This window comes from Erinaceus europaeus, chromosome 9, assembly GCF_950295315.1.
Source record: "Erinaceus europaeus chromosome 9, mEriEur2.1, whole genome shotgun sequence".
NCBI lineage: Eukaryota > Metazoa > Chordata > Mammalia > Eulipotyphla > Erinaceidae > Erinaceus > Erinaceus europaeus.
The window spans coordinates 120,125,667-120,267,594 of NC_080170.1; the positions used below are offsets into that span (position 1 = coordinate 120,125,667).

Here is a 141,928-nt window from a genome sequence, read left to right on the forward strand (position 1 = left end):
GGGGTCTATCTGTCTCTCCCCCTCTCTGTCTCCCCCTCCTCTCTCCATTTCTCTCAGTCCTATCCAACAGCGACATCAATAACAACTACAACAATAAAACAACAAGGGCAACAAAAGGAAAGAAAAGAAAAAAGAAGGAAAAGAAAAAGGGAAACTAGAAAATGAGCAAAGCTTAAATCACTAGGATGGGAATGGACCACTGCGTGCCAATACAACTGAAAATATAGCAAACACCTCTCCTGTGAGCTGCCTGCCCCAGACACACAGCCGGAATCTAACACCAAGGCAACTTCAGACACACCTGGATTACCGGTCATCAGAACAAGGGGTCTGCGTTCTCCAGTAACACCCAGTCGTACGGGTTGGGGTGTTGGACCATAGGATTTACATCCCGGGGGCCCCAGAGATTCCAGGTTCAAGCCGTGAGACCACTACAAGCCAGAGGTGAGTGGTGCGCTGGTCTTTCTCTCATAAATAAGGTGTTGTTAGAGTGAGGGGCTGGGAGTTAGCTCGGTCACCGGAGCACACACTTCCTTGTGGAAGGTGCTGTGAAGTCTCGCCTTGCCTCTCCCCTGCTCCCCTGCTCTCAGCCTCTCATCCTTCAAAAAAACAAGAACCTGCTGGGAGCAGGAGAGTCGCACAGGTTGTGACATCCCTGATCACACACAAAAAGTAATCAAATAAATAAAAGAATACAAAAACCACAGGAATGGCTGAACAGAGAAGAAGGGCTTTATTGGCAAGATAACTAAGTGGTGGCGCACAAGTACAGCAGATGTATTATAATGTGCAAGGACCCAGGTTCAAGTCCCTGATCCCCACCTGTCGGCTTTCTGGCGGCGTGATCTCCAGCAGGAAGGCAAGCGACCGGTTCTCTCTCGCTCGCTCAAGGGACGAAACGAAGCAAAATCACCGGGGAGACTGAAGCGTGCTCAGATCTCGTTTATTAGCAGGTGGGCAAGAGTTTAAATAGAAAACCAAACAAAGAACATATTTCAAACATGTCAGGAATTACAGGTTTCTTAAAGGTCAGCCTGCCCCTATGGTAGGGGGCTGGCATAACAGGAATTGATGAGATACATAAAGGTCGAGACAATTATTGTCCATGACGCAAGCAACTTAATTATCCAAAGGTCTTTGAGAGAAACACAGGGGTTAAGTCAGCAGGGTGAGATAGGATAAAGATAAACAGAGCATGGTAGGTATCAGAGCTATAAGGAAATAAAGTTTGGTGCTTCACTGACTGTTGTCAGAGAGGTGTGTGATGGAGTGTGCTTTCTCTAGTGATCAGAAGTGGGGTGGTTGTGTGAACTCTGGGTGACTATGTGAACTTTGAATGAACCGTAAGGCAGGCAGCCATGTGGCCTGCAGTTAATGGAGAGAGGCAGTGAGGTCTCCGTGGGCTTGAGAGTCAGGAAGGGAAGAACTTAGTCTGAGAGACGGTTTCTCCCCTTTGCTCACCTCGGTTGAGAGACTAACAAGAGGGTATCTTCTCAGACCTCCATCCAAGGATGGGGGGAGTCCTCCTTAAGCTCTATCAAGCTTACACAGAGCCCCAACACCCACCTGCAGGGGAAATATCACAAGTAGTAAAGCACGTGTCTCTCTTCTCTCCATCTCTATCTCCCCTTTCCCTGTCAATTTCTTCAGTCTCTATCAAATAAAACGTGTTTTAAAAAACCTCTTTTAAGAAAATAACTTATATCTTGGCAAGTGATTCTTGTAGAGAAAACTTTGGAGCGGGGATGTGAGGGCTGGTTTTATGCCACGTAGAATTAGAATGACACAACACTCTACAGATTCTTAATTTCCCTGTGGCTGGTGGTAGAGCACAGTACTTGCACGTGTTAGATCTTGGGTTTGATTCCTCTGTACCACGTATGACAGAGTAGTGCTCTGGCCTATCTTCCCCTCATTAAAAAAAAAAAGTTTTCCAAACTCTATGAAGAGTCCTGAAGCAAATAAAAACAGGAATACCATATGACCCAGCAATACCTCTTAGGCATTTATCCAAAAGGGATGCAAACACTGATTTAAAGGGACACAGGCAGCCCTGTGTTCACAGCTGCGTTATTCACAATAGCCAAGAAGTGGAAGCAGCCTCAGTGCCCACTGACAGATGACTGGCTAAAGAAGTGATGGGATGTATACTCTGTGGAATACTACTCTGCAATCAAAAAGATGATATTGTGTCCTCAGGGACAAAATGAATGGAACTAGAGGTGATTGTGCTTAGCAAAATAAGTAAAAGGATGAAAGACAAGTACCAGATGGTTTCAGTCATATGTGGAATCTAGAGATCTGATGTACATCAACTTAAAAAAAATATCCGGGGGTCAGGCAGGTTAAGTGCACATGTCACAAAGCGCAAGAACCGGCGTAAGGAACCCGGTTCGAGCCCCCAGCTCCCCACCTACAGGGGAGTCACTTCACAGGCAGTGAAGCAGGTCTGCAGGTGTCTATCTTTCTCTCCCCTCTCAGTCTTCCCCTCCTCTCTCCATTTCTCTCTGTCCTATCCAACAAAAATGACATCAACAACAACAACAATAACCACAACAAGGCTACAACAACAAGGGCAACAAAAGGGGGAAAAAATGGCCTCTAGGAGCAGTGGATTCATGGTACAGGCACCGAGCCCCAGCAATAACCCTGGAGGCAAAATAAATAAAATCCAAGGGGGCCGGGCAATAGTGCAGCGGGTTAGGCACACATGGCACAAAGCACAAGAACCGACATAAGGATCCTGGTTCAAGCCCCCGGCTTCCCACCTGCAGGGGGGGTCACTTCACAAGCAGTGAGACAGGTACACAAGTGTCTGTCTTTCTCTCCCTCTCTCTGTCTTCCCCTCCTCTCTCAATTTCTCTGTCCTATCCAACAACAACAGCAATAACAACAAAGGCAACAAAAATGAGAAAAATGGCCTCCAGGAGCAATGGATTTGTAGAGCAGGCACCAAGCCCCAGCAATAACCCTGGAGGCAAAAAAAAAAAAAAAAAAAATACAAACAAAGCAGAAGCAAGCAAATTATGTGTAAGACTCTGTGAGAACTCTGGTGATTATCTGTGGGCGGTGGGAGGGTAGGGACACAGAGCTTTGGTGGTGGGAACTATAAACTATAATCTTACAAACTTGTAACCAACGATTAATAGCAAATAGAAAATTAAAAATAATAACAAGAAGAAAGACAATTACTGGATGGTTTCACTCCTATGTGGCATCTAGAGAACAGAGACACATGAACTTGCAAAAAGAAAAGGAGGGCCAGGTGGTGGGCGCACCTGACTGAGTGCACATTACAACGCGTAAGGACCCGGGTTCAAGCCCCCAGTCCCCACCTGCAGAGGGAAAGCTTTGCGAGGGGTGAAGCAATGTTGCAGGTGTCTCTCTCTGTCTCTCTATCACCCCCTTTCCTCTCAATTTCTGGCTGTCTCTATTCTAAATAATTAAAAATAATTTTTTTAGCAAGGAAAGAACAGCAGTAAACTCTCTAAGGCTCTGTGAGAACTCTGAGGTTATCACTGGGAGGGTGAGGTCACAGAACTTAGGTGGTGAGTGTGGTGTGAGACTATATGTGCCCTATAATCTCACAGTCTATAAGCTACTACTAATAAAAAAAAAATTTTAGGGGGCCAGGAGGTAGTGCAGCGGGTTAAGCGCACATGGCACAGAGTGCAAGGGCCGGCGTAAGGATCCCAGTTCGAGCCCCCGGCTCCCCACCTGCAGGGGAGTCGCTTCACAGGTGGTGAAGCAGGTCTGCAGGTGTCTGTCTTTCTCTCCTCCTCTCTGTCTTCCCCTCTCTCCATTTCTCTCTGTCCTATCCAAGAACAACGACAACAATAATAACCACAACAACGATAGACAATAAAGGCAACAAAAGGGAAAAAATAGCCTTCAGGAGCAGTGGATTCATAGTGTAGGCACCGAGCCCCAGCAATAACCCTGGGAGGCAAAAAAAAAAAAAAAAAATTAATGGCTTGAAAAATAAATATTTGTGTTCTGGGAAGTGGTGCAGTGGATAAAGCATTGGATTCTCAACCATGAGGTCCTGAGTTAGACAGATCCCTGGCAACACATGTACCAGAGCAAAGTATGGTTCTTTCTCTCCTCCTATCTTTCTCATGAATAAACAAATAAATTCCTTTAAAAAAAAAAAAGAAGGGGGAGTCGGGCTGTAGCACAGCGGGTTAAGCGCAGGTGGCGCAAAGCACAAGGACCGGCATAAGGATCCCGGTTCGAACCCCGGCTCCCCACCTGCAGGGGAGTCGCTTCACAGGCGGTGAAGCAGGTCTGCAGGTGTCTGTCTTTCTCTCCCCCTCTCTGTCTTCCCCTCCTCTCTCCATTTCTCTCTGTCCTATCCAACAACGATGACAACAACAATAATAACTACAACAATAAAACAACCAGGGCAACAAAAGGGAATAAATAAATAATAAAATATTTTTTAAAAAAGAAGGAAAAATAAATATTTGTATTTGCTAAGGTTTTCTAAGGAAAAGAATGACTATTTGTGGTGGAATGAGATGTTTAATTGAAAACATACATGACCATACATGGTGAATCATCTTTTGGCATCTGGAACACAACAGCTGAAATTCAGCCCATTTATGTCCTTATCTGAGAGTTCTCTGGTTTCCAGACTAAACTGGGGGCGAGGTAGAAGTCCCCAAGTCCAGGATCCTGGGCAACCCAGCAAGGTCTGAAAGACCTGTCCGGTCACTTATTTGCAGAAATTAAACATATTCTATTTGAGTGGTCTGCTCTGGTGGCACAGTGGACAGGGCATTGAACCTTCCACTGTGAAGCAACAAGTTCAGTCCCTGGCATCACATGTGCCAGAGTGATGCTCTGGTGTTCTGCCTCTCCCATAAATTAACAGATCTCTGTGGTCTGGGAGGTGGTACAGTGGCTATCAGACTCCCAAGCATGAGGTTCTGAGTCTGACCTTGGGGAGTGCATGTACCAGAGTTAAGGCTCTGATTCTTTTTCCACTCCTGCCTCTCCAATTAATAAATAAAATAATTTTAAAGTAAATTAATCTTTTAAAATATACATAAATTGGGGGAGTCGGGCGGTAGTGCAGCGGGTTAAGCGCACATGGCGCAAAGCGCAACGACCGGCTTAAGGATCCTGCTTCAAGCCCCCAGCTCCCCACCTGCAGGGGAGTCGCTTCACAAGCGGTGAAGCAGGTCTGCAGGTGTCTCTCTTTCACTCTCCCTCTGTCTTCACCTCCTGTCTCCATTTCTCTCTGTCCTATCCAACAACGACGACATCAATAACAACTACAACAATAAACAACAAGGGCAACAAAAGGGAATAAATAAAAAATATATACATAAGTTGGGCTGGGAAGATAACATCCTGTTTATACAAAAAGACTTTCATGTCTCAAGACAACGAAGTTCCCAGTTTCAATCCCCAACACCACCATAAGCCAGAGTTGAGCGGGGCTGTAGTGAAAATCATGCATAAATATATGTTTGGCAGTCTGGGAGGGTAAAGCACTGAATTCTAAAGAAGGGGCCGGCCAGTGACACACCTGGTTGAGCGCACACATTACAGTGCACAAGGACCCAGGTTCAAGGCGCTGGTCTCTGTCTGCAGGAGAAGAGCTTCACAAGTGGTGAAGTAATGCTGCAGGTGTTTGTTTGTCTCTTTCCCTCTCTACCTCCTCCTCCTCCCCTCTCAAATTCTGTCTCTATCCAATAACAAATAAATAAAATGTAACCATTTTTTTTTACTTTTTAAAGATTTTTTTAATATTTATTTCCTTTTGTTGCCCTTGTTGTTTTATTGTTGTAGTTACTGTTGATAACGTTATTGTTGGATAGGACAGAGAGAAATGGAGAGAGGAGGGGAAGACAGAGAGGGGGAGAGAAAGACAGACACCTGCAGACCTGCTTCACCGCCTGCGAAGTGACTCCCCTGCAGGTGGGGAGCAGGGGGCCTGAACTGGGATCCTTACACCGGTCCTTGCGCTTTGCGCCACCTGTGTTTAATCCGCTGTGCTACCACCCGACTCCCAAGATTTTTTTAATTTGCTTTTTTCCCCTTTTGTTGCCCTTGTTATTTTATTGTTGTTATAGTTATTGTTGTTGTTGTTGTTATTGATGTCGTCGTTGTTAGATAGGACAGAGAGAAATGGAGAGAGGAGGGGAAGACAGAGAGGGGGAGAGAAAGACAGACACCTGCAGACCTGCTTCACCGCCTGTGAAGCGCCTCCCCTGCAGGTGGGGAGCCGGGGGGCTTGAACCGGGATCCTTACGCCAGTCCCTGCACTTCATGCCACGCGCGCTTAACCCACTGCGCAGCCGCCCGAAAGCCCCCTCAGTTTTTTTTTAATCTAAGAAAATTTTTAAAACACTCTAAAGCATCAGGTCCCAAGTCTAATCCCTAGTAGTATCTGTACCAGAACATCTGATTCTCTCCTTTTTCATTAATAAAAATCATTTTTAAATCTACTTTAAAAATTAATAATATCCTATTTATTATAGCTAAGTGAATGGAAAAGGTATATTTTAACATCTGAAACCCCTATGTAAGATGACTCTGTGCTAAAAACTACCTTAAAGGGGGTCGGGCGGTGGCGCAGTGGGTTAAGCGCATGTGGCGCAAAGCGCAGGGACCGGCTTAAGGATCCCGGTTCGAGCCCCCGGCTCCCCACCTGCAGGGGAGTCGCTTCACAGGGGGTGAAGCAGGTCTGCAGGTGTCTGTCTTTCTCTCCCCTCTCTGTCTTCCCCATCTCTCTCCATTTCTCTCTGTCCTGTCCAACAACGAATTGCGTCAACAAGGGCAATAATAATAACCACAACGAAGCTACAACAAGGGCAACAAAAGGGGGGAAAAAGATGGCCTCCAGGAGCGGTGGATTCATGGTGCAGGCACCGAGCCCAGCAATAACCCTGGAGGAGGAAAGGAAAAAAAAAAAAAAAACTACCTTAAAGTAAAAGTCTGACAAGCTCCAAACAAAACTGACTTGAAAACCTTGAGGTTTCTTAAGATGACTCGCCATCTAGTGACAAAAAAATGCAAGAAATGCTACCGGAAGAGGAAGAACTGCATCTGCCTGCTCACACAATGATCAGTGAGAATTTTCATTCTGGGGCCCCGGGCTGTGGTGCTGTGGATAGCGTATTGAACTCAAAAGCATGAAGTCCTGAGTTCGAGTCCCAGTATATGTGTCAGAGCCATGCTCTGGTTCCTTTCTCTCTCTCTTTCTCTCTGTCTCTCTCTCTCTCCTTTGCTCACTCTCTCTCTCTCTCATAAAAAAGCATATAAATAAAAAGGGGTGGGGGACAGCATCATGATTATGCAAAAGACTTTCACACCTGAGACTCTAAAGTCCCAGATTCGATCCCCAGTAAGAAAGAGTTGAGCAGTGCTCTGGTTTAAAAAAAAGGGGTGGGGGTGGGGGTGGGGGTGGGGGACACACCAGTTAAGCACATGTTACGATGCACAAGGACCCAGATTTGAGCCCCTGGTCCCCACCTGCAGGGGTGAAGCTTCGCAAGTCAAGCAGTGTTGCAGGTGTCTGTCTCTCCTCTTATCATCCCCTTCCCTGGCTGTCTCTAATAAATAAAGATAATAATAAAAACATTTTTTAAATATTTATTCCCTTTTGTTGCCCTTGTTGTTTTATTGTTGTAATTGTTGTCATTGTTAGCTAGGACAGAGAGAAATGGAGAGAGGAGGGGAAGACAGAGAGGGGGAAAGATAAGACACCTGCAGACCTGCTTCACCGCCTGTGAAGCCACTCCCCTGCAGGTGGGGAGCCGGGGGCTCGAACTGGGATCCTTATGCCGGTCCTTGCACTTTGCTCCACCTGTGCTTAACCCACTGCGCTACCACCCAACTCCTTAAAAACTTTTTTTAATTAAAAAAATTAAAGGAATTCCCACTCTGCATTTCCTCACAGTAATTCTCAAACAACACTTGCATGATACACTCCAAACTTTCAGATGGCAAGCAGCCTCGGGGCAATCTTGACATTGCAAAAAAGGCTGCAGAGAAGTGTATTCACTGAGCGTATATGTCTGATAAACCAAGGCCCAGATGCATGGAGGAAGCTGAGGATAAGAAATGTATTTCGGGAGTCGGGCGGTAGCGCAGTGGGTTAAGCGCACGTGGCACAAAGTGCAAGGACCTGCACAAGGATCCCGGTTCAAACCCCCGGCTCCCCACCTGCAGGGGAGTCGCTTCACAGGCAGTGAAGCAGGTCTGCAGGTGTCTATCTTTCTCTCCCCGTCTTCTCCTCTCTCCATTTCTCTCTGCCCTATCCAACAACGAACGGCATCAACAACAATAATAACCACCACAAGGCTACAACAAGGGCAACAAAAGGGGGGAAATGGCCTCCGGGAGCAGTGGATTCGCGGTGCAGGCACTGAGCCCCAGCAATAAACTTGGAGGCAAAAAAAAAAAAAAAACAATAAAATAACAAGGGCAATAAAAAGGGAAAATAAATATTAAAAAATATATAGTAAAAAAAAAAAAAGAAAGAAATGTACTTCACATAAGTCTCTGAGTGAAATAAGACCACATAAGCCCTTGCTAATATGACCTAATCACACCAAGCAGAAAGAGAACATTATGAAATGCGACCTTTGACATCCTTAGTCACCTTACAGACAGGTGGATGACACAGCCTGGCGGTGGCACACCTGGCTGGGCACACGCTACCATGAGCAAGGGCCTGGGTTCAAGCCCCCGGTCCCTACCTGCAGGGGAAATCTTCATGAGTGGTGAAGCAGTGCTGCAGGTGTCTCTCTTTCTCTCCCCTTCTCTATCTCCCCCACCTCTCTCAATTTCTCTCTGTCCTATCAAATAAAATAGAAAGGGGGGGGGAGATGAAGAACAAACCCAGAAAATATGGCTGGGAGTGGTGACTTCATTGTGCTGGCACCGAGCCCCAGCAATGGCCCTGGGGGCAATAAAAAATAAAATAAAGCAGATATGAAACACAAGAGCAGCTGAAGTCAAACTCAGGCCCGGGGCCGCGGTCCAGTCACTCACCCAGGATCCAAACGCTGTCACTCTGGCTTCTGCCTCCCTTGCCTCTGGAGTAGAAGCTAGATCAAGAGCACCGAGCGCTCACAGCTGCCCTCTAACCCACCCTTTGCTTTAGTGCTTTCATGGTAGTCAGAGGGACTGGCAACTTCTCTCTGACCTCTTAAAAAACAAACACAAACAAAACAACAGGCGTGTCTCGGGAGCCCAGGGCAGCAGCTCACTCAGTAACCATGCGCAAGGATGAGGGTTGGAGCCCCCGATCCCCACCTGCAGGGAGGAAGTTTCATGAGTGGTGAAATAGGTCTGCAGGTATCTTTCTCTCTCCCGATCTCCCCCTTCCCCTCTCAGTTCTTCTCTGTCCTACAAAGAGAAAAAAAATGGCCACCAGGAGCAGTGGATTCCTTGTGCAGGCACCAAGCTTGTGATAATCCTGGTGACAATATAAGTAAATAAATAAATAACTAGGGTGTTTGGAAGAAGCAAGATGGGGTCTTGAGGTTATCACATCATTGGGCCTTGAGATCAGGAGGCATCTTCTGTATCTTCCCTCTCTTAACAGGGTTTATGGATTTCTTTATTTTTACCAGAACACTGTTCAGCTCTGGTTTATGGCGGTGCTAGGGACTGCACATGGAGCTTTGGTGCACGGAAGTGTTTCTGCGTAACCGTTATGCTTTCTCCCCCAGCCAATAGGTCTTTTTCTCCCTGTCTCTGTGGAGAGGGAGATGATTGGCTTAAAGCAATTCATCAATGCCAGATGACTTCCTCTAGCACTATGAACAGCTGAATAATAAACAGCCAGAGAATTTTGTTGGCTCTGAGCCGAAACTTTTTAGACAGAAAGATGAAGATAGACAAAAAGGCATCACAGCACTGAAGCTTCCTCCAGTGTAGAGGGATGAGTACAAACCAAACAAACATTTTTAGAGATTTTATTTATTAACACAAGATGGAGAAGAGAGAATAGAAGGAGAGGAAAAGATGGAGGAAAAAAAAACTGGAGCATCACTCTGGCACACAGGATGTTAGGGATCAAACCCAGAACCTCGTGCTTCCAAGTTCAGCGTCCAACTCACCACGCCACCTCCCAGATCCGCAAACCAATTGTCATGATTCATTTCTCCCCAGCAGATCTGACAGTATTCGAGTGTGTGCAAAGTAATGTTTATTGCAACAGGTTACAAGAAAATGGACACAGAAACTGAGTCTTACAGTTTGTTTGGGAGGGCTGGCATTTTGAAGAAAATAAATAATACAGAATGGAGTCATTCACGAGAAGGTGTCTGGATAAAGGCACAGTTTTCCACAAGTGCTTCATACCCTGTGCACGGTCAATGCTCTCGCTGAGGAGAGCAGGTAAGCAAAATACGGCTTACATCAGAAGCCACAGGTAATGCCACTGGTAATATTCTGTCTTAACATAAAAGGCTCTAGAGTCCCCCTGTGGAGGAGAAAAGGGCCCCGGGAAAGCAGAAGGTGCAGTAGAGATCTAAGTATCCCCTGGGAATCTCCCACAGGGAGACACGCAGTGCTTCAAGCATGGCAGGTGGCAGGGGGTTAGACTGTCCTGTCGGGCTCAAGGCCGGAGCTGCGACAAGAGCTCACCGGAAGCTTGAGAGCTCAAGCGGAGAGACGCTCGCAGCTGGCAACGAGTGGACCTGTTGCTCAATTTGATTTATTTATGGCACTAAGTTGTAGTTCTTCCCTTTGGGAAGAAGTGCTTTATCTTGAAACTACTTAGTCCACTTTTTTGTTGCGTGGTTCATGCTTTTAAACTGCAGCTGTCTCAGACGCGCTTGCTATTGAATTGTGTAATATCAGAGGAGGATTCAGGCTGACCGAAGAGAGCCGAGGAGAGAGACCATGGAAGCTGCCGTCAGTAAGAAGCACAGAGCTGAGCTGCCTTGGTCTTTTGACATCATTCAAATAAAACACCGGGTCTGAGCATGTGTTACCCTCATCAAATGAAGTATTATGAGAGAAACTGTTTCATCTTTTAGAGGCTTTCAAACTAGGCCTTCAGGCATTAAAAAAAAAAAAAAAAACTCCATATAAAAGTCCACTTTAATACATAAGAACAAACATTTTTCCTTATTAAAAAAAAAAAAAAAAAAGGTCTCATCTTTAAGCCAAGATGTTACAACTTGCTAAAATACCCTTTTTAATGGCTTAGTGCTTATTTCAGATGTACGGAGCTGTGGCTTTTTGTTTCTGTACATCTTCAGACAGCACAGATTCTGAAGCCAAGTAGTGAACTCTGAAATGACATGACAAGGCCACTTGGGCTCTGGGAACAAGATCAAGCTTGCAGTCTCTAGGAAGAAAAGAACGAACGCTTCGCTAGCCCTCTGCCTCTGCCACCACCTCCCGCCCGCCCACCACCTCCCACCACCTCCCGCCTGGTGTTATGTACCTGTGAACAACCCAGTCGGGGGAGGGGGGAAACACAGGGCGGGAAAGACCTCAAACCATTCCAAAACTCAGCGCACAGAAGTGGAGACAAATAAAAACATCTAGTGCACAATCTATTTCTTTTGGCAATGTGTAAACTCTACTGAGAGAGGAAAAGTCGTCTACAGGCAGGACATAACAAAGGGAAAGCGTAGTCCAAGAAGCGACCTCAGGTCCAGAGCTCTTCGGTTCTCCCAAACTTGTAGATCAGGGTGCTGGGTAGAGGAGAGAAGGAGCCATGAGCAAAACACACAGAGCAAGCAACAGACAGCCCCTCTGCTTCTCTTTCTCTTCTTTCTTTCTTTTTTTAAGACTGCATGTATTAGAGAGGGAGAGGTACGGGGGGAGGGAGGGAGAGGAGGGGGACCAGACCATCAATCTGGTAAACGCACTGCCTGGGATCAAACTCAGAACCTCATGCCCGAGAGTCTAATGCTGCCCACGGTGCCACCTCCCAGACTATGGGAATCCATTTTCTAGCTCTGCTCTCACAGGTACCTACCTCACTGGTCTCTTCATATCCATTTCTTTCTCTTTTTCTCTCTCTTTTTTTTTTTTTTATTTGAGAAGACAAATTGAGAGGAAGGAGAGAGGGAGGGAGAGAGACAGAGAGACACCTGCAGCTCTGCTTCACTGCTTATGAAACTCCCCCACACACATACACAGGTGGAGATGGGGAGTTTGAACCTGACCCTTGCACATGGCAGCATCTGTGCTCAGCTGGGAGCAGTATGGCCTGGTCCCTTGTATCCATTTCTTTGATTTTTTTTTTTTTCTTGCCTCCAAGGTTATTTCTGGAGCTTGGTGCCTGTACCAGGAATTCACTGCTCCTGGAGGCTTTTTTTTCCCCCTTCTATTGCCATTGTTGTGGTTATTACTGTTGTTATTGATACTGCTGTTGTTAGAGAAGAGGGGAAGACAGAGGGGGGAGAGAAAGATAGACACCTGCAGACCTGCTTCATCACTCTTAAAGCAACCCCCCTACAGGTGGGGAGCCAGGGGCTGGAACCGGAATCCTTACGCCGGTCCTTGCGCTTTGTGCCATGTGCGCTTAACCCGCTGCGCTACTGCCCGACCCCCCCTTGCATCCATTTCTAAACATCAAGGTGGGGGTTTAAATTTGCTTGTTTTGTAAGGAAGTTTGCTGACATTGACAGATAAGCTTCATTAAATGCCCTCCACCACCCCCACCATTTTGGGGGGACTAATGGTTGTCGACACAGTGCAGTTGTCGGTCCCTGTGTAACATCTCTCAGTTTTCCGCATTACACTCTAGCCCCCACCCAGGTCTTCCTCTGCCGGCACAATGCTTTTTTTTTTTTTTTTTTGCCTCCAGGGTTAGTGCTGGGGCTCAACGCTGCACTAGGAATCCACTGCTCCTGAGGGCCGTCTTTTTTTTTTTTTTTTTTCATTTTATTGGATAGATCAGTGAGAAACTGAGAAGGGAGGGGAAGATAGAGAGCGGGAGAGAAAGACAGACACCTGCAGACCTGCTTCACTGCTTGTGAGGCAACCCCCCTGCAGGCAGGGAACCGGGGCTCGAACCAGGATCCTTGTGCAGGTCCTTGCGCTTCTTACCAAGTATGCTTAACCCACTGTGCCACCTGGCCCCCACACTGCCATTTTTAATACAGTTCCAAGGAAAGAGCCCAGGGACTCCCATGTAAGTATTACTGCCAAACCACTTCCCCAACCCAATTTTCTTTCTTTTTTCTTCTTTTTTTTTTAAATATTTATTTATTTATTTCCTTTTGTTCCCCTTGTTGTTTTATTGTTGTAGTTACTGCTGTTGTTATTGATGTCATCGTCATTGTTAGATAGGACAGAGAAATGGAGAGAGGAGGGGAAGACAGAGAGGAGGAGAGAAAGACAGACACCTGCAGACCTGCTTCACCGCCTGTAGAGCGACTCCCCTGCAGGTGGGGAGCCGGGGGCTCGAACTGGGGTCCTCATGCCGGTCCCTGCGCTTTGTGCCACCTGCGCTTAACCCGCTGCGCCACCGCCCGACTCCCTCTTTTCTTTTTTTGACAAGGGTGTGGGGGTTGGGGGAGAAAGAGGAAAGAGAGACATCAAAGCATGGTTCCACCAGCCATGGAGCGCCCTTGGTGCCGCCCTGTTCCTGTCTGGTGCTGGAGACCCAGTCGCACTCGCCGAAGGCACGTGCCCCGCCCAGACTCATCTCACAGGCCACTGGACGTCCCTCCTTAAAGGCCGGCGAGCCATTAGACAGGAAGCATGTAAGGAAAGGAGGCATTTCTCACAGGAGCGGGCATCAAGGTCACCTTATGTTCTCGGGTTCTACAGCATCTGAGTGAGAATAATCGAAGCATCTTAGGCACAGAACAAGCTGCCAAGCTCCACTCCCTTAAATCATCACAGCACTCTAAGCTGAGTGCCGAGAACGTAGCTGTGAAGCAGGAAAAGCCGCGTGCTCACTGATGGAACAAAGAGGCTAATGAGGGAGAGAAAGGCCAACTGAGAGAGAGAAAAAAGGAGGGAAAAAATCACTACCAGGGTGAGGGACAGGGTACGAGGAGAGCTGGAAAAGGAGGGTGTGTCCAGGTGGAAGGCTCCAGGTTTTCCTGAGGAAATGGCGGTACTGGCACAGGAATCCTGTCAGCGAAACGGAGGTGAGGGGAGAGGGGGCCAGAGCAGAGGGGTGTCACCCATTCCCATGTGGAAGCAGGACTCTGGGGTAACTGAAGTCCTGTGCATCAAAACTCACCCCACATGGAAGAGACGGGGAAAAACTCACCCCGGGGCACTGGGCCATAGCACAGCCAGCAGGGCATGCATGTCGCTGTGCTCAAAGACCCAGGTTCAAGCCTCTGCTCCCCATCTGCAGGGGGAAAGCTTCCCAAGCACTGAAGCAGGGCTGCAGGTATCTCTTTTTCTCTCCTCTCTCTCTCTCTCTCTCTCTCTCATTACCACCACAATTATTGCTGGGAGTCAGTGTCTGCACAATCAACTCACTGCTCCTAGAAGACATTCTTTATTTCTCCCCCCTCTCTTTTTTAAAGATTTAATTTATTTATTAATGAGAAAGACAGGAGAGAGAGAGAGAGAGAAAGAACCAGACATCACTCTGGTACATGCGCGGCCGGGGATTGAACTCAGGACCTCACGCTTGAGAGTCTAGTGCCTTAGCCACTACACCACCTCCCGGACCACTCTCCCTTTTTTTCTTCCCCCTCTTCTTTCTTTTCATTTGATAGGACAGAGAGAAAATGAGAGGAAATAGAGAAACAGAGAGAGAAAGAAAGGGAGAGGGAGATAAAGACATCTGCAGCCCTGCCTCACCACTTGTGAAGCTTCCCCCCTGCAGGTGGGGACCAGGGGCTTGAACCAGGGTCCTTGTGCGTGGTGACATATGCACTCAGTCACGTGCACCACCCCCTGGCCCATCTCATTTCTCTCCGTTCCTCTCCCTTTCATTTCAACTTCTCTGTCTCAACCCAACAAATAAATTGATTAATTTCAAAATCAAAAACTCAGCCAGAGAAAGAAAAACTAGGCAGAAAGGCTCCAGGCAAGGAGAGAGCTCAGACGGAGCGCAGGGCCTGCAGGCAAGAGTTCCCAGGTTTGATCCCCAGTACCGCATATGCCAGAGCTGACTGGCACTCTACTCTCTCAACAAACACAAATTTAAAAGCAATATATATATTGAAAGAGAAAAAAAGGCCTAGAACAGAGGTTCATGAAGCTTCAAAAATTAGTGGCAGGAATGGGATGGGAGCTAGCACAATGGTTCTACAAGACTTACACCTGGGGCCGGGCAGTGGCCCACCTGGCGAAGGGCACATGTTACCAAGCTTAAAGACCCAGGTTTGAGCCCCCGATCCCCACCTGCAGCAAGGGAAGCTTCACAAGTGGTATGGCAAGTACTGAAGGTATTTCTTTGTCTCTGTCCCTCTCCCTATCTCCCCCACGATTCTCAAATTCTCTCTGTCCTATCAAATAAAGTAAAAGGGGAAAGGGGGGGTGGCTGCTGGAAGTGGTGGATTTGTTATGCAGGCACTAAGCCCCTGTGTTAACACCAGTGGCAAAAAAAAAAAAAAAAACACCTCTCACAGCTGAGGTCTTAGGTTCGGTCCTGGGCACTGCCATAAGCCAGAGCTGAGACGTGTTGTGCAGAGAAGATAGGGGGGAGCTTCAGTCCTGGACTTACAGCAGGGTGAGGGCCAGCCTGTGGGCAGAGCGCGGAGCTGACGCGGGCGACACCGTCACAGAAGCACGGGCCCTTCTACAACTGAGAGTCTGTTCACCCGCAGTCACCTGCAAGGGTTCACCTCACCACCGCCACCGGCTCGGGTGGAATGTCAATTCTGTCTCTCAGCACACAACACCCAGAAGGTTGTGAGCCGCATGCAGAAACTGGCAAGCGTCGTCCAGACCACATGGGGAGGAAGAGGCCTGGGAAGAGCACAGGCCTTGGGGAAACAGGGTGAGGGAGGTGAGGTGGCTACAGTCTGCATGTCGGGGCAGAGAGCTAGAGGGGACTCAGACAATACTTTTAGTCCACCACAGGCTAGCTATCAGGCTCAGGCAAAAAGTACTAAAGTCATGGGCCACATGGAACGTAACTAAAGACTTCCCAGCTTCCCGCCACAAGAAGAGCCCTAGTTTCATCTACCCTATTCCTACTGGTAGGTGCCTGTCTATCGAACAATTTGCTTTGTATCTTAGCGCCTTTCTGTTGTTAAAATTTCGGAAGGCTCTTGCCGGGCTGGCTTGCTTCATGGGCGGGTATCAGAGACGCGGAGACAACGGCTGGGCAGGGAAGCTGTATTTCTTTATTCAGGAACAACGATTCATAAACTAAGACAAACTAATCACCAAACAGAACTCTGCTGTCTCTTTGCGGCGGCGCAAGCACTCTCTCTTTTACTCTGGAACTCAGGAACCCGGGAACTCTGTCTCTCTGGCACTCTCTCTTACTCTGTAACCCTGAAACTCTCGAACTCTGGCACTCAGGAACTCTGTCACTCTCGAACTCAGGAACCCTCTCCCGGGGTTTCTTGGGGCGGGGCCAAGCAGGCCCGCGAAATTAATTGGACTGATCCAATTCTCTTGGCGGGGGGGGGGGGGGGGGGGAGGCTAGAACAAACCAATGTAAAGCATACGACACCTTTCAGCCACCAAGTCGCAGGTGCTACCATGGTGCCATCATGACCTCTCTGGGCAGACAACCTCACCAATGTGTCCTGGAACCCCACCTCCCCAGAGCCCTGCTCCACTAGGGAAAGAGAGAGAACAGGCTGGGAGTGTGGATCCACCTGCCAGTGTCCATGTTCAGCAGAGAAGCAATCCCATCTTCTGCTCCCCATAAAGAATTTTAGTCCATACTCCCAGAGGGTTAAAGAATAGGGAAGCTTCCAATGGAGGGGAGGGGACACAGAGCTCTGATGGAATTGTACCCCTCTTATCTTACAATCTTGTTAATCATTATTAAATCAGTAATAAAAAAATAAAATAAAAAAGCGAGGGGACTTGGAGCTGGCAGGAGTTCCCTTTTCTGCATCTTCCCTGACCACTGAGCAGTAGACGCATCGGAGGAAACTCCTCAGGGTGAGGCAAGAAGCCCTTGGCAAGAGTGCAGAGTCCCCGTGGGGTGGGCTGGCAAGATGGCACCGTCTCACAGGCAGACGGGAGAGACCGCAGAATACTAAGAGGATGGCCGAGCAGGCTAGGCACAGTGCTCAGAATACTAAGAGGCCCTGTCTTAGGAAGGGAGGCAAACTGTCCTTAAGCTGCCTTGGTTCTGTCTGAAAGATACAGCAGAAACTATCCAAACTGGCAGCCAAGGTGGTGGGGCGGCTTAGTGGGTAGGACACAAAATTAGAAAGCATGCATAATGCCCAATGCATATGCCACCTCCCATAAAATAAATCAATGAGAGAGAGAAAACCTAACCTAAAACCGAGAGAAAACAAAAACTGAGCATTAGCAAGCTGTGGAGACTTCACACAGCGTAACAGACGTGAAGCCGGAGTCCACGAGGGCAGGACAGACTCAACAGATGTCTGAAAGACTAAGGGGTGAGGGGGCCAGGGGCACAGCCCATTCTGCAGGGGGGACTCTTCATGAGTGGTGAAGCAGGTCTGCAGGTATCTCTCTTTCTCTCTGCCTCCCAATCTCCCCCATGTATTTTGATTTCCCTCTGTCTCTAATGAATAGATAAGTACAATTAAATTTAAAAACGTTTAATTAAATAAAAGAAATAGGGGCCAGGTGGTAGCGCAGCAGGTTAAGCGCACATGGCGCCAAGTGCAAGGACTGGCGTAAGGATCCCGGCTCCCCACCTGCAGGGGAGTCGCTTCACAGACGGTGAAGCAGGTCTGCAGGTGTCTTTCTCTCCCCCTCTGTCTTCCCCTCCTCTCTCCATTTCTCTCTGTCCTATCCAACAACAGCAATGGCAACAATAACAGTAACAAGGATAACAAAAATGGCCTCCAGAAGCCGCTGATTCATAGTGCAAGCATCAAGCCCCAGAGGCAAAAAGAGAAAAAGAAAGAAAGAAATAGAACTTTCACCTTTCATCATTATTATTATTATTATTATTATTATTATTATTATTATTGTCTTTGGATAGAGACAGCCAGAAACCGAGAGGGAAGGGGAAGACAGAAAGGGAGAGAGACAGAGACCTGTAGCCCTGCTTCACCACTCACAGAGCTTCCCCTCTATAAGTTGGAGCCCTGGGCGGGGGGGGGGGGGGGGGGTGGACCTTTCACCTTTGAACGGAAGTTCTAGTCCATATATACTGCAATTAGTCCAAAGAATTTATGCATGTTCCACTGTGTAAGCTGCTCTTCTAATAAAGATGACATTTCTAGAAGTGCTAGAGGGGGCCTTAAGAAACTAGACATCCGACCAGTCAACGCCCATGTTCAGCGGGGAAGCAATTACAGCAGCCAGACCTTCTACCTTCAGCAACCCTCAACGACCCTGGGTCCATGCTCCCAGAGGGCTAGAGAATGGGAAAGCTATCATGGGAGGGCGGGACTATGGGGATTGGGTGGTGGGAATTGTGTGGAGTTGTACCCCTTCCACCTTATGTTTTTGTTCACTAATCATTTCTTAAATAAAAAATTTAAAAAAAAAAAAAAAGAAAGAAAGAAACTAGACATCAAGTGGCCCAGCAGGTGGCGCAGTGACTAAAGCACTGGACTCTCCAAGCATGAAGTCCTGAGTTCAATCCCCGGCAGCACATGTACCAGATTAATGTCTGGTTCTCTCTCTCTCTCTCTCTCTCCCTCCCTCCCTCCCTCCCTCCCTCTCCTCCTGTCTTCTTCATGAATAAATCAATCAAATATTTAAAAAAGAGGAAGGAAGGAACTCAGTAACAATAACAAAAGAAAGAAATTAGGCAACTTACCTAAAAAATATAAGCGCATTTTGAAAAAACACAGCTAGTCCTGGGTAGACATCAATATCTGCACAAAGAAAGGTCAGAAGGTTACAAAAGGCAGGAAGCAGCAGCAAAGCCATGGTGCCATTCACACCGTCTGTTACTGCAGGGCCAGGCGGGTAAGTGCACACATCACATAATGTCTCTTACAAAATACTGGGGGCCAGGCGAAGCGCAGAGGGTTAAGTGCACATGGCGCAAAGTGCAAGGACCCTGTTCGAGTTCCTGGCTCCCCACCTGCAGGGGAGTCGCTTCACGAGCTGTGAAGCAGGTCTGCAGGTGTCTATCTGTCTCTCACCCTCTCTGTCTTCCCCTCCTCTCTCCATCTCTCTCTGTCCTATCCAGTTAACAATAATAACGGTAACAACAAGGGCAACAAAGGGGAAAAAAAAATACTGCTGTTAGTGGTCCAAGAGGTGGCACAGTGGATAAAGCACTGGACTCTCAAGCATGAAGTCCCGAGTTCAATCTCTGTCAGCACATGTACCAGAGTGATGCCTGGTTCTCTCTCTCTCCTCCTATCTTTCTCATTAATAAATAGAAAATCTTTAAAAAAAAAAAAAAAACTGCTGTTATTCATGAACCCCAGGAAACCTAGCACAAAACTAAAATAGATCTCATTCTCCCTAAAGGAAGACTTGGGACTCAGTGAGTCTTAGTTTGTTTGAGGGGTTTCTTTTTGTCTAAACTGACTGTTTGGGCTCCAGGTGCATCGAAACTGCTGAGGAAGCAGCAACCTGTCCCTTTTCTTGCTGTGGCCAACACAGAAATATGAGCTTCTAGAAAGACACCAACGACAACCCAGTAATGGGGAGATCTTTACACTCCACACATCAGACAAGCCCTTGGTGTTAAACATCTACAGAATCAGCACAGCTCAACAGAAGGGGAATAATACCCAAAAAATAATACCCCCAAAAAAGAATACCCAATGAAGAAAGTGGACCAAAGAACTAGATAAGTGGTTGTTGTTTTTTAAATTATTAATTTTTTTTATTTTTTATTTTTTTATCAGAGCACTACTCAGCTCTGGCTTATGATGGTAGGGGGAATTGAACCTAGGATTCTGGAGCCTCAGGAATGAGAGTCTCTTTGCATAACCATTATGCTATCTACCCCCACCCTATTTGTTCTTTTTTAATTTTTACTTATTATTGGATAGACACAGAGAGAAATTGAGAGGGGAGGGGGAGATAGGGAGAGAGACAGGGAGACACCCTGCAGCCCTGCTCCACCCTCGTGAAGCTCTCCCCCTGCAGGCGGGGACCTAGGGCTTGAACCCAGGTCCTTGCTCACTGTAATGTGTGCGCTCAACCAGGTGCGCCACCACCTGGCCCCAATTGGTTTTCTAAATAAGAAATACACATGTCCCACAAGCAGAGGAAGAAATGCTCCACCATCATCAGAGAAATGCAAATGAAAACTACGCTGTGACTCCACCTCAGGCCTGTGAGGATGGCCTACAGCAACAAAACTGGAAACGACAGGTGTGGGTGAGGCTGTGGAAAAAGGGAGCTCTGTCTGACCCTCTGCTGGTGGGAATGCAAACTGATGTAGCCCCTCTGAAGAGTGTGTGGATAGCCCTAAACAAATAAAAGTGGAATGACCTCAGGATCTAGTGATGCCACTCTCACACGTTCATCCAAAGGACATGCAAACACTTATCCAAAGGGACATATGCCCTCTATGTTCATAGCTGCATTACTCACAACGACAAAAACTGAAAGCTGCCTGAACGCCCAACGACTGATGACTGGCTAAAGAAGTTATGCAATATAGACTCCATGGAATTACTATTCAAAGGGTAAAAAAACAACAACAAAAAAAAGATGATATTGTGTCCTTTGAAACAAACTGGATGGAACTGGAAGTGGGTTTGCTTAGTGAAATCAGCAAAAAGATGCAAGACAACTACCAGCTGGTTTCACTCATATGTGGAATCTACAGAACTGGAATACATGACTAGAAAGAAAAGGAAGGAAGGAAGGAAGGAAGGAAGGAAGGAAGGAAGGAAGGAAGGAAGGAAGGGAGGGGAGAGGGAGGGATAGGGAGAGAGAGAGAGAGAGAGAGAGAAAGAAAGAAAGAAAGAAAGAAAGAAAGAAAGAAAGAAAGAAAGAAATAGAGAGAGAAAACAGGGCAAGGGAGATAGCATAATGGTTATGCAAAGAGACCCTCATGCCTGAGGCTTCAAAGTCTCAGGTTCCATTTCCTGCACCACCATCAGCCAGAGCTGGCAGTGCTCCGGTGGGGGGAGAAAAAGTGGTCCTGGGGGTTGCACAGTGGATGGAGCACTGGACTCTCAAGCATGAGGTCCTGAGTTCAGTCCCCGGCAGCACATGTATCAGAGTGATATCTGGTTCTTTCTCTCTCTCCTATCTTCTTCATGAATAAATAAATAAAAGCTTTTTATATATATTTATGCATTATTTATTTTCCCTTTTGTTGCCCTTGTTTTTTTTTTTACTTTGTAGTTATTGTTGTTGTTATTGATGTTGTTGTTATTAGATAGGACAGAGAGAAATGGAGAGAGGAGGGGAAGACAGAGAGGGGGAGAGAAAGACAGACACCTGCAGACCTACTTCACCGCCTGGGAAGCGACTCCCCTGCAGGTGGGGAGCCGGGGCCTTGAAACAAAATCTGAACATCGGTCCTTGAGCTTCGCGCCATGTACACTTAACCCGCTGCACTACGCCCGACTCCCAAATAAAACCTTTTTAAAGATTATTTTGAAAAAAGAAAGAAAGGGGAGTCAGGCTGCAGCACAGCGGGTTAAATGCACATGGCACAAAACGCAGGACCCATGGAAAGTTCCTGGTTCGAGCCACTAGCTCCCTACCTGCAGGGGAGTCGCTTCACAGGCGGTGAAGCAGGTCTGCAGGTGTCTATCTTTCTCTCCCCCTCTCTGTCTTCCCATCCTCTCTCCATTTCTCTTGGTCCTATCCAACAATAATGACATCAATAACAACAATAATAACTACAACAATAAAAACAACAAGGGCAACAAAAGGGAATAAATAAATATATGCTTTGAAAAAAATTTTAAAAGAAAGAAAGAATAAACTTAAAAAAAAAACTACCTCTAAGACCTTGTGAGAACTACAGTAGTTACCATAGAATACTGGAGGTGGGTGAAGTGTGGGAGTATATAGCCTGTAACCCTATAATCTTATAACCTACTATAAATCAGAAAGGAGGGAGGGAGGGAGGGAGGGAGGGAGGGAAGAAAGGAGAGAGGCAGGCACAAATCAAAGTCTTGACTATTTGGTAATCTATGAATTCATATTATTAATTCAGGAGTTCTGCTATGTAAATATGACAGGTATAATAGGGACCATTATATTCACTGTCATGTTCATTCAGTGAATTTCTCCCGAAGGAAACACTGTCTTCACAGAATGGGGGGGGGGGGGGGAATACTTCAATTGTTGTGGCTAGTTAACTTTTATTGAATAATGACCATTATTTTTCTAATTTTTACATTTTATTAAATAAAAATGTTGATTGGGACGGGGTTAGATAGTATAATGGTTATGCAAAGAGACTCTCATGTCTGAGGCTCCAAAGTCCCAGGTTCAATCCCCCGCACCAATATAAGCCAGAGCTGAGCAGAGCCCTGGTTAAAAAAAAACAAAACACCAAAACATTGATTGGAAATACTTAATAAGATAAATTAATAGATTCAATTACTAGTTTTTGACATCACAGTAAACAGTTGAGCAGCATGATTAAGAGACTGAAATTGAACCAGACCCCAGTGTGACCCCTAACTCCACCACTGACTAAATGATGCCCAGGGGCCAGTTAAGGCACCGCAGTCTATGCATCCTCTCCCGGATGGAATGAGTGCAACAGCGTCTGTGAGGCCCAGCAATAGCTCACCTAGCTCGGCACACGCGGGTTCTGGCTCCCAGCCACCACACGGGACGGGGAGGGGAGCTTCACAGTTGGTGGAGGGGGCTGTGGTGCTTCTCCTTTTCTCTCTCTCTCTCCCTCCCTCTCTGCTTCTCACTCACTATCTGGGGAAAAAAAAAAAAGAAGAAAAGGGGGGGAATAAATGAGTCCGCCAAGAGCGGCAGAGTCACACAGGTGTGAAGCCTTGCCAACCAGCCATTAAATACAAAGAACAGCACCTGCCGAGTGTGAGGAGGAGCTTACTGAGGACAGTTCCACCTTGAACCACGCGGCAAGGTGTGTTTGGGGATTTAGGTGTAAGATCAGGTGATACTGTAATAAATAATAGACAATGCTCCCAGCTGGATGTGGACCAAGAGCCCCTAAGCAAATACCAGCAGATTTGGGCAAGGCATCATCTGAACGGCAGTCAAGTGGAGTAAAAGTTGCGCCGAGCTGGCTCTCAGGGAGGCGGCTATGGGCACTCTGGAACTCAGACCTGTGTGCCAGGGACGCACAGGTGGCTCATTTTTGCCCCTACTGCTTCCGGCAAGTGAGCCTCCAGGATAGCAGCCAATGAGAAACTGAAGACAGCCACTTACATTAGCTCCTTGGCGGCCTGGGTGATGCCACTCAGGATAACTGATCATACCCAGTAACCCCACTGAGAAGTTTAATCAGACAGCATGCAACTTCATGTGCTCACATGTTTAACTGAACAATCAAACTCAAATTCCCTCCACACAAGGTGAAATGCATAACAAACAGCTGACCTTCCTGGTGAAATAAAGGAGGAACAGAAGCTTCCTATAGGGGCCGGGCAGTTGGACACCCAGTGAGTGCACATACTACAATGCACAAGGACCCTGTTTAAGACCTCTGCCCCCACCTGCAGGGAGAAAGCTGAGAAAGGGGAGAAACGGTGCTGCAGTGCTCACTCGCTCTCTCTCCTTATCTCCCCTCCCCTCTCACTTTCTCTATTCATCCAATAAATAAATAAACAAACATGGCGTATTGCACCAAAGTAAAAGACTCTGGGGTGGGTGGAGGGGGAGAGTACAGGTCCAAAAAGGATGACAGAGGACCTAGTGGGGGTTTGTGTTGTTATGTGGAAAACTGAGAAATGTTATGCATATACCAACTATTGTATTTACCGTCGAATGTAAAACATTAATCCCCTCATAAAGACATTTTAAAATTAAACAAAGAAGAAGAAGAAACTTACTTTGTGTAACGTATGCACCAAAAAGAATCCACATGGAAGCGATCAGTGACCCAAACATCAACATGAAACCGATGAAGAGCCAAACCCGAGCACCTGCGTGAGGAACAGGCTTGATGATCAGGAGCCTGGAACGGTGAGGCACCGCTAAGCTCAGAGAAGCTGTCTGTACCAGACACCGGCGTGTTCTTACACCCACGGCTCAAGCACACCAAGAAGCTAGGGGATTCAGAACTGGAAAGGAGCATAGCCTGACAGTGAAAAGTCTGCCCTCCAACATCAGGTAACCAGTGTTCAAATCCTGGCTCTACCATGTCCTCCATCTGTGACTTTGGCCAAGTGATTGATTTGCTCTCTGTCTTGGTTCCTTCGCTGACAACTGAGCACTTACTGCACAGAACCACTGTGCCGATACAATGAGTTGATAGGTGCAAAGGGCTTGGAAAAGGTTCTGGAAGACACTAAGTACTCCACCAATATTTACCAGTAGTCTCTCTTTGGAACTTTTTTAGCTTTAATTCTATTCACATTATTTTTATTGAGGGAATTAATGGCTTACAGTAGATACAGCAGTTGATTCATGGATAAAATTTCTCAGTTTTCTGCAAAACATTCCCCCCCTCCCCCGGCCTAGGTCCTTCTCCACCTTCATGCACCAGGACCTGAAAAGAGACCCCACCACACACACACACACACACACACACACACACACACACTCCTTTACTTTGGTGCAATACACCAATTTACTAATATTCTTAATCATTGTTCAAAATTTCTCTTCCACCTACTCCAAATTTCCCACTAGACTTTCACGTCCTCAAAGGCTGGGAGTAGGCAGCACTTTCAGTCCTGTGCTTTCTACGTGAGCATGGAAATTCCACTGGAAACAAATTCCTGGATCTAACACCTGGATAAAAACAACACTACGAGACGGTAAGTGAAACTCCAAAATGAGTAACACTCATCTATAGCCAAAACAGCGTGCAAGCGAGTCTCCCTAGAAGGTGGGGCAGCAGTCTGTGGGTGGTTACTCTGGCGATGAGAGCTGAGTGTGAAAAGGGCCGTAATCTGAGGAGCTTGTGCTCTTAATGGGCCGCACTCTGCTCCTGGGGCTGAACAGCTATTTCCTGAGCAGTGGCACTGGTCAACATTTGGGGTCAGAATAAACCCACCAGCAGTGGTGAAAGAGAAAGCTGGAGTCCGAGATACACTAGTTTAGAGTGTATGTGTATATATTATCAGGACAGATTCCGGGGGAGTGTAACATGACAAAAAAACGGTAACTTTAAAAAAGACCCAAATGTTTTCTGTTAACAAAACACACACGCATATATGTTGCACAGAACCATTATGGGCCCTGAATGAAGATTCACTGAAGGTTCTGCTGCTTGGTGCCTCTGCAGGCAGACACAGAGCATGGGAGGCTTTACCTGTTCTTCCTAGGCAGCCGCTTTCATAGCTGTCGCCTCTCACCTGAGCGTTGGACACAGCATTGATCCTAATGAGACAGAAACCTCTGTGAGCTACGGCTCTGGAGCCTCGGGCATGAGAGTCTTATGTGCGACCATTATGCTATCTCCACCCTCTAACCCCACTTCTAATATTTTTCCACTTAAAATAGATCGGCATGTGGTCCAGGAGGTGGCGCAGAGATAAAGCTTTGGACTCTCAAGCATGATGTCCTGAGTTCGATCCCCGGCAGCACATGTGCCAGAGTGATGTCTGGTTCTTTCTCTCTCCTGCCATCTTCCTCATTAATAAATAAAATCTTAAAAAAAAAAAAATAGATCGGCATGGCAGCCCCAGAAGGCACAAGAGAATCTTTATAGATGTTAAAAAAAAAAAAAGGAGAAGCAATTACAGAAGCCAGACCTTCTACCTTCTGCAACCCTCAACGACCCTGGGTCCATGCTCCCAGAGGGCTAGAGAATGGGAAAGCTATCATGGGAGGGGGTGGGTTATGGAGATTGGGTGGTGGGAATTGTGTGGAGTTGTACCCCTCCTACCTTATGTTTTTGTTCATTAATCCTTTCTTAAATAAAAAATTAAAAATAAAAAAAAACATATACAGTATTGTATATGTTTTAGGAGCAAAACTAGTCTTGCCTCAATAAAATAAAATTGAGAAAAAACAAATACATAATAAATAAAATCAAAAATTTAAAAAAAATTAAAAAATTAAAAAAAAAAAAAGATTTCTGACTAAATTCAACATTCATTCCTCTTTTTTTTTCCCCCCCAATTGCCACCAGGGTTATTCCTGGCTCTCGGTGCCAGCACACAAAGCCACCATTCCCAGCAGCCACGGTTTTTCTTTTTTTTTCTCTCTCTCTCTTTTTTTTTAAAATGTAATAGGACAGAGAGAAATTGAGAGTGGATGGGTGGTAGAGAGGGAGAGAGAAAGATAGACACGAGGTTCGGGAGGTGGTGCAATGTATAAAGCATTAGACTCTCAAGAATGAGATCTTAAAAAATAAAATAAAATAAAATAAAATAAAATAAAATAGGGAGTCGGGTGGTAGCATAGCGGGTTAAGCACATGTGGCACGAAGCGCAAGGACTGACTAAGGATCCTGGTTCGAGCCCCCGGCTCCCCACCTGCAGGGGAGTCACTTCACAGGCGGTGAAGCAGGTCTGCAGGTGTCTGTCTTTCTCTCCCCTCTCTGTCTTCCCCTCCTCTCTCCGTTTCTCTCTGTCCCGTCCAACAACGACAACATCAATAACAACAACAACTACAACAATAAAACAAGGGCAACAAAAGGGAATAAATATTAAAAATGACAATAATAAAATAAAGTAAAGTAAAGTAAAATAGAACAGAATGAGGTCCTGAGTCCCGAGTGCCGTCATCCCCGGCAGCACATGTGCCAGAGTGACGTCTGGTTCTTTCTCTCTTTCCTTCTACCTTTCTTTTTTCCTTTTCTATTCTTTTCTTTTGTTTTTTGCCTCCAGGGTTATTGCTGTGGCTTGGTGCCTGAACTACGATTCCACTGTTCCTGGAGGCTATTTCTTCCCTTTTGTGCCCTTGTTGTTTTATCGTTGTAGTTATTATTATTCTTGTCATTGATATCGTTGTTGTTGGATAGAACAGAGAGAAATTGAGAGAGATGGGAAAGACAGAGAGGGGAAAAGAAAGACAGACACCTGCAGACCTGCTTCATCACCTGTAAAGGGAGCCCCATGCAGGTGGGGAGCCGGGGGCTCGAACTGAGATCCTTATGCCGGTCCTCACGCTTTGCACCAAGAGCACTTAACCCACTATGCTACTGCCCGGCCTCCTCCTTCTATTTTTCTAATAAATACATTTAAAAAGAGAGAAAGAAAGACAGGCACCTGCAGACCTGCTTCACAGGCAAAGCATCGCCTCTACAGGTAGAGTTGGGGCTCGAACCCAGGTCCTTGCACGGTAACAGGTCCTTAATGGTAACAGGTGTGCCACTACCTGGCCCCCTCAATGTTCATTCCTAATTAATGCCTACTAAATCGTGTGTGTGTGTGTGTGTGTGTGTGTGTGTGTGTGTGTGTTACACTAAAGAAATATCATAAAAAATAAGATATCATCAATTAAATAACTAAAATGCTATTACAGATGGTATGAAATTTTAAAGAGGAAGCCTTTGTGGCCCAGGAGGTAGCACAGTGAGCAAGAGCTCACGCCAGCAAGATGTCCAGAGTTCAGTCCTTGATACTGCAGAAATTGATACTCAGGTTCTCTTTTTTTCATAAATCAATCTTTTTTATAATAAATATATTTTTAATTTTATTATCTTTATTTCTTTATTGGATAGAGACAGAGAGAAATTGAGAGGGGAGGGGAAAGAAGAGAGGAGAGGAGAGGAGAGGAGAGGAGAGGAGAGGAGAGGAGAGGAGAGGAGAGGAGGGAGAGACAGACACCGCAGCCCTGCTTCACCACTTGCAAAGCTTTCCCCCTGTAGGGGGGAGCGGGGGGCTTGAACCTTGTGCACTGTTACATGTGCTCTCAACTAGGTGAGCCATGACCTGGCCCCTAAATCAATCTTTTTTAAAAGGGAAAATACTTTCAGAAGAACAGTCTTTTTTTTTTTTAAGATTTTATTTAATTATGAGAAAGATAGGAGGAGAGAGAAAAAACCAGACATCACTCTGGCACATGTGCTGCCGGGCATCGAACTCAGGACATCATGCTTGAGAGTCCAAAGCTTTATCACTGCGCCACCTCCCGGACCACAAGAAGAACAGTCTTTTATGTGTTGGAGGCTTATTATGAAAGACTGCAGGAAAAGAGACAAGACCAGAGCACTGCTCAGCTCTGGCATAAGATGGTACCAGTGACTGAAGCAGCAGCCTCTGGGACCTCAGGACGTGCGAGCTGGCGTTCTAACAGGGCTGAGCCAGCTCCTTCACTCAGAAAAATACTCTTGAACGGAGAATACCTTCATACTTACATGAAGAAAGCCAACGTAGAAAACACACCACATGTGTGGAAGGCATGATTCAGCTGCTCTGGCTTAGGATACACCACAGCTGCATCAATCGCTATCCACCAGCCTGTAAAGAACTTGAAAACCAGCCCACGTTATTAAAAACCCCAATACCTCTGCTCAGCAGGGTGTGGCTCTCCAGAACTCCTTGTTCTCTACAGACATGCAAACAGAACAAAACATTTCTACTCTGAGTTTTGGGTGCTAAGATATAGATATATATATAGGAAATCTTCATGGACTTAGTGTTATATATATATATATATATATGTATGTATTTATTTTCCCTTTTGTTGCCCTTGTTGTTGTAGTTATTGATGTCGTCATTGTTAGATAGGACAGAGAGAAATGGAGAGAGATGGGGAAGACAGAGAGGGGGAGAGAAAGACAGACACCTGCAGACCTGCTTCACCGCCTGTGAAGCGCCTCCCCTGCAGGTGGGGAGCCGGGGGCTCGAACCGGGAGCCTTATGCCGGTCCTTGCGCTTTTGTGCCACATGTGCTTAACCCGCTGCGCTACCGCCCAGCTCCCCATGGACATATTCTTTACAGCACATGAGGTGAATCAGATTGAGCAAAATCTGTGGAAGATCACTATGCTGCAAAAGACAAAAAATTCTGTGTGAGAGGGAGTCTGAAGTTCTCTCAGTGTAAAACAAAGCAAAACAAAAAGATAATTTCCTTGGCATGAACTCTCTGTTCTTTCACCCACCACATTATACGCAGATGAAGTCTCCTTAACTGCCAGCTACCTGACTGGCTCGTGCTCCTTTTCCTCTGAAGAACATTTCCTTTCTCAGAGCCCAAGTTCCTGGCTTCCGCCAAGTGAGCCGTATGCTTAAAAGTAGTCTGCTCCAAAACGTATCGCAGATTACGCTGTGGGCTTTGATTATGTCAGATGACTAAATGCTTCGTAACCGACTCAGTATGAGCTTGTAAATTGTACTGTTTCTATGTAAAGTAAGTTGAGACCACTCCGGAGCAGACATGGTGCTAAAGAATTATACAGACACGGCCTGGGAGGAGGTAGACAAGAGCGCAGGTGCCACTCCAAGTCCTGAGCTTGATCCTGATCCTGGCATCACGTAAACCAGTGGTCCTCTGGTGTCATCCCCCACCCCATCAACAACCAAATTAATACAAAAAGAGCCTAGAAATTTTAAAAGAATTCTGTATACAGATTGGTTCACAACAATCATTTCTTCCTGCTCTGTTTTTTTTTCTTTCTCCTATTAGACTTCAGGTGCAAAACTGTATATTCCAAAAGATTGAAATTTTTTTAAACAATTCTTGAATGAGAGAGCAAACAAGAGCATCACTCTTGCATATGTAGTGTCAGGAATGGTCCTCGGGACAGGCAAGTCTTACACTCTACCACCAAGCCACCTCCTCAGCTGAAATCTGCTTCTGCTGACTGCAGAGCCAGCAAATGAGCCCACGAGCACAGCCCCGCTGAGTGGGCCCCCCAGGACGGGGTTTTCACTCTTTATTTGAGAGAGAAAGAGGAGAAACACAGCGCCAGTCCACCACCTCTAGTTCCCCTCTGCCCCAACCCAGTGCTGTACATGGTGCTTCTGTGGGCACCAGGGCTCAAACCAAAAGCCCAGAACACATGCACAAGGTGTGTGCTCCACCAGGGGAGTTCTCTCCTGGTCACCAGAGATGAGTTTTTTCCATATTTTAAAGTCTGCTTCATGGATAACATGAACAGGCCCATCACAGCCAATGAAATTGAAACAGTTATCAAAAATCTCCCCAAAAATAAAAGTCCTGGACCAGATGGTTTTACAAATGAATTCTACAAAACCTTCAAAGAAGAACTAATACCTCTACTTCTAAAAGTCTTCTAGAAAATTGAAGACACTGGAATACTCCCTGCCAGCTTCTATGAAGCCAACATCACTCTGATACCAAAAGCAGACAGGCACACAACCAAAAAAGAAAACTACAGACCAATATCTCTGATGAACATAGATGCGAAAATATTGAACAAAATTCTAGCCAACCGGATACAGCAGTATATTAAAAAGATTGTTCATCATGACCAAGTGGGGTTTATCCCAGGCATGCAAGGTTGGTTTAATATACGTAAATCAATCAATGTGATCCACCACATCAACAAAAGCAAGACCAAAAACCAGATGGTCATATCAATAGATGCAGAGAAAGCCTTTGACAAAATACAACATCCCTTTATGATCAAAACACTACAAAAAATGGGAATAGATGGAAAATTCCTCAAGATAGTGGAGTCTATATGTAGCAAACCTACAACCAACATCATACTCAATGGTGAAAAACTGGAAGCATTTTCACTCAGATCAGGTACTAGACAGGGCTGCCCACTATCACCATTACTATTCAACATAGTGTTGGACGTTCTTGCCATAGCAATCAGGCAGGAGCAAGGAATTAAAGGGATACAGATTGGAAGGGAAAAAGTCAAACTCTCCCTGTTTGCAGATGACATGATAGTATACACAGAAAAACCTAAGGAATCCAGCAAGAAGCTTTTGGAAGTCATCAGGAAATACAGTAAGTAAGGTGTCAGGCTACAAAATTAACATTCAAAAGTCAGTGGCATTCCTCTATACAAACACTAAGCTAGAAGAAATTGAAATCCAGAAATCAATTCCTTTTACTATAGCAACAAAAACAATAAAATATCTAGGAGTAAACCTAACCAAAGAAGTGAAAGACTTGTATACTGAAAATTATGAGTCACTACTCAAGGAAATTGAAAAAGACACAAAGAAGTGGAAAGATATTCCATGTTCATGGGCTGGTAGAATTAACATCATCAAAATGAATATACTACCCAGAGCCATCTACAAATTTAATGCTATCCCCATCAAGATCCCAAGCACATTTTTTAGGAGAACAGAACAAATGCTACAAATGTTTATCTGGAACCAGAAAAGACCTGCATTGCCAAAACAATCTTGAGAAAAAAGAACAGAACCGGAGGCATCACACTCCCAGATCTCAAACTGTATTATAGGCCCATTGTCATCAAAACTGCTTGGTACTGGAACATGAATAGACACACTGACCAGTGGAATAGAACTGAGAGCCCAAAAGTGAGGCCCCACACGTATGGACATCTAATCTTTGACAAAGGGGCTCAGACTATTAAATGGGGAAAGCAGAGTCTCTTCAACAAATGGTGTTGGAAACAATGGGTTGAAACATGCAGAAGAATGAAACTGAACCACTGTATTTCACCAAATACAAAAGTAAATTCCAAGTGGATCAAGGACTTGGATGTTAGACCACAAACTATCAGATACTTAGAAGAAAATATTGGCAGAACTCTTTTCCGCATAAATTTTAAAGACATCTTCAATGAAATGAATCCAATTACAAAGAAGACTAAGGCAAGTATGAACCTATGGGACTACATCAAATTAAAAAGCTTCTGCACAGCAAAGGAAACCACTACCCAAACCAAGAGACCCCTCACAGAATGGGAGAAGATCTTTACATGCCATACATCATACAAGAGTTTAATAACCAACATATATAAAGAGCTTGCCAAACTCAACAACAAGACAACAATAACCCCTTCCAAAAATGGGGGGAGGACTTGGACAGACTATTCACCACAGAAGAGATCCAAAAGGCCGAGAAACACATGAAAAAATGCTCCAAGTCTCTGTCAGAGAAATGCAAATAAAGACAACAAAGAGATACCACTTCACTCCTGTGAGAATGTCATACATCAGAAAAGGTAACAGCAGCAAATGCTGGAGAGGCTGTGGGGTCAAAGGAACCCTCCTGCACTGCTGGTGGGAATGTCAATTGGTCCAACCTCTGTGGAGAATAGTCTGGAGAACTCTCAGAAGGCTAGAAACGGACCTACCCTATGACCCTGCAATTCCCCTCCTGGGGATATATCCTAAGGACCCCAACACATCCATCCAAAAAGATCTGTGTACACATATGTTTTTGGCAGCACAATTTGTAATAGCCAAAACCTGGAAGCAACCCAGGTGTCCCACAACAGATGAGTGGCTGAGCAAGTTGTGGTCTATATACACAATGGAATACTACTCAGCTGTAAAAAATGGTGACTTCACCATTTTCAGCCAATCTTGGATGGACCTTGAAAAAATCATGTTGAGTGAAATAAGTCAGAAACAGAAGGATGAATATGGGATGATCTCACTCTCAGGCCGAAGTTGAAAAACAAGATCAGAAAAGAAAACACAAATAGAACCTGAAATGGAATTGGCGTATTGCACCAAAGTAAAAGACTCTGGGGTGGGTGGGTGGGGAGAATACAGGTCCAAGAAGGATTCAGAGGACCTAGTGGGGGTTGTATTGTTATATGGGAAACCGGGGAATGTTATGCATGTACAAACTATTGTACTTATTGTTGAATGTAAAACATTAATTCCCCAATAAAAAAAATCAGAAAGAAAAAAAAATAATAATAATAATAAATAAAGTCTGCTTCAAAGGAGGCAGTGGGGAGAGAGAACCATTTGATGGAATGATAAAGCCAGACTGGTCACAGTCAGATGTGCCTTGAAGCGGGTTAATACTTGAGGTTGGGGGAGTCGGGCGGTAGCACAGCGGGTTAAGCGCACGTGGTGCAAGGCCCAAGGACCGCGTAAGGACCCCGGTTCAAGCCCCTGGCTCCCCACCCGCAGGGGAGTTGCTTCACAAGCGGTGAAGCAGGTCTGCAGGTGTCTATCTTTCTCTCCCCCTCTGTCGTCCCCTCCTCTCTCCATTTCTCTCTGTCCTATCCAACAGCAACAACATCAATAACAACAACAATAACTACAATAATAAAACAACAAGGGCGACAGAAAGGAATACATAAATAAATTTTTTTTTAAATACTTGGGGTTGGACGGGAGAGGGGCTCCCTATACTATCCTGCTCCCTTCTCAATTTCTCTCTATCCTATCCAACAAGAATAACAACAACAACAACAGCAGCAACCAATGGGGAAGCGGCTGTCAGGAGCAGTGGATTCATAGTGCAGGCACCACGCCCCAGCAATAACCCTGGAGGTAAAAAAAAAAAAAACCCAGGTTCAAACCGCCAGTCCCCACCTGTAGGAGGGAAGCTTCACGAGCCGTAAAGCAGGGCTGCGGGCCTCTCTCCGCACCCCCACCGCACTATGCTCCCCTTCCTTCTCAATTTCTCTGTATCTGCCCGATAAAGAATAAATAAAATATATATTCTGCTTTTATTACTGGACAGAGACAGACAGAAATTGAGAGGGGAACGTGAATAGAGACAGAGAAACACTTACCACCCTGCTTCACCACTCATGAAGCTTTCCCCCTGCAAGTGGGGAAAAACATAAATGCTTTAATGTCCTATCACTGGAACTGAAAAAAAGATAAACTCAAGGACTTCCATGCTTTCTGTTTTTTTCAGTCTTAAAGGTTATCTAGGATTGTGCTGTTTGTACAGAACAACAGTGAAATAAGCAGGCCTAGCATACTCAGAGTTCAAAGCAATAAACACTGTTGCGCTCTGCAGAAGCCAAGGCCTGGAAGCCCCCCTCTCCCCCCAGGGCCTGCACTCACCAGTATGCCTGCTACCACAGAAGCTACTGCGTTTCTTCTCTCGCTCCAGTCAATACATTCACATTCTGGCCAGCGGAAATTATCTAGGAAGCCTGCCATTCTCACTCCGGAAGCATGGACTGTTCATTAAATATTGGGTTCTGCAGATGCAAAGAAAGAAAGAGAAAGACACAAAATAATCAACCTAAAAAAGTATTTCTAAGAAGTATAATACCTGACTCCTCCCTTAAAGCTTTGAACACAAATGTGGGGCCAACGAGGTGGTTCAGTGTGACACGTCCTTTCTGCATGAGTCCTGGATTCAATACCCAACACCAAGAGAACAGCATGATCAGATCAATCAAAAACAAATAAGGGGGTTGGGCGGTAGCACAGCGGGTTAAGCACACATGGCACAAAGCGCAACGACCAACTTAAGGATCTAGGTTCGAGCCCCCGGCTCCCCACCTGCAGGGGGGGTCACTTCACAGGCGGTGAAGCAGGTCTGCAGGTGTCTGTCTTTCTCTCCCCCTCTCTGTCTTCCCCTCCTCTCTTTATTTCTCTCTGTCCTATCCAACAACGACAGCAATAACAATAATAACAACAAGGATAACTAACAAAGGCAACAAAAGGGAAAAGATGGCCTCCAGGAGCAGTAGATTCATAGTGCAGGCACCGAGCCCCAGCAATAATCCTGGGGGCAAATAATAATAATAATAAATAAGAAGAAACTCTTTAAAAAAAGAAAAAGAAAAAAGATGGAAAGAAACATTTGGGGGTGGGGGCAGGATACAGCTCACTCAGTAAAGTGCATGCCTTTTCTCACCCTCTGCTGAGAGAAAAAGAAAGAGGACGCGATCACTTAAGCCAGACCACCTTCTGCCCCCCATAAAGATCTTAGGTCCATCCTCCCAGAGGGATAAAGAATAGGGAAACTTCCAGTGGAGAGGATGGAATACAGAACTCTGCTGGTGGGAACAGCATGGAATTGTACCTCTCTTATCCTATAATCTTGTCAATCATTAAATCCCTAACTAAAAAAAATTCAAAAGAAAGGGGGCAGGGTAAAACCTGGAGGCAACCCAGGTGTCCAACCGCAGATGAGTGGCTGAGCAAGTTGTGGTCTATGTACACAATGGAATACTACTCAGCTGTCAAAAATGGTGACTTCACCGTTTTCAGCTGATGTCTTGGATGGACCTTGAAAAAATCATGTTGAGTGAAATAAGTCAGAAACTGAAGGATGAATATGGGATGATCTCACTCTCAGGCCGAAGTTGAAAAACAAGATCAGGAAAGAAAACACAAGTAGAACCTGAAATGGAATTGGAGTATTACACCAAAGTAAAAGACTCTGGGGTGGGTGGGTGGGGAGAATACAGGTCCATGAAGGATGATAAATGACATAGTGGGGGTTGTATTGCTAAATGGGAAACTGGGGAATGTTATGCATGTACAAACTATTGTATTTACTGTTGAATGGAAAATATTAATTCCCCAATAAAGAAATAAATTTTTAAAAAAGAAAAAAAAAGGGGGGGCAGGGGTAGGTAGCATAATGGTTATGCAAACAGACTCTCATGCCTGAGATTCCAAAGTCCCAGGTTCAATCCCCTGCACCACCATAAACCAGAGCTGATCGGAACTCTGGTGGGGGGGGGGGGAGAAAGGAGGGAAGGAGGAAAGAGAAGGATTCTTCAGCTGACTCCAGGGAACTTTGTCACTGACCTGTGTTCTGAACCATGAGGCAGAGATGTTTGGCTAAGGAAGAGTTTCACAGGTTCTGAGAACAAAATAAGATGAAGCTAAACAAGAGGCAAACCGCCTAAGGGGCCCCAGAACCCTGAGCATTTGTAGGTGATGAAAATGTTCTGGGTCTGGCTGGGATGGCGGTCATGCAGGCCCGACGCTGAAGTGCTCATGTTCGACCATGTACTTTACACAGTGTATGTTTTATCCATAAGGGTTTCAAAGCTTTGATTATTCAGCTAGGCTTTATCTGCGCCAAAGTCACCTCCTTTTACATAGTGGGCACATCCTATCGAGATATTCTGCAGACGTGGCATTGACTTGTTATCCAAAGATGAATAATGACTAGTGAAAGTAAATGTATGGGCGGTGGGTAGAGAGCAGAATATTGACCAGTGAAAGTAAATGTAGGGTAGTGGGTAGAGAGCAGAATATCTTGATAGAATGCGCACACATGGGGGTCGGGCGGTGGCGCAGTGGGTTAAGCGCACGTGGCGCAAAGCGCAAGGACCGGCATAAGGCTCCTGGTTCGAGCCCCCCGGCTCCCCACCTGCAGGGGAGTCGCTTCACAGGCAGTGAAGTAGGTCTGCAGGTGTCTGTCTTTCTCTCCCCCTCTCTGTCTTCCCCTCCTCTCTCCATTTCTCTCTGTCCTATCCAACAATGAACAACATCAACAATGGCAATAATAATAACCACAACGAGGCTACAACAACAAGGGCAACAAAAGGGGGGAAAATGGCCTCCAGGAGTGGTGGATTCATGGTGCAGGCACCGAGCCCAGCAATAACCCTGGAGAGAAAAAAAAAAAAAAAGAATGTGCCCACATGTATAATGATCACTTTGGTGGAAAAGTGGCCCAGAGGGGCAGGATAGATAGCATAATTTTTACGCAAAGAGACTCTCATGCCTGAGGCTTCGAAGTCCCAGGTTCAATCCCCTGCACCACCATAAGCCAGAGCTAAGCAGTGCTCTGGTAAAAAAAAAAAAAAAAAAAAAAAAAGTAGGGAGTTGGGTGGTAGTGCAGTGGGTTAAGCATACGTGGCACAAAGCACAAGGACTCAGCCTAAGGATCCGGTTCGAGCCCCCAGCTCCCCACCTTGTAGGGGAGTTGCTTCACAAGCAGTGAAGCAGGTCTGCAGGTGTCTTTCTCTCCCCCTCTGTCTTCCCTCCTCTCTCCATTTCTCTTTGTCCTATCCAACAACGACAACATCGATAGCAACAACAACAATAAAACAAGGGCAAAAAAAGGGAATAAATAAATATTAAAAAGAAAAAAAAAGTAAATGCAGGGGGTCTGGGCGGTAGCCTACTGGGTTAAGCACACATAGTGCAAAGCACAAGGACCCACGCAAGGATCCTGGTTCGAGACCCTGGCTCCCCTGCAGGGAAGAAGCTTCACAAGTGCAACCCCCTTCTATCCCTCTCTATCTCCCCTTTCCCTCTTAATTTCTCTCTGTCCTCTCCAAAAAACTAAAGATACAAAAATGGCCGCAGGAGCAGTGGCTTGGTAGTGCTGGCACTGAGCCCCAGCAATAACCCTGGAGGTAAAACAGGGAGAAGAAGTTCCTGAAGTGTCTCCACTGCAGGTGGGGACAGTTCTTCTAATTTTTTTTTTTTTTTAGTGACTGATTGATTTTGATTTTTAATGGAAGAGAGATACAGATAGAAAGGTACAGAGCTCAGCTCTGGCTGATGGTGGTGCCAGAGGTTGAACTGGACCCTCAGAACTCCAGATCTGACAATCTTTTGTATGACCATTATGCTGTCTCCCCAGGCCTAGAGACAGCTCTCTAGAACAGCACACACTTTACCAGTGTGAGGACCCAAGTTCAAGCCCCCAGCACCACATGTTCAGCACAATGTTCAGGAGAAGCTGTGGAGTCTCTTGTTGACTGTCTCCCTCTCTTTCGCCATTTTCTTCTCTGTCTGAAGTTGCCAAAAATGGTGGAATCATATAGTACAAGCCCTCATCAGGCAACAAATAGTGAAAGTCTTATTACTATAAAATTCATTCCCCAGATACTAAACTACTCTAGTTTTAAAGGTAGATGATACATAGCTATTTCCTCACACTGACATGTGCAAAGTCATGACATCTGGGGGGGGGGGGCGGGCAGTAGTGTAACGGGTTAAGCACACCGCTGTGAAGCACAAGGTCCAGATCAAGGATCCCAGTTCGAGCCCCCGGCTCCCCACCTACAGAGGAGAAGCGGTGAAGCAGGTCTGCAGGTGTCTGTCTTTCTCTCCCCGTCTTCCCCTCCTCTCTCAATTTCTCTGTCCTATCCATGAACAATGACAGCAATAACAAGAACAAAGGCAACAAAAGGGAAAAAAATTAGCCTCCAGGAGCAGTGGATTTGTAGTACAGACACCAAGCCCCAGCAATAACCCTAGAGAAAAAAAAAAGTCATGACATTCTCACTCTTGGGGCATATGCTGGAGGGTCAGGGGTGGGTTAGAGCAGAGAAATATCAAATTCCTAAATAAATGCTAATTTTTATCTTTATTTGTTTATTGGATAGAGACAGTTAGAAATCAAGAGGGGGAGGTCTGGTGGTAGCACATCGGGTTAAGAGCACGTGGCGCAAAGTGCAAGGACCAGCGATCCCGGTTCGAGCTCCTGGCTCCCCACCTGCAGGGGGGGTCACTTCACAAGCGGTGAAGCAGGTCTGCAGGTGTCTGTCTTTCTCTCCCCCTCTCTGTCTTCCCCTCCTCTCTCCATTTCTCTCTGTCCTATCCAACAACGATGACATCATCAACAAAACAACAAGGGCAACAAAAGGGAATAAATTACTAGTTGGTTTGTCGTTGGATCCACAGTCTTACAGTACATTAAGCAGCAACTATTCCCATTAGTAAAGAAGCAAGTTATTTTCTTTCTTGGCCGGAACTCTACTGAGGCCGAGCTACTGGTGGTGCCAGGGATGGGACCAGCACTGAAGTGCTAATTACAGGGGGAGAGGGAGGCAGCTGAAGTATCCTGGGGAGAAACCAAGGAAGAAAAGCAAGCGGAACTGCTCAGCCTTCGCATAGCCATCATGCCCTGCAGCCATCGCGGTCAGCTGCTTTCTCTCCATCCCATCATCACCCAGGCACTCGCGCGCCCCGCCCCCCTGCCAACGCCAACACACACACACGCACACGCACACGCACACGCACACACACACACACACACCAGCTGCCCCCCAGATCTAGCCACACCCAGTAGAGCCCCTTTCCACACTGCAGCTGGAAGGGGGTGGTTGTTGCCCACCAAGGCTTGTGCCAGTGCAGATCCACGGCTCCCAGCTGACATTTTTGTTTTTTGTTTTGTTTTGTTTCAGGAGAGAGAGAGAGAGAGAGGAGAGACACCACAGTATCACTCCCTCATTCTTGAAGCTTCTAGTACTCTGATGCAGTGCTGGGGGCTCGAACCCAGGTCCTCGCACATGGCAAAGTGTAAGTTCCATTGGGTGAGTTACCTTCGGGCCCTGGAAAGACCTTTTTTCTGCGGGATGATCACTGGGGCTTGGCACCTGCTCTACAAATCCACGGCTCTCCCGTGGCCATTCCCTTCGTTTTTTTTGTGTTGTTTTTTTTTTTAGGCTAGAGAAATTAAGAGAAGAGGGGATGATAGAGAAGAGGCAGGTCCCAGGTCACGTGAAATAGCTCACTTGGACAGGGCACTGCTTTGCCATGTGCACGACCCAGGTTCGAGCCTGGCCCCCATGACGCCGAAGGAAGCTTTGGTGGTGGGTCTCTCACTCTCTGCCCTCTGTTCACAAATAAGTAAAGTCTTTAAAAATGGGCACTAAGAACCAGAGGGAGGGCCGGGGGGTGGCGCACCTGGTTGAGCACATAGCTACAATGCTCAAGGACTCAGGTTCGAGCCCCTGGTCCCCCGGCTGTAAGGGAAAAAAGCTTTGCAAATGGTGAAGCAGGGTTGCAGGTCTCTTTCCCTCTCTATCTTCACCTGCCCTCTCAATTTCTCTCCGTCTCTATCCAATAATAATGAATATAGAATTTAAAAAAAAAAAAGGAACCGGAGAGACAGCTCACTGTGCAGTGGGTCCGCACTGCCATGTGCACACCGAGCCCCAGCACCACATGGGAGGCGCTGTGGTGACGGAGGAAGCTCAAGCGTCTCCCCCTTTCTCTATCTCCATCTCTATCTTGAGCAGGGGAAAAAGGGTCCCACAGTGGCACCAGGTCCCGTTTCCACCATTCAGTAACAATAACCCTCGCTACTATGGTGATGATTTTAAAGGGAGATAAAGCCAAGGGGACAGGAAGGCTTGGGCAGCTGTGGCAAATGTTAAATCGCCGAATCTGCTGAACTCTTCAGACGGAAGCTTTCTGTAATAGGAAAAAATCAAAATAAGGCAGACTATGCTGACTTGCTGCTTCAGTGCAGGGTCTGCAACCCCCCCCAAGGCTGACTTGGCAGAATCGCGCTCCTCGCGCAACTCCCCTGCACACCCCAGCAGGGGCCCCGCTCGGCCACCGCTGTGTGCTGAGTGCTGAGTCCTCAGTACACCCCTCCTCCCCAGTGTCAGGCCCTTCTTCGGAAGCAAAAGCATTCAGGTGAGCTCCTAAGAATGCCTCCAGGAAGATTTTTTCTTTCTTTTTTTAATTTAATTTTTTTTTTTTTTTTACCAGAGCACTGCTCAGCTCTGGCTTAAGGTAGTGGGGGGGGGGGATTGAACCTGGGGCTTTAGAGCCTCAGGCATGAAAGTCTCTTTGCATAACCATTATGCTATGTACCCCTGCCCTCAAGGAAGATTTCAAAGACAGTAGCTTTTTGAAGTACCAAGGAGCCATGTTGGTTGGGGCTGAAAGCCAGGGCACAGTGGCTAGAGCACTGGACTTCCAAGATGAGGCCCTAAATTCAACCCCCAGCACTGCATATGCCAGAGTAGTGGGCCTCCTCTCCCTCTCTCTCCATATCTCTCTCTCTCTCTCTCTCTCTGTCTCTCCATCCCTACACCCAGCCTACACACAACCACTCCTACACCCAGGCCGCTTGCCAGCTGTGCCTACTTACCCGGCTCATTATCCACTCACTTACCACCAGCCACAATATCATCAATCAAGTGTGAGGATAGAATCAAACATATTCAGGCAGCCTCTTGTCAAAAAGCACCTCCATGGGGGCTGGACGGTAGCGCAGTGGGGTAAGCGCACGTGGCACAAAGCGCAAGGACCGGCGTTAAGGATCCCGGTTCGAGCCCCCGGCTCCCCACCTGCAGGGGAGTCGCTTCACAAGTGGTGAAGCAGGTCTGCAGGTGTCTGTCTTTCTCTCCCTCTCTGTCTTCCCCTCCTCTTTCCATTTCTCTCTGTCCTATCCAACAACAACAGCCATAACAACAATGACAACCACAAGGACAACAAATGGGAGAAATGTTCTCCAGGACTCCTAGTGCTGGCACCGAGCCCCAGTGATAACCTTGGAGGCAACAAAAGCACCTCCAGATATGGCGATTCAGTTAAAAAAAAAAAAAAGAAAAAAGAAAGGGGGACAGGGCGGTAACGCACCAGGTTAAGCACACAAAGTATGAAGCACAAGGATCCTGGTTCAAGCCCCAGCTCCCCACCTGCAGGGGAGTGGCTTCACAGGCAGTGAAGCAGGTCTGTAGGTGTCTGTCTTTCTCTCCCCCTGTCTTCTCCTCCCCTCTCTCTTTCTCTCTGTCCTATCCAACAACAGCAGCAACAACAGGAGAAAAAAGATGGCCTCCGGGAGCAGTGGATTCCTAGTGCAGGCACCGAGCCCCAGCGATAACCCTTGAGACAAAAAAAAAAAAAAAAAAAAAAGAAGAAAGAGAAGGTATGCAGGCTATAGGAAAGATCCAACGCAGGACAGCAAGGAGAATCCAGCTGTGCCCCAGAAAGGGCTGAGAGCCAGGCTGGGCTGGAGCATGACGCAGTGGGGTTCCAGCTGCCACGTGAGCAGTGAGCACGGTGAAAGCTGAGGACAGATGCCTGCGGATCTGGCCCAGATTCCTCTCTCCTCAGCTGAGGCTGGTTCTGCTCACCTCAAGGGCCCTGCAGCCCGCAGCAGCCTAGACACTGGGGAGTGAAGGACCTGTCACTCCCCTCCCGCTGGCTTCTGCTCTGACTTCTCTTGACCGCAGCAGGGCATAGGCAGCAAAGAAACAGAAAGTGGAGTCTGTTTTCCTTCCAGAACTCAGTCCACATGCACCCTGGTTCCTAGCACCCACTCACACTGCTGCCCTCTGACTTCTGGGGAAGGCCCCGAGTCTGTCACCTTCACCCGGGTGGCTTCACCTAGTAGTGACTGTGTTGTCCTTTCCTTACCCAGAAGGCCGGGATTGGGTTTATGATCATGAAACAATTTCTCGCCCACATTTAGAGAGCTCTGGCATTTTTCTAACGTGCCCAAGACCTTATCTGTGTATCATATCAAAATTTATTTCATGAGAACACGCCCACCCACCCCACCCCCCCATCAGGTTAGGAGTTTGCAGCTTGCTAGAAAAGATTAATTCACCACAGAAGAGATCCAAAAGGCCGAGAAACACATGAAAAAATGCTCCAAGTCTCTGATTGTCAGAGAAATGCAAATAAAGACAACAACGAGATATCACTTCACTCCTGTGAGACTGTCATACATCAGAAAAGGTAACAGCAGCAAATGCTGGAGAGGGTGTGGGCTCAAAGGAACCCTCCTGCACTGCTGGTGGGAATGTCAATTGGTCCAACCTCTGTGGAGAACAGTCTGGAGAAGTCTCAGAAGGCTAGTAATGGACCTACCCTATGACCCTGCAATTCCCCTCCTGGGGATATATCCTAAGGAACCCAACACATCCATCCAAAAAGATCTGTGTACACATATGTTCTTGGCAGCACAATTTGTAACAGCCAAAACCTGGAAGCAACCCAGGTGTCCAACAACAGATGAGTGGCTGAGCAAGTTGTGGTCTAGATACACAATGGAATACTACTCAGCTGTAAAAAATGGTGACTTCACCGTTTTCAGCCGATCTTGGATGGACCTTGAAAAAATCACGTTGAGTGAAATAAGACAGAAACAGAAGGATGAATATGGGATGATCTCACTCTCAGCCCGAAGTTGAAAAACAAGATTAGAAAAGAAAACACAAGTCGAACCTGAAATGGAATTGGAGTATTACACCAAAGTAAAAGACTCTGGGGTGGGTGGGGAGAATACAGGTCCATGAAAGATGATGAATGACATAGTGGGGGTTGTATTGTTAAATGGGAATCTGGGGAATGTTATGCATGTACAAACTATTGTATTTAGTGTTGAATGTAAAACATTAATTCCCCAATAAAGAAATAAATTATTTAAAAAAAAAGAAAAGAAAAAAGAAAAGATTAATCCCAAAGGTGTTCTGATTTAGTGTCCTGTGGGACATTAGCCAATTACACACAGCTCTGCAATTTGATTGTCATTCCTTTCTCCTATGGAACACACACACACACTTTTAGAATAGTTATTTATGGGCTGGGAAGATGGCATAATGGTTATGCAAAAAGACTTTCATGCCTGAGCTCCTAGATTCCAGGTTCAAACCCCAGTACCACAAGCCACAGCTGAGCAGTGCTGTGGTCTGTCTCTGTCTCTCGCTCATTAAAATAAAACTATAGAGGGGCCAAGCGGTGGCACACCTGGTTAAGTGCACACACTACAGTGTGCAAGGAGCCAGGTTCAAGCCCCTGGTCCCCACCTGCAGAGGGAAAGCTTCACAAGTGGTGAAGCAGGGTTGCAGGCGTCTCTCTGTCTCTCTTCATCTCTATCTCCCCCCCACAATTTCTCTCTGTCTCTATCCAATAATAAATAAATTTTAATTGATAAAATAAAACTATAAATAAAATATTTGAAAAAGAAGAAAACAGTTATTTACTAAAGGGGTAGGGAGTTGGCATAATGCTTGTGCAAAAATACTTTCATGCCTCAAGAAGCAAAGGTCCCAGGTTCAATCTCAACCACCACAAGCAGGACGTGTGCAACACACTGGTTATATTTCTTTTACATAAGATGGGGTTTTATATAAAATAGGGCTATGTTTATATTTACGTAAATATTTATATAAAATAGGACTGGGGAGATAGAATAATGGTTATGCAACAGACTTTTATACCTGAGGCTCTAAAGTCCCAGGTTCAATCCCCAGCACCACCATCAGCCAGAGCTGAGCAGGGCTCTAGCTTTCTGTATTAGTCTTTCATAAATGAATCATCTCTAGTGGTCCGGGTGGTGGCGCAGTGGATAAAGCATCGGACTCTCAAGCATGAGGTCCTGAGTTCAATCCCTGGCAGCACATGTACCAGAGTGATGTCTGGTTCTTCCTCTCTCTCCTTCTAACTTTCTCATTAATAAATAAAAATCTTTAAAAATAAATAATTAATTAATTAAATATATATAAAGTATGTAAAATATATGTATTAATAAGAAAAAGAGGGATTAATCTTTTCTAACAAACTGCAAACTGCTAACCTAATGGGGGTGGGGGGGTGGGCATGTTCCCATGAAATAAATTTTGATATGATACACAGATAAGGTCTTGGGCACGTTAGAAAAATGCCAGAGCTCTCTAAATGTGGACGAGAAATTGTTTCATGATCATAAACCCAATCCCGGCCTTCTGGGTAAGGAAAGGACAACACAGTCACTACTAGGTGAAGCCACCCGGGTGAAGGTGACAGACTCGGGGCCTTCCCCAGAAGTCAGAGGGCAGCAGTGTGAGTGGGTGCTAGGAACCAGGGTGCATGTGGACTGAGTTCTGGAAGGAAAACAGACTCCACTTTCTGTTTCTTTGCTGCCTATGCCCTGCTGCGGTCAAGAGAAGTCAGAGCAGAAGCCGGCGGGAGGGGAGTGACAGGTCCACTGCACCAACTCCTGGTTACAAATATGTGTGTTTGCTTGTTTACCAGAGTACTGCGCAGCTCTGGCTTATGGTGGTGCTGAGGACTGAACCTGGGACCTTAGAAACTCAGGCATGAAGGCTGTTTGCATACAGCTATTATGCTATCTCCCCTACACACAACTATTTCTTTTTTAATTTTCATTCTTTTCTTTTTTTAAAATATTTATTTATTCCCTTTTGTTGCCCTTATTGTTTCATTGTTGTTGTTATTGATGTCATCATTGTTGGATAGGACAGAGAGACATGGAGAGAGGAGGGGAAGACAGGGGGAGAGAAAGACAGACACCTGTAGACCTGCTTCACCGCCTATGAAGCGACCCCCATGCAGGTGGGGAGCCGGGGGCTCGAACTGGGATCCTTATGCCGGTCCTTGCGCTTTGCGCCATGTGCGCTTAACCTGCTGCGCTACCACCCGACTCCCCACACAACTATTTCTTAAATCCTCTTAGAACTGGTTCTTTGTGGCATTCTCAATCACAGAGAAGACTATGAAAAATGCTATTTTTATGAGGACGTTTTACTTTGAAACTCTTTGTTCAAAAATATTCACTCAGAAGTCCAAGAGGTGGTGCAGGGGCTAGAGTACTGGACTTACAACCAGGAGGTTCCAAGGCCGGTCCCTAGAATGTCCCAGAACAGTGCTCTGGTTCCCTTTCTTTGGCTCTTTTTCTGTCCGGTTCTGAATTTGACTCTGGAGTAGACATCCTGGGTAAATCATAAATAGACTTCTGTTTTAGCATTTTATTTATTTCTGTATTAGGTAAAGACAGCATTTGAGAGGGAAGGGAAGATAAGGAGCCAGGCAGAGAGGCCTGCAGCACTGCTTCACCACTTGTGATGCTGCCCCGTGGGGGCTAGAACCTGGGTGCACATTGCTACATGTGCGCTCAACGGGGTGCACCCCACCCGGTCCTCTTGGTGTATGTGTACTGGTCATTTTTAAAAGCAAGAGAAGGGGGAGTAAAAATAGCATTTTTCATAGTCTTCTTTGTTATTGAGAATGCCACAAAGAACCGGTTCTAAGAGGATTTAAGAAATAGTTGTGTGGGGAGTCGGGTGGTAACGCAGCGGGTTAAGCGCACGTAGCGCAAAGCGCAGGGACTGGCACAAGGATCCCTGATCGAGCCCCCGGCTCCCCACCTGCAGGGGAGTCGCTTCACAGGCGGTGAAGCAGGTCTGCAGGTGTCTATCTTTCTCTCCTCCTCTCTGTCTTCCCCTCTCCATTTCTCTCTGTCCTACCTAACAATAACATCAACAACAACAATAATAACTACAACAACAATGAAAAACAATAAGGGCAACAAAAAGGGAAAAGTAAATATAAAAAAAAAAAGCAAGAGAAGGTTTAAGCAATGAAAAAGAGAGGTGGGGGGGGGGGAGGTGTGTTTCACCTGTACAGCACACACATTACCATGAGTGAGGACCTGAGTTCGAGACTCTTGGGTGAAGGGTAGATAGCATAATGGTTATGCAAACAGACTCTCATGCCTGAGGCACCAAAGTCCCAGGTTCAGTCCCCACACCACCATAAGCCAGAGCTGAACAGTGCTCTGGTTAATAAATAAATAAATAAATAAAATAAATTTTAAAAACCTGAGTTCAAGACTCTGGCCAGCACACAGGAGCTCCTGCCAAGAGGGAAACTTTACATGTGGAGAAGCAGTCTGTCTCCGTGTCTCTCACCCTCTATCTAGAGGAAAAAAGAGAAAAAAAAAAAAAGAAAGCCAACAGGAACAGTGGGACCATGCAGACATTGAGCCCCTGGGACCAACTTCGTGGAGCGGGGAAAGTAGAGCAGAGGAAGGGCACCTCTGGGGGGAAAAAGATGCGAATACTTTGTTTCTTAGTGCGGTGATGGATTAAAAAAAAAAAAAAAAAGATAAGCAACCCAGGTGTCCAACAGCAGATGAGTGGCTGAGCAAGTTGTGGTCTAGATACACAATGGAATACTACTCAGCTGTAAAAAATGGTGACTTCACCGTTTTCAGCCGATCTTGGATGGACCTTGAAAAAATCATGTTGAGTGAAATAAGTCAGAAACAGAAGGATGAATACGGGATGATCTCACTCTCAGGCCGAAGTTGAAAAACAAGATCAGAAAAGAAAACACAAGTCGAACCTGAAATGGAATTGGAGTATTGCACCAAAGTAAAAGACTCTGGGGTGGGTGGGTGGTTGGGGAGAATACAGGTCCATGAAAGATGATGAATGACATAGTGGGGGTTGTATTGTTAAATGGGAATCTGGGGAATGTTATGCATGTACAAACTATTGTATTTACTGTTGAATGTAAAACATTAATTCCCCAATAAAGAAATTATTTAAAAAAAAAGATATGGTGTGTGTGTGTGTGTTAGATTTTAAAATAAAAGAGATTTGCTTAAAATGAGTACAAGGCAGCCCGGGAGGTGGCACAGTGGATAAAACATGAAGACCCAGGAGTCAGGCGGTAGTGCAGTGGGTTAAGCACAGGTGGCACAAAGCACAAACACCTGTGTAAGGATCCCAGTTCGAGTCCCCCGCTCCCCACCTGCAGGGGGACACTTCATAAGCGGTGAAGCAGGTCTGCAGGTGTCTATCTTTCTCTCCCCCTCTCTGTCTTCCCCTCCTCTCTCCAGTTCTCTCTGTCCTATCCAACAATGATGACAACAATAAAACAACAAGGGCCGCAAAAGGGAATAAATAAATAAATATAAAACAAAACAAAAACATGAAGACTCAAGCATGTTGTCCTGGACTCAATCTCCAGCACCAAATATACCAGAGCAATACTCTGGTTCTCCCTCTCCCTCCCCCTCCCCCTCCCCCTCCCCCTCCCCCTCTCCCTCTCCCTCTCTCTTCCTCGGCTTGTTACAGGTGGATGTTCATGGGGATTCACGGGGATTACCCGAGAATGGCATTACACCAAATATGCCCCTTCATTTCCTGGAGGTCCTGGCTACTCCTTGTCACATGTTAAGCAAATGGTAATGTGTCAGCTTGGTGAAGTGGCACAAAGTTAGCAAACGCACCCTGGGTTCCACCGGCTCCTCAGCAGTGCATGCTCCCCTCTTGAAAAATAAAGACACTCAAAGGCTACAAAATATTACACACTGATCATATACAACAGATTAACTCCTGCATTTAAATCATAAAATTCCTTTCAACCTATATTCAAACAAAAAGTCCCTGGTGAAAAGGGAACTAAAACTGCACCGAAGCACCACAATCTGCTTTGAGCGTGGCCCTGAAAATGGACACCCCCACACACACCCCACTGCCAAAAGAAGCTCCGTGCAGCGAAGCCTTCAAGGACTAAATTCCCATAAAGAATCAGAATGTTCACCAGTCCAAGAGGACAGATAAGAGGACAGATATGTCAGCGCAGTGCGTATGACAAGGGCGCGCTCTCACGGATTTTACAGAGGAGGCAGGTCATAGGTTGGATACCGGAACCGGACTGTGCCCTACACAGCAAGATAGTTCACTGGGATAGTGCAATGCTCAGTCCTGTGGGCGACCCAGGTTCAAGCCTAGCCCCCACTGCATCAAAGCAAGCACTGGTGCTGTGTTCTATCTCTCTGTCTTCCTCCCCCAACACACACATACACACACACCCTGATATCATTCTAAGTCAGTCATCCACTGGTTATAATCTTGCCTCCTATGAAGATGCAAAAGATGGAAAGTGAAGAAATAAGTGTTTCTAACTTTTGCTTGATGTACACTTCTGTGTCGGTGTGTGTGTTTGTTTTTACCTGACTGCCTTCTATAATGCTGGGGGGGAATATGACCTGAAAATGCACATGGGTGTGGAAAGGTGCAAAGAAAGATAAAAGAATGTAATTATATTTTTAAATATTTTATTTACTTGATTTTAATGAGAGAGGGAAGTACAGAGAGAAAAGATCAGAGCACTGCTCAGCTCAGGTTTACGGAAATTGAACCTGGGACCTCAGGGCTTCAGGCATGAAAAGTCTTTTGCAGAACCAATATGCTAACTCCCCAACCTCTCTCTCTCTCTCTCTGCAGAGCACTGCTCAGTTCTGGCTTTTTTTTTTTTTAACTTGATTGCCTTCTGTAATGTTGGGGGGGGCAGGAAAATTGCACCCTGGAAATACATATATGTGTGGAAAGGTGCAAATAAAGATAAAAGAATAAGTGGTCTGGAAGATGGCTCAGTGGATAAAGCACTGAACTCTCAAGCATGAGGTCCTGAGTTCAAGCCCCAGAAGCACGTGTACCGGGGTGATATCTGGTTCTTTCCCTCTCCTCCTATCTTTCTCATTAATAAACAAAACCTTTAAAAAAAAAAAAAAGGGGGGGGAGCTGGGCGGTAGCACAGTGGGTTAAGCGCAGGAGGCACAAAGCGCAAGGACCGGCGTAGGGATCCCGGTTTGAGCCCCCGGCTCCCCACCTGCAAGGGGGTCCCTTCACAGGCGGTGAAGCAGGTCTGCAGGTGTCTATCCTTCTCTCCCCTTCTGTCTTCCCCTCCTCTCTCCATTTTTCTCTGTCCTATCCAACGACATAAATTTAAAAAATTAAATTTAATTTAAAAAAAAGAATAAGGTAACTCTTTAATAATGTATTTATTGTGTTATTTATTGATTGATTTATTCCCTTTGTTGCTCTTGTTGTTTTATTGTTGTAGTTATTATTGTTGTTACTGCTGTCATTGTTGGATAGGACAGAGAGAAATGGAGAGAGGAGGGAAAGACAGAGGGGGGAGAGAAAGATAGACACCTGCAGACCTGCTTCACCGCCTGTGAAGTGACCCCCCCCTGCAGGTGGGGAGCCAGGGGCTCGATAATTTTTTTTTTTAACCAGTGCACAGTTCAGCTCTGGTTTGTGGTGGTACAGGGAATTGAACTTGGGACCTGGGAGCCTCAGGCATGTGAATCTGCTTGAATAGTCATTATGGTATCTCCTCTGCCCTTTTTAAATTTATATTTGTTTGTTTATTTATTTATTTTTGCCAGAGCACTACTCAGCTCTGGCTTACGGTGACATGGTTCAAGCCCCCAGCCCCCACCTGCAGGGGGCTAAGCCTCATGAGCGGTGAAGCAGGTCTGCAGGTGTCTCTCTTTTCCTCTCTCCCTTTTCTATCTACTCTTCCCTCCCACTCTCAATTTCTCGCTGCCCTATCAAAATTAATGAATTATTTTTTATATTTATTTATTCCCTGTTGTTGTCCTTGTTGTTTTATTGTTATAGTTATTATTGATGTCGTTGTTGTTGGGTAGGACAGAGAGAAATGGAGAGAGGAGGGGGAAGACAGAGAGGGGGATTGAAAGACAGACACCTGCAGACCTGCTTCACCACCTGTGAAGCGACTCCCCTGCAGGTGGGGAGCCGGGGGCTCGAACCGGGATCCTTAGGCCGGTCCCCGCGCTTGGCGCCACGTGCGCTTAACCCGCTGCGCCACCGCCCGACTCCCTGAATTAATTATTTTTTAAAAGGTGACAGACAGACAGACAGACAGACAGCTCAGCTCTCTGGCTGATGGAGCCTCCGGGGATGGAACCTGGGACCCTGGAGTCTCAGGCAGGAGAGTGACTGGTGGACAGCCGCGGCCCCCCCTCCCCATTTAATCTTTAAATCAAGAACCTGGGGGTGCGGTCGGGGGGGCTCAGAAGTCTACACGGTGGGTTGGTCCCCCAACCGCGACGTCACGCTGCAGGCCCCCGCCCCCGGGGATGCTCTGCTCCCCCCGCCCCAAAGAAATCACGTCGATGTTTACAAATGAAGAATTACACCCCCCCAAAAAAAAAAAAAAAAGGAAAACGTCTTTCTCGCCCTGCACGACCTCCAGCCTCGCCCCCCACCCCGATTTTGGGGTGCACAGCACACGAGTCCCGGAAGCGCCCACACGCCCCGGCAGCGCGCAGTCACGGCCGCAGTCACGGTCGACGGGGACGCTGCCCACCAGGCCCCCCCGAGCGCAGACGGGGCCGCCCCGGGCGCCACCGCAAGCCCCCGCTTCACCCGCCGGGCCGCCTATCCGCGACCCCCGGAGACGTGCCCGGCGGGGCTCACACTCACCGGCTTCCCCGACGCCCACGCCGGCCGGGCGCGCGCAGCAGGAGGAGGAGGGGGCGGCGGCGGCGCAGTGGCCGGTCGGCGTCCTCCGCTGCCCGTCAGCTCCCCGAGCCGCTGGCTGCGAGAGTCCCGGGCGCAGCGCGGGGCGGGGCGGGGCGGGGCGGGGCGGGGCGCTGTGCGCACCTGAGCAGCCAATGAGCGCGCAGCAAGTGGCCGGGCGGAGGCGTGGCGCAAGGCCAGGGGGCGGGCCAAGATTAGGGGGCGGGGCGCGGTTGGGGGTGGCGCCCTGGGGGAGGGGCTAACGCGTCAGCTAATGCGGGGCGCCGTGGGCAGCTCAGCAGCCAATCGGCTCGGCCAGGGGCGAGGTGGAACACGTGGGCCGGCGGGACGCGACGTGGAAGTGGGACTCAAGGGGCGGGGCGAATGCGTCAGGGGGCGGGGTGGTTGGATGGGGCGGGGCCGCGGGGGCGGGGGCGGGGCCTCTGCTCCAGGGCTTTGAGGAGCAGGTGGCTGGACTCACCTTTATGTATCTATTTTTTTAATTTTTTTAATATAATTTATTTATTTATTGGGGAATTAATGTTTTACATTCAACAGTAAATACAATAGTTTGTACATGCATAACATTCCCCAGATTCCCATTTAACAATACACCCCCCACTATGTCATTCATCATCTTTCATGGACCTGTATTCTCCCCACCCGCCCACCCACCCCAGAGTCTTTTACTTTGGTGCAATACCAAAAAAAAAAAAAAAGAAACAGTGCACTGCTGGCTTATGGTGGTGTGGGGAATTGAACCTGGGACCTTGGGGCCTCAGGCATCAGAATCTGTTTGCATAACCATTATGCTATCTACCCCATCCTATTATATTGTTAAAATTAATTTATTTATCGGGACCAAGCGGTGGTGCACCTGGGTGAGTGTACACTTCCATTCGCAAGGACTCAGGCTCTGGCCCTAGGTCCCCACCTGCAAAGAAATTTCTTCACCAGCAGAGAAGTAGTGCTCATAGTGTCTGTCTCTCTCCCACTCTGTCTACACCTCCCCTCTCAATTTCTCTCTGTCTCTATCCAAATAAATATAAAAATGAATAAATAAATACTCTAAAATATTTATTTATTTACCAGGGAAAAGAAAGCATGACTTCAACACCTAAACTACATGTTTCTTTTTAAAAATTTTTTTACTATCTTTATTTAATGGATAGAGACAGCCAGAAGTCGAGAGGGAAGGGGGAGAGAGAGAGATTGAGAGACCTGCAGCCCTGCTTCTCCACTCATGACTCACGAAGCTTTCCCCCTGCAGGTGGGGGCCCAGGGCTTGAACCCGGGTTCTTGTGCATTGGCACAGGTGCACTCAGCCAGATGCAACACCACCTGGCCCCCGTACTTCTCAGTTTCTAGCAGAATATATTCGACACCATGTACTATGGTGGTGGTGGGGGGGAGACTGCAAATTCAGGATTATCAGTGGGAATCTAAAAAGCTTTTTCCAGTGAGAGAGAGTTCAACAGATAGAGTGCATGCCTTATCCTCCGTGGGGTTGAGGTTCAAGCTCTGGCATTCCATAGGATCGTCTGTGGTTCTACTGCTGTATCCTTTGTCCCTCTGTATGTGTCTGTTTCTTTTTATATAGAATGTATTTTGGGTAGAGACTGAGAGAAATTGAGAGGGCAGGAAGATAGACAGACACCAGCAGCCCTGCTTCAGCACTTATGAAGCTTCCCCCTGCAGGTACAGACCAGGGGCTTCTTGAACCAGGGTCCTTGTGCAATGTAATATATGTTCTCAATGAGGTGCATCATCACTGGCCCCTATCTGAATGAAAAATCGGCTCAGAGGGGCAGGGGTACATAGCATAACGGTTATGTTAAGAGACTCTCATGCCAGAGGCTCCAAAGTGCCAGGTTCAAAACCCCTGCACCACCATAAGTCCAAGCTGAGCAGTGCTCTGGTAAAAAAATAAAAAATAAAAAATAAAAAAAAGCAGGCCAGAGAAGGGAAACTGCATGCGCAGGAGTCCTTAGTTCTACACTTGCCCCAGAAAAGATGAAATAAAAGGTTTTTATGACTGGACTTATCACAAAATAGCCTCCTCCTATAAGCCTCTTACTCTTTTTTTTAATAGTTTTGTCTTTTTTAAAATGTTTTAAATACTTATTTAATCCCTTTTGTTGCCCTTGTTGTATTATTGTTGTAATCGTTGTTGGATAGGATAGAGAGAAATGGAGAGAGGAGGGGAAGACAGAGAGGGGGAGAGAAAGACAGACACCTGCAGACCTGCTTCACCGCCTGTGAAGTGACCCCCTGCAGGTGGGGAGCCAGGGGCTCGAACCGGGATCCTTAAGCCTGTCCTTGTGCTTTACGCTATGTGTGCTTAACCCACTGCACTACTGCCTGACTCCTGATTAAATAGTTTTAAAACTAATTTTTAATTTTTTTAAATTTTATTTATTGGATAGAGACAGCCAGAAATCGAGAGGGAAGGGGGTGGTAGAGAAGGGAAAGAGAGAGAGCTTTCCCTGTGCCGGTGGGGACCAAGGGGCTTGAACCCCAGTCCTTGTGCACTGCAGTGTGTGTGTGTGCCACCACCTAACCTCCGCAATTCACCACAATTCAAAATCTAATGCTCAGGACACAGCCCAAGATTACTCAAAATAAGGAAGGAAGGAAGGAAGGAAGGAAGGAAGGAAGGAAGGAAGGAAGGAAGGAGAAGGAAAGAAGGAAGATAGGAAAGATGCAGGAAGGGAAGGAAGAAGAGAGGAAAGTACATTCAGGGAGTTGGGCGGTAGCACAGCGGATTAAGCGCATGTGGCACAAAGCGCAGGGACCAGCATAAGGCTCCGGGTTCCAACGCCCGCTCCCCACCCGCAAGGGGTTCGCTTCACAGGTGGTTTAGCAGGTCTGCAGGTGTCTGTCTTTCTCTCCCCCTTTCTGTCTTCCCCTCCTCTCTCCATTTCTCTCTGTCCTATCCAACAACAACGACAACAATAACAACGACAATAAAATACAACAAGGGCAACAAAAGGGAAAATAAATAAATAATTTTTTAAAATAGTAAAAAATATTTTTAAAAAAGAGAGAAAACTACATTCAAGAGCGAAGTGACTGGATCCAGTGTGGTCCTGAGAGACTCACATGGAAGACAAGGCTTTTAAAATGATATGGCTATCCCCCAAAACTGAGACGTTGGGCCAGGTCATGGCGCAGTGGGTGAAGCACTGGAGGGCTGGAGTTGACCCCTGCAATTTCATATGCCAGAGTGACTTCTGGTTCTCTCCACCACCAGCAGCACCACCAGCACCCTTTTAATAAGATTTTCTTAAGTGAAGAGAAGTAAACCAAGTGGGGGAAGTCGTGTGGTAGCGCAGCAGCTTAAGCGAACGTGGCACAAAGCGCAAGGACCGGCAAAAGGATCCTGGTTCGAGCCCCCGGCTACCCACCTGGAGGGAAGTCATTTTACAGGCTGTGAAGCAGGTCTGCAGGGGTCTATCTTTCTCTCCCCCTCTGTCTTCCCCTCCTCTCTCCATTTCTCTCTGTCCTATCTAACAATGACAACATCAATCACAATAACAATAATAACTACAACAACAGTGAAAAACAACAAGAGCAACAAAAGGGAAAATAATTGTTTTAAAAACTGCAACAAAAGGGAAATACATAAAATATATAATAAGTAAATAAATAAAAACAAGTGGGAACTAACTAAAGACTTCATGAAATAAAAATGACCTAAAAAAGAAAATATATAGGGGCCAAGTGGTGGCGCGCCTGGTTAAGCGCACACACTATATAGTGAGCAAGGACCTGGGTTTAAGCCCCTGGTCCCCACCTACAGGGGGAAAGCTTCAGGAGTGGTGAAGCAGGGCTGCAGGTGTCTCTGTCTCTCTCCATCTCTACCTCCTCTTCCCCTCAATTTCTCTCTGTCTCTATCCAATAATAAATAAAGTTTTTTTAAAAAGAAATATATATATATATTTTTTTCTTATGAGAAAGAGAGACAGAGAGAACCAGAGCATCATTCAGGCACATGAGTTGCTGGGATCAAACTTGACCTCTGGCCTGCTGGTCAATGCTTGATCCACTGTACTCCCTCCTGGGCCATAACAGGATGTCCTTCTTTTATTATTGTAATAAGAGATACAACAGGGATTTTTTTTTTATGAGTTGCAAGACCATTTTCATGAAACTAGAAGATTCGGTTTTACTAGCATGCCAAACATCATTGCAATACTATTCAGACTCCTAAAAGGCTTTTTTTTTTTTTTTTTAGAAACAGGGAGACAGGAAAACAGAGGCAGAGAGGGAAAGAGACCACAGCACTGAGATTCCCTTCAATGCTGTGCAGACTGCGCTCAAACCTGGAGCACGTGGATGGCAAAGCTGTACTGTCCAAGTGAGCTATTTCACCAGCCCCTTAATAGGCATTTTGTTTGTTAGTTTTCAGGGTTATCGCTGGTGCCTGGCGCCTGCACTACAAATTCACTGCTCAGATGGCCATCTCTTCGATTTTTTGGATAGGACAGAGAGAAATTGAGGTGGGGGAAGATAGAAAGGGAGAGACACCCCCACACCCATGGACATCTAATTTTTGACAAAGGTGCCCAGACTATTAAATGGAGAAAGATGAGTCTCTTCAACAAATGGTGTTGGAAAAATGGGTTGAAACATGCAAGAATGAAACTGAATCACTATATTTCAACAAATACAAAAGTAAATTCCAAGTGGATCCAGGACTTGGATGTTAGACCAGAAACTATCAGATACTTAGAGGAAAATATTGGCAGAACTCTTTTCTGCATAAATTTTAAAGACATCTTCAGTGAAATGTATCCAATTACAGAAGACTAAGGCGAGCATAAACCTATGGGACTAACAGATGAGTGGCTGAGCAAGTTGTGGTATATATACACAATGGAATACTACTCAGCTGTAAAAAATGGTGACTTCACCGTTTTCAGCCGATCTTGGATGGACCTTGAAAAAATCATGTTGAGTGAAATAAGTCAGAAACAGAAGGATGAATATGGGATGATCTCACTCTCAGGCCGAAGTTGAAAAACAAGATCAGAAAAGAAAACACAAGTCAAACCTGAAATGGAATTGGAGTATTACACCAAAGTAAAAGACTCTGGGGTGGGAGGGTGGGTGGGGAGAATACAGGTCCATGAAAAATGATGAATGAAATAGTGGGGTGGTATTGCTAAATGGGAATCTGGGGAATGTTATGCATGTAAAAAAAAAAAAAAAAAAAGAAGTAGAAACGCAAAGCAGAAATTGACTGAGTTTGGAGTATGGCACCAAAGTAAGAAAGCAGAAGTACACTAGAGTTTGCAGTGAGTACCTCCCTAATACTTCCTCTCCACTTTTCCAAGCTTTGGGTCCATGATTGCTCAACAATTTGTTTGGCTTTGTATGTTAACTCTCTTTTCAGTCACCAGGTTCCAGGTGTCATCAGGATGCCGGCCAGACTTCCCTGGATTGAAGACACCACCAATGTGTCCTGGAGCTCAACTTCCCCAGAGATCCATCCTACTAGGGAAAGAGAGAGGCAGACTGGGAGTATGGACCGACCAGTCAACGCCCATGTTCAGCGAGGAAGCAATTACAGAAGCCAGACCTTCTACCTTCTGCAACCCTCAATGACCCTGGGTCCATGCTCCCAGAGGGATAGAGAATGGGAAAGCTATCGGGGGAGGGGGTGGGATATGGAGATTGGGCGGTGGGAATTGTGTGGAGTTGTACCCCTCCTACCCTATGGTTTTGTTAATTAATCCTTTCTTTAATAAAAAAAAATTAAAAATAAAAAAAATAATAAAAAAAAAAAAAAGAAAAGAAAACACAAGTCGAACCTGAAATGGAATTGGCGTATTACACCAAAGTAAAAGACTCTGGGGTGGGCGGGTGGGTGGTTGGGGAGAATACAGGTCCATGAAAGATGATGAATGACATAGTGGGGGTTATATTTTTAAATGGGAATCTGGGGAATGTTATGCATGTATAAACTATTGTATTTACTGTTGAATGTAAAACATTAATTCCCCAATAAAGAAATAAATTATAAAAAAAAAAACCTATGGGACTACATCAAATTAAAAAGCTTCTGCACAGCTAAAGAAACTACTACCCAAACCAAGAGACCCCTCACAGAATGGGAGAAGATCTTTACATGCTATACATCAGACAAGAGGCTAATAACCAAAATATATAAAGAGCTTGCCGAACTCAACAATAAGAAAACAAATAACCCTATCCAAGAATGGAGAGAGGACATGGTCAGAATATTCACCACAGAAGAGATCCAAAAGGCCAAGAAACACATGAAAAAATGCTCCAAGTCTCTGATTGTCAGAGAAATGCAAATAAAGACAACAATAAGATACCACTTCACTCCTGTGAGAATGTCATACATCAGAAAAGGTAGCAGCAACAAATGCTGGAGAGAGTGTGGGGTCAAAGGAACCCTCCTACACTGCTGGTGGGAATGTCAATTGGTCCAAGCTCTGTGGAGAATAGTCTGGAGAACTCTCAGAAGGCTAGAAACGGACCTACCCTATGATCCTGCAATTCCTCTCCTGGGGATATATCCTAAGGAACCCAACACACCCATCCAAAAAGATCTGTGTACACATATGTTCTTAGCAACACAATTTGTAATAGCCAAAACTTGGAAGCAGCCCAGGTGCCCAACAACAGATGAGTGGCTGAGCAAGTTGTGGTCTATATACACAATGGAATACTACTCAGCCATCAGAAATAGTGATTTCACTGTTTTCAGCCCATCTTGGATGGAGCTTGAAGAACTCATGGTATGTGAAATAAGTCAGAAACAGAAGGATGAATATGGGATGATCTCACTCTCAGGCAGAAGTTGAAAAACAAGATCAGAAGAGAAAACACAAATAGAACCTGAACTGGAGTTGGTGTATTGCACCAAAGTAAAAGACTGTGGGGTGGGGGTGGGGGGGGGGAGAATACAGGTCCAAAAAGGATGACAGAGGACCTAGTGGGGGCTGTATTGTTATATGGAAAACTGAGAAATGTTACGTACAAACTATTGTATTTACTGTCAACTGTAAAACATTAATCCCCCAATAAAGAAATGTAAAAAAAAAAAAAAAAGGGAGAGAGAAAGATAGATACTTGCAAACTTGCTTCACCACTTACTAAGCAACCTCCCTGCAGGTGGGGAGCAGCTTAATCTGGTGTGCCACAGCCCAGCCCTGGGCTTTGTTTCTTTTCATTAATGTACTTTTTACACATACATACACACACACACACACACACACACACACACACACACACACACACACACTTTATGAGTGATACAGAGAGAGAAAGAGACCAGAGCACTGCAAAGCAATGCAGGCAACCTACCAGTAAATTATCTTCTGGTCCCCTTACATAACCTCTCATGTTCTAGACACCAAAGTTCTCCGGTTCAGTTCCCAGCAGCACCATAAGCCAGAGCTGAGCAGTGGCTCTGATAAAAGGGGGAGGGGGCTGAGCAGAAAAAAGAAGAAAAAATCTGTGGCACAGGACTGACATCAATCAAAAGGATAAAAAAATTTCACTTAGGTGATCAGCCAAAAATATGATTATTATCACTATTTATTATTCATGCAAGAGACTACTAAAAAATTGCTAAAGGTAACTTTATTAATTGACTTCATCAATCTAGACAGCATCAGAAGACACAATGTGTTGAATTTAAGAATTGATGAGGGTTTATGAGAACCTGAGCTTCTCATCATCTGACATTAAAAAAACTTTTCCTTCACAGATGGCGCTGAAACACGACCACATACATCTAATCCCTATTTTCATGAGGTTTGTGAAATCATGACTTTCTAAAACATCATGGAACCGTTCCTCTTATTGTAAAGTTCTCTTTAATACAGCTCACAATTTTACTAAGAGTAAAAATTTTTTTAAATATTTATTTCCTTTTGTTGCCCTTGTTGTTTTATTATTGTAGTTATTATTGTTATTTGTGTCGTTGTTGGATAGGACAGAGAAATGGAGAGGAGGGAAGACAGAGAGGGGGAGAGAGAGAAAGACACCTGCAGACCTGCTTCACCACCTGTGAAGAGACTCCCCTACAGGTGGGGAGCCGGGGCTCAAACCGGGATCCTTGCGCTTTGCGCCATGTGCGCTTAACTTGCTGCGCTACCGTCGAACTCCCTAAGAGTAAAATTTTACCATATCATTATAGAAGTCAACTCATTCAATGAGAGAATCCTGCATTATCCCAACTATGCCCATCATGTAAACAGAGAGACTTACAACTTATTTTTGAAGACCTTGTTCTATCACCTTTTAAAAAATAAATTGTTTTTTGGGTAAGTCAGGTCTTCTGAAATCAGAGGGGCAACAACAATCTCATGGATGTGAATAGGTTGTCATTTTTAAAAAGTGCAATTTGGCACAAGATGACCACATTTTTTATGACAAGAGAATTTCCAAGACAGGAAAAGATGGATCCCCAAGACAGCAAATAGAGTGTCATAGTGCTGAAAAAGTCCTAGGTGAGTGTCAGTAGATTTACAGAAACCTAACGTTTCAACTCTGATTAAAAACCAAGCCAAGGGGGAGTCGGGCTGTAGCGCAGTGGGTTAAGCGCAGGTGGCGCAAAGTACAAGGACCGGCATAAGGATCCCGGTTCGAACCCCCGGCTCCCCACCTGCAGGGGAGTGGCTTCACAGGCGGTGAAGCAGGTCTGCAGGTGTCTATCTTTCTCTCCTCCTCTCTGTCTTCCCCTCCTCTCTCCATTTCTCTCTGTCCTATCCAACAACGATGACAACAACAATAATAACTACAACAATAAAACAACAAGGGCAACAAAAGGGAATAAATAAAATAAAATAAAATAAATAAAAAATAAAAATAAATAAAAAAACCAAGCCAAGGGAGTTGGGCTGTAGCGCAGCAGGTTAAGCGCAGGTGGCACCAAGCACAAGGACCGGCATAAGGATCCCGGTTCGAACCCCGGCTCCCCACCTGCAGGGGAGGCGGTGAAGCAGGTGGTGAAGCAGGTCTGCAGGTGTCTGTCTTTCTCTCCTCCTCTCTGTCTTCCCCTCCTCTCTCCATTTCTCTCTGTCCTATCCAACAATGACAACAACAATAATAACTACAACAATAAAACAACAAGGGCAACAAAAGGGAATAAATAAATAAAAAATAAATATTTTTTTAAAAAACCAAGCCAAAAGTGAAAGTGTAAGTTTCCACTGAGTGCAAACATCTCTCTCTTTTTCTCATTTGTATTAGATAGAAGAGAGAGAAGAAGGGGAAAGACAGACAGACAGATAAAAAGACAGATAGACAGACAGACACCTGCAGAAGTGCTTCACTACCCAAGAGGCATCACCCCTGCAGGTGGGGAGCAGGGGCTCAAATCTGGGTCCTTGCACTTGGTAATATATGAGCTTAGCCAGATGCACCATGGCCCAGCCACCCCCCCTTTTTTTAATCTTTATTTATTTATTGGATAGAGATAGCCAGAAATTGAGAGAAAGGGGGAGATAGGGAGAGAGACAGAGACACCTGCAGCCCTGTTTCACCACTTGTGAAGCCCTTCCACTGCAGGTGGGGACTAGGGGCTTGAACTTGGGTCCTTGCACATTGTAACATGTGCACTCAACCAGGTACACCACCACCTGGCCCCAACCCGGCTCCCTTACCACCTCTAAAAGGTAAAAAAATTCACTCAAACACTTGAAAGGTGGACATTGGAGTCTATTTCTAGAGTAGACTAATGTAACTGATCTCTGCAGCCAATAGGTCATGAAATTAGGAAAGAAAATGTTTAACCCAAGTATCTAATTTTTTTTAAAAGGTTGTATTTATTTATTAATGAGAAACATAGGAGGAGAGAGAGAAAGAGCCAGGCATCACTCTGGTACATGTGCTGCCGGGGACTGAACTCAAGACCTCATGCTTGAGAGTCTGATGCTTTATCTACTGCGCCACCTCCCGGACCACTAATTTTTATTTAATTTAGTAGCCAGTAACGGTATTTCGAAATAAAGGACACTTTAGTAGCTCCAGTAGATTAATATCCTGAATTTAACCTTTCCAACTGCACAGTGTAATCCGATAGTCTTAGAACTGCTAGCTTTAATAGCCTTTTTGCAGAAATGCAGCAGACTGTAACACAACAACCACAAAGAAAGAAAAGAAAAGAAAAGAAAATCCACCATTTACCAGTTTACTTTCTTGCCTATATTTCCCACTTCTGTAGTTTGTGACTTTTGAAAAATACAGTTTTAGTTTTTATAGTTGACACTTAAAGTACCTAGGTTTGACGATTACAAACAGTAAGGGTGTTTAAGTTACTAGAGCTTAAAACTGCACTAAGCCTTTTGGATTACTCCGTATGATTCCCATTTGAGTCCTTGTCTTAACTCACTTCACCTGATGACACTTGACATCTGAAACTCAAACACGGATCAAATTGTTTTCTTAGGAGTTCTTAGGAGTTCTTAGGAGTTCTTAGTTGTTATTACTGTCAGAGCAATGCTGGTGGGACAGTTGTGTTTCTTACAGTCCTCTCACACACTGGGGCTGTGACTGGCTTTGTGAAAAGTACAGAGACACGTAGTTCTCAGAGTCTTGTGTGGTGGCGCTGTAAGAATGATGTTGACATGCTCATGTTTTGATAAATCTCCACACATTCACCCAGCTTAACAAACCTGTCTTGACTCTGGTGGTTTTCTCCCCTTCTCCCTGACTTGTGTCCCGTGGGCTTTTCTCTGTGACTCCTTCTGCTTTCATCAGGGTCTCATGTCTTTCCTGGGCTCTGAGAATTTCTTTCTGTGCATTGAAATGGACTTTCTGCCTGGTCAGGAGAGGAACAATCAAATTGTAATCACTGACTCGCTTGTTGAGCTTTCTGATATCTTCATGAAACTGCTCACACACTTGGTTCCACTGTTTCTGTTCCACCGGTGTCATCGGATTTCCAAGTTTTTTCCTTGACATTAGAATGGCCCCTCTGAGTTGATCGATCGTGTCCTTTATCTCCTTTTGCATTAAGATCCATTCCGGTTGGTACCCGTTGTCAATCAGTATTCTGTTCAGGTTGTGAGTCATGGGGTCAATATACGAACAGCCAGAGAATTTTTTTAGAGGTTTTCCTTTGCCACTGAGATTGTCAAAGTCCCCTTTTGCCATCGACTCCTGGATGAGATCCTCCACTAGCCGCTCCATTGCTTGAGTTATCTTCTGTTCTTTACTCTGCCTTACGTCTTGGACAGTTAAGCTGTCAGCAAAGTACTTTCTGTGGAGTTTCTGCTTTTGATATTCCATCACTTGTTCCGTGGCACGGTCCGCTCGAAACTGCCTATACTGCTTCTCTCGCTGGCTTGGCGTGCCAAATCCAACCCCTTCGAAACTTAAGTAGTGCCGGTGCTGGGGGGTTTTATATTTGACACTGTCTTCCTCTTCTGCATCTTCAGCCTTATTCTGCCTGGCCTTTGATTGTCCCGCTAGGTGAGAAAGCACCTTCCGGTAAGCTTCTTCAATCCGGATGAATGCTGCCGGGTCAGCGGTGCTAGCCCCTCCATCTGGGTGGTACTGTCTGGCCAGTTGCCGGAAAGATTCTCGGACGTCCTCTGCAGAACAGCCCTCCTCCAGATTCAGCAGCCTGTAGTATTCTTGAAGCTTCTTCTTGGATGCATGAATTGACATGGCTCTAGTTTGAAGGGCACCAACATGGGAAAGTACCTTCACTCGATTGGGAATCAGCGTAGCACTGATCAGATGGGATCTTAAGATCTGAGCCATGGTCACACACACCGTGTTCATCCTTAGACCCTGAGTTTGTCCCAGCACCGATCTATAAAACGACAGCCAACACAGCATGAACAAAGTGGGAATGGCAGCTAACTTCCTGTTTTCAGCAATAAGGAAGAAATTGCAAGGGGGCCGGGTGGTGGCACACCTGGTTGAGTGCACCTGTTACAATGTGCAAGGACCTAGGTTCAAGCCTCTGGCCTCTACCTGCAGCGGGAAAGCTTCACAAGTGGTAAAGCCTGTCTGCAGGTGTCTCTCTGTCTTTCTTCCACTCTGTCTCCTTCCCTCTCGATTTCTGGCTGTCTCTATACACTAAGAAAATAAATATAATAAAAAAATGTAAAAAGAAATTACAGGGTGATTTTTTTCATATATATATATGTATATGTACATATTGGACAGACTAGATGAAATTGAGAAGGGAGGGGAGAGAAAGATAGCATAATGGTTATGCAAAAAGACTTTCAGTGTTCCAGGAGGTGGTACAGTAGATAAGGCATTGGACTCTCAAGCATGAGGTCCCAAGTTCAATCCCTGGCAGCACATGTACCAGAGTGATGTCTGGTTCTTTTCTCTCTCCTATCATTTCTTCTTCCTTTTTTTTTAAAAAAAAATATTTTGTAGAGCTATATAGTCTTTTTTAAAGATATTTATTTATTTATGAGAAAGATAGGAGTTGAGAGAGAAAGAACCAGACATCACTCTGGTACATGTGCTGCCGGGGATTGAATTCAGGACCTCATGCTTGAGAGTCTAGTGCCTTAGCCATTGCACTACCTCCCAAACCACTCTCCTATCATTTCTCATGAATAAATATAATAATTAAAAATCTTTTTTTAAAAAAAGCTTTTTTAAAGTTTGTTCCCTTTTGTTGCCCTTGTTTTATTGTTGTAGTTATTATTGTTACTGTTGTAATTGATGTCATTGTTGGATAGGACAGAGAGATATGGAGAGAGGAGGGGAAGACATAGAGGGAGAGAGAAAGATAGACACCTGCAGACCTGCTTTACCGCCTGTGAAGCGACTCCCCTGCAGGTGGGGAGCCAGGGGCTCAAACCGGGATCCTTACTCCAGTCCTTGCGCTTTGCACTCCCATAAATAAAAAGCTTTTAAAAAAGAAAAACAACTTTCATGGCTGAGGCTCCAAAGCCCCAGGTTCTACCACAAGCCAGAGCTGAGCAATGCTCTGGTAAAAAAAAAAAAAAAAAAAAAGGAAGAGGGAGATAGGGAGACAGGAAGAGAGAGACCTGCACACTGCTTCACCATTTGTAAACCTTCTCACCCAGCAGGTCAGGACCAGGGACTTGAACCTGGGTCCTCGTGCACTATAACGTGTGTACACTAAGTGAGCCACCACTCTGCCCCAGAGAAGTCATTTTTTCTAATGCTCCTTCCAAAATCCTTATGGCTATATTTCCCTGATGGTAGCAGAGAGGTAGAAGGCAAAGGTGTTTAGCAGTAACCTGTTGTGACCTGGTGGCCTAGAGACGACTTGCAAGGATGAGGTCCTGAGCTCCACACCTGGTACCCACTGTGCCAGAATGATGCTCTGGCTCACTCTCCCTCATGAATAAAGAGACGGCACCAGACAAGGCAGTGCAGTAAACAAAGTGTTGGACTTTTAAGAATGATGTCTCTATTTCAATCCCTGTACACAGGCCAGAGTGGTGCTCTGATTCTCATTCTCTCTCTCTCTCTCTCTCTCTCTCCCTCCCTCCCTTTTCCTTTCCATTCCTCCTCCCCTCCACTTTCTCTCCAACAAATAAATAATAGAGTTGGGAGGATAGCATAAGCAAAAGGTTTTCATGCCTAAAGTTCTGAAATCCCAGGTTCAATTTCCAGCACCACCATCAGCCAGAGTTGAACAGTGCTCTGAGAAATAAACAATATAGGGAGTCGAGCGGTAGCCCACCGGGTTAAGCGTACATGGCACAAAGGATCCCGGTTCAAACCCCCGGCTCCCCACCTGCAGCGGAGTCGCTTCACAAGCGGTGAAACAGTCTGAAGGTGTCTGTCTTTCTCTCCCCCTCTCTGCCTTCCCCTCCTCTCTCCATTTCTCTCTGTCCTATCCAACAACGACAACAATAAGAATAAGTACAACAATAAAACAAGGGCAACAAAAGGGAATAAATAAATAAATATTTTAAAAATAAATAAAATATTTAAAAAATAATAATTTAAAACATGGAGGCCAGGGCGGTAGCGCAGCGGGCTAAGCGCACATGGTGCGAAGCACACAGATCGGTGTAAGGATCCCAGTTCGAGGCCCCGGCTCCCCACCTGCAGGGGCGTCGCTTCACAGGTGGTGAAGCAGGTCGGCAGGTGTCTGTCTTTCTCTCCTCTCTCCATTTCTGTCTGTCCTATCCAACAATGACATCAATAACTACAACAATGGAGCACCAAAAGGGAATAAGTAAATATTAAAAATATATATATTTATTTTCCCCAAACCTTTCCAAAGGGGGGATAGATCTAGTCTTTGGGACTCCCTGGTTCTGTCTACTTTGCTGTTGACATATGTAATTCTCATGAGAAGTCTCTTGTGACGATGAGGACACAATAAGGAGATGCTAGTGTCCAATGTAATGTCTTCCCTATTTTTTATTTTATTTTATTTTTTTACCAGAGCACTGCTCAGCTCTGGCTTATAGGGTTGCGGGGGGATTGAACCTGGGACTTTGGAGCCTCAGGCATGAGAGTCTGTTTGCATAACCATTATGCTATCTACCTCCGCCCTCTTTCCTATTTTATTTATTTTTGTAAAGACTTGTTTATCACAAATGAGAAGGAGTTTCACATGAGACACAATCACTCTAGTTCATGCGGTGCTGGGAATCGATCCAGGGACCTCCTGGGCTGTGGACAATTGAGCAGGTGCCTTTTTGCATTTTGCCACTTCCTTTTAACACTCCCTGGCCATCCCCATCCCCAGCTTACTCTAGCTTTATGTGCAACTCTGTTTCTCCCTGCCAGCTCTTTTTTCCAGGTAGAGAGAGACAGAGAGGAACATAGAAGTAGAGAAGGAGAGACCTCGTAGTATTATGTCACTGTTTACGAAGCTTCCATTTTGCATGTTGGCTGCAGGGTTGAACACAGGTGTGTACTCTACTGGGAAAGTCACTACCCAGCCGCTAAACATGTTTTTAATTTTTTTTTTTTTTGCCTCCAGCGTTATTGCTGGGGGTTGGTGCCTGCACTATGAATCCACGGCTCCTGGAGGCCATTTTTTCCCCATTTTTGTTGCCCTTGTTATTATTGTTATAGGTGTCATTGCTGCTGTTGTTGGACAGGACAGATAGAAATGAGAGAGGAGGGGAAGACAGAGAGGGGGAGAGAATTGTCTAAGTGGAAGGGGATGGTGCAGTTGGAACAAAAGCACGCCGGCAGTGGAGGGAGTGGGGTTCTGATATACAAACACTTAAGCTGAGCTCTCTCGGGGACCCCAATTTTACTCGTGTGGGCAAGGGCTTAATTTAGACATTATGGACAGGAGGACGAGGCAGCCATCCCGGGCTGTTAGGGGGCGTGGTCAGGCCCCGCCCCGCCCCGCCCCGCCCTCTACTCACCTTCACTGCCTCGCGGAAGGGTCTTGGGGGGCTCCCGCCCCCATGCTGCGCCTCTGCGCATGCGTACGGTGACCGTCTCGGCCGGACCCCACCATTCGAGAGGATACGGAAGGCAGAATCGTACCCAAACCGGGGCAGCTGTCCCGTCTTACCAGGGGACCCTAGGACCACTGTGGAGGACACAGGCAGGACACTTAGAGACGTTGGGTCCAGTCCCAGGGAGACCGGCTCCGCCTTCGCCCCCCTCCTGGAGCTGTGGGTGGTTTGGCCGATTGGGATTATGGGAAGTGTAGTTCCAGCATCTCATCTGCGCCGCCTCTGGGAGCGTTGGGCGGCTCTGCCGACTGGGATTGTGGGAGATGTAGTTCTCTGGAGGGGTGCTTTGCGCTGACGTCATTGGGGCGGGGCTGAGGATCAGAGAAATGGCGCCGTAGGCTGGACCCAGATGGCTGGCATTTATCGCAGACTGAGGCTCTTGACGTCTTAGTCTATTTGAGAGCGAAAACTCTGATTAACTTTGCTTCCTTGTTTGTTTATTGGGGGAGGAGAGAATGCTGAGTCTAGAACGCATTTCCCTAAACTGAATCTGAGCAGCCTCTGCCGGGTCCACAGACAGGAAAGATGTCCATGTCCAGTCCAGAAAGATCTAGAAATCTCAGGCTAGATACCCAGGTTTTCCTGAAGTCAGGAAGTAATTACTGAGCAAGACAGGCGTTGGTTGGAGATTGCAGACAACCCAGAACAAAAATCAAAATTGCAACCTCCTGGGTTTAAGTTGCACCACTCTCCTGGAGATGTCATAGTTCCCCTTTCTGAAGATACATACACATATATAAAATGTGTTGTCGTTGCCAGTGCTTTACCACCCTTTGGGGAGTTTTTTCTTTTCTTTTTTCTTTTTTTTTTTCTTTCACTTTCCAGATGGTGAGAAACGGAAACAGAAGAAAGGACACTTCGAAAAATGGAAAAGAAACAGCACCAAAGGACACTTTCCCAATGTAGTGGAGGTGGGGCTCGAACCCCGGAGGTTAATATTTATTTTTGCCACGAAGTTTATCGCTGCGGCTCGATATGTGCAGCCTTTTCCTCCTTCCTTCCTTCCTTTATTTATTTATTTATTTTTATAGAGAGAATGAAATTTCAAGAGCGGTGAAGTAAAGCTGCAAGTGTCTCTCCTTCTCTACCTCCCGCTCCCTTCTAAATTTCTCTCGGTCTCTGTCCAATAATAAATGAATAAACTTGGGAGTCAGGCAGTAGGGCAGCTGGTTAAGCGCACGTGGTGCAAAGCACAAGGACTGGGAAGGATCCCGGTTCACGCCCCCAGCTCCCCACCTGCAGGGGAGTCGCTTCACAGGCGGTGAAGCAGGTCTGCAGGTGTCTATCTTATCTTTTTTTTTTTTTTTAAGATTTTATTTATTTATGAGAAAGATAGGAAGAGAGAGAAAGAACCAGACATCACTCTGGCACATGCTGCGGGGGATTGAATAGGGACCTCATGCTTAAGAATCCAGAGCTTTATCACTGCACCACCTCCCAGACCACGGTGTCTATCTTTCTCTCCCCCTCTCTGTCTTCACCTCCTCTCTCCATTTCTGTCCTGTCCAGCAAAAACAGCAATGGCAACAACAACCACAAGGACAATAAAATAGGAAAAATATCCTCCAGGAGCAATGGATTCCTAGTGCAGGCACCGAACCCCAGCAATAACCCTGGAGGCAAAAGGAAGGAAGGAAGGAAGGAAAGAAAAGATTGATCAACAATTTGTTTGGCTTTGTATGTTAACTCTCTTTTAAGCCACCAGGTTCCAGATGCCAGCATGATGCCAACCAGACTTCCCTGGACAGACAACGCCACCAATGTGTCCTGGAGCTCTGCTTCCCCAGAGCCCTTCCCCACTAGGGCAAGAGAGAGACAGGCTGGGAGTATGAATCCACCTGTCAGCGCCCATGTTCAGCAGGGAAGCAATTACAGAAGCCAGACCTTCCACCTTCTGCAACCCACCATGACTTGGGTCCATATTCCCAGAGGGATAAAGAATAGGAAAGCTGGGGGTCCTGGGGTAGTGCAGCGGGTTAAAAGTGCAAGGACCTAAGGACCGGCGTAAGGATCCCGGTTCCAACCCCGGCTCCCCACCTGCAGGGGCGTCGCTTCACAAGTAATGAAGCAGGTCTGCAGGTGTCTATCTTTCTCTCCCCCTCTCTGTCTTCCCCTCCTCTCTCCGTTTCTCTCTGTCCTATCCAACAACAACGACAACAACAATAATAACTACAACAATAAAACAACAAGGACAACAAAAGGGAATAAATAAATAAAAATAAAATAAAATATAAAAAAAAAAAAAAGTGCAAGGACCTGCGGAAGGATCCCGGTGCTAGGGCCAGCTCCCCACCTGCAGGGGAGTCACTTCAGGGCGGTGAAGCAAGTCTGCAGGTGTCTGTCTTTCTCTCCCCCTCTGTCTTCCCCTCCTCTCTCCATTTCTCTCTGTCCTATCCAACAATGACGATATCAATAACAACAATAATAACTAAAACAATAAAACAACAAGGGCAACAAAAGTGAAAATTAATAATAATAATAACGAATAGGAAAGCTATCAGGGGAGGGGATGGGATATAGAGATCTGGTGGTGGGAATTGTGTGGAGTTGTACCACTCCTATCCTACGGTTTTGTTAATGTCTCCTTTTTTTATTTCTTTTTAAATATTTATTCTCTTTTGTTACCCTTGTTTTATTGTTGTTGTTGTTGGATAGGACAGAGAGAAATGGAGAGAGGAGGGGAAGACAGAGAGGGAGAGATAAAGATAGACACCTGCAGACCTGCTTCATTACTTGTGAAGCGACTCCCCTGCAGGTGGGCAGCCAGGGAGCTCGAACTGGGATCCTTACCCCGGTCCTTGCGCTTTGCGCCACGTGCGTTTAACCCACTGTGCAATGTGTCCTTTTTGAAAGAAAGAAAGAAAAGAAAAGAAAAACTCAAGAAACTCAGTCTTCCAACATTAGGACAAAAGTCCAGAAAAAGACCCTACTAAACTAGAGACATTTCAAGGAAAGAAGGAAAGGAGAGGGACAGAGAGTAGAGATGCCTCCATTGATGATGGAGCTTCCACCTTTCAGTGGGGACAGGATACTTGAAGCCAGGGTCCTCGCCACTAATGGTCATATGTATGCTCTAATAGGTAGGTGCACCATCATTTGGCCCCATTGTTTTTTTCGCTATAAGGGGAAAAAAACTAAAAAGGCAGAAACCTGGAGGAGTTAGATCCGGGTTGAAAATCATGTTTCTCCCATTTGCTATGTGCCATAAACGCTTAATTGTGTCTGTGTGTCAATAAAATGGAGTTACCAGTTAGTGGAAAACTTTTTTCTTTTTTTTTCTTTTTTTTTTTTTACCTGCAGGGTTATCGCTGAGGCTGGGTGCTGGCACCTCCTATTCACTGCTCCTGGAGGCCATTTATTCCATTTTAGTGGCTAAGACAGAGAGAAATGGAGAGAGGAGGGAGAGAAAGGTAGACACGTCCTGCTTCACCGCTTGTGAAGTGATCCCCTGCAGGGGAGCAGGGGCTTGAACCCAGATTCTTACACCAGTCCTTGCACTTTGCGCCATGTGCGCTTAATTTGCTGCACTACTGCCCAACCCCCTCATTTCATTTATATTCTTTCCTTGACAACTAAGATGTAACAATCTGCTCAGGTGAGTTTGCCTGAGTGTTTTGTTCTTTCCATGGTCTTGGGAAATATACACTGAAATATTTATGGATAAAAGGTTATAATGTCTGAAAACTACTCCCCAGTGATTTAGAAATTAGTGCACAGACAGCATCAGTGAGAGCCAGAACAGTAAGGCGTGTGGAGTGAAATATTAATTGGGAAATCTGAGTGAGAAAAGTTCTTTGAGAGGTTTCTGTATTATTATTCTTACAACTTTTCTGCAAGTGCCTTTATGTGTATGTGTGTGTCTTAAATTGTCTTAAATTTTTTCTGACAAAGACAAAAAAATGTGTGTGTGTGGTGTGTATGTGTGTGTGTGTGTGTGGTGTGTGTGTGGTGGGTTGTGTGTGTGTGTGTGTGGTGTATGTGTGGTGGGTGTGTGTGAGTGTGTGTGTGGTGGGGGTGTAGAGACCTGCAGCACTGCTCCACCTCTTATGAGGCTTCCCCAAGCAGGTGGGGATCAGAGGCTTGAACAGTGTGTCATTTTTAATAGAAAAAGAAGAGGAGGGGGAGTCGGGCTGTAGCGCAGCGGGTTAAGCGCACGTGGCGCAAAGCACAGGACCGGCATAAGGATCCCGGTTTGAACCCCGGCTCCCCACCTGCCGGGGAGTCGCTTCACAGGCGGTGAAGCAGGTCTGCAGGTATCTATCTTTCTCTCCCCCTCTCTGTCTTCCCCTCCTCTCTCCATTTCTCTCTGTCCTATCCAACAACGACAACAACAATAATAACTACAACAATAAAACAACAAGGGCAACAAAAGGGAATAAATAAATAAAATAAATATTAAAAAAAAGAAGAGGAGGAGCTAGGTAGCATAATGGCTATGCCAAGAGACTCTCATGCCTGAGGCTCTAAAATCTCGGGTTCAATCTCCCCTCACCACCATAAGCCAGAGCTGAGCAGTGCTCTGACAAGAAAAAAAGAGGGAGAGAGAGGTGGTGGGCCCGGAGTTTTAGGTCCCGTTCCCGCAGAGAGGAGGCCAGAGTCACATGCAAAAACAAGAGCCTTTATCGAAATAAGCTTAAGCCTGGGCTACAAGCACATTACCAATAGTGGCTTGTGAGCCCCGAAGAGATGCAGACAGATTTTTTTTTTTTTTTTTTTAACCAGAGCACTGCTCAGCTCTGGCTTATGGTGGTGCAGGGGATTGAACCTGGGACTTTAGAGCCTCAGGTGTGAAAGTCTCTTTGCATAACCATTATGCTATCTACCCTCCACCCAACAGATTCTTTTTATCCACATCAGGAGGGGGAGATGGGGGGGGGTCCACTTAAAGTTCAGACCTGTTTGTCAGGGAATTTTTTTTACCACAGTCCCTGGCAGTTTTTGTCAGTTAAGCAAATTTTGGGTTTCGGGGCTATTATGACCTCCATTTACAGAACAACTGCTGATAGGTAGAAGCGTTGAAACTAGTTTTTCAAGGGTAAAGTGCAGCTGCATTGCAGCAGTTGAATTATGAGGTTTTTCTTGGCTGCCTTAGCCAATATGGAATAACAGTGGCCCTCACGGGGGGGGGGCAGTGGTGCACCTGGTTAACGCACATAGTGCGAGGACCCGTCCCCAGCTCCCCACCTGCAGCAGGGTGGAGAGGGAAGCTTCACAAGTGGTGAAGCGGGTCTGCAGGTGTCTGTCTTTCTCTCTCCTCTCTATCTCCCCCTCCCCTCTCCATTTCTCTATGTTCTATCCAATAAAATGGAAAAATTGGCCACTAGGAGCAGTGGATTTGTCATGAACAGAACAGCACAGAACTCCAGCAATAACCCTGGAGGCAAGGAGAAAGAGAGAGGAGAGACAGAGACAGAGATGGAGAGACAGACAGAGAGAGAGAGAGAGAGAGAGAGAGAGAGGGAAAGCAGTGGCCCGGGAGGTGGCAAAATAGATAAAACATTGGACTCGCCATCTCCATCAGGAACAACATAGTGGACCCTCCTGTGGCCTCTACAGGACCTTGCTCTCAATGTGGGTCAACACTGGTCGGGTCTACCCCATACTCTGCCACTCGAGGAAGACGGGTCCTGCAATGGGTATAGCCTAGAATGTTCCTAGCCGTGACCACAGAATGCGAGCTCAGACCTACAGGGATGCAGAGGTTACACAGGCTCCTGTGCTGAATATGGACCCCAGATCAAATGGATGGGGTTTAAAGCTCAATATTTATATATTTTCCCCATATTTGGGAGCTACTCTCTTCCCCGATTCAACTTTCTAGTCCTATTCCCAACTCTAACACCATCTCCCCAGATAATACTTTTAGTCCACCTGCATGTTAGCTGTCTGGCTCAGGCAAAAACTAGTAAAGTCATGGGCCCCTCGGAATATACCTAACATAGGTCTACTAGCCTTTTCCAAAATGGAGACCCCCAAATCTCATCTGCTATATTCTGACCTTTAGATTCCTGATTATTAAGCAATTTGTTCTGTTTTATATCTTTAAAAAATTTTTTTTGATATATTTTTTTCCCTCCAGGGTTATTGCTGGGCTCGGTGCCTGCACCATGAATCCACCGCTCCTGGAGGCCATTTTCTCCCCCCTTTGTTGCCCTTGTTGTTGCAGCCTCACTGTGTCATCACCGTTGCCACTGTTGACGTTGTTCGTTGTTGGATAGGACAGAGAGAAATGGAGAGGAGGGAAAGACAGAGAGGGGGAGAGAAAGACAGACACCTGCAGACCTGCTTCACCGCCTGTGAAGCGACTCCCCTGCAGGTGGGGAGCCGGGGGCTCAAACCGGGATCCCCACGCTGGTCCTTGCACTTTGCGCCACATGCACTTAACCCACTGTGCTACCGTCCGACCCCCTTTTTTAAAATATTTATTTTCCTTTTTGTTGCCCTTGTTTTTTATTGTTGTTGTAGTTATTATTGTTGTTGTTAGATAGGACAGTGAAAAGTAGAGAGAGGAGGGGAAAACAGAGAATGGGAGAGAAAGAGACACTTGCAGACCTGCTTCACTGCCTGTGAAGTGACTCCCCCGAGAGTCGCTCCCCCTGCAGGTGGGGAGCCGGGGGATCTAACTGGGATCCTTATGCCGATCCTTGTACTTTGCGCCATGGGCACTTAACCTGCTGCGCTACCGCCCGACTCCCTTTTTTTTTTTTTTTCCCAGAGCATTGCTCAGTTGTGGCTTATGGCGGTATGGGGGATTGAACCTGGGACTTGAGAGCCTCAGGCATGAAAGTCTCTTTGCATAACCATTATGCTATACCCCCACCCTCTGCTTTATATCTTAATGCTTTTTCAGTCACCAAGTTGCAGATGCTACCATGACACCAACCTGACTTCCTGGGCAGATGACCTCACCAGTGTACCATGGAACCCCACCTCTCCAAACCGCTGTTCGATTAGGGAAAGATAGAAATAGGCTTGAAGTGTGGATCCACCTACCAAGGCCCATGTCCAGCAGAGAAGCAATTACAGAAGCCAGATCTCCTCACTTTCTGCACCCCATAGTGATCCTGGGTCCATGCTCCCAAAGAGATAACAAACAGGAAAGCTTTCAAGGGAGGGGATGGGATACAGAACTCTGGTGGTGGGGATTGTGTGGAATTGTTCCACTCTTATGCTATGGTCTTGTTGATCAATATTAAATCAATAATAATAATAATAATAATAATAATAAAACATTGGACCTTCTAGCATGAAGTCCCTAGTTGATTCCCAGCATTTTTGGGCAGTAAGCCAGCTTCCCCCTGCTTAACTCTGCAGTCTATTTACATAACCACTAGAACTGCCCTGCCTGCATTGGTTTAATCCCCAAGGTTCATACTCTTTTTGCTCCGCCCCCTCTCCTAGACACACCCTGATTTCCACCAGTCTCTTTTCGCTCCACCCTCTGTACGTCACATCCTGTTTCCACCCTACTTGGCGAGTATATATACAGCTGCTCTTCTGTTTTAACACACTTGGAGATGCTGTCCTGATCCTCTCCCACCGAGCTTGGGAAGAAGCACCCTCAGGCTATCCCAGCACAGCATCACAAATGCCAGAGAGAGATCATGTACCCTCCCTCCATTTCTCATGGATAGATAAATAGTTAAAATGTATTTTATTAGTTTATTATTTATTGGATAGACAGAGAGAAGGAAGGGGGAGGCAGAGGAAAAAGAGAGATTGAGAGACCTGCAGCACTGTTCACTGCTTATGCAGCTTCTGCCCACAGATGAAGAGTGCCGGCTTGAATCTGGGTCCTTGTGCATGGTGACGTGTGTGTCCAGTCAGGTGTACTACCACCTGGACCCCACAAACAAATCTTGGAGGGGGGGCAGAGAGGGGTGGTGAAATAGCTCACTGGATGGCAGAGATCACTGCTTTGCCATGTGTGTGACCGAGGTTTAGAGGCCAACCGCCACCACACTGAAGGAAGCTTTGGTCTCTTTCACTCTGCTTCTATAAATAAATACATGATTATTCAGAATTGTCAAAACTTGGAAGCAGCTGAGAAAGTTGGCCTTTAGTTGGTCAACAAGAGAAAATGTGGTCCATTCTGACGAGAGAAAAGTATGGAAAGGCTAAGCTAAAATCACAGTGCTCAGGAGTCAGGCGGTAACGCGGGTGGCGCAAAGCACAAGGACTGGCATAAGGATCTCGGTTCAAGACCCGGCTCCCCACCTGCAGGGGAGTCACTTCACAGGCATTGAAGCAGGTCTGCAGGTGTCTTTCTCTCCCTACTCTGTCCTATGCAATGACAACAACATAATAACTACAACAATAAAACAAGGGCAACAAAAAGGGAAAATGAATATTAAAAAAAATAATAGTGCTCACTTGGGGTATTTAATTTTTTAAATATTTATTTCCTTTTTGTTGCCCTTGTTTTTATTGTTGTTGTAGCTATTGCTGTTGATGTCATCATTGTTGGATAGGACAGAGAGAAATGGAGAGAGGAGGGGAAGACAGAGAGGAGGAGAGAAAGACACCTGCAGACCTGCTTCACCACCTGTGAAGTGACTCCCCTGCAGGTGGGGAGCAAGGGGCTTGAACTGGGATTCTTATGCTGGTCCTGCTTTGTGCCACGTGCGTTTAATCTGCTGCGCTATCACCTGACTCCCTTGGGGTCTTTTAAATTTAAGTCAGGGAGTGAAAACTCTGGTATCAGGGCAAATTTTGCCCCATTGGGGACTTTGTTTAAATAGGCCCTGAGTGGGGAGAGTAGATAACATAATGGTTTTGCAAGAAGGCCCTCATGCCTGAGGCTCCAAAGTTCATTCCCTGCACCATCATAAGCCAGAGCTGAGCAGGGCTCTGGTTAAAAAAAAAAAAAAAAAAAAATTCTACTGTTGAGTGGTGGTCTAGCTGGTTGAGCACACATTACAATGGGTTCAGGCCCCCAGTCTCCACCTGCAGGGGAGAAATTTCAAGAGTGGCGAAGTAGTGCTGCAGGTGTCACTGTGTCTCTCCTTTATCTCCCAACCCTGACTGGTCCCTCTGAGTGACCGGGCGAGATCATAGCAGTGAGGCTTTTCAGTGTTCCAGGCCTCCCCAGACGCACCTCAGCTTGAGGCGAACTGTAACACACGCACTCAACCAGGCGCTCCACCACCTGGCCCTGAAAGACTTTTGCATAGCCATTATGCTATGTCCCCAGGCCATTTTTTAAAAAATTAATTTATTCATGAGGAGATAGGAGAAAAAAAAAGACATAACTCTGGTACACTTGCTGCTGGGGACCTCATGGTTGGGAATTTAATGTTTTATTCACTGCACCACCTCCCAGACCAGCATCCCTTTTTGTTGGTATGTTTCATATTGGTTTGCTCCCCTTCCCCCTGACCTCTGAGAGAATTGGTTTGGCCCTTGCTAGTTTCGCACCCCGCTTTCTCCCCGCCCCCTATGCTAAGGACATCCAGAGTCCCAGCAGCAGCCGCGGAGGGAGAATGATGGGGAAGCACATGGTGTGGTGATTTGCCTGCTCATGAATAAAGATTACATTGCAGCTTCTCAGCCCAGCCGTGTGTCCTCGAGTCTCTGTCTCTGTTCACCACCGCGAAGCTAGCCCGGCCTGCTGGAGCCCCCGAACTTTAATGACAAATGGCGCCCACGTGGACCTGACCTGCGCATCTCTCGGATAAGTGAAGACAATTTGGCTACCTATGCACTATGGCCTTCTCTTCTGCTTGTGAAGAGATCTCCAAAGGCCTCTGCCCTTTCTTCACGAGACTGTTTCGCTCTTTCTGGAACATTTATCTCTGGACCACTCTGTGGTTTCCGCCCAACACCAGCCCCCAAGAGCCCAACACCAGCCCGCATGAGCCGGCTTTCTGCCGCGTGGTGCGGGGCATTGGGCGAGGGCTCCCTCCATGCTGCTCGGCCACCGGGAACAGGGCAGCAGACATGGCAGGGCCATGGGGCAGGGCCGCGGAAGCCTGTCATGGCCACCACCCCGGGGCACCTCGGCCCGCGCCTTCTGCACGGCTGGCCCGCCCGCCCTCGTGCTATGAAGTCTGGAAAGATCCCGGACCACCCAGAGACCGCAGGCTCCCTGCCGAAACTGGGCACCCTGGCCGAGATCCTCAGCTCGGGTCTGAAGGCAGATGAGCTAGAATACGCAGACATTCGTGCAGAGATTGCAACCTACAATTCCTAGAAGTGGAGCTGCGCAGGGGGCCCCACCTCCAGATGGTGACCCCCCCAACAACAACTAAGACAGTACAGATCTAAATTCGTGTTTAAAATGACATGTCTTCGTAACAAAGGTTTTTCTCCTTGTGTATTAATGACCATGTTTATGTGTGTGTTTAATGTTTGGTAAACAGTAACTTTAAGGTTAAAAATGTAACTTTAAGGCTAAATTCCTACTAGGCAAAGTTAAATGAAAAAGGTTTTCAACGTAATTCTCATAAAGATAAAATTAACTTACATTTTAAGTCTGAGGTAAAAATTAGTTAAAAGGGAGTCGGGCTGTAGCGCAGCAGGTTAAGTGCAGGTGGCGCAAAGCACAAGGACCAGCATAAGGATCCCGGTTTGAACCCTGGCTCCCCACCTGCAGGGGAGTCGCTTCACAGGCGGTGAAGCAGGTCTGCAGGTGTCTATCTTTCTCTCCCCCTCTCTGTCTTCCCCTCCTCTCTCCATTTCTCTCTGTCCTATCCAACAACAGCAACAATAATAACTACAACAATAAAACAACAAGGGCAACAAAAGGGAATAAATAAATAAAATAAATATTTTAAAAAATTAGTTAAAAATCAATGTATTTTAACTAAGTTGGTCAAAAAAAAACCCCTGCGCACTTAGGGTGCGTCTCCATCTTGAATGGGTGTAACAAAAGGTTAAAAAGACGTTGCTGATACGTAAAACTCTCAAATTCCTTCTCAATTAGAAACGTTAGATTGTGATATAGTTATGCTAATAATTCTCATGCCTGAGGCTTTTTTCTTTCTATGGTTCATGTTTGCCTTTCCACATTTTATTGTTTGAACTTTAAATAGCCTTAGAATCGTGCTGGAAGGGACTTCCAATTGTAATAGAGTTATCAATTGTGGTAAACTTCTAACCTGCTACAAGTTTTGTTTCATAAGTAAGTGAATTGCAGCTGTTGAGTTCTCTACAGAAAAGCAGAATTCTGATGGCTGACATTCCCCATTGAGACAGACGTACAATTCTTCGGTGGACATCTGCTTTGGCCTCACATTTCTATCGGACTCACTGGTACACCTCTGGGACACTTTGCACAAAACTAGCAGCTTCCCCTTATGCTGCTGGGTTTCTCAAAGACTGACTGCAGCCATGCCTTGGGACTCTAGGCCTCACCCTCCCCCCATGCTAGAAAATGTCCATCGAGGCAAGTACGCCCCCCAGAGGCAGGAAATGTTTTTTTTAAGCTGATAAAGTTTTGCCCAGAGGCAAAAAATGGCCCCCTCAGGCCTTCCCTTGGCAGCACACTGGTTCTTGTTACTCCCTTACATGTTTCTCCATGTTTGTGCCAGTTTCTTTTTTGAAAATGCCTGTACGATATAGGTTTCTGTTCACCCCACCCCCCTGATACTGTGGTCATTTAGTTAAAAAGAAAAGAGGGAATTGTTGTTATGTTTCATATTGGTTTGCTCCCCTTCCCCCCAACCTCTGAAAGAATTGGTTTGGCCCTTGCTAGTTTTGCACCCCGCTTTCTCCCCGCCCCCTATGCTAAGGACATCCGGAGTCCCCCGCGGCTGCTGCTGAAGGAGAATGATGGGGAAGCACATGGTGTGGTGATTTGCCCGCTCTTGAATAAAGATTAAACTGCAGCTTCTCAGCCCAGCCGTGTGTCCCCGAGTCTCTGTTCACCACCTTGAAGCTAGCCCTGCCTGCTGGCACCCCGAACTTTAACACCTTATTTATTTTTTAATATTTATTTATTCTTTTGTTGCCCTTGTTGCTTTATTGTTGTAGTTATTACTGTTGTTGGATAGGACAGAGAGAAATGGAGAGGAGGGGAAGACATAAAGATAGATACCGGCAAACCTGCTTCACTGCCTGTGAAGCGGCTCCCCTGCAAGTGGGGAGCCAGGGGGCTCAAACCGGGATCCTTAGGCCGGTCCTTGTGCTTTGCGCCACATGCGCTTAACCTGCTGTGCTACTGCCCGACTCCCTTTTTATTTTTTAAAGATGTATTTATGAGAAAGAGAGGAAGAGAACTAGAGTATCACTCTGGCACATTCAGTGGTGAGGACTGAACTCTGGACCTTATGCTTGAGAGTCCATCTTTTTTTTTTTTTTTTTGAGATCTAATTTCATGAGGGCTGGTGGAATAGCCTGCTTGGACAGTGCACTGCTTTGCCACACGCACAGCCCAGGTTGGGGCCTGACCCGAGTTAACTCACCCATCTAGAGCATACAATTCCGTGACTTTGGGTATGTCACGGGGTGGTGCAGCTATCACTACGGTCTAGACCCTGTTGTTACCAGGGGGCCCCCTCTGGGCAGGGCCTTCTCGAGGGCCCCTTCACTCCTACTTCTCACAGCTCTCAATTTTATCTTGTGAAATTGGGTCTCACACATGTATAATCTCATCACTCCAGGACCAACTCCCCTCCCCACCTCCTTTCCATTCAAGTTAGGAAAAATAAGTGTTTTTAAAAGTTTATTTTTCTTTTTTGTAGCTTTTAAAAATTTTATTTTCCCCTTTTTATTGTTATAGTTATTACTGTTGTTGTCATCGATGTCATAGTTGTTAGATAGGACATAGAGAAATGGTGAGGGGGAAGACAGAGAGGGGGAGAGTAAGACACCTACAAACCTACTTCACTGCTTGTGAAGCAACTACGCTGCAGGTGGGGAGCTGGGGGTTCGAAGTGGGATCCCTATAATGGTCCTCGAGTTTCACGCCATATGCGCTTAATCCGCTGTGCTACAGCCAGACACCCCCCCTTTTTTTTAAAATCTTTTCCTTTTTTAAAAAAATATTTATTTTTATTTATTCCCTTTTGTTGCCCTTTTTTTTTTTTATTGTTGTAATTATTATTGTTGTTGTTGGATAGGACAGAGAGAAATGGAGAGAGCAGGGGAAGACAGAGAGGAGGAGAAAGACAGACACCTGCAGACCTGCTTCACCGCCTGTGAAGCGACTCCCCTGCAGGTGGGGAGCCGGGGCTCGAACCGGGATCCTTACGCCGGTCCTTGTGCTTTGCGCCACGTGCGCTTAACCAGCTGCGCTACAGCCTGACTCCAACCCCCCCCCTTTTTGTTACCAAAGTACTGGTCTGTTCTGACTTGTGGCAGTGTAGGGATTGAACTTGGGACCTTAGGCAAAGGTCTGTATAACCACAATGCTATTACCCCAACCCAGCACAGTGGTTTATACATTAGACTTTCATGTCTCAGGCACCAGGGCTCCTAAGTTCAGTCCCCAGCACCACAGTTGAGCAATACTATGGTAAGTTAAATATTAAAGCCAGGAGGAGTCGGGCAGTAATGCAGCAGGTTAAGCGCAGGTGACACAAAGCCCAAGGACCGGCGTGAGGATCCCGGTTCGAGCCCCAGGCTCCCCACCTACAGGGAGTCACTTCACAGGCGGTAAAGCAGGTCTGCAGGTGTCTTTCTCTCCCCGTCTTCCCCTCCTCTCTCCATTTCTCTCTGTCCTATCTAACAATGATGACAGCAATAACAATTACAACAATAAAAAAACAAGGGCAACAAAAGGGAGAGAATAAAAAAAAACCATAAAAACATTTCTAAAAACTAAACAGGTCCCCCCACCCCCCTAAAAAATACACACAAAACCCCAAAAATGTGATCTAGAAGGTGGCACAGTGGATAAAGGGTAAGGACAATGACTCTCAGGTTGAGGCCCATAGCTGGATATTCGGTGCTGCACATGCCTGAGTAATGGATCTGGTCTTCTTTCCCTCTAGTTAAAAAAAAAAAAAGATCCTTTTTAGAAAGAGGCAGAGAGGTAGCCAGAGAGCCCACAGCACTGAAGCTTTCTTCAAGTGCCGCAGCCGCCAGGGTCAGACCCTGGTCATGAACACGGCCGAGCAGTGCACTATCCAAGTAAGCTTTCCACCAGCTCAGTGGTTTTGTTTTTCCTCACTGCTCCTAGACCTTTTTTTAGCCTGCCTCTTTTAAACACAAGTGAATAGGGGGGAAGCTTTGAGTGGTGAAGCAGTGTTGTAGGTGTCTGCCGCTCTCCCTCTTCACTTCTGGCTGTCTCTATCCAATAAAGAAGGAAATGAGTGGTAGGAGGCAAAATTTATGTAATGCCAAGCTGATGAAAAGCAGCTCAGGAGGTAGGGAGGACACTGTCACCGTAACATACAGTCACTGGGGGGTGGGGGGCGGGGTGCAGGTGGTGGCACACATGGTTAAGTGCACGTTACAGTGCACAAGGACCTGGTTGGTTCAAGCCCCTGGCCCCCACCTGCACGAGGAAAGCTTTGCGAGTGGTGAAGCAGTGCTGCAGGTGTCTTTCTCCCTCTCTATCTTCCCCTTCCTTTCTCGATTTCTGGCTATCTCTAGTCAATAAATAATTAAAGATAAGAAAAATTTTTAAAAGGTTATTACATATAGGCAGCCCGCTCTCCCTGGCCCTGACGCCCAGCACTGTCTGAGAGGCTGGGTATGAGCCAGAGGGGTTGGGCAGTGGCACCTACAGTTGACCACACGTGTTATAATGCGTAAGGACCAAGATTCAAGGCCCCACTCCTCACCCTCTAGGGGAATCTTCACAAGCAGCAAAACAGGTGTTTCTTTCTCCCTCTCTCCCTTCTCCTCCCCTAAATTTCTCTGGCTTATGGGATGAAAAACAGAACAAAACAAAAACACTAGTGATTCATAGTGCTGGTACCAAGCTCCACTGATAAGCCTTGTGGTTACAAAAAACCAAACCAAAACAGTGTGTCACATCTGAGAGTCCCTTGGATGGGGACATTCTTCAGAAGACTTGGCTTTCGTTTTGAGAGCTGATTAAAGCTGGCCGCCTCCCTTCCCAGCTCTCCACAATGAAGGTACAAGTTTTATTCCTTCTTACACACAAACAGAAACGGCAACACCTTTGAATAGAAGACAGTCCTATGTATTACAGTAAAAAAATAAAATAAAATAATCGAACACCGTGTACTTCTCTGCAGTTTGACTTTCAGGAGAAAGTGACCTTTTTAAATTTAAGTGACCTCTTGTGGGCAGTGAACCAGTGATCGCTCAACACTGTTCACTGGATAAAAAAGTGGGAACTCCTTTGTTCCTCAGCTGTCCGGCCTGCTATTTTCGACTGCATTTGTTTGTGTAATTCTGGCAACCCAGAATATATCAGACACTGTTGGGAATCTCTTTTTGTCTCAGGATATGGAATCAGCCACCGTACAGAGTCCAGGCTCCTTTTGGTGGAGACTGTCAATCGGAAGAGCTGGGGGCCTTTGTTTCCTGAAGCGGGAGGCTTCACTTCTCTTTGGCCCAACAGATCTTGCCATTTTCTCCAAGCTGTACTGTTCCACTGGCCACCAGCTCGAGGGCTGTGGGAAATATTTTATGCTCTGCTAACTTCACTCTTTCAGACAGTGTTGCAACAGTGTCAGCCCTCTGCACAGGAACAGCTTCTTGTAAAATGATTTGTCCAGCATCTACGTCTTCCTGGAAAAGGAAGCAAAAAAGTGGACTTCAGCTCCCAGCTAGTGCAGGCGGCACCTGAGCGCTGACGCTGTTTGGGTGGGGAGAGGCATACTCACGGCTACAAAGTGCACGGTGCACCCGGTGACTGTGACTCCGGCAGCCAGGGCCTGCTCATGCGCGTTTGAGCCCTTAAACGCAGGCAGCAAGGATGGGTGGATATTGAGCATCCTCCCTGAATTCAACAAGACCGGAGCCGTCAGAATCAAAAGCAAACAAACACCACAGGAGATATCAAAGGAAACACGCGGGGGTCTCTGGATTGCATTTCTGGTACAGAGGTGAAGGGAAACCAAGGCTGCCAGCATGGGAGGTTCTGGAAGCCGCGAGTACCTGGGCGCACAGCTGGACACACCGAGCCACCTGCAACTACACGTGTGCTCTAGTTCTGTTGTGATTTCTCTTTCTTTTTTTCTTTCACTCTTTTCTTTCTTTCGATTTTACTTATTCACGAATGAGAAAGATAGGAGGAGAGAAAGAACCGGACATCACTCTGGTACATGTGCTGCCAGGGACTGAACTCGGGACCTCATGCTTGAGAGTCCAGTGCCTTAGCCACTGCGCCACCTCCTGGACCACTGTTACTGTTAATGAGAGCACGAGCACGGGAGCGGCACTCTGCACAGGTGATACTGGGGATAGGACCTGGGACGCCATGCGTGGGGCTGACGCTCTACCCATTGTGCTAACTCCTTATATTCTCTTATTCTCCCCAGGGTCAGTATCACCAGGACTCTGTGCCTACGTGACCAATCCACCACTCCCAGTGGCCCCCCCCTTTTCTTTCTTCCTTTCTTTCTTTCTTATATTTTATAGGACAGAGAGAAATTCAGAGGGTAAAAGGAGGCAGAGGGAGTGACACTTGCAGCCTTGCTTTACTGCCTGTGGGCGTCAGGGTCTTGAACCCGGGTCACTGCACACAGTGACATCTGTGCACAACCCGTATGCCACTGCTTGCTCCCATTAACTCTAGTCTCTCAATAAAGCACAAACTCTTGAGAGTATGCACTTCTCAAGCACTATTGCACAGTGGCCTGGTGAGCAGCGCAAGTGGGCAGAGTGCTAAACTGACAAGAGAGAGGTTCCAAGTTCAATCCCTGACACTGCATGACAGAATAATGCTCTGGTTCTCTCTCTCTTTTTTCCTCCTTACTTAACAAGGAAGTTAAAATCAAAAACAAAAAAACAAGGGTTGAAGAATAGCAAACCTGGGTAGTGGGCTGCGTTGCTATGTGCAAATACTTATCCTCTGGGACCAGGTGGTGGCTCACCTGGTTAAGTGCACACACTACAGTGCACAAGGACCCAGGTTCAAGCCCCTGGTCCCCATCTGCAGGAAGAAAGCTTTACAAGTGGTGAAACAGGGCTACATGTGGCTCTCTCCTACTCTACCTCCCCTGTCCCCTCAATTTCTATCTATATCCAATAATAAATAAAATTAAAAAAATACTCATTCCTAAAATGAAATATCACTTTTGTAGTAATGTGAAACAAACCCACTGTACATTAGAAAAAGTGATGGTAGATCTGAAAATACCAGTAAAAGAAAATAAAATCAGGTACAAGTGGGAGTTGGGCGGCAGCACAGCGGGCTAAGCACACATGGTGTGAAGCGCAAGGACCCGCATAAAGATCCTGGTTTGAGCCCCCGGCTCCCCACCTGCAGGGGGAGTTCACTTCATACGTGGTGAAGCAGGTCTGCAGGTGTCTATCTTTCTCTCCCCCTCTCTGTCTTCCCTTCCTGTCTCCATTTCTCTCTGTCCTATCCAACAATGACAACAACAATAACTACAACAATAAAACAATAAGGGCAAATAAATATTAAAAAAAAATTAGGTAAAGGTAAGTGCTGAGGTAAAGGAAACTAAGTAGGAACCTGTGTTAAGTCATAGTAAGAGCCCAGGTGGCGGCACACCTGTTTGAGCACATGTTACAATGTGCAAAGACCCAGGTCGACTCTTTGGTTCCCACCTAGAGAAGAAAAACTTCAGAAGCAGTGAAGCGGGGATCGGGTGGTAGCGCAGCAAGTTAAGCGCACATGGTGCAAAGCACAAGGATCCCGGTTTGAGCCCCAGCTCCCCACCTGTAGGGGAGTCTCTTCACAGGTGGTGAAGCAGGTCTGCAGGTGTCTGTCTTTCTCTCCTGCTCTCTGTCTTCCCCTCCTCTCTCCATTTCTCTCTGTCCTATCCAACAATGACGACATCAATAGCTATAACACTAATAACCACAACAACGATATAAGAATAACCAGGGCAATAAAAGGGAAAAAATAGCCTCCAGGAGCAGTGGATTCGTGGCACCGAGCCCCGGCAAAAACCCTGGAGGCAAAAAAAAAAAAAAAAGCAGTGAAGCAGGTGCCTCTTCCTCTCTAGTGCCTCCTTCTTGCCCGAATTTTGTCTCTAGCCAAAGTCTCTCTCTCTCTCTCTCTCACACACACACATACACAGAAGAGAGAAGGGAAGACAGAAAGGGAAACAGAGACACCTGCAGACTTGCTTCTTCACTTGTGAATTATGCCCCCTGCAAGTGGGGAACCAGGGTCCTTGCGTTTTACTATGTGCGCTTAACCTGATGCATCACCACCCAGCCCCTCCTCAGTTGATTTCTTAATGTGAGACTTCACAGGTTTTGCTTACCATTCCACTTTTTAACAAAGGGGCCAGATAAGATTCTCATGAATCCTGCCAGACAAACTATGTCTGTGGAGAATTCCTGAAGGACTTGGTCAACTGCAGTGTCAAAATCTTCACGACTTTTATACGACTTATGATTAATCACCTATAAGGAGCAAAGGGTTAACCATGATCTCTCCCAACAAGTTACATTTTTTTTTTTTTTTTTAATAAAGCTCAGCATTCAGCCCAACTCTACAAGTCCAAAGAATAAGTGTTCCACAGACAGGCCAATTGGGTCCCATGAGGGCAGGGTATTCAAATACAGACTGCAGAAAAGACAACCCCCCTAATTTTTTTATTATTATTTATTGGATGGAGACAGAGAGAAATCCAGAGGGAAGGGGAGATAGAGAGGGAGAGAAGAAGAGAGAGACACTTGCAGCCCTGCTTCACCTCTTGTGAAGCTCTCCCCCTGCAGGTGGGGACCGGGATTTGAACCTGGACCCTTGCACATTGTAAAGACGCTTTTTGAAAGGTGACTTACTCTGGTGGGAATTCCAGCTCGTTCTGCTTTATCTAATCCAGCCACTGCTGCCTTGTTGGAGATGACAAGGACAATGTGAGCCGAGCTATTCGGTTCCCGAGTACTATCTATGAGAGCCTGGAGGTTTGATCCTGCGACAGAGAAAACATCATCAAGCTCACATGTACTTCTTTAAAAAAAAAAAAAAAAAAAGCTTTGTGATTTTTTTTTTTTTGTCTCCAGGGCTTGGTGTCTTCACTACAAATCCATTGCTCCTGGAGGCCATTTTCTCACTGTTTTTTGTTGCTGTTGTTGGATAGGACAGAGAAACGGAGAGAGGAGGGGAAGACAGAGAGGGGGAGAGAAAGACAGACACCTGCAGACCTGCTTCACCGCCTGTAAAGCGACCCCCCTGCAGGTGGGGAGCTGGGGCTTGAACCAGGATTCTTATTCTGGTCCTTGCACTTTGAGCTATGTGCGCTTAACCCGCTGCGCCTGGCCCGAGAAGAACTCTTCTACAGCTCTATAGAGAGGAAGCCATGTGATCCGGGAGGTGGCGCAGTGGATAAGGCACTTAACTCTCAAGCATGAGGTCCTGAGTTCAATCCCTGGCAGCACATGTACCAGAGTGATGTCTGGTTCTCTCTCTATCATTTCTCATGAGTAAATAAAATCCTAAAAAAAAAAAAAAAGGAAGGCATATCTCACCTGTTCCAGATATCAGAACAGCCACTCTGGCCTTTTTTGGCTGAACAGTGGACTGATTCTTCTGGGCACCATTCTCCAGCTGGACCCCATTTCCCAAAGGGGCGCTATTCTTCAAAACTGATCCATTCATTTGGATGGTTTCAATCAGATGCTTGACCTTCACATGAGGAGAACCTTCATTTCAAATACACCCAATAAAGATATAAAGATTGTGAACTAACAGTAATAGAAAGACTTTGAGACACAAGAGTACGAGGTTTGTGTCACTCAACAGTGCTCATTCACTAGGCCTTTCTGTGGGTGCCCCTGTGCTCGAAGCCCCAGAACTTTGCTGTGAGCATTTGTGGACACATTGGAGACTGTGCTCCGGTTTCTCTTTTTCTTTTGCCTCCAGGGTTATCACTGGGACTCAGTGTTGGCACTACGAATCCACTGCTCCTGGTGGACAGTTGTTCCTCCCCCCCATAGGACAGAGAGAAATTGAGAGAGGGTGGGGAGACAGAGGGAGAAAGATAAGACACCTGCAGACCTGCTTTACCACTAGAGAAGCTTCCTGTTGCAGGTGGGGAGCTGAAGGGGGGGCTCAAATCTGGGTGCTTGCACATTGTACTGTGATCAACCGGGCCCCCTACACCTGTTTTTCTACATAAAAATGTGTCGTGATTTTCTTCGACAACCCAGTATTACTACTTGCCAGCTCCCTACCCACTCTGTGCTCATCTTCCATATGAGTTCTTGGTCTCAAGAAGGCCTATGACCCAACAAGGTCATTCACAGCTTTGATATAGGACATAGGAATCAAAAGAAGGCTTTCTTATTATAACTTGAGCTGAAGGATGTGCACCTGAGGTTTCTTTCCAGTATTTAGGGAACCTGCTGGAGCGAAACCTGTGATTAAAGACAGGCAGATTCAGCAAGCTCTGAGCTCCTGGTTAACTAATCCAAGTGGGGCTTCTGCCTTCCTGCCCACTTCCGGTTGTTCTAGCTGATCAGCACACATCCTTGCTCGCTACCCCTTGGACCAAGAAAGACCCGAACCTCAAGGTCTTGTGTGCAGCGTTGATTCCTTTGCGAAGTGATACCAGGGGACTGAAGTGAGCTTCTGGGAAGGTGATGGCAGTGGGAGAGGCAAGTCAGAGTGGGCTAGTAACTGCTCACTACTCTCTGGACACCTGGACTGCATTTCACCAGGACCTCCCAAAGGACCCATACAGGGTGCCCCAGAGCTACTCCCTTCTTCTACCCATGAGGTAAATATTTATTCACTAGCCTCCACTACGTGTCAAGGGCTGTCTGGCGTGGGGTAGGGTGGTGGTGTATTTGTGATTGCTACACAGAGGCGTCAGAGCCCTGCGTCAGACACGGAGAGCTATTTGGTGTTACAGGAGTGGGTGCTGTCATACTCCAGCTTCTTAAAGATGGCTCGTGTAAACAGCGGGCAGAGTGCTTACGGCAGTTCTGCCAAGTTCATGTGCCTGAGAGCAGTCAAATTTACCTTCTGGACACGCAACCACTTTGCCAATCACCCAGGCTTCTTCCTTGTGCTGCTCAATATTCTGCAGAACCTGCGTTGCTTGATCCTCCGATACCACGAGGGCAGCTCCAACGCCACAGTTAAATGTTCTGGCCATCTCCTCTTCTGAGAGGTGTCCTTCCTTCTGTAACCACGAGAAGATCCTAGGGACTCTCCAGGTCTGGGCATCTAATAGGCAAGAGTTTCCCGATTAACCCACCGTGTCACACGGAGTGCAACAGACAGAAATCACGATTAGCCGCTGCTAGGCTACGCGGGGTCAAACTACAAACGCGCGGAAGCTTCTTGTGGAGCCGTCCCGACCTTGGACACTAAGCAACCCTGTGCCGACACATGTGCCCAGTATTCACAACCGAGTCAGGTTTTGTTCTGCGATAACCAGATACTAAGAACCTCCCGAGCGGATCAGGTGAGCCTGCGGCTGAAGTCCAGGCAGGCTAAGCAACTTGCCTCACCGTGAATGTGTAGCTCGGATGTACTGAAGGTCAAGAGACAGCATCATGACTATGCAAAAGGCTTCTACCGGGCTCAGTCCCTGCATCACCATAAGCCAAATGTGCTCCGGTTAAAAAACAAAAGCAAGCTCGTGGGAGTAGGGCGGTAGCGCAGCGGGTTAAGCCCATGTGGTACGAAGCATAAGGACCAGCAGGAGGATCTTGGTTTGAGCCCCTGGCTCCACACCTGCAGGGGAGTCACTTCATAGGTGGTGAAGCAGGTCTGCAGGTCTTTCTCTCCCCATCTCTGTCTTCCCTTCCTCTCTCCATTTCTCTCTGTCCTATCCAACAATGATGACATCAACAACAACAATAATAAAAAGCAACAAGGACATCAAAAGGGAAAAATCTTTTTATATATACATATTGGCTGCCCGATACCCACTGCCCAACCCCTTCCACCCAAGGCCCAAGGCCAGCAAGTCTGGCCCTCTGCATTCATTCAGAAAGGTGGACTTGTTGGAGAGATAGCTCACCCGCAGGGTGCCTGCACCCTGTGTGCGGCCTGGCTCCAGCCCTAGCACCCGGAGAAGTGCTGCACAACTGCGGAGGGTCTGGGGCTGTACTTCTTTTTTTTTTTCCCTCCAGGGTTATTGCTGGGCTCGGTGCCTGCACCATGAATCCACCGCTCCTGGAGGCCATTTTCCCCCCTTTTTGTTGCCCTAGTTGTTGCAGCCTCGTTGCGGTTATTGCCATTGTTGACGTTGCTTTGTTGTTGGATAGGACAGAGAGAAATGGAGAGAGGAGGGGAAGACAGAGAGAGAGGGGGAGCGAAAGATAGACACCTGCAGACCTGCTTCACCGCCTGTGAAGTGACTCCCCTGCAGGTGGGGAGCCGGGGGCTCGAACCGGGATCCTTACGCCGGTCCCTGCGCATTGCGCCACGTGCGCTTAACCCACTGCGCCACTGCCCGACCCCCTGGGGCTGTACTTCTTGCCACCTCCTCCCCGTCTCTCTGAAACTGTGGCCCGAAGTGGTGAAGTCACCCATGAGATGCCCAGTCACCCCAAAACAAAACTGGGGTAGTGGTGTTCTTTGCTCCTTGACACCATATTTAAAAAAGAAATAAACTGGCCAGGGTGGGACATTCCTATCACATTCTGTGCAAATACAGGTTAGTCCCGTCCCTTCCATCAAGTGCATGTTGCCATGCTCCAAAACCCTGGTCCCCACCTGCAGGCAGAAAAACTTCACAAGAGGTAAAGCAGTGCTGCACGCACGTCTGTCCTCACTGCCTCTCTCATTATTTTTAAGATTTTTATTTATTAATGAGAAATATAGGAGGAGAGGGAGAGAAAGGACCAGACAGCGCCCTGGCACATGTGCTGCTGGGGGTTGAACTCGGGACCTTAGCCACTTGGCCATCTTCTGGACCACTCTGCCTTCTCTATCCACCTTCCCTCTCTGTCCTATCAAATTAAATAATAAAGTTAACAAAAAGGAAAGAAAAAAAAAGGGGGGTAAGGGTTGATAGCATGCATAATGGTTATGCAAAGAGGTTCTCATGCCTGAGGCTCCAAAGTTTCAGGTTCAACCCCCCGAACCACCATAAAAGAGAGCTGAGTGGTGCCCTGGTGAAAAACAAAACAAAACTGCAGGCACATGAAGGTATACTTAAAGGTGTTATCAATGTTCACTGGGAACAGCTGCTTCTCAGGATGTATTCAACCACAAATTTAACCCTCGGACACAGCCTTTAGCCCTTACAGTGAGAACAGAGGCACCCTTCCCTGCAGCCCAACCCTTTCGTGTCCCACTGGACCCCTCTGCAGTTGACCCTGTTTCTTCACTAGCTTCACACACTCGGACCCACATCTGCGACCTTCCCCCCCCCCCCCAGCACAGCCCAACTGGATGGGTCCAGTCAACCTTTTTCGGTTCTTGCTTCAAGGCTGGCCACACACACTCTGACTTTTGGAGAGAAAGTTCGCCTCCTGTGGCGCTGTTTCCCATCATGACTGCTGTACTGCTCACCCTCTGTGAGCCTCCGTGCCAAGGCTGCCTGCCTCTCACTAAGCCACCTTCATCGCACGGGGAAACGGCTCCCCTCCATGCAAGCTTTTCCCTCTCCTCTCCCTCAAACCAATGTGAACTAGCTGACCAGGGCAGCAGGGAAGGTTCCTCTTTTGCCCTCTGAAAACCAGGAAACCCCGACAACTACTTATTATACTGTTTCCTTTTCACCACTGAATTCTGGGAACCAGAAAGACTGCAGTCTGTCTGCCGTCCCTCCTGTACCCTGGTGGGGCCATGTAGTCTCAACAAGCTGCTTTGAGAGTTAGTACTGGGTAACACCCACATCTCTCTGGTCCTGACCCTTTATCTCTGGGCTGCACCTGACACTGCCAATCAGCATTACATTCAAGTCCTTCCCTGGAGGTGGACACTTTTCCATGATCTACTCCATGTGCTGACTGCTTTTTCTTCTTTTTTTATTCCCCCAGCACTGTTCAGTTCTGGCTTATGGTGGTGTTTGGCACCTTAAGCATGAAAAGCTTTTCGCATAAGCATTATGCTATCCCCCTAGCCTATATGTGTAGTTCTGTCAGCCTTTCGGGTGGCTTGAACATTGAGTACCTGCTGTCTAGTCCTCTTACTTCTTAGCTGTAACTACCAGCATCAGGGTACTCACTTTCTTCCAACTGGCCTCAAATTCAGCTCAGAAACTTGCAACAAATACACCAAAGATTGCTTACTTTCTAGTTTTTGCTAGCAAGAATTTCCTTCCGTACAGTTCTACCTTTCTCTACAGATTCTTCTTTTCCAAACAGGGAGGGTGGTAAGAGAGGGAGACAGCATGGCACTACTCCAGCGGTGGCCAGAGACTAGACTTTGGGCCGTCCCTTTGCACGGTAAAGCGAACTCTTCCCTGGGTGAGCCATCTCTTGCCCACGCCCCAGCCCCTACCTTTCTCTTCTGTCATGGGCATCATCTTAGACTTAGTTGTTAACTAGGTATATGGGACTTCTTTTTCCTTTTTATCACTAAATGAAGATCACTAATTCACAGCCAACTTACCCGATACTTATAATCCATCCTGCGTTTAACTCAGGAAAGCCTAATGACGCAGACCCTGTGTAACCACAGGTGTTCTACATATCTGCCGTCTTCTCCACGCTCAGTTTGGTGAACTCACCTAACTCTACTCCTAACTCCGCGGGGAGGACTCTGGGGATGTTTTCTAGTAATCCTCCACCAGTGATATGGGCAAAGGCCTTGACACGTCCCGAACGGAGGATTGGTAACAGTGAGTGGCTGTAGATTCTGGTCGGGGTTAGAAGTAAGTCCCCTACACATTGGAGAAATAAAACACAAATTGAGATTATCACAGTAAAACCAAAGCACATACGGTAAGACAGTCCCGAAGCAGATAACGACTAAAGCTAGTACATACAGAATGGTTCTAGTAGCCACACAGCAAGGTCCAAGGATAACACAACTGTTTTGTTCTATTAAATATATTCTATTTATTTACTGGATAGAGAAACTGAGAATTCGTGAAGGTGCACCCCCCCCCCACCATAGGTGGGGACTGGAGGCTTGAACCCAGGTCCTTGAGCCTGGTAACATGTAGTCTCTACCAGGTACACCTCTGCCCGTCCTTAACTCCATTCTGACTTTAAGTAACTGGGCACCAGCCTCATTACGTTGCTCGTCTTCAAATGGGAGGGTTTAAGTATGAACAGTGTAATTTACCTAGTGTCTGGTCACCACAGCCGTGAGGTGCTGGAGAGGAGTACCGGAGGGAGGATTTCTCTACGATTTTCCTCACGAGGCTGAATCCATTGCTGTGAAGACCGGAAGAAGCTACTCCAATGACGGCATCCCCTTCTGTGATTCTGTCCAGGTGAGGGAGTGTCTGATCCCGCTCCATGGCACCGACGGCAAACCCGGCCAGGTCATACTCGCCGGGAGGATACATGTCTGGCATCTCTGCCGTTTCGCCTCCTGGTAGGGAGTCAGACATGAGCAGAGGAACCCCGGCACAGTCACAGACCTGCCGCGCTCATGATGGCACCGGCCACTCCACAAACACTGAAAATGTGGATGTCAGCAGTTGCCCAGCAGAACATGCAGCCAAGCCGGTTTCAAGGAGACAGCATTCTTTTCCAGAAAGGGAAGGAAGGCTAGTATTATTGCTGCAAATGTATGTGTGGAGCTTCTAAACATTACGTCAGTGGCATTTTTTCCTTTCCTTTTAAAACATTTTACTTACTTGTAATAGAGACAGAAAAATCGAGACGGGAGGGGAAGACCGAGGGGGAGAGAGACACTTGCGACATTGCTTCCTGCTGGTGGGGAGTGGGGGGGTTGAACCTGGTTCCTAGTGCATTGCATATGTGTGTTCAACCAGGTGCACTAGCCACATACACGCTTCATACTCCCTCCCCATATATATATTATACAGAGGGGCAGAGATCAAAGCTGCCTTCAGTGTGGTTTGAAGCTGGGTCGTAGCACAAGTGGCCTTATGCTAGACAGCTGCTCTCATGAGCTGTCTAGGTACCAACCATACTTAGACACAGGAAAAAAAGCACAACAAAGACACAGGTGAAGGGCAGGAGATTAAGTCGATCGTACCAAGCAGAGCACACCCAGCTATCCGGCAAGCTTTAGCGACTCCAGCGATGACAGTCTCGGTTGTACTGAGGTCAAGTTTTCCACTGGAAAAGTAATCGAGGAAGAAGAGGGGTTCTGCTCCTTGTGCCAGAATGTCATTCACGCACATGGCGACCAAATCTTGACCAATGGTCTCATGTTTATTGCACTGCTGGGCGATCTGAGGGAAAGCAGGGTGAATGTCCGTGTGAGAGTGAACCCCACGTTATCTTGTCCATTCACCAGTGGAGGCTAATAAACAGGGACTTCTAGTCAGCAACACACAACACTGACAGAACACTACATCTGGATCAACTAAGCAGTCCAAAAGTGTATGTGTATAAATATATACACATACTATATATATATTTATTTTATTTTATTTTTTTTAATTTTTGCTTTGAGGGTTATTGCTGGGGTTCGGTGCCTACACTATGAATCCACTGCTCCTGGAGGCCATGTTTTCCATTTTGTTGTTGCTGTCACTGTTATTGCTGTTGTTGGACAGGACAGAGAGAAATCGAGAGAGGAGGGGAAGACAAAGGGGGAAAGACAGACATCTGTAGATCTGCTTCACCGCTTATCATGTGACCCCTCTGCAGGTGGGGAGCTGGGGGCTTGAACCGGGATCCTTATACCTGTCCTTGCACTTTGTGCCCCGTGTGCTTAATCCAGTGAACCACCACCCAGCCCCCCAAAAAGTAATTTTTAACTTTTTACTCTTAACAATAATATTTCTCTCTCTCTCTCTCGTCTGAGCAATATTATGTTTTTATTTTTTTTGTGTGAATACTTTGTAGATTTTTTTTTTTTTTTATTTAAGAAAGGAGACATTGGGAGACTTCCGGAGGCAGGGCTACGAGCAGCAACAGATCTCTTTCTCTCCTCTCCTCTCCTCTCCTCTCCTCTCCTCTCCTCTCCTCTCCTCTCCTCTCCTCTCCTCTCCCGGATCAACTAGGAATACCAAAGGAGACCACCTGGGACCAAAACAAGACAGGACTAGAACGACTACAGGAACCCACAAAATCACCGGTGAGTGCAGACACACGTGGCTGGTGACAGAGAGGAGCCTAGGGAGAGACTAAGTGGCTGGTAAGAGTCCGAGGTTTACCAGTTGAGACACCACCTCCAGTCTGCTCCACCAACAAGGGGACAGCTGAAGGGAGGAGAGGACTCCCCGGAGACTCCCCAAGTGCCACTCTGAGTCTCCATTGCTACTACCCTCAGAATCTGGAGCAGCAGCAGGAAGGGACACCAGGGGACAGAGATCTAACCAGGAAACTCAGGAGAAGACCTATACCTCGGTGCCATAGCTGAGGGGCTGTGAAAGTCTCTTTGCATAACCACTGGATAATCTCTGCCACACCCTGCCTTATCTCTTGGTCAGGAGTCAGTGATTAAGCTACTGTAAGAAGCCTACTTACAGTTTTAAAAGCCCTCAGGCCTACAGAGAAGAAAAAAAGGGGGCTTTTAAACCACGGAGCTCCAACTCAGGGATTAAAATACTATTGAAACAACTTAACTTCCACCACTGTGAACTCTTTAATTAACTTATTTAGATGCAAGTCAATCCAGGCAATAGTGATGAGTAATTTGAAAAGTACTGAGAGAGGGAACTCATAACGTAATATATAAAATGGTTAACCAACAAGAAGAAATATTGGAGAAATGAATCAGGACAAGAGTCCAGCTAAAAGCCCCCCAAAGGGTGAAGCACAAAATAATGAGTTCAACACCCAAACACTAGCTAAGGAAATAAGGAGACATTAACAAAACCGTAGGATAAGAGGGGTACAGCTCCACACAATTCCCACAACTCGATTTCCATATCCCATCCCCTCCCGATAGCTTTCCCATTCTCTGTTTTTATTTAAAAAAAAAAATTCTTTCCATTTATTTTCCTTTTTGTTGCCCTTTTTTTTTTTTTTATTGTTGTTATTGATGTTGTCACTGTTAGGACAGAGAGAAATGACGAGGGGAAGACAGAGAGGGGGAGAGTAAGACAGACACCTGCAGACCCGCTACACTGCTTGTGAAGCAACACCCCTGCAGGTGGGGAGCCGGGGGCTCGAACTGGGATCCTTACGCCGGCCCTTGCGCTTTGTGCAACCTGCACTTAAACCGCTGCGCTACCGCCGGACTTCCTAATTATTATTTTATTGGATATGGGCCGTCAAAAAGGGGAAACAGCGAGACACACATCTACAGCTCTGCTTTATTACTCGTGAAACTGTCCTCCTGTAGGTGGGAACGAGAGGCTTAAACCCTCTCTGCACACTGTAATGTGAGTGTTTAACCGGCAACTGGCCTCGCAGTATTATGGTTTTAGCAGCATACATTATGATGACCGTACTGTATGGCTACTGAGTATGGTTTTAGCAGCATACATTATGATGACCACACTGTATGGCTACTGAGTATGGCCTTCTGTGCTTTTATCAGAGCACTGCTCAGTTCTGGCTGACAGTGAGGCAGGGGATTGAATTTGGGACCTTGGGCCTCAGGCACGAGTCCGTGTGCATAACCGTTATGCTACCCCCTTAGTACAGTATGTTTAGTGCATATTTTGTCAACAGTGAGAAAAATGTGCGATACTGTTTAGTGGCCTCCTTGGAGCCTTCCCCCCCCCTTTTCTTTTCTTTTGCTTTCTTTCATTCTTTGAGAGATAGCAAGAGTGGAAGAGGCCATAGCACCACTCTACCACACAAAGCGCCCTTGGTGGTGCTGGAACTCTACTAAGTCAGCTATCTCTTGGCCCCAAATTCTACTTTGCAAAGCAGGGCTTTACTCACAACATTGCCCAATTACCTTTAGTTTAGTTCCAACACCATCTGTTCCACAGGCCAGAAGAGGATCTTTGTAACCTGCTGCTTTTAGATCAAAAAGACCAGCAAAACCTCCAAGATCAACATCACAGCCTATTAGAGAACAAATTAATTACTTGATATATTCCATATATATATTAACTTATTAATGACAGGGATAGGAGAGAAAGAATCAGACGTCACTCTGGCACTTGTGCTGCTGGGGATCAAACTTAGGACCTCATGCTTGAGAGTCCAACACTATCCACTGTGCCACTCCCAGGCCACTACTTGCTGTATTTCAAAAGACTAGATAAACACCAGCGTTTACTAAAAATGGTTGCCTTTCCATGTGCCCAACTGAGAATTTAAATATTAAAGGAGCAAGACACAGCCTTCTGAGTTTGACACTGCAGCTAAGAACAGCTTCATACGATGACAAAACAGCAAAATGTCAAAGACTTTGGGTTTGGCTTAAATAGGACTAGACTTAGCTGGTATTAAATTGGAATGTTTTCCTCTGTAAGCACAAAGCCCAAATCAATTCATAACATCCAGGAAAGTTAATGGATTGGCAAAGGACAGGATATCTTACTTACCTGGTCTGGATGTAGCCTTTGCTAAAGGCTTAATTTTCTGGACGAGCATATTTCCAGCTGCAATGTCCACACCGGCGTCCTTATATGTCAGGCCCCTAAAGAGTTACAAAATAAGTCACCTAAATCCTGGGGATGGATATATATAATGTATTTAAAATATTAAAGTAAACATCTGTCAGGATTCTCCTGTCCTTTTAAGTTACTAGGCCCCATACACAGATTCTGATTTCAGGTCTAGCATACTTAACTGGGAAAGGCGTTTATAGACAACCTTCTCAGGGGCAGGGCAGTAGCAGACTGGGTTAAGTGCACATAATACAAAGCAGAAGGACCTGTGCAAGGATCCTGGTTCGAGCTCCAAGTTCCCATCTGAATGGGGGTTGCTTTGTAAACAGTGAAGCAGGTCTGTAGGTATCTTATCTTTCTCTCCTCCTATCTTCCACTCCTCTTTCAATTCCTCTCTGTCCTATTCAACAACAAAAAGGGAAAAGATAGGAGCAGTGATACCTTCTTTCTTGATTTAATTGTGCCATTTCTATTGAGAACTTCTATTGTGACCTAACCTTCCACACCAAATATATCCATAGCTTGCAACAACTCTTGCTTGTTCAACTCTGGTATGGGGAGGAAAACAATGCCAAAACTGAATTTAAGAAGTGATAATGGGTGGTAGCGGAGCGGGTTAAGAGGTGTCTTTCTGTTTCCCTCTCTCAATTTCTCTGTCCTACCCAATAACAGCAATAACAAGGGCAACGAAAATGGGGAAAGAATGGTCCCCAGGAGCAGTGGATTTATAGTATAAGCAGCACCAAGCCCCAGTGATAACTCTGGAGGCAAAAAAAAGTGATAATGGGTGGGGAGATGGTATGATTATGCAGAGACTCATACACCCGAGGCTCTGAAATCCCAGGTTCAATCCCTGTATCATCATAGAGCTGAGCAGTGCTCTGGTAAAAAGAATTAAGTACTTTATAAGGGCTTCACAGGACTGAGGATCACACTCGTGGCATAGTGCACACTCTGCGTGATGAGCTCTTGGGTTTAGTCCCCAGCACCTGGGTGCATGCATGTACTCAATCTCTCTCAAACACTGCAAAGAAATAGCTTGAAAATGAAACTGAGCTCTTAATGCAGCAATAAGAATCCTACTGGCGTTCCGTTCTTTTCAAATATTATTCCCTTTTGTTGCCCTTGTTGTTTTATTGTTAGACAGGACAGAGAGAAATGGAGGAGGGGAAAGACAGAGAGAGGGAAAGATAGACACCTGCAGACCTGCTTCACTGCCTTTGAAGTGACTCCCCTGTAGGGGGGGAGCTGGGAGCTCGAACCGGGATCCTTACGCGGGTCCTTGTGCTTTGCGCCACGCGCACTTAACCCGCTGCGCTACCGCCTGAGTCCGTCCCCCTTTTCCTTAAACTAAGCCCTGCTCAGCTCTGGCTCACAGTGGTGTGGGGGATTGAACCTGGGACATTGGGGCGTTAGGCATGAGAGTCTCTTTGCATAATCATTATGCTATCTACTCATGATCCCTATTGGCTTTCTTTATAGCTATGACAGAAGAGCATGAAAAAAGAGCAGATGGTGGTCCTAGAGGTGGTGCAGTGGATTTAAGGCATTGGACTCTCAACATGAGGTCCTGAGTTCAATCCCTGGCACATGTACCAGAGTGATATCTGGTTCTTTCTCTTTCTCCTATCATTTCTCATGAATCAATCAATAAAATTATATATATAAAAAAAGGGGGTCAGGCGGTAGCACAGTGGGTTAAGCGCAGGTAGTGAACAACATCAACAATGGCAATAATAATAGCCACAACGAGGCTACAACAACAAGGGCAACAAAAGGAGGAAAAAATGGCCTCCAGGAGCGGTGGATTCATGGTGCAGGCACCGAGCCCAGCAATAACCCAGGAGGGAAAAAAAAAAAAAGAGCAGATGATATTCAAGAAATCATTTCTATTTATTTGGGATAGAGACAGAAATAGGAATGGTCAGGGAGACGAGGTAGTACATAAAGCATTAGACTGCTGAGAGAGGAGGAGGAGGGAGAAAGACAGACACCTGCAGCACTGCTTCACCTTGTGAAGCTCTTCCCCTGCATGTGGGGACTGGGGGCTTGCACTGGAGTCCGTGCGCACTGCAATGTGTGTGCTCAACCAGGTGCGCCAACACCCGGCCTCCTGGTACTCATTCTCTTTATCTTCAAAGACTCAGATCAGTACGTCTGCCTGGCCATGCACACTTCAAGTGCAGGGCACACCTCAGCAGGAGGAAGCTTTGCTGGTGCGGATCCTCCCTCTCCTCTCCTCAAGTGTCTCTATCTGAAAAGCCCCAAAGGCTTCAGATCTATTCTGAGTTGCATCTCTTTTAAACAGGTAATCTCAATGAAATCTAGTCATTTTAAAAGAAAAAAAGTATTTTTAATGTTATCTCAGAACATTTTCTAATGCTTAAAATTTAAATATTTGCGGGAGTCGGGTGGTAGGTAGCACAGTGGGTTAAGCGCACGTGGCACAAAGCGCAAGAACGGGCGTAAGGATCCCGGTTTGAGCCCCCGGCTCCCCACCTGCAGGTTGAGTCGCTCACAGGTGGTGAAGCAGGTCTGCAGGTGGCTTTCACCCTCTTTGTCTTCCCCATTTCTCTCTGTCCTATCTAACAACGACGACATCAACAACATCAATAACTACAACAATAAAAAAACAAGGCCAACAAAAGGGGAAAAAATTAAATATTTGCTTCTTGAGAACAATCTGGGTAGCTTAAGTCACTATAAATTTCTCAGTCCTAAAACAAATTACTCATGGATGAACTCAGTAAACAGGCGTGTACATTTAAGAAATCACAGAACCCACGTTTGCAATAAAGTTTATTGATTTTTCATAGGAAGAATTGAAATCAATGTGTAAGAGATGAAAAGAAACAAACATCAGTAGTAGATAAGTACGTGCTGTGACAGAATGATACTGCCAGAATTTACAGCATCACCAAGTTAAAATTATAAAGTCAGTGACCAGTATAGTTTTTACCTTGAATTTTTTGGTAAGAATTAAAAAAATCAGAAACTAAGATATTAATTCAAAAAATAAAAACCCCTCTCCATCTTTACTGGGGAATAACTATATATACCTCTAACCACTAGACTTTTCAAAGACATAGTCATTAGGTGCTATGAAGTTTCTGCCAGTCTCATGTCATTAGTTTTTTTTTTTTCCTTTTTTTAAACCTAGGCCTCCTAGGCTACTTTTCACTAGACAGTCAGTCATTACAGATACCACAGCACCTGCGGTGTGGTGCCAGGCTGAAACCTGGACCATGCCCACGGCAAGGCATGCACCTACCCTGCGAGCTGTTTCTATAACTAGCTTTGACCCAAACTAAGTACAGTTACAAATCAGATCCAAGACAGGGGCAAGTGTGGAGAATGACGAAGCGCAGGGTTACGCGGCCCTTCTCCACCAGTTTCTGTCAGCTGCGACAGGTCTGAGCGGTTTACCTGGGCTGCTGGAGGAACGCTATGGCACGGTGGCCGATGTCCTTCCTATACACGGCTCCCTCGAACCTTACTGCAGCCAGTCCTTTCTTGGCCGCGTCAAGGGCTGAGGTCAGATCTTCCCGGGTGGCTGTGACAGTGAGCACTCGACCCCCACTAGTCACCACTTTGCCATCTTTTAGGGCAGTGCCTGCTTGGAACACCTCCAGTCCCAACGCCTGAGCCTCCTGAAGCCCTGTAAGAGACACAGTTAACATACCGTATGTAAAAACAGTATTGCATTTTGTCAGGTGATTTCTTCTAATTTTTTTTAATCTTTTTTTTCTCTTTTTTTCTGCCTCCAGGGTTATTGCTGGAGCTTGGTGCCTGCACTAGGAATCCACTGCTTCTGGAGGCTTTATTTTTTTCCTTCCCTTTTTTGTTGCTCTTGTTTATCATTGTTGCTTTTTTTTTTTTCACTATAGTTGTTGTTGGATAGGACAGAGAGAAATTGAGAGAAGAGGGGAAGACAGAGGGGGAGAGAAAGACAGACACCTTGCAGACCTGCTTCACTGATTGTACTCCAGAAAGAATTTTGGTCCATATTCCCAATAGGGCAGAAATGTCAGGGGAAGATGACCAGAGGGCTCTGAAAGGCAATTCCATCAGGATCCAGAGAGAGAAGAGGAAAAAAGGAAAGACAGCCAGAAGTAGTAATAGGTGAGACTTAGAAAGGAAGAAAAGGCAGAACTACAGGAAAAAATGGGCAAAAATATAGACAGCTATAGAAATAGTCAACCCATATCTGTGACCTTGGAAGAACCACTGCAGTTTCCAATGGAGGGATAGGGATACAGAACTCTGGTGGTGGGAATGGTGTAGAATTATATCCACTATCATTTTGTAGATCAATACTAAATCCATTTCTCTCTCTCTCTCTCTACACACACACACACACACACACACACACACACACTCTCTCTCTCTCTCTCATATCCACCCTTACTGATTTCTGGAAGTCTTATGGAAACAGTGAGAAGTAACAAATTCTGCATTTTATACACATGTATGTATTAAACAGTTCAGTTCCGGCTTATCGTGGAATGTGTGTGGGAACTGAATCTTGGACTTTGGAGTCTCATGAATAAGTCTTTTTCTCATAACCATTAGGCTATTTCTCTCAACCTAGGTACTGTAGTTTCATAGCAAAGGAAGTTAAGAGAGAGAAAATGTGACTAAGAAAATGAGGATGGGCAGGCAGGCTGTGGAAAGACACCCTCGTGCCTGAGGTTCCATCCCCAGCACCACTAGAAGCCAGAGCTATGCAGTGCTCTGGTTAAAAAAAAAAAGAAAGAAAAAGAAAAAAGGAGGGGGCGAGGATGGTAGCCCAGTGGATTAAGCGCACATGGTGCCAAGCACAAGGACTAGAGTAATGATTCCGATTCGAGCGCCTGCCTCCCCACCTGCAGGGGGGTCACTTCACAAATGGTGAAGCAGGTCTACAGGTATCTATCTTTCTCTCCCCCTCCTCTCTTGATTTCTGTCCTATGCAGTAACAACAATGGCAACAAAATGGGAGAAATGGCCTCCAGGAGCAGTGGATTCGTAGTACAGGCACAAAGCCTGGAGGCAAAAAAACAAAAACAAAAACAAACAAAAAACAAGGATGAGGGAGGCGATTTATTAGTACAGAACATGCCCTCCATGCTTGAGGGTCCAGGTTTAGCCCCATAAAAAGCACCTCATGAAAAGAAAAAAACAAACAGAACTTCAGAGATGGTGGAGAGATAGTCTGACAGCTCTCACTAACTGTGAGAAATACATTCACACCCTTACTGAAAGAAAATAGGCGTGCAAGTGTCCTGGCAGTCCCAAGGGTCAACTGAGTGTGCGCTTTGTCTTGGGTGTGGCTCCATCCCCACGTGTGTCAGCACATCTTACCTTCCACCAATCAACAAAACAGTCAATTTTGATTTACTGCCACTCGTGTTACTGCCGGGGCTTGGTGCTGGCACTACAAATCCTCGGCCACTAAAGTCTGCCTCACCAACCAGTCCACACTCATCTTCCTGACTCTTACACACCTCCATCCAAGATCTCCCTAGCTTTCAGAGGGTGACAGTAAAGGCTGTACTGGTTCCGCCTCTGGAATCTGCCCAGGCTCCCTAATACACAGGAAGGGGAAGAGATGGTAGACTGAGACACTGCTTGGGCTATTTGACTGTACATGCCCGTCACAGTTAGGTGAAAGACCCCTGGGAGACTCCCTGCGGCTTCACTCTTAGAGCCAACAGGACGTGAGCACAGGCAGCCCACTGTGGGCGTGGTCTTTGTCACTCTGCATGCCACCATTCCTTGCCACGCACCTGTTATCTCCAGACCCTTGGCGTAGTCTCCCGGATACCCTTTACTCGCCATGACAATGGTTAGGGCAGTGCAGTTTTCAAGCCAAACAGGCTCGACCTCATGGAGCCGGCCATCTAAGGTCGCCTGGATCACTTCATAAAGGTCACTTTTAAGAAGTGGGAGGATCACCTGGAACAACAATGTGGCGACTTACAAACTAGTTCTCCTTACACACTTTATCCTTCAAGTAGTTATGATCCCCCCCCGGTATTTTTGGAGACTGGCTCCAGCAACTCCACCCCCCCAAAAAGGGCAGACACTGAAATCCATTACATGATTATATGATATAGTATGATGTATGCTATAGCAGTTACCCAGCACTCATGATACCGAGTGCTGGGTAACCACTATGTAAGTTGTTGCTACACTGCACTGTTTGTAGAGACAAGAAAGCGTTCCCACTGAGCTCACTCACAAACACCGTGGGCCTGACTGTATTTAACCGGCAGCTGCTTGATCCTTGAATATGGAACACAAGGCTGCAGGGGGCAGGGTGCGGAGACAAGACTATCTAAGGCTGATAAAACAGAGATCAGAACAACATTCGTCTACTACAGAGCACTGATTTATTTATTACCCACCTGGCACTCTGGATCCCCGAAACGACAGTTAAACTCCAGAACTTTGGGCCCATCCTTGGTTAGCATTATACCAGCATAGAGGACGCCTTAGTTAAAAAAGAAAAGAAAAAGAAAAAAAAAAGAGAATGTCTGATGAAAACATTACACGGCAACTATGCAAGTTTCCTTAGAAACTTCCAGGACTGGAAGTTCTGGAATAACCATGACATGCTACGATAGTGGAGGGTGGCCAGGGAGATGTTTCAGCAGCAGAGCGCATGCTTTGCATGCAGGAGGCACTGCGTATGTTCCTAGCAAAGTAACAGAGAAGCCGAGTCAGACTAAACACAGTGATTTCAGCGCGCTTACCTGTGTAGGGCATGCCTTCCTGCTTCATGCCATCCACTGTCCTCTGGAGAATGGCATTTTTAATCTTCAGTAACAGATTCTTGGAGACCTGGTGGGGGACAGGATTATACAGAAACACTTTAAAAAAAAATCCATCCCAGGCACAGGTCTGTTGGTGCAACGCTATTTATAATAGGCAGAGCGTGGAAGCAACCCAAAGTCCAACAACAGATGAGTGGCTGAGAAAGCTGTGGTATGGGGCTGGGTGGCAGCAAACTGGTAGAGTGCACACGCTAATGTGTGTAAGGAACTATTGTATTTACTGTTGAATGTAAAACATTGATTCCCCAATAAAGAAATTAAAAAAAAAAAAAGTGTAAGGACCCATGTTTAACTCCTCTGGTCCTCACCTGCAGGGGGAGCTTCTCAAACCAGGAATCGCGTCTTAGGTCTTTCTCATTTCCCTCTACCCCCCATCAAAAAAATTATAAGTATAAAAAAATAAAATTTTCGGGAGTCGGGCGGTAGCGCAGTGGGTTAAGCGCACATGGCGCAGAGTGCAACAACTGGCATAAGGATCCCGGTTCAAGCCCCCGGCTCCCCACCTGCAGGGGAGTCGCTTCACAGGCGGTGAAGCAGGTCTACAGGTGTCTGTCTTTCTCTCCCCCTCTCTGTCTTAGCCTCCTCTTTCCATTTCTGTCTGTCCTATCCAACAACGATGGCATCAACAACTACTACAACAATAAAACAACAAGGGAAACAAAAAGGGAATAAATTAAACAAATAAAAAAAATTATCTTGCATAAGTAGTCTCTGTAACAAAGAAATCAATCATGATGGGCTGAGCACTTTAAATTCATAAACTAAAAACAAACAACAAAGTAACAAAAACTGGGGGGTAGGTAGTGGTGTACCTAGTTATGTGCAGACAGCACTACGTACTAAGACCTGCACAAGGACCTGAGTTCGAGTTCCCACTCCCCACCTGCAATGGGGACACATCACGAATAGTAAATCAAGCCTGCAGGTGTCTCTTTTTCTCTTTTCCTGTCTCCTCTCTCCTTCAGTTTGTCTTAATAGGAAGAAAATAGAGGGGGGGGGAGAGGGAGAGAGAGACAGAGAGAAAAGGCTACCGCAGTAGGATTCACAGTGCAGGAACCAAGCCTGTAGGCAAAAACAAAACAAAATCTCTGTATATTCCATGCATATTGCACAGAACTATAACTTCAGAATCTGAGACTGTATACATTTTTGTTAAAAGTAGGTCTACAGATAAAGTAAAAAATTTATTTTATTTATTCCCTTTTGTTGCCCTTGTTGTTTTATTGTTGTAGTTATTATTGTTGTTGTCGTTGTTGGAGAGGACAGAGAGAAATGGAGAGAGGAGGGGAAGACAGAAAGAGAGGAGGAGAGAAAGATAGACACCTGCAGACCTGCTTCACCGCCTGTGAAGCGACTCCCCTGCAGGTGGGGAGCCGGGGTTCGAACCGGGATCCTTATGCCGGTCCTTGTGCTTTGTACCACGTGCACTTAACCCGCTGCGCTACAGCCCGACTCCCCAGATAAAGTTCTTTTTAAGATCATTTATATTAAGATGGTAGGTCCCCAGGTGTCCAACAACAGATGAGTGGCTGAGCAAGTTGTGGTGTACATACACAATGGAATACTACTCAGCTATTATAAAAATAGTGATTTTACTGTTTTCAGTCCATCAAGGATGGAGCTTGAAGAAATCATGTTGAGTGAAATAAGTCAGAAACAGAAGGATGAATATGGGATGATCTCACTCACAGGCAGAAGTTGCAAAACAAGATCAGAAGAGAAAACACAAGTAGATCCTGAACTGGAGTCGGTGTATTGCACCAAAGTAAAAGACTGGGGCTGGGGGGGGGGGGAGTACAGGTCCTGGAAAAGGATGACAGAGAACCTAGTGGGGATTGTATTGTTATGTGAAAGACTGAGAAATGTTATATAAGTACAAGCTATTGTATTCACTGTCAAATTAATCCCCCAATAAAGGAAAATGAACATATAAATATAAATAAAGATGATAGTTCCAGTGCTTATAAAATGTAAACCTTGTTTTATTTTTGTTCAAGAAAATTATCAGAAAGGCTATTTTTAAGCACAAACATCAAGTCTGCTGTCAGTAAAAACAATGGGTGAGTTTGTAGTCAAGCTAGGTACTATGTGTTTCTATTTGTACTTGTAAGAAATACATGTTAGAAAAAAGCATGGGCGACAGGGCTATGCAAAGAGACTGTCATGCCTGAGGCTCCAAAGTCCCAGGTCTAATATCCCGGCCAGAGCTGAGCAGGGCTCTGCCCCCCCCCCCCAAAAAAAAAAAAAAAAAAGTATGAAAACTGTACAAAGATTGTTTGGAAACAGACCATCTACCTGATACACAGGATCCAGAAGAGCAAATTATCGTGGGGTTGGCTCTCGATTCATCAACAGGTGTGCGTGTGTGCTCTTAGAGCTTTGCATAGTCAAAGATGAATGAAAGAGTGGGTCTGGGAGCTGGCACAGTGGATAAAGCACTGGACTTTTTTTTTTCTTTTTGCCTTCAGGGTTATTGCTGGATCTCAGTGCCTGCACTGGAATCCATTGCTCCTGGAGGATATTTCCCCCCGTTTTGTTGCCCTTGTTCTTTACCTAAAGTATTGGACTTAAAAAAAAAAATATTTATTCCCTTTTGTTGCCCTTGTTTTATTGTGGTTATTATTGTTGTTGTTATTAATTTTGTCTGTTAGAACAGAGAGAAATGGAGAGAGGAGGGGAAGACAGAGAGGGGGAGAGAAAGAAACCTGCAGACCTGCTTCATCACCTATGAAGCGACTCCCCTGCAGGTGGGGAAGAGAGGGGCTCGATTCGGGATCCTTATGCTGGTCTTTGCGCTTTGTGCCACCTGCACTTAACTCAATGCACTACGCCCGATTCCTAGCACTGGACTTTTTTTTTTTTTTTTTTTAAATATTTATTCCCTTTTGTTGCCCTTGTTATTTTATTGTTGTAGTTACTATTGCTGTGGTTGTTGTTGGATAGGACAGAGAGAAATGGAGAGAGGAGGGGAAGACAAAGAGGGGGAGAGAAAGACAGCCTGCAGACCTGCTTCACCACTTGTGGAGTGACCCCCCTGCAGGTGGGGAGCCGGGGGCTCGAACCGGGATCCTTATGCTGGTCTTTGCGCTTTGCGCCACCTGCGCTTAACCCAACTCCCAGCGCTAGACTTTTAAGCATGAGGTCCTGAGTTTAATCCCTGGCAGCCCATGTCACAGCAATGTCTGTTTCTCTCTCTCCTATCTTTCTCATAAATAAATACAATCTTTTAAAAAAAGTTCACTTGATAGAAATATAGACAGGAGGAATTAGAAAGATGTGCCTCGTTCTTATTTATTTAGCTCTCATAGAGAAGAGGCTATTTTGTACCAGAGCAGAAAGCCAAGCCGCTGAACAGCAGCGCCCTTGCAGAAGAAAACAAGACAGAAAAGACTTGAGGCCAAACCCTCGCGCCCGAGTCCGGCTGGCCCTGAGGTGTACCTGAGGCGCCGGGCAGTAGGCGCCCATCCCCCCAGTGTTGGGGCCCTGGTCTCCCTCCAGCAGTCGCTTATGGTCCTGGGCTGGGGGCATGGCGGCCACCGTCCTTCCATCAGTGAAGCACAGGCACTGTAGAGCAAACAAAACAGTCCACTTACATCAAATAGCAAATGTAATAAAGATTTATTAAGGACTATACATAGCCAAGTACTCAGACAACAAGCTTTCTAAAAAAGCCTTGAACTGTAAACCCCTTAAACCACCCACACGAAGAAGCAGGTTTTATATGCTCATTCCCCAAAGGAACCTTGATGTTTTGAGCTCAGGTAGGAGAAAAGCTGAGCTATTCTCAAAGTGTAATTCAACCCTCTGTTCTAAGTAATGTGTTCGAGAGGTCCAAGTCTCTTCCTGATCCATCAGGATGATTACCTTTTGAAGGTCAGTATGTATTGTAGTCCAAACACTGAATGCATATATATATTCATTAGTCACTGCTGGGTTCATGATTTTACATGGGATTAAGCAGAGTTAAAAAAAAAAAAAGTCTTGGAGGTTCAGACATATTGTTTGTTGTGTATACGCACAGACACCTCTTCTCCGACAAGAAGTTCTTCAATGACAACTGTTTCTCCAGCTGCTCCAAAGGCTTTATCCTTATGTTTGTTTGGAAAATACACACACACAAAAAAAAAAAAAAGAGAGAGAGAGAGAGACACCTGTAAGTTGTTATCATAGTTAAGTGGCTATTGACAGATAAGGACTTAGTGGGGACCTCAGGCTTGAGCGTCCGATGCTTGACCCACTGTTTCCCGCTTTAAAGAAGCGACACGTAGGGCTAACACTGCTACAGGTGAATTCATCACTACCCCTCTCGGGGATCTGGCTCTCCAGTTTCAAAACAGGTACCAGGAAAAAAGGTATTTTAATACTTCTCTTCTTTTCTCTTTTATTGCCACCAGGGTTACTGCTGGGGCTAGGTGCCAGCACTATGAATCCACCAACCCTACTGGCCACTTCCCTCCTTTTCTGCTATTTCATTTCATAGGACAGAGAGAAACTGAGAGAGGAGGTGCAGTCAGGGAGAGACCTGCAGTATTTGCTTCCCCTCTTGTGAAACATCCTCCCTATGGTGGGGAGCAGGGGCTCAAACCCGGGTCTTTGAGCATGGTGATGTGGGAGCCCAATGGGGTGTGTAACCACTTGGTTCCCTTAATTCTTTTTTTTTTTTTTCCCCTCCAGGGTTATGGCTGGGCTCGGTGCCTGCACCATGAATCCACTGCTCCTGGAGGCCATTTTTCCCCCTTTTTTGTTACCCTTGTTGTTGTAGCCTCGTTGTGGTTATTGTTACTGCCATTGTTGATGTTCGTTGTTGGATAGGACAGAGAGAAATGGAGAGAGGAGAGGAAGACAGAGAGGGGGGTTGAGAAAGACAGACACCTGCAGACCTGCTTCACCGCCTGTGAAGCGACTCCCCTGCAGGTGGGGAGCCGGGGGCTCGAACCGGGATCCTTACGCCGGTCCCTGCGCTTTGCGCCACATGCGCTTAACCCACTCCACCACCGCCCGACCCCCGGTTCCCTTAATTCTTACTTACCTGGCGCACTACCACCCAGGCCCTTAATTCTGGTAGCGTGTTCACTAATAGTTGTCACTCTAAATGTATCTGTGGAAGCAGATTTCTACAAGATGTGCACGTGTGGGGTACACAACATTCACGCTGGATAAAAACAAATGGAACCAGAGTATACTTCATCGCTTTACTTCTTTTAGACTTGAGAAGAAAGGACAAATACTTGTGTTCTCAAGAAGGGCCAAGAATCGGTTCTATGGTCTGTGGACTTCCTACCTTTCGGAAGGAGATGATGGGCACTAGAATATACTTGGATGGAACGGGTACACAGGCTGTGCAATTGTCTAGCACAGGCTTGACCCCAGCACCCGCTGCACTGAGGCCACACTGGGTGCTGTGAAGTTTCTTTCTATGAAAAAGTTTGCCCAGAGAAATGACAGGCCACACAACAACAAAACACAGCTTGGCTATCAGTGTAGATCTGTAACAATTCTTTTATAAGTCCAGAGTAGTGACGCGTGAAAAATGACAAAAACGGGGTGTGTAATACACATTATGAAAAACAACCTGTGTTTGCTAGACACGTGCTTTCCTTATCGTCGACATTTCACGGTCTTGTTCTTGCTCAGTGTGACTAGGTCACTGGGAACATTTTCAGAGAAAAGACCCACCTGCATGATCTCCTCCACAGCTTTGCAGGCCTCGTCCTTGCTCTTGGCAACAATCACGCCTTTCCCAGCTGCAAGACCACTGGCCTTCACAACCAGAGCAGGGAAGTCTGCACTGTGAGGACAGAGTAGTTGTCAACACCCGACAAACCCTTTTAAGTGGAAAAAGATGCTTTGGCATTTTACAGTGATCTGCTATAGTAAAAACAAAACCCAAAAGATTGCTTATTTTATCACTGTGCCAGGACCTTCTCTCTGAGTGTTTCTGTATAGCTGTGATCATAAGATACATACAACACTTCTCTTCTTAAAAGATGTACCCAAATTGTTTATAGCAGCATTGTGTTGTTTTGCATTTATAATAGAAAATATTACAGAGACACCGGCAGCACTGCTTCACCACTTGTGAAGCTTCCCTTCTAGAGGTGCGGCCTGGGGGCCTGCACTGAGTGAGGAGCTTGTACACGGCCCAGCTCCAATTGTTGTCCTTCCACCTACTGTGAGATTAGAGGGGAAAGGTCGCTAAGAATAAAGTAACTGCATGTAGCAGATATAGCATGATGCTAATGTAACAGATTATATTAACTGATGTTAATATAACACATAGCAGATATAGACTGATGTTAATATAACAGATTATATTAACTGATGTTAATATAACATATAGCAGATATAGACTGATGTTAATATAAGCACAGACCACTTCCGGAATTAACTTATGAAATTGTTGACAGGGCTGGGGCGATAACATAATGGCTCTGCAAAGACACTCATGCTTGAGGCCCCAAAGTCCCAGGTTCAATCCCTTGCACCATCATAATCCAGATCTGAGCAGTGCTCTGGGGGAAAGATAAATTGCTGTTGATAGTATCTAAAACGAGTTCCCCAAAATAACAAGATAGTTACTCGTGAAGGCAGCTGGCAATTAGGATAAAACTGATGCCATCAGGGAGTCGTGTGGTAGCGCAGCAGGTTAAGTGCAGGTGGCGCAAAGCGCAAGGACCAGCGTAAGTATCCCGGTTCGAGACCCCGGCTCCCCACCTGCAGGGGAATCTCTTCACAGGCAGTGAAGCAGGTCTGCAGGTGTCTGTCTTTCTCTCCCCCTCTCTGTCTTCTCCATCTCTCTCCATTTCTCTCTGTCCTAACAACGATGACATCAATAACAACAATTCTTCTTCTTTGGGATGCATTGGATCGACCTTCCCGTGGTGCATCCAGTGAGTACCCATTCATTGGGGAAACTGACGATCCTTCCTAGCCGACTGAATCCACATGGATCCCAGTCACTTTCAAAGCCAGCAACAAGCAGCTCCTGACAGCTTTCAACCTGACCTGTTGACTGGCTAGGGAAGAAGGGCAAACGCTAGAAGAAGAATAACAACAATAATGACAAAAATTAAAAAAAATAAAACGAGAACAGACAGTATGGCTATGTCTGCATAATTAGTCTTCCTGTATAACCATTTGCTTTCTCCCCACCCTGAATAGCAGTCTATTTTGATTTTGGAAAAAAAAAAAAGTGACCTACAGAATGGGAGGCTTCCTTTTAATGATCTTACTAGGAATTTATGCCGTAAATCTGGCTCATCTGTTTTCCCAACAACCATTACATTCCACCTACCTCATAATGAAGCCGCAGGCTTCGTCAGCCTTGGTGAAAGCTCTCCAGCGTGCGGTCGGGATTCCGTGCCGGGCCATAAACTCTTTGGCAAACCTTTTGCTGGACTCTAACTGAGCCGCTTCTGCTGTGGGGCCAAAGCAGTGCACTCCTGCAGATGTCAGATTCCCAACGATGCCTATTGATGGAAACAAGCTGTCTTAGGTGAATCAGTAGCTGTGAGAGCTTTCTCTTCTGAAGAACTGGACTAAATAAACCTGAACTGAGAAAAAGCAGATGGCTGGCAATGGCAGAGGGTGCTTTTAATGATAACTGTAGAATATATATTAAAAATGTTATCCAAATCCAGTAAACATCATTTGTTGTACCCAAAGTACAGGAATGATTGAACAGAATAAAAGCATGAAAACTGGATCTCTCAGACATTACTGGTGCTTGGCGATAATTTTTTTTTTTTTTTTTTTTTTAATAATTTTCAAGAGTAATAGCTTTTTTTCTCTCTCTAAAGCCAGAGCACTGCTCAGCTCTGGCTTATGCTGGTATCTGGGTTTGAATCTGGGACTTTGGTCCTTTTTTTTTGCCAGGAGCTCTGTGGCTACACTATGAATCCATTACTCCTGGCAGCATTTTTCCCATTTGTTGTTGGCGAGAACAGACAGAAATTGAGAGAGATGGGGAAGACAGAGAAGGGGGAGAGAAAGACACCTGCAGATCTGCTTCACTACTTGACAAGTGATACCCCTGCAGGTGGAGAGCCAGGGGCTTGAACCGGGATCCTTGAGAAGGTCTTTGCACTATGCCCCCCAGGTATGTCTTTTCGATTTAGGTTATCTACCCCACCCATAACAGCTCCCCCCCCCCGCCCCAGAAGAGATTAGAATAGAGGATCTCTCTCTCTTTTTTAAATTATTATTTATTTGATAGAGACAGAAAAGTTGAGGAGAGGGGGAGATAGAGGGAAAGAGACAGAGAGACACCTGCAGCCCTGCTTCACCACTCTTGAAGCTTTTCCCCTGCAGGTGGGGACCAGGGGCTTGAAACCAGGACCTTGCACACTGTAATGTGAGCACTTAACCAGGTGCCACCACCACCTGGCCCCAGGATCTGTCTCTTTTTTAGAAACTTTATTTTTTAAAAAAATTATTTATTTATTGAATAGAGACAACCAGAAATTGAGAGAATAGGGTGAGAGAGAGAGAGAGGGACAGAGAGAAACACCTTCAGCCCTGCTTCACCACTTGCAAAATTTTCCCCCTACAGGTGGGGACTCGAACTTGGGTCTCTCAGGATTCTACCAGCAGTGCATACACAATAGTAATAAACTGAAATGGGCTTTACCAGCAGCCAGAGGTGCCTCTGGTCCAACAATCACGCAATCAATTTTCTCATCTTTGCAGAACTGAGCCAGGGCAGCGTGATCACTGACTGAGATGGCTGTGAACAGAAACACATATCCACATCACCCACAAAATGCTGTTTATATTAACTGCTAAAAACCGAGACCCTACAAGGACAGATGTAGTGAGAAACTCTAGCTCTTTGAGAAGCTTAATGGAAATGTCATTGAAATCCAGTAATAGCAAAAGAAGTAATAGCAAGAACTGGACTTGGCTGCTTAGCCTGCTAGACTGAGTTCTGGATTTCTAATGGTGAAACTCACCGGTTCCACAAAAATTAGGGGGAAAAAAAAATCCAAAAATAACAACAAAGAAAAGAATTTAATGATCTGAGCGGTGAACAGTGACAGAACACAAGAGTGAGGCTGCGGGTGTGATCCCAGGCACTGTCTATGCCACAGTGAAGCGCTGACCCTGTTAGCCCTCCCGTCCTCACCATTACTACTAATATGTTTATGTATTTAAGAGAAATGTTACAATGTAAATATTTAGCTTTATTACAAGCGTTCATGAGTAATCCTCTTTAAAACATGATTACCAGTATTTGCGATCTTTCCAGAACAGGCAGTTCCTGCGTTTCCTGGGGCAACCAACACTTGTTTGACATGATCAGACTGTGCAAGTTTCCAGGCCAGTGTGTGTTCCCTTCCTCCACTGCCAACCACAAGTACTCGGGCTGCCATGGTCGTTTGTAAAGTGGCAATTCAAAAGCAAAAAGCAAGCTGTGAATAGGAAAAAAAACAGGTGATACTTCAGAACACACATATTGTACTTTAGAAATTCCAAATACAATTTAAGTGACCATTCGTAGCCATGAACATGCTATTTTAAGTCAATGACTCGTTTGTAAAAATCAGATTCATGGGGGTCGGGTGGTAGCACAGCAGGTTAAGTACCAGTGCAAGGATCCCGGTTCTAGCCCCCGGCTCCCCATCTGCAGGGGGTCACTTCACAAGCAATGAAGCAGCTGTCTGTCTGTCTTACCCCCTCCTTGATTTCTCTCGGTCCTATCCAACAACAATATCAATAACAATAATGACAACATGGGCAACAAAATGGGAAAAAATGGCCTCCAGGAGCAGTGGATTCATAGTGCAGGCACCAGGCCCCAGCAATAACCCTGGAGGCAAAAAAAAAAAAAAAAAATCAGATTCATAACACAGTGCTATATTCATAGGGAGATATCTTGGGTAACTACTAGATGAACTTAGAAAATGGCAAGCAAACTATCTTTCAGACTTAGAACTCTGGTAGCCTTAGAGGGTGTGTACGGAACTTTGATGGTAGATAGGATGACTTACACTTACCAGGGATGGGTGTGAAATTGATTTATTTATTGGACAGACAACAATATTGAGAGGAGAGGGGGAGAAATAGAAGGACACCTGCAGCACTGCTTCACCGGTCATGAAACTTCCTGTCTGCAGGTAGGGACTGGGGGCTTGAACCTAGGTCCCTTGCACATTGTAATATGTGTGTTCTATTGGGTGTACCACCACCTGACCCCACCCTGAAATCTTTTAATTTGATTAAAAAGCTCATACACTTATTCTTCTATGGCTGGGAGGTGGTTCAGAGCTTAGGGCAGGGCTCATCAATGTGGTCCCAAGTTCGAGTCCAATCTCTGGCACTGCAGATGCTAGAGCAAAGCTACGCCCGTCATCAGGTCCGCAGTCCACACCTGCAGGGAAGCTCTGTGAGCGTGAAGCAGTTTTGCTGTCTCCCCACCCTCCTCCTTTCTTTTCTCTTACCAGAGCACTGCTCAGCTCTGGCTTGTGCTGAGAGGGCTTGATTCTGGGACTTTGGAGCCTTAGGCATGAGTCTGTTTGCATAACCATGATGCAATCTACCCCCCACCTCCATCAACCCTTTCCCTCTCAATTTCTGATTATTTCTACCCAATAAGTATAGATTAAATAAAAAAAAAAATGTGACAAGCATTTTTTCTCTACCTCCCCAACCTGTCTCTATGCAATAAGTAAATAACCTTTAAAAACTGCTAGTATGGGGGTCGGGTGGTAGCGCAGCGGGTTAAGCACATATAGGGCAAAGACGGGCATAAGGATCCCGGTTCGAGCCCCAGGCTACCCACCTGGGGGGAGGGTTGCTTGACAAGCGGTGAGGCAGGTCTGTAGGGGTCTATCTTTCTCTCCCCATCTTCCCCTCCCCTCTCCATTTCTCTCTGTCCTAGCCAATGACATCAATAACAACAATAACATTAATAACAACAAAGGCAACAAAAATGGGGGAAAATGGCCTCCAGGAGCAGTGGATTAGCACTGCTAACACCAAGCCCCAGAGATAACCCTGGAGGCAAAAAAAAAAAAAGCTAGTATATGTAAATGAACACATCTAATCTTGGGAAAACCTTTTAAGCAAGGGGCTTTAGGTCAGTCTCCCCACTTGTGCTCTACTGGTAGGAAGCTTACCAGAAGCTTCTAAAGAAGAAACATATCTCCCCACCTGCAGGGGAGGCGCTTCCCAGGCGGTGAAGCAGGTCTGCAGGTGTCTGTCTTTCTCTCCCCAGCTCTGTCTTCCCCTCCTCTCTCCATTTCTCTCTGTCCTATCCAACAATGGCGACATCAATAATAATTACAACAATAAAACAACAAGGGCAACAAAAGGGAATAAATAAATATTAAAAAAAAAAGACTAAACATAGCTGTTCATTTACAGACACCACAAAATGAAATTTCTTATCATTTTTGTTCTATAAAAATATGACTTCCCTTTTTTTTTTGTTCTCCCACTTAATGAATTAGATCATCCCATTCTTATTTAGTGAGTTATACAAACAGGTGGAAGGATCTAGCAACGGCCAAATTTTTAACCACTGACTTATAAGAGAAACTTGACAGAGAATGCATTTATTAAATCTGACCATTTCACTTCCCAGGGTTCAGTTCTGACTAGGGTGGGTGCGACAACTACCTACCTCTAGGCTAGGCTTTTATTTCCCTGTAACGCAATCCCTTCACGCCCTTTGCATGATGAGATGATGAAAGGATTAGCTAGAGTGACATTAAACGTTTTGCGTGACTCGGCAGTAGTAAATGTACGCGTGTAATGCTTTACTACCTTTAACTAAATACTCTGGAGACAAATTTTAATAGGGGGGAAAAAAAAGCCAAGGGGAATGAAAAAATTTCCACACCGACTCACTGATTTTCAGGAAAACATTCCATTTTAAGGATCGCAAAGAGCGGGGGGGGGGGGGGGGGGGATTGATAGCATAATGGTTGTGGAAAGAGACTCTCATGCCCGAGGCTCCAAAGTCTCAGGTACAATCCCTAGCACAACCATAAGCCAGACCTGAGCAGTGCTCTGGTTTAAAAAAACGGAGTCGGGCGGTAGCGCAGCAGGTTAAGCTCAGGTTAAGGTGGCGCAAAGCGCAGGGACCGGCGAAACGATCCCGGTTCGAGCCCCCGGCTCCCCACCTGCAGGGGAGTCGCTTCACAGGCGGTGAAGCAGGTCTGCAGGTGTCTGTCTTTCTCTCCCCCTCTCTGTCTTCCCCTCCTCTCTCCAGTTCTCTCTGTCCTATCCAACAACTACAATAAAATAACACGGGCAACAAGAGGGAATAAATACAAGAAAACTGAAAAAGGGGGAGTCGGGCTGTAGCGCAGCGGGTTAAGCGCACGTGGTACAAAGCACAAGGTCAGGCATAAGGATCCCGGTTCGAACCCCGGCTCCCCACCTGCAGGGGAGTCGCTTCCCAGGCGGTGAAGCAGGTCTGCAGGTGTCTGTCTTTCTCTCCCCCTCTCTGTCTTCCCCTCCTCTCTCCATTTCTCTCTGTCCTATCCAACAACGACAACAACAATAATAACTACAACAACAAAACAACAAGGGCAACAAAAGGGAATGAATAAATAAATAAAATAAATTAAAAAAAAAAACAAAACTGAAAAACGGAACGTCGTCGGCGATGCGAGGGTGACATCACTGGCGAGAGATGTGTAAGGGACAGGCCGTCCAGGTGCACTTCACTTCGTGCCCAGTGCTGCTGCTCACAACACTTTTTTGACCAGGGAGACCAGAGTCAAGGCGAAAGCGCCCCCCCCCCGCCCCCCAGGGAAGGTGGAGTCTGGGTTCCGGCTTGGCCCAGCGGTAAAGAGCTGCTCTAAGAACACGCGAGGCAGAGAGGGCCGGGGCTGAGCGGTGCCGTCTCCGCCTCTCCCGACACGGCCAACCGACAACGCACTGCAATCCAGACAGACTGCTGGGGGGTCCTGCGCGCCCGCCCCCCCCCCCCGCCTCCGAGCTCCGATCTGCACTGGGGGGTGGGGGGGGCAGGCTTCAGCCCCAGGCGCTGCGCCCGACTTCGGGCTGAGACCCTCCCGGCCCTTTCCGAGCTGGGACCCCGTCGGGGGCGCAACGAGCCTTCTGGGGTCCCAGCTGTCCCGCCGGCTGCCTTCTGGGCGGGAGTCGCGCTCCCCCGCGGCGCTTCCCGACCGTGGAGGGGTGGGGGGCGGCGGGACGCAACGTGGGAGCCAAGTTAAGGAAGTGCACAGGTGGCCGGCGACGGGAAGCGAGTGGCGGTGGGCGTGCGGGCTCGAGAACCGGCCGTCTGTGGCCCGCCAACGAGGTGGGTGCGGGGGATCGAGACAACAGCGAGCCCGGGCGACCCCAGGCAGGTGGGCAAAGCACGTGGGCCGCCCCGTGCCGCGGCGCCCGAACGCCGGGCGGAGACGCCGCCGTCCGCTTGCCCCCGCCACCAGCCGTCCCGGGCCCCCTCTGCGGCGCACGTGTCCTTCACGGAGACCCCCACCGGGCTTACGCATCCACACAGGCCCGCGAGCAGCCCCGGCCCACCTCTCCTCCAGCTCCCCGGCAGGCCCGCGGCGGACGGCGCGACGAATGGCCGCCGGCCCCGGCCCTCGCGCCCTCATTGGTCGTAAGAAACGGAAGTTCCCGCCAGCAGGGCGTCCCCCTTCCTGTCCCGCTCCGCGGGGCTCGCTAGCCGTCGGGGCGCGGCCTGGCTCCCGCTTCGGAGCTCAGCCGCCAAACCCCGGGCTTGTTTACAGTGCAACTCTATCCTGCCGGGTTTCACTTCCCGTCTCTGTGTCTTCCCTCAGAGCCTCCGGGGCCCCGGGGGAGAGGGAGTGCCTGGCCGCTCCCAAGTCTCGCGACACCCCGTTTCTTTGCGCGATCACAAAGCACGGGCCGGGGGAGGCGGGTGGCTCTGGGTCTCCAGCCCAGTGTTACGGCACAAAAATGAGGCCGGTTCGGGCGATGCCCTGGGGAGACGGGGCTCAAAAGTTGCGCACCACGGTGAGGGCGTGCGCCGGAGGCTGCTTAGCCCGGATGCATCTCCTTGACCAACTCGATTTGGCGTCACCCGAGGAAATGGCACGAGTCCCGGTGCTAAACGTGTCGCCCTCTCTTGTTCCCTTCCCCCCTCGCATTGAATCTGGGGCCCTTCGTGACTAATGTGAGCCTCCCCAGCCTCCTAGAAGGGGCCGCGGAGGGGTACCCGAGCAGACAGAGCAGCTTCGAGAGCCCGCTCCTGTAATGGCGTCTGCCTCTGTCACTAACATGGCGGCCCTAGCCGTGCGCGGTGCAAACGTCAGCAGCTCTCCCCCAGCCGCTCAGAAACAGCGCCGGCGAGCGCGGCCCCGCGCGCTGATTGGTCCGCGGGCGGAGCGTGCCGCCCTAAACGCTCCGCCAGGAGCCAATCAGAACGCCGCGAGACGGAATTGGCCGCTGCGCCTCTTCCCGAGGCATGCTGGGAGCCTGGAGGACTAGTGAGGAGGAGTTGGGAGAACGGAGCGGACGCCATGGCGACCAACATCGAGCAGATTTTCAGGTCTTTCGTGGTCAGTAAATTCCGGGAAATTCAACAGGAACTTTCCAGGTAAAGGCTTCCCAATCTCTCTGGCTCTCCAGGGATCGCGAGGGGTGCCCCCCGAGTCCTCTAGGGCGTCTTTCTTCCGAGACGCCGTCGTTCCTCGGCACAGGCCCCGCTACCGCCCCGCCTGGGCCCGGGATCCATTTTCCGGCCCTACTCCCCCCCCCACCCCCCCCCCCGCTCGCCGCCTCCCTTCCCCGCGGGGACCCGGGCCGTCTCCGCGCCGACCCCGGGCGCCCCGGTGCGGAATCGGCTGCGGATGCCCGTCTCGAGACGCTCGCCGCCCCGCTCGCCCCGCTGCTGCCCTTTGGCCGCCCGGAGGCCCGGAGACCCACCCGGGGCCGCGCCGAGTTCCGGCTGCGGCTCCTCCTCCGCCGCCGGCCCCCTCCCCCTCCCCGCCTCCGCGGCTGCGGCCCGCCGCTTCCCGCGGCCCGACGGGGTCTCAACGGCCGCCCTCGGGGGGGGGGTGTGCGGCGGGGGGGGGGGTCACCCCTCGAGTCCGTTTCGCCGTCGGCCGCACCCGGGGCCCCGGCGCCATCCGACAGCTGAGAGATCGGAGGCGAGGGCGCTGGCAGCGCGCAGGGCGTCTCTGTCTCGCCCTCCCGTTTATTTTATTTACCTTGAGTTTTTTTTTTTTTTTTTTGTAGATCTTTTTCTTGCCATCTTCTTCTTTTGAGTCGAGCAGACGGTGGAAGCGTGCGTGGGTGCACGTCGGTCTCCGTGGTGCATTTCACCTCTTTTATTTTTTTTTTTTGTAAATTTTCTTCGAAACCCCTTTCTTCTTTTTCCCCCACACCTGCCCCCAGAGATGACATAGGCCGCTCCTCTCCCTGCGCGGGCCCCCTCCCCCACCCCCGTAAATAAATGAAAACGCTCCCGGAGCCATTTATTTGCCGTGAAGACCAGAACGCGCAGTGCCGCAATATTGGAGCCGGGGAGAGATTTGCATTTCGTGTGTGTGTGTGTGTGTGTGTGTGTGTCCCCGAGTTGTTGTTGACCCTGCAGGGAAAGAGTCGTGGAGTCCTGGCGGTTTGAGTTTTGGGGATCGGTTGCTCTGTGTCCCGTAGTTGGTTTCCAGTTGGAAAAAGAGGGGGAAAGAGAAGAAAAAAAAAAAAAACATCTTCCCCCCCCCCCCCCTCCAAAGTTGAGAGCAAAGACGGAGATGGAAAAGGCGCCCGGCTACGTATTTCTGGCTCATGGGTGGTGCTCTGGTGCACTAGCACCAGTATTACTAAGCTAATACTAATCCTCGGGCTGGGATCACTTCCCGACTACACGGGGGGGGGGGGGGGGGGCGTTAGCCCCTCGGTTCTTTTTCCCCCTCACGGCTTATAGGTTGGGGCATTTTAGGGCGATCAAGGGAGCTGGAATTTCCTTGGAACTTTTTTTTTTTAGTTTTTGCATGGGGGTCAGTAGTTGACGTTTGCTTGTCGTAGTTTTTTTTTCTTAAAAATGCTTTTTTTTTTTTTTTTTTTAAAAGATGTTTGTGTTAGAAAAAAATCTTCTTGGGTGGAGGGGTAGGAAATTTCGAATCAAAGGAAGGAAAACTCGCAGTGTTGACACTTGTTCCTCCTGCTCTTTGATCGTGCCCCGCGCGCGAGCAGTTAGGGAAACACGGGGACGTCGTGCCTTGTGCCCTCCTCCCCTTGTCACCTCCTGGACAAATGTGTCTCCTCCTCAGGCTTTGGGAGGGTTTTTTGAGGCTTTGGTGGCGCCCTGTGCTGCGGGGCTGTGCTGGCGGCTGTGCAGATGGCTCGGAGCTCGAAGCAGCCTTAGCAGCTCTGACAGCTTTTCCCTTGTAGACTTTGCCGGAAAAGGAGGTTCCTTAGCTGTCTGTTTTTTTAAATGTTGTCTTTTTTTCTCTGAGGAAATGTTGTGTGAGTTTATTCTGAGGAAAATTAAAATGACAACTCCGGGAAGTAAATCTACAAAGCATTTTAGACAAAACGATTTATTCAGCGTTGCAGATAATGAGTGCTACAGGAGAAGTCTAAAATTGACTCATCAGTCATTTGCCGTTTCTGTAGGCTTCCTTTTCCCACGTATTTTTTCCGCATTTCTGTTTTGGTAAAGACACTAACACTTAGTTAAAATAAGGTGTAATATAGAGGCTATTAAGACTCAGGGCTCTCGTTTGAATACCAGCTGCTTAAAAGCTCTGTGGCATTCAGGTGGTTTCTTGTCCTCTCTGAGCTTCATGCATTCATTTCTAAAAAGCAGTAAGAGTTCTGATCTTGATTTTTGTCGGGATTAAGTGCCTTTTGTGATCGTCAATAAATGGTAATTGCTGTATCATTCATTGTATTAGAAAAACAAATATTTAAATGACATTTAGTTTACTGCTGGTTTTATTTTTGTTTGCTTTTGACTATTTAGAGATTCTCAGGTAGTGGAATGTTTTGTAAGAACGAAAATTGTATGTGTTGATAATTCCCCAAAGCAATTTTGTGGTTTCATACAAAAATAGTAAATATGGTTATAGGTAAATGACTTCTATGGTCTGTCTTGTATTATGAATTTGACCTTTTTTTTTTTTTAATTTAAAGGAAGTTAAGCCACCTATATCATTTCCTGTTTGTATAAATGAGTTGATACTTGTTTCTCATGGCTAAAAAAATGCTAGGCCTTTTTCATTTCCAGGATTGTAGTAAAGAGAAATCACATAGTAGTATCATCAGTCAAATGCACTACCCCTGAGCTATACACCCCCCTGCCTTGTTTTTCAGTATCTGATCACTTTGGAACTGATAGATTACTCTTAAAATTCAACATATCTGTGGCTGACAGTTACATATATTCCCTATAACGCTGATGATTGTGGTCTGCACACAGATGGGACTTTATTATGGTTAAAAGTTCTACCTTATTGTTAAATCGTTATGTACTGAATATTTCCTTGGATTTGTGATGTTAGTAGTTTCTCCTGTAAGATTAATATGCAAATAACCCTAGTCTACAGCTGCATTGTCAGAAAGGATGTTGAAGGAAAGATGAGCTTAGAAGTTGTAAGATTTTTTTATTACACATCTTTCATGCATCTGAGAACATTATTTGTGTAAAAGTGAAAATAAGCCATGGGAAAGTAGGTAGTGCTCAAGAAGAAACTAGCTGTAGTGAATGTCATCTGAAAGAAACACAGTGAGAACTGAAATGTGTCGTACGGGCTATTAGAAGGATTAATCAATTTTGATGACTTTTCTTGTCAAGTGGAAGGAATGAAGGCCAGCTCAATGGTGAAACAAATACCCCCGTCGAAGGAAACCAGGCAGGTGATGCAGCTGCCTCTGCCAGGAACCTACCCAATGAAGAAATAGTTCAGAAGATAGAGGAAGTACTCTCCGGAGTCTTAGATACTGAGCTGCGCTACAAGCCAGGTGAGTTAATAACCAGCTGTCTCAAAAACTGGTTGGGGGCCGGGCAGTGATGCTGCTGGTAGACTGCACTTTTTTTAAACCAGAGTGCTGCTCAGCTCTGGTTTATGGTGGTGGTGGGGGGGGTTGAACCTGGGTCCTTGGAGCCTCAGGCATGAGAGTCTCTTTGCATAACCATTATGCTATAGCCCCACTCCCTTTTTTACTTTTTTTTTTTTTGAGAGATGCTGAGAGAAACACCAGAGTACTGTTCAGCTCTAGCTCATGGTAGTTTGGGGGATTGAACCTGGGACTTTGGAGCATTAGGCATGAGAGTGTTTGTATAACCATTATGCTGTCTCCCCTGCCCTAGAGTGCACATTTTCTAAGATGTAAGTTGCCCGGTTCAAGTCCTGGTCCCTACTTAAAGTCTTTCCTCTCCCTTGCCATTCTCCCTTCTTCTCATTCTGTCAGTACTCAGAAAACATTAAGGGGGGAAAACTGGCTTTTAAAAATAGTAGGGGGCTGCAGGATTTCTAAAATGTATGCTAGATTTCAAATATAATGTAAGTTTGAGTTAAGTGATTTACCAAAAGCTTTCTTAAATCCATTGTAAGTAGCTGTACTATAAAACATGTGAGCATCAGCATACTTGTTTGTTTTGCTGGTATAATGTTTATTTTATTCAGTCTTAGTGCCAAAATCAGATTTTTTTGTTAAAACACCTGTGTAAATGTCATTTTTGGAAGACAGTTAACTGGATGAATCTAATCATGTTTATGTTTATAAATTAAAGATTTACAGAGTCGAAAGTGATTGGGGGTTATGCTGGATTTAAAAAACGTTTCCATAAGAATCCCGGTTCGAGCCCCCAACTTTCCACCTGCAGGGGAACCACTTCACAGGCGGTAAAGCAGGTCTGCAGGTGTCTTTCCCCGTCTGTCTTCCCCTCCTCTCTCCATTTTTCTCTGTCTTATCTAACAACAACAATAATAACTACAACAATAACAAAAACAACAAGAGCAATGAAAGGGAAAATAAATGAATATTTAAAAAAAAACAAAAAAAAACTTGTGCTGGTGGAAGGATCCCAGTTCCAGCCTTGGCTCTCCACCTGCAGGGGAGTCGTTTCACAGGCGGTAAAGCAGGTCTGCAGGTGTCTGTCTTTCTCTCCCCATCTATCTTCCCCTCCTCTATTTCTCTCTGTCCTATCCACCAACGAATAACATCAACAATAACAATAATAACCACAACAAGGCTATAACAACTAGGGCAACAAAAAGGGAAAAATGGCTCTAGGAGCAGTGGATTCATGGTGTAAGCACTGAGCCCTAGCAATAACCCTGGAGGCAAAAAAAAAAAAAAACTTAAGAAAATGTTTCTGATAACAATTTTGGTTGAAAAAGACCCCACACATCAGATTTTACCCAAACTTAGGTTCACGACTCTAGCACCCTTTCCTTAGTAGAGGTATAACATAGCTAGCTAACATTTGGAGTAGAAGCAGTTAATAGAAAATATTTTATTTGGGGCTGGGGAGACAGCATAATGGTTATGCAGAAAGCTCATGCCTGAGACTCAGGACCCACGCATATCCCTGTACCACCCTAAACAAGAGTTGAGCAGTATCTGGTCTTTATCTCTTATTTTTATCCCTCAATAAGTAAATATAAAAGAGAAACTGTTAAGTATATATGGGTCTTATGTTTCCATCGCCCCCATATCTTAGAGACTGTGATGTCTGCTTTTTCTGAGATCTCTGAAACATTGATGTTTGCATTAAAATAAAACCTGTCTGCTTGTAGATTATAAACCTCTTTCTCCCTTTTTTTTTTTTGAAATAGGAGTTGAGGGGGGGAGGGAGAGAGGGAGAAAGAGAGGAAAGGAGAGAACCTGCAGTGCTACTTCACCACTTGTGAGGCTTCCACCCTGCAGGTGGGGGCCAGGGGCTCGAACCAGGGTCCTTGCACACTGTGAGTGCTCAACTTTCTTTCTGAGACGCAAATTGCAGTGTGTCTAAGTTATAAGTTCCTTCTGGAGCTTCGTGCACTTACCACTGCTCCCCGTGCCCACTTTTTTTATTTCTATACTTTAGAAAGAGACAAACACCACAGCACTAGAGCTTCTTCCAGTGCCATACACTCCACATGTGGTGCCAGGACTTCAACCTGGTTTTGCAAACATCACAAGGCACTTGCCCTACTCAGTGAGGTTTTCTCCAGCTCCCAAGTTAAATGTTCAGGACTGTAAGAATTTCTTTTCCCAAATAATTGTATTGTTGGTATTTTTAAAGCAGAAACCTTAAAGCTATTTGAAATTTCAGAAGAGTATGAGAGAAAGATATTTTAGTTAGAATGCGGCACTGGTGTGAACAGATGAAAGTCAAATGTAGGGAGTTGGGCGGTAGCGCAGCGGGTTAAGTGCATGTGGCGCAAAGTGTAAGGACTGGTGTAAGGATCCTGGTTCAAGCTCCCAACTCCCCACCTGCAGGGGAGTCGCTTCACAGGCATTGTAGCAGTTCTGCAGGTGTCTTTCCCCCTCTCTGTCTTCCCCATCTCTCTCCATTCCTTTCTGTCCTATCTAACAACGACAACATCAGTAACAACAACAACTACAACAAAAACAAGGGCAACAAAAGGGAAAATAAAGAAAATTAAAAAAAAAAAAAAAAGAAAGTCAAATGTAAGTTGGTACTTTGTAAGCGTCAGATCATTATATATTGTATAGAAGTTACCACTAGCATGTGCTACAAACTTACTTGTGGCAAGCTTTGTTCTTTAATGTACTTTATTTGATTTCACTTACTACGTCTTCTATTAGACAAGAGTGTCAGTAATTTGGCCAAGTCTACCAATCAGTGAGAGATATTATAATGCAGGATTCAAAAGCCAACAATAATATGCTCTTTAATGCAGGAATTTTTTATGTAATTCTAACAGCTGGTGAGAATATTAATCTGCAAGTGTAGTCAAAAGTAGTTTTTTTTTTTTTTAAATAGTTTGAGAACTGGAGAGAACAATTATATTGAATATTGTGAAACTCCTTCTCATGTCACCCTACAAGTCTTTGTCATTGACGCAGAACGTGTTTTAACCCGGGGGTTAGCCTCAGTCTGTCTGGTTTGGTTTTTGTTTAACCAGAAGTGTTACGCTTTGACTTTTTATCGTGGAGGGTAAATCTTGGCTTCCACTTAAATCTATTTTGGGAGATGTTTGACAAAATTAATTTCCTTGAATTTCAGACATGAAGGAGGCCTCCAGGAAAAGATGTGTGTCTGTACAAACAGATCCCACCGAAGAAGTTCCCGCCAAAAAGTCAAAGAAGCATAAAAAGCACAAAAATAAAAAGAAGAAAAAGAAGAAAGAAAAGGAAAAAAAGTATAAAAGACAGCCGGGTGAATCTGAATCCAAGCCGAAATCACATCGTGATGGAAACTTACACCTAGAATCAGCTTCTTTTGCGAAGCCTGATTCTGAACCTTCAGCAGCGGCACTGGAGCAGCCTGCAAGAGCATTCGGCCTCTCTGAGGCCAGTGAGTTTCCCGAAGCTGTGCTCGACCCTCCTGCAGTATCAATGGAGGCATCAGAGCCCCCCACCTCGGAAACTCAGATGCCCGCTACACAAACTGCAGAACTGTCCGCCGGGTCTACACCAGTCATTTCAGAGCAGTCGGTGGCAGGAACACTGGAACCGTGCAAGACAAAGGTTTTGGATTCCTTTGCGACGGTGCCAGTGCCCTCTCCCGCAGTAGTGCTGAAGTCATCTCCTGAGCCTGTTGTGGCAATGTCAATGGAGTATCAGGTGAAGTCTGTGTTGAAATCTTTTGAGAGCACACCTCCAGATCCATCAAAGGTCACGATAGAGCCTCCGGTAGCAAAAGTGGTAGAGCCATCCGAAACCCTTGTGTCAGAGGCACCTGCCGAGGTGCGTGCTGAGCCAAGCACATCAACAACAATGAATTTTCCAGAATCGTCTGCACCTGAAGTGCTAAGATGGCCAGAGCCGCCCGTAGCAGTGCCATCGGAGACTGCGGATTCTTCCATGACATGCCCGCAGGAGTTGCTGGAGCTGCCCGAGAACACGGCGTCGGAGCTGCCGGAGTCGTCGGTGGCCTCAGCAGTGGAGTTGCCGGGGCCACCTGCGACCTCCATGCCGGAGTCGCAGGGGCCCCCCGTGACTCCGGCGCTGGAGTTACCTGGGCCCTCTGCCACCCTGGTGCCAGAGTCGCCGGGGCCCCCTTCTACCCCAGTGCCTGAGTTACTAGGGCCCCCTGCCACAGCAGTGCCTGAGTTGCCGGGGCCCTCTGTGACGTCAGTGCCACAGTCACCACAGGAATTGCCGGGGCTTTCAGCACCGTCCGAGGGGCTGGAGCCACCACAGGAGGTGCCGGAGCCACCTGTGATGGCACAAGAGTTGCCAGGGCTGCCTGTGGTGACGGCAGCAGTAGGGGTGCCGGGGCAGCCTGCGGCTACGGTAGCAATGGAGTTGACCGAACAACCTGTGACGACGACAGAGTTGGAGCAGCCTGTGGGGATGACAACGTTGGAACATCCTGGGCAGCCTGAGGTGACAACAGCAACAGGGTTGCTGGGGCAGCCCGAGGCAGCGATGGTGCTGGAGTTGCCAGGACAGTCAGTGGCAACCACAGCGCTGGAGTTGTCAGGGCAGCCTTCGGTGACTGGGGTGCCAGGGCTGCCTTCGGCAACTAGGGCACTGGAGTTGGCGGGGCAGTCCATGGCAGCTGGGGCACTGGAGCTGTCTGGGCAGCTCATGGCAGCTGGGGCACTGGAGTATGCGGGGCAGGCTGGGGCAGCTGGAGCACTGGAGCTTCTGGGGCAGCCTCTGGCAACAGGGGTGCTGGAGTTGCCAGGGCAACCTGGAGCGCCAGAGTTGCCTGGGCAGCCTGTGGCAACTGTGGCGCTGGAGATCTCTGTCCAGTCTGTGGTGACAACGGAGCTGTCAACGATGACCGTGTCGCAGTCCCTGGAGGTGCCCTCGACGACAGCGCTGGAATCCTATAATACGGTAGCACAGGAGCTGCCTACTACGTTAGTGGGGGAGACTTCTGTAACAGTAGGAGTGGATCCCTTGATGGCCCAAGAATCCCATATGTTAGCTTCTAACACCATGGAGACCCATATGTTAGCGTCTAGTGCAATGGAGTCCCAGATGTTAGCTTCCACCGCCATGGACTCCCAGATGCTAGCATCCAACACCATGGACTCCCAGATGTTAGCCTCTAGCACCATGGACTCCCAGATGTTAGCAACCAGTTCCATGGATTCCCAGATGTTAGCTACTAGCACCATGGAGTCCCAGATGTTAGCCACCAGCTCCATGGAGTCCCAGATGTTAGCCACCAGCTCCATGGACTCTCAGATGTTAGCCACCAGCTCCATGGACTCCCAGATGTTAGCCACCAGCTCCATGGACTCCCAGATGTTAGCCACCAGCTCCATGGACTCCCAGATGTTAGCCACCAGCTCCATGGACTCCCAGATGTTAGCCACCAGCTCCATGGACTCCCAGATGTTGGCCACTAGCTCTATGGACTCCCAGATGTTAGCATCTGGTGCTATGGACTCTCAAATGTTAGCTTCTGGCACCATGGATGCCCAGATGTTAGCCTCTGGTACCATGGATGCCCAGATGTTAGCATCTAGTACCCAAGATTCTTCTATGTTGGGTTCCAAATCTCCTGACCTTTATAGACTAGCTCAGGATCCTTACAGGTTAGCTCAGGATCCTTACAGGTTGGGTCATGATGCATACAGGCTAGGTCATGAAGCATACAGGTTAGGACAAGACCCCTATAGATTAGGCCATGATCCCTACAGACTAACTCCTGATCCCTACAGGATGTCACCTAGACCCTACAGGATAGCTCCCAGGTCCTATAGAATAAGCCCTAGGCCATACAGGTTAGCACCCAGACCCCTGATGTTAGCATCTAGACGGTCTATGATGATGTCCTATGCTGCAGAACGTTCCATGATGTCATCGTATGAGCGCTCTATGATGTCTTATGAGCGGTCAATGATGTCCCCTATGGCTGAGCGCTCTATGATGTCAGCCTACGAGCGCTCCATGATGTCGGCATACGAGCGCTCTATGATGTCACCTATGGCTGAGCGTTCTATGATGTCAGCTTATGAACGCTCTATGATGTCAACTTACGAGCGCTCCATGATGTCTCCAATGGCTGACCGGTCTATGATGTCCATGGGTGCAGACCGGTCTATGATGTCATCATACTCTGCCGCTGACCGCTCTATGATGTCATCATACTCTGCAGCTGATCGATCTATGATGTCATCTTACACTGATCGTTCAATGATGTCTATGGCAACTGACTCTTACACTGATTCTTACACTGATACGTACGCGGAGGCGTATATGGTACCACCGTTACCTCCTGAAGAGCCTCCGACAATGCCACCATTGCCACCTGAGGAGCCACCGATGACTCCACCTTTGCCTCCTGAGGAGCCACCAGATGGTTCAGCATTGCCTGCTGAGCAGTCAGTGTTAACGGCTGAAAACACTTGGCCTTCTGAGGTGCCGGCACTCCCTTCTGAAGAGTCTGTATTGCTGACAGAACCGACTGTGAGTCAAAGTGAGATTTCTGAGTCTTCGGCAGTGCCTGTCAACTACTCAGTGACTGCTTCAGAGCCTTCAGTGTTAGAATCAGAGGCTGCTGTGACTGTTCCAGAACCACCACAAGAACCAGAGTCTTTAGTTACATCAACACCTATAGAATCAGCTGTAGTGGGAGAAGAGCATGAAAGTGTTCCAGAGAGAGCGGCGACTTACATGATGTCTGCAACTCCCATAGTTTCAGCTGAACCTACCATGCTAACACCAGAATCTTCTGTCATGTCAGAAACAGCAGGAGACTATGAGTCCATGAAAACATCAGAGCACGTTGCTTCCGAGTTGGCTGTGTCCCCGCCGGAATCTGCAGAAACCATCGCTGAGCCACCACAGCGCGCCGCAGAGCTGCCACCCGTTGCTGTCTCCGAGGTAGCAGTTGTGGCTCCTCCAGAGCCATCAGCCGGGACTATTCTGGAACCCCCAGCCGCAACCGTCCCTGAGCCCCTGGCTGTTACTGGTGTGGATCTGTCCACTGTGACTGCCCAGGACTCGCCTGCTGAGATTGTCCCAGAGCCTACAGCCTTGCCTGGGCCAGAGCACGTTACCATTCCTGTGCCAGCTGTCTCTGCCCTGGAGCCTACTGTATGTACCCTGGAGCCAGCAGCAGCGGACCTTCAGCCTGCTGTGATTGTTTTAGAGCCCACTGTGCTAGTAGCAGAAACAGTTGTCTCTGTCTCAGAACAAACTCATGTACTATCTGAGGTGACTTTAGAGTCTGCACCGGCAACATTTGAATCTAGTGTTATAAAAGGAACAAATTTACTATCTGGTGATCAAAATCTTAGCCCAGAGACCGACATCCAGGAGGTTCCCATGCATCCAGACGAAGGGCCGCATGCCGAAGGCCCCCAGAAGAATGACTGCTATGAAAGTGAACATCTTGTGACGACAGACCTTAGTGTGAACAATCATCTAGTTGCTGATGTGGTGGTGGAGCATAATTCAGTGTTTGCTGCCAGTGAAATCGGCGAAGAGAAAGTTTTGCCCACAGACGAGACTCAACAGTGCACAGTATTGGATACCTGCCCCATTGCTAGTGAAGTTCATGCAGAAGAAACTCCTCCTCCTCCTGCTGGTCCCCTTGCTCTTGAGCTTGATGCAGTGGGAACGAGTCAGGGTATTGAATTTGCCACAACATCTGCTCTTAGTTTAGTTAGTAAATATGATGAAGTAACAACTCAAGATAATGAACATGACATGGTAATTTCCACCAGTCCCAGTGGTGGTAGTGAAGCTGATATAGAAGGACCTTTGCCAGCTAAAGACATTCATCTTGACCTGCCAGCTAATGACTTTCTGAGCAGGGATGCAGAAGGACCATTGGCTCTAAAAGAGGTTGACCAGAGTTTAGCAGTTACTCTGAGTCCTAAAGAAAGTAGTGGAGAAGATAAAGACGTCCCTGTCCCTGAGAGAGAGAGTGTGCCCGAGTCAGGATTTCCTGCCACTATTGATGACATTAATGAAGCAGACTTGGTGAGACCCTTGCTGCCTAAGGACATGGAACGGCTTGCAAGCCTTAGAGCTGGCATTGAAGGTCCTTTACTTGCAAGTGAAGTGGAACGGGACAAATCTGCTAGTCCAGTTGTAACAAGTCTAACAGAAAGAGCTTCGGAGTCTTCCTCAGAGGAAAAAGATGATTATGAGATTGTTGTGAAAGTTAAGGACCCACATGAAAAAAGCAAGAAGAAGAACCGTGACAAAGGTGAGAAGGAGAAGAAAAGAGACTCTTCATTAAGATCTCGAAGTAAGCGTTCCAAATCGTCTGAACACAAGTCCCGAAAGCGTACCAGTGAATCTCGATCTCGGGCAAGGAAGCGATCATCAAAGTCCAAGTCTCGTCGCTCTCAGACACGTTCTCGATCTCGATCAAGACGCAGGAGGAGGAGCAGCAGGTCAAGATCAAAGTCTAGAGGGAGGCGATCTGTCTCAAAAGAGAAACGCAAACGGTCTCCAAAACACAGATCAAAGTCCAGGGAAAGAAAACGGAAAAGATCAAGTTCCAGGGATAACCGAAAAATGGCGAGAGGCCGAAGCCGCACCCCAAGTCGCCGGAGTCGTAGTCACACTCCAAGTCGCCGAAGAAGATCCAGATCTGCTGGGAGGAGGAGGAGCTTCAGTGTCTCCCCCAGCCGCCGGAGTCGAACCCCCAGCCGAAGGAGCCGTACCCCAAGCAGAAGGAGCCGCACCCCGAGCCGAAGGAGCCGAACCCCCAGCCGGAGGAGCCGCACCCCCAGCCGGAGGAGCCGCACCCCGAGCCGAAGGAGCCGAACCCCCAGCCGGAGGAGCCGCACCCCCAGCCGGAGGAGCCGCACCCCGAGCCGAAGGAGAAGATCAAGATCTGTTGTGAGGAGACGAAGCTTCAGCATATCACCCGTCAGATTAAGGCGATCACGGACACCCCTGAGAAGAAGGTTTAGCAGGTCTCCCATCAGACGTAAACGGTCCAGGTCTTCTGAAAGAGGCAGGTCGCCTAAACGTCTGACAGACTTGGGTGAGTCCTTTACTGGTGGTGTATCAAGAGAGTGATGTGCGCCTCAGGTTTTTCTTGGACTATATCCGGCTATTGGTTTAGGATTAGAGTGACTTGTGTTTATAAAATGTGGGGATGAGTACATTTGTCACTAGAATTTAAAAGATGTAATTTGGATTGTATTAGAGTGAAGGGATCTCCATGCCTGAATTCTGTATTTTCCTAGAGCCATCTTCCATAACTAAAAATAGAAATAGAAGTCCATGTAAAGACAATACCAGAAGTACGCAGATTGCATGTGTCCACCATAGGTCCTTGCAGGCCTTAGAATGGCAGTATAAGACTGTGAAGTGTTTGTGACGCTAATGTCAATTGGGTAATGGAAGTGAGGAGGGAGTTTTTTCTCATGTGAGTTGCTTCATTAAGTGGGTGGTTACTAATAAAAGTAAAAAATTTTAAAGTGACTTTTAGTAGTCTGTCTTAAAAAATAAATTGCTCTGGCCTGGCGAGATAGCTCACCTGCCGGCTCTGGGCTGGCAAGATAGCTTGCTTTGCTACCTGCACGATCCAGGTTTGAGTCTGGCCCCCTTCTGCACCGGGGGAAGCTTGGGTGCTGTGGCATTTTGCCTCTGTCCTGTCTCCCCTGATTTGAAAAAGTTGGCCTGCCTGCCTTGAAAGTGGCACAGTGGCTAATGAGGTCCCTAGTTCAGTCCCCGCCATTGCAGGAGCCAGAGGGATGTTCTGGTTCTCCTCCTCTCTCCTTGCTGATGTTAATAAATCCATAAAACGTTGACCTAGAGCAATGAAAAACCTGGCTGTGATAGAAAAAAAAAAAGTAATAGAATCAAGTACTGTATATCCTTTTGGTTTTTAAGTAGTATGCAGTAATAGTTAAGACCTAACACATAGCTGCATACAATAACAACAGGTAGTTTGTCAAGTTGTCTTCAGTAGATGGGGTTACTTTTGAAGTCAGCTTTGTCTAAAGGGAAGGACATTAAGAGAACAATAAAAGGGAATGCATAAAGTACAAGGAAAGATTGGCATTTTTTTTTTAACTTTAAGGAACAAAACAGTCTGTAACTCCTAAGTGAATACAGGTTACTAGAAGTGGCATGTCTCTCAGCAGATAATAAAATTGCCAAATAGAGCAGATTTCTCTGAAAGTGCAGTGTTGTAGGTGAGTGAGGCACTTGGGGAGCCAGTAGAGAGGACCACTCAGTTCTGACTTGTTGGGAGAATTGGCATTTGAACTTCATCGCAGAGTGGTGTGAAGTGGCAGTGATTTTGGAAAACGAACTGGGCGTAGGCAGGTATGTGTTGAAATACAGCAAAACCGTTATAACTGTGTGCTTCCGCTGTTTTACCTAGTGCTTGGGGAACTCTGAGGACTTATTTGATGTTGTATCTTAAGAGGCAGAAGTCAGTACTGCTTCAGCCTGTGCTTTGCCAGGGGTCAAACCTGGGACCGTTCTTTGACGCAAGTCCTGTGTTCTACCTTCTGAGCCACCGGCCCAGTCTTGATTTAATTCATGGAATGGGGTAGTCATGTAAAAACTTGAACTACAGAGCGGTTTTATCAGCTCTATAGTTTATTTTTTAATTTGATCCGAGAGTTGCTGGCTTTTGGTTAGTAATTCAGAATGTGTACAGCCACGTCGGAAAGCCTGCTACTTCTGTTTCTCCTCTTGCAGATAAGGCTCAGTTACTTGAAATAGCCAAAGCTAACGCAGCTGCCATGTGTGCTAAGGCCGGCGTTCCTTTGCCACCAAACCTGAAGCCCGCACCCCCGCCTTCAATAGAAGAAAAGGCTGCGAAGAAGTCAGGAGGAGCTACCATTGAAGAACTAACTGAGGTAAGCTAGACAACATTGGTTCTCACTCTCAAACGGTTATTTCAGTGATGTTGACTCTGGAGCGTGCCAAAACCCGAATTGTGGGCTGAACTGATGATAATGGCTGGCACCGAGTGGCCAAAACCCGAAATACAGATGTGGCAACAGCAGAAGCTCTTTTAGCAGGCCACTATCCGGGACGGCTAAGCTCCGCTAGCTAAAAGTTACTTCCCATTACTTTTGCTTTCCAGTTTTAGAAGCCAAACTGAGGAGTGGGACGATTCGTTTGAATGGAGGAGGTGTTGAGTGAGCAACACGCAGAAGCTCTCCTACAGTTTCGTTTCCATTCACGACGCGTTCACTGATCGCCACGAGTGTACTGCATATACGCAAAGACACAGACAATCTCCAGAAATGATCTTTTGCCACCGGAGCTTGGAAATTAATGAGAATAGCTGGCCATTGCCTGAGAAAGGAACTTCTTGCGCATCAACATTTCGGGTTTTGGCTGTTTGGTACCAGCCACTGCTGATAATGGCCAACCGTTACCAGTTCTTCCTGCGGTTCGGGTTTTGGCAGTAACATTTTAAACACACCTGTTTTTGTTTTTTAAAAAGTGATCTTTTCGATTCAGGCTTTTTTGGGGGAGGGGAGCTTTGTTTTATTATTAATATTATTTGGGGTGGGTGGGTGGATGGGGTGCTAGAATACTGCTGCTAGGATCCAGAAGTACCACATTGTTTCATATATTGAAACTTGTTATTGACTAGCCTTACGTCAGCCTGCAACTATCAAATACATATTCTGTTCCCTTTTGATTCCAAGCTTGGTCTACTCTGTTTTTGGCTAAATGAGCTTTTTATTCTCTGGTGATATTTTCAAATGATAATGGATGTCAAAAATTCTGCGTGTGTAGAGACAGGTCCACACAAATTTCCCCTGACCTTTTCGTAAAGCCAGGCGACGGTGTCTGTTCCTTTACCTCTCAGGAAGGGATGGATTTGACTGTAGCCAAGTATCAGACCTCCTGACCTGCGCCCTCTCCATCATGCCTTACTTCCCCTCTTAAGCTCTACTCCCTTTGAGACTCAACCTACAAAACATTTATGGAGAGATACATTACCATTTAACTGAACCACAAATAGCTCAAATCTTTTATTTTGCTATACACTTGGGACATAGTAAAGTCTTCTAAAAATCTCACTTAACAAATCCAAGTCCTCACTTAACAAATCCAAGCTCCTTATTCAAAACCTGGTGTACTGTCGAGTGTTTCCAACCTCATCTTCAGCCCTCTCGTCCCTTCTGATAGGTTCCTTCTCAGCTTTTTACTACTACACGACTAGGACTATTTTCTCTCTCTTTCGTTATGAACTATCAGACTCTGGCTTGAACTGTCAAGGGATAGCCCTCAGATATCCCGCAAATTCTGCCTGATCATATTCTCTTCTCTCTTAAGCTTTTGTTCTTTCAGCACTTATATACTCAGTTTGGATTATATCAGTTTGCACTTGTTAATTGTGTTGGTCTGTCAAAAACGCTCATTAATAAGTTCATGTGTATGTATCCCATCTCTTGAACTAGGTTGTAAGCTCCTTGGGAGCAGGGACCATGTCTTCTATATATACATACATATACACATATATATATATATATATATATATACATATATATATATTTTATTATTTTTTTGTATTCCCTGGACAGTGCCCAGTATAGTGCTCTGCACATAGTAGGTGCTCAATAAATGTTGTTGACTGACTGACCCGCTAGAGTGTGTTTAAATAATAGCTAGTCAGCTATGTTGTATATCTATAATGTGGCGTCTATCCTGCTTTACTTTGAGAATTAATCTTGCGTAGTTTGAAATCGTTTAAGAAATTGTGTTTTACATAAAGTGTAAGATTCATCTTTTGTTTTTACTTTTTAAGAAATGCAAACAGATTGCGCAGAGTAAAGAAGACGACGACGTGATAGTGAATAAGCCTCACGTCTCGGATGAAGAGGATGAAGAGCCTCCTTTCTACCATCACCCCTTTAAGCTCAGTGAACCCAAACCCATTTTTTTCAATTTGAATGTGAGTATCAGTGCTTTAGCAAAACTTACGGAATGTTTAACTGGAATTCCAAAAGCATTTAGTTCAGGGCTGTGGGCGGTTAGTGTGCACATATTATGAAGCACAAGCACCTGTGGAAGGATCCTAGTTTGAGCCCCCAGCTCCCCACCTGCAAGGGTCACTTCACAAGCGGTGAAGCAGGTCTACAGGTGTCTGTCTTTCAGTTTCTCTCTGTCCTATCTAATAAAATGAAAGGGAAAAAAAAAAAAAAAACGGCCACAGGAACAGTGGCTTTGTAGTGCAAACACTGAGCCCCAGCGATAACCCTGGAGACGAAAAAGAAAAAAGGCAAGAATAATTTAAGTTTTAAATTTCTGAATTAATTACTATGAGAAATAGCAGTTGCTTTGTTTTGAAAATTTCATTAAATGGCAGGGGAGATAGCATAACGGTTATGCAAAGAGACTCACCTGCCTGAGGCTACAAAATCTTTGGTTCAGTCCCCTGCAAAACCTTGAGTCAGAGCTGCGCAGTGCTCTGGCAAAAAGTAGAAAATAAGAAAGGAAAATCTATTAAGTGCTCATTAAGACACATTTCACTGTTCCTTGTTCTTTTGTTTGGTTTGTTTTTTTAGATTGCTGCTGCAAAGCCGACCCCACCAAAAAGCCAGGTCACGCTAACAAAGGAATTTCCCGTGTCATCTGGATCTCAGCATCGAAAAAAGGAAGCAGATAGTGTTTATGGAGAATGGGTCCCTGTAGAGAAGAATGGTGAAGAAAACAAAGATGATGATAATGTGTTCAGCAGCAGTTTGCCCTCTGAGGTAAGTAAGAGGAATATTATATATTTCTCCTTTTTTTTTAATACCTAAATCTGCCATTTTTTATTGTTACTTTATATCTGATTTGGATTCTGTTTCACTCTTCTTAGGGCCGGGTTAAACGACAGGGCCGGGTTAAGCGACAGATGAAACAGCCCGCAGCTTCTCATTTGACAGTAACTCGATGCAATTCACTTTGTGGAACCAAGCCACAAAGTGAAAAGCATCGAATTGCAGAGAACAGTGTTGTCACATCCCTACCCAACATTGGGCCCTCCTTGCACTTGTGGGAAAGTAGCCCAAGGTACAACTATCTAGCCTCCCGGTTCGCTTCGAGACTCTATAGCTCTAGGTTTTGGTGGTAGCCAACTCGCTAGGCGGAGGAGTTGAGTGGAGAGAGGCACATCGTCAGGTTCAACACAAGAACTGGATGGAGAAGGTCATAGGCTGTTGTGAACATCGTAGCCCATTACCCTGAAGTGATAGTTTCTTACTATTTCTCTGGGTTGTTTGCAGATAGCCTTTAATTTTAGCAGTTCTCCCCTCCCCTCCCCTCCCCGCCCGTGCTATCTTGGCCCTTTTGAATTCTTGTGTTTAACCTAATGCTCAGCCATGGGACTCCCTCTTACTTCCCTTCTCCTTCCCCTCTTTGCTACTGTTAAAAGTTGGAGAAGTGGAATTCACACCTTGAAATTGCCATGAGGCTATAGTTGTATTCTGTCAAAATGACTCAGTAATCACTCACTCCCAGGTGTCAAAACAGCCCCATTAAAATGCCGCCTGATTAAATAATGTGCTGCTAAATATAGTGCACATGAGAACAGCAAGACTGTATATATATGTAAATATATATATATATATCTGTATCTTTGTATGTACCTCTGTATCTGTACCTTTGCTGTATCTTTTAATAAACAGTTTACTTTTATTTAACTTGTTGTGCAAAATCACGCTTGGGGGATCTGGGAGGGTGGAGACTTACTAGGGTAGGGGGGGGCGGGGACTTAAGTGATACCGTAGACTAGTCATCAACTCTTGCCCTTGGTTTGCAAAGCCCAGACATTTGTGCAAGGACTGGACTAGGTACCTGATGCCCTTACATGTGGGACTTCTTTCCCACTGCCCTTTCTTCCAGCTGTGGGGTGTGAAGGTCAGAGAGACCTCTACTCTTCGCCTTCAGAGTCCCTTCATTGGCCCTATCTTCCACTAAACACCAGTACAATAAGCAAATACGGTTTAGCAAAGCAGAAAGTGAACAGAACCCAAATCAGAAACTTTTTGTTAGCTTTTCCCCTCCCTGACCGATTCACAGGCAACATTTTTTACTGTTTTTTGTTTTGTTTTGTTTGTTTGTTTTTTTTTTCTCTCTTCTTCCCTATGTAAGTTTAAAAGGGAGCAGGTTCTATCCAGTCAGTGTGGACATAACTGGCCACTGCAGTTTACAGCCACAGATGACCTAAATTTAAATTTCCATGGGGTTCAACAACTGAAACAAACTCCTCCTCCAGTGAGGGAGGGATGAGTGATTTGGACAGTATTTTAGTGTTACCAGTTGGTAGCTCAGTTGTTCATTCCTAAATCAAGCTGCCTGTGAACATCTCAATAAAGAGTGGTTATTTTTATATTGTCATCTGACTTGAAGCTTCAGGTAAACTAAACTGAGGAGAGTTTAGTAAATCTTAGAAGTCGTGATACATAAGTTTGTAATAATTTCTTATAGATTACAAATTTTAAAAAGTTAGAGAAAAGCTTCCGAATGTGGGACAAATTTCCCAGTGAAATGAAACTTTATAAATATTGCCATATTCTGAAGAATTTTTCTGATAAGTTTTCATGTTGTTCTAGTTTCAGTTGGACATCTGGAAAAAGCTTAGTGACTTCTTCTGATAATGCTTCTTATTTAGAGTTGGCTGGAAATTGGTTAAGAAGCCATTTTCAGTCGGAATGGGCTGTGGTGCCTTAGCTTCACTGCCATCAAAAGTGGTTGTCAGTTTCTTAGTTAATTGGTGGATTGAATTATTTCAAAACCATTCTGGGAGAAAGGTGGGTACATTTGTTAAAACAAATGAAGTTATTAAAGCAAAAGCAAAAAGTTCTGTTCAGAAGTCAGATGAATAAAGCAGGCATCTCCTAGATGGATACGATTACACCAAGACTCCTCAGACTACTTTCTTAAAAGATTAATAAACTTGAATAAAACATCACCAACATTTTGGGAGGTAAAGGAGTTAGGATTGTTTTATCTGAAGCTCTCTGTTCTTTTTACCTACACTAATAATAAAATAGAGGGATGTTCGGAGTGTGCAAAGTTTAGTCCTAGGGCCAGGTGGTGGTGCACCTAGTTAAATGCATGTGCTAACCATGCATAAGGATCCAGCTTGAAGCCCCTGGTCCCCACCTGCTTGTGGAAAGCCTCATGAGTGGTGAAGCAATGCTCAGTGTCTCTCCTTCTATAAAATAAAAAAGCTAAAAAACAAACAAACAAAAAAACAGAAAAAGTGTAGTTGTAGTTCTAGTTATTTAGTAGCTACTGAGTAGTTTGTTAGGAAAGTTCCAGTATTTGCAGATTAATACTGGTGATATCAAAGTAGTCTGGACTCTTTTGGTTTCATATAAAGAATTGTGAAGTAAAATCATCTAGAGGAAAAGAAAAGCTTGTTTTTAGATAGTATCTTACTGGTTTATGACTACTACTAAAGAACCCACACTGAGTAGTCAGTAAGGAAAGTTGAAAACACAAGTATTCATTTTATTAAATATAAATTAAGTTTGTGGTTCTTGGATTTGGAGCATTAAACATCTGGGCAAAGATCACAGGCTTGGGTCCATTTAAGCACCAAGTTAGATTACTGTAATCCTTAACCCATCGTTTGTCTTGCACACGAGTGCTCATTGGGATAGTATGAGTGGATAAAAGTGGACGGATCAAGATAAATACATGTCCAACGGAAAGTCAACTCATCAGACTAAAGCTTAACTGCTGCTCTAGCATCGTCTGCCTATCCAGAAGCCAGCCAGCAGCATCCGCAGTAAGAAGTGACTGCAAAACTTTGACCATATTTGTGTGCATTTGATTGATAAAGGACAACAATCAAGAACATTGGGCAGCTAATACTTTTTACTTAAAGTATTGTCCTGGGACAGTAATGACTAAAGGGCTGTTGGGTAGAAGAGTCAAACATTTGACATAAAATTTCATTGGTTTACGCTGTCATAAATATTTTAGCAGTTCAGAGGTAGCTCTCCTTTAAGGTCTAGTAATTGCTTACATGTTAAAATAACTTGTTTCTAGCAGTATGTTTGGTAAACTGGTAAAAGTTTTACACCCCTATTTAGCTAAACATTCTCTTAAGTTTCCGAAACTCTGAATTTACAGAGTGTAAGAAAGCTAAGTTCTTGAGGGTAAGATGGAAGTTTTCCATTGGAAATTCAACATGTAGGGTCTACCAGTGCCAGGGGTTGTTCGTGGAGCATCTTTACTCTCCTTGCTGATTGAACACTGAATTTGAGCCAACGGGTCGTTCATTTGTTTTCTCATATTTTCTCATTAGATTGAATGTAGAAAGAATTGCACTAGGGAATTTATATGTCATGTTATACAGATGAATCATTTTTTGAAACTATTCTCAACAGATACTTTGTGTGGTAGCTTCTGTTTTTGAAGTCATTTTCTTAAGTCATTTTTGGCTCAATATATTTTTTTGGTTCAATATTTTTAGAAGGTTTTCATGTAAGTTTTTCTTTCTATGCTTTTATAACAAATTTGCTTTTATATCCTTTAGTATGATGTGCCTTTTTATATCTTTTAGTACGATGTTACAGGATTCCTTCCCTTGAGTGATCTTATCTTTGTAATTATCTTCCATCGCTTTTATAGGCTCTTATAGGAAATACTTACTGTACTTGCCCTATATATACAGTCAGTTTAGCAAGTGGGGTGGTTAACTGCTTTACAGGGATTTTTCAAACAAAGATGTAGATGAAACACTTAAAAACAGTTTGGTTCATGAAATGTATGTTTCGTGTTGCCAGTTGCATTCCTAACTCCTGGTACCTCTTCAGGTTATAGAAGAAATATTTCCTACTCCTGAGAGAGAGAAAATAACTGCAATAGGTTTAACTAGTTTGAACTGAAGTTGCAGTTCAGGTTGTTCATTTAAATTTCACTCATGGAGTAGTCCTCAGGAAAAAAAGTGTAATTTTAGCAATTATAATACTAAACAGAAAAAGTCTATAGTGTATCAGTGGAAACAAGACATGTTAAAACTTCTACTGGGCTTAAGATTCTCATCTCATTTATTTTTAAAAAGATTTTTTTTTATTTGTTAATGAGCTAGTTAGGTAGAGAGATAGAAGCAGACATCACTATGGTATGGTACATGTGCTTCTGGGGACTGAACTCTGGACCCTCATTCTTGAGAGAGTCCAGTGTCTTATCCACTGCACCATCTCCTGGATCACTCTTACCATTTATTTAGGTTTTATTTGCATCCTTAATGGTTCCTTTCACACATTCTTGTCGCTGAGCAACATTAAAGGATGGATAGTCAAGGCTCTAAAGCTCCACTATGTGGTATAGTCCGATACATATAATATGAACATGCGTACACTTAACGATACAAAATAGATGCTCACTAGCTCGAAATAGGAAAATTCTGCTCCACACTTGCATTAAGGGGTAGCTGAGTTTTAATACTAGCATAACATTTGGTCTAGCCCTTGAATTTTAATGTTTTAGATGTTACAGTTGGCTTTTTATGCACTAGTGCACATCCTGAGTAACCTTGAAGAGCTGCAAACTCTTGAGGATCCTTAAGAGATTAAAGCTAACCCCCTCCCACCCCCCCACCCCCCCCCCAGCACTGCTCAGCTCTGGCTTGTGGTGGTAGTGATGGGGGGGAGGGATTGACTGGGACTTAGAAGTCTCAGGAATGTGAGATTTTTGAATAACCATTATGCTATCTCCACCCCATAATTCTAACTCACTCGATTTTGAGTACAATTCTTGATGGTTTCAACATATGAATTTGAAATTCATAGTCAAATCTTAACATTCATGAATTTGCAGCTCCGATGATAACAAGCCTGTTGAAAAATGAAGGAAGTTGTATCATCTCAGGAGAAAATTAGTAGCTTTATAGCAGATTTGCATTAACCTTAGAAGTTTCTTTATAAGTTAGTTTCTGAGTAAATTAAATGAACACACACAAGTTTCTTTGCAAAGTTTCATCTTGGGAATGAGTGTTGAGGCCTTCTAGGTTACCTACTTAATACTTAGTCAAGGCTTAAAGTAAACAGTATAAAGATGTAAAATATAAGAATGAATTAAGTATATATTCATCTGCATACTAGCTGGAAAAGCTGGTGTTTTCAGAAACACTTCAATGATTGTTTTTTTTTTTTGCCCCCAGGGCTACTGCTTAAACATTTTTATGGATAATTTATACTTGAAAATTAGACATCTGAGTGGTATTGCCATTATCTCCTATGCGGTTCAGACTTTTTAGACTAAAAACTTGCATACACCTAATACAGTATTACATAGAGCTTGAATCCCAAATTCATTCTGGCATGAGTAATGAGAGAGTAAGTGAAATTATTTGGTGAGCTTCAAAAGCCACGTCTATAAACCTGACAGTCTTAAGAACCTTCTATTGAAGGCTATAGGAATGTCAGTTTCAGCCTACAATTGAAGTCTCAACAGTCAAGTTCCAGGTGAATGTTTCCATTTATTTTGCTTAGATTATTTCTTGTAGGTCCAGGGAATTAATTAACTAGTCAATATGCTAACTTTCTAGTTAGTGTAGGTAATTGAATGATTGGAATAAGAATGAAATTTCATAACACCAGTTGGAGTTAATTCACTTCAATTTGGCCTTCTCTTTAAGGAGGCCATAGATCAAAATCTCTATTTAGGGATCTTGGGACGAAAAAAATAGCTGAAGGCTATCAGTTCAACATAACTAGGAATGGCAGTGTGATTAATGAGTTCTGAATGTAGGAAAATTGAGATACAATGATTCTTTCATAACATACAATCTCTTCTCATTAAGAAAATGTTCTGTTTAAAAGATTTCATGTAGTACATAGTCCTAATTTTTAATATTCCCAGCTATTAAGTTTCACTGACTTATTTGTCATGTGTCCATGCAGTACCTACTAATCATCTTTTTATGTGAATAGTGGAAAATCTTCTAATGCATAAGCATTTAAAAAAAAAAACTATTTGGGTGAAATAACTAGAAGATAATAGCAGGTTGCTTTAGAAGAATAAAACAAGAATTGGTGACTTGCTAAAAATCAACCGGGGCTCTTAATTTATGCACCAAACACATCAATACTTGGTGAGTTAACGGAACCTTCCACAAATCTGACAAATTGGGAATTCCCAGGTAGTGTGATAAAAGCACCTCTGCTTAGCTAGCACAAGGTGTCTAGGTAATAGGCACTTCAGTGAGCAGTCTAAACATCCCAGCTCGTCTTACTTTAAGTGATGTAATGCAGGCTCTGTGCTCCCACAGAAGCATTTTAACTCTAGTCATAACAGTGGATAAACTGATTCGCTTATTGAGTGAATTACTTGTTACTTGTTTATGTAGTAGACATAAACAGCTCAGAAAACAAAGATGTGCAGATGGGTAAACAGCTCAGTAATGTGATTGAGACTTTCTGCTAGCTTATTCAAGAATCTAACTGAAGCATAATTTTCCCCTACTTTGCAACTTCAATCATAAGTTGATTTTTGTTTTATCAACTAAAGATAAGAGTGCTTATGAAAATATAGGGAATCTATTATGTTTTGAGATAATTATGTATGTTTTCTTTCTTAGCCTGTGGACATCTCTACAGCTATGAGTGAGCGGGCACTTGCTCAGAAAAGGCTCAGTGAGAACGCATTTGATCTTGAAGCCATGAGCATGCTAAACCGAGCTCAGGAACGGGTATGTAGCAGCTCTGATGTCTGAATTGTAGTGACAGAAGCAACTTCTGGCATGCTGGATACGGGTGCTTAGCCTTGAAAATCCAGTGGAATAATAGCTACCTTATTATAAATGAAAGCAAGCAGGGCCTGACCTTGCTGTAGAGAACAAGAGAGAAACACAATTCTCTTGTAGAGCTTGCAATCTCATGTATAATTACTGCAAATTAGAAAGTGTGCTGCTTTAGAGCCCAGGTTCACAAGATTAGAAAGGGGGAACTGTGCCTCAAACTTACACAGTTTGTCAGAGACAGGTTTTTTCTTTTTCTTTTTTAATTTTTATTTATAAAATGGAAATACTGACAAGACAGGATAAGAGGGGTACGATTCCGAACAATTCCCACCAGCAGAACTCCGTATCCAATCCCCTCCCTTGATAGCGTTTCTATTCTTGATCCCTCTGGGAGTATGGATCCAGGATCATTGTGGGGTAGAGACAATTTTTTTTTTAACCAAAGCACCGCTCAGCACTAGTTTATGGTGCTGTGGGGGACTGAACCAATCCCAGACTTTGGAGCCTCCGACATGGGTCTCTGTGCATAGCCATTAAGCCATCTACCCCCGCCCATAGAGACAGGTTTTAATAATGGCGTTTCCATTTCTCCTCTACCTTTCTATGGGCCTGTGTGGAAACATTAAATACATGTGTGGACAGACAGTGGAATTTTGCCTGACGTTAATACTTGTAAATCCTCTGACAAC

At 46.1% G+C, this 141,928-nt stretch overlaps 4 protein-coding genes across 15 annotated transcripts in view; 1 reads left to right on the forward strand and 3 right to left on the reverse strand.

The window, feature by feature from the left end:
* Positions 1-10,154: 10,154 nt before the first annotated feature.
* On the reverse strand, positions 10,155-66,115 carry TMEM50B (transmembrane protein 50B). 4 transcript variants are annotated; one of them, XM_060198657.1, is made up of 8 exons: positions 65,986-66,115; positions 33,987-34,126; positions 28,406-28,518; positions 25,412-25,479; positions 23,985-24,077; positions 18,836-18,893; positions 11,389-11,672; positions 10,155-11,354 (listed from the first exon to the last, which is right to left on the reverse strand). In XM_060198657.1, the coding sequence occupies exons 2-7, from the start codon at positions 34,083-34,085 to the stop codon at positions 11,627-11,629; spliced, it is 477 nt and encodes a 158-aa protein (XP_060054640.1). In that variant the 5' UTR covers positions 34,086-34,126; positions 65,986-66,115; the 3' UTR covers positions 10,155-11,354; positions 11,389-11,626. The 4 variants fall into 4 exon arrangements, with proteins under 4 accessions (XP_060054640.1, XP_007519774.1, XP_060054639.1 ...); XM_007519712.3 differs by lacking the exon at positions 65,986-66,115 and adding an exon at positions 50,624-50,762; XM_060198656.1 differs by lacking the exon at positions 65,986-66,115 and adding an exon at positions 46,196-46,281.
* DNAJC28 (DnaJ heat shock protein family (Hsp40) member C28) lies at positions 60,825-66,243 on the reverse strand. Of its 2 annotated transcripts, none has more exons than XM_060198652.1 (2): positions 66,138-66,243; positions 60,825-62,462 (listed from the first exon to the last, which is right to left on the reverse strand). In XM_060198652.1, exon 2 carries the CDS (start codon positions 62,429-62,431, stop codon positions 61,274-61,276), a length of 1,158 nt encoding a protein of 385 aa, XP_060054635.1. In that variant the 5' UTR covers positions 62,432-62,462; positions 66,138-66,243; the 3' UTR covers positions 60,825-61,273. The 2 variants fall into 2 exon arrangements, with proteins under 2 accessions (XP_060054635.1, XP_007519800.2); XM_007519738.3 differs by lacking the exon at positions 66,138-66,243 and adding an exon at positions 65,986-66,119.
* Positions 66,244-80,931: 14,688 nt separating this feature from the next.
* On the reverse strand, positions 80,932-116,653 carry GART (phosphoribosylglycinamide formyltransferase, phosphoribosylglycinamide synthetase, phosphoribosylaminoimidazole synthetase). 4 transcript variants are annotated; one of them, XM_060198644.1, is made up of 23 exons: positions 116,482-116,653; positions 112,761-112,895; positions 111,753-111,936; positions 111,156-111,251; positions 109,821-109,995; positions 108,203-108,314; positions 106,546-106,614; positions 105,965-106,090; positions 102,446-102,533; positions 102,098-102,183; positions 101,477-101,645; positions 99,135-99,366; positions 95,643-95,737; positions 95,048-95,157; positions 92,222-92,420; positions 91,337-91,588; positions 90,777-90,929; positions 87,107-87,313; positions 85,612-85,785; positions 84,925-85,055; positions 84,402-84,543; positions 81,825-81,940; positions 80,932-81,729 (listed from the first exon to the last, which is right to left on the reverse strand). In XM_060198644.1, the coding sequence occupies exons 3-23, from the start codon at positions 111,895-111,897 to the stop codon at positions 81,538-81,540; spliced, it is 3,069 nt and encodes a 1,022-aa protein (XP_060054627.1). In that variant the 5' UTR covers positions 111,898-111,936; positions 112,761-112,895; positions 116,482-116,653; the 3' UTR covers positions 80,932-81,537. The 4 variants fall into 4 exon arrangements, with proteins under 4 accessions (XP_060054627.1, XP_060054626.1, XP_007519775.1 ...); XM_060198643.1 differs by lacking the exon at positions 116,482-116,653 and adding an exon at positions 115,983-116,104; XM_007519713.3 differs by lacking the exons at positions 112,761-112,895; positions 116,482-116,653 and adding an exon at positions 115,983-116,104.
* A 266-nt stretch (positions 116,654-116,919) lies between these two features.
* The window catches only part of SON (SON DNA and RNA binding protein), a 34,240-nt gene continuing 9,231 nt past the window's right edge, over positions 116,920-141,928 (forward strand). For 3 of the 5 annotated variants that reach the window (XM_060198638.1, XM_060198639.1, XM_060198640.1), the window contains exons 1-7: positions 116,920-117,068; positions 120,270-120,436; positions 123,654-129,557; positions 131,231-131,391; positions 133,302-133,448; positions 134,062-134,250; positions 141,078-141,188. In XM_060198638.1, the coding sequence (XP_060054621.1) occupies positions 116,992-117,068; positions 120,270-120,436; positions 123,654-129,557; positions 131,231-131,391; positions 133,302-133,448; positions 134,062-134,250; positions 141,078-141,188 (6,756 nt within the window). In that variant the 5' untranslated portion in view covers positions 116,920-116,991. Of the gene's footprint in view, positions 117,069-120,269; positions 120,437-123,653; positions 129,558-131,230; positions 131,392-131,621; positions 133,136-133,301; positions 133,449-134,061; positions 134,251-134,357; positions 135,181-141,077; positions 141,189-141,928 lie in introns of those variants that run through there. The other 2 variants (XM_060198641.1, XM_060198642.1) reach the window with 2 other exon arrangements.

What these genes read in the sequence shown, in the direction of transcription:
- TMEM50B (XM_060198657.1), bottom strand. Translation starts at nt 34,085, where the DNA reads ATGGCAGGCTTCCTAGATAATTTCCGCTGGCCAGAATGTGAATGTATT. An exon ending in CTGTGGTAGCAGGCATACTG is followed by an intron (nt 28,519 to 33,986) that starts GTGAGTGCAGGC and finishes CTGGTTTTCAAG; the next exon opens with TTCTTTACAGGCTGGTGGAT. An exon ending in TGGTGCATACGTTACACAAA is followed by an intron (nt 18,894 to 23,984) that starts GTAAGTTTCTTC and finishes TTCTTTGTGCAG; the next exon opens with ATATTGATGTCTACCCAGGA.
- DNAJC28 (XM_060198652.1), bottom strand. Translation starts at nt 62,431, where the DNA reads ATGAACACGGTGTGTGTGACCATGGCTCAGATCTTAAGATCCCATCTG.
- GART (XM_060198644.1), bottom strand. Translation starts at nt 111,897, where the DNA reads ATGGCAGCCCGAGTACTTGTGGTTGGCAGTGGAGGAAGGGAACACACA. An exon ending in CTGTGGAGGAGATCATGCAG is followed by an intron (nt 106,615 to 108,202) that starts GTGGGTCTTTTC and finishes AACAAACATAAG; the next exon opens with GATAAAGCCTTTGGAGCAGC. An exon ending in AGCTGGGTGTGCTCTGCTTG is followed by an intron (nt 91,589 to 92,221) that starts GTACGATCGACT and finishes ACTCCCTACCAG; the next exon opens with GAGGCGAAACGGCAGAGATG.